Raw genomic sequence first — 144,179 nt, 5'->3', positions numbered from 1 at the left:
CTCTGAATACTTCTTCCACCACTGGTAATAATAAGGGTATCACAATAGTTTCCTATATATTTCTGTAAGCAATGTTATTTCTGTGATATGTGTGCTCTTTACCATTAAAATGCTTGCAGCAACAAGCAGGAGAATTATGACTTATGTACATAATAAAACTAGGCAAAACTGTCCCTCAGCAACCATCCATTAGCCTTATTTTTTCTCCACCCGTATTCCGTGAAGACCCGCCCTACTCTGCCTCTGATTGGCTAGTACTCGTTGCCTTCGTTGGTTGGATTGGTTAGATTTAGGTATGAGACGGGGTAAGGGTAAGAATATTATAATCAGAGCCAATCAGAGGCAGAGTAGGGGCGGGTCTTTGCAGAATGCGGGTGGAAAAAAATAACGCCTTCCGTTACAGGCGGCAGAAGCCACACCTCCTGTGCTACGTCAGAGGGGGAGTGAGTTACAATACATTTATATGACCGAGGAAACCTCTGCTTTCTGTCCGCGGGAGCACAGATCTGTACGGGAACGAAGACAGGAGTCGACCGGTGAACGAAGTGACTGGCTGTCGGAGTCCCTCCATAGACAGAGAGAGCTTTGTAAATGGGGAAAGAGAAGAATAATTTCTGAACATTTTTCGGGTTTTCACCGCACAGAAAAACCGGCTCGTGGAAAATATATCAACTGAAAAGTTTACGTCTCTTTTTGCAACATCTGGCGCTCTCCTGGGTTTCTTTAACTAGCTGAGGGCAAGAGAAGCAAAAATACTTGACAATCGTTCACTCCAACTTCACAACAGTAAGGTGAGTTTAATACATCACTACAGTTACCTTTAGTCAGGTGTGAATAAACCAACATGCTTCTTACTGCTAAGTTTTTCCTCACTTCGTATAATGTAGTAATAAAGCCTTTATCTTTAAAAAAGCACAAGTTTCCATAACGTTAGCTACACATAAATATGAATAAAGTTACATGTCACGATGAATTTGTACTTTCGGTTAACTAATTAGTTAGAAAAAAAATCTCAAGTTGTTTTTCCTTTTTTTTAAAAAGAACAGTTTTTGGTGATAACGATACGGTTTATGATATTTTGTCATGGTTTCGCATATCTTATATATATTTTAAGCTAGGCTACAGTAATAATACTACGTCGCTGATTGAGTCCACATGGTCATCCGCTCCTAAATGTACACGACATTTTCATGAGTAATAATAATATTGATAATAGTTTTGATTTATAGTGATAGCAGCAGCAGCAGGAGGAGAATGAGATTCAATTAAATTATAGTGAAATAAGTTATCTCTACGGTTGCTCTTCTCATCTTATCAAACATGTGACTGCAGATTTGCAAGCTTGTTGACAACCCCTGTTCATATCTGAGATTTGAATACATTTTGCTGTGTGTGCAGCCTGCTTTTCATGGGTCTACAGCACTGAAAGCACATCTTTCTAATTAGTGCAAATGTATTAGGCTTCTACTCGTGCCCTTGGTGTTAATTAAAAAGAGCCGTTTTAATGAAACAGCATGTCTCTCTCAAGAGAAGGAAACTGAATCTGCCTCAGTGACCGTTAGACTCTGTACTGCTGGACACAGTGGTGCCTCTACTTTCTAGCTTTCCTCTGACTTGTATGAGTTGATTCCTGTATAATACCTCATATCAGCAGTGTGTGTGTGTGTGTGTGTGTTGGGTTGGGTGGGGAATTCATGATTTAATTAGTGTATGGAAAGAAGGAAACGTGTAAATGCAATGGAGTCAGTCCACAGTCTTCCACAGCTCTACATATAATTGGCTGTAAATTAGCTCATAAATTGACACTAAATTATGCCTAAAATTCAAGCCCAAATGTTAGGGAAACAAAGTGGGCCAGTGTCTGGTGGGAAGATTTATCGGTCCAGCAAATTACTAAAAGAAAACAGTTCTAAGCATGCTTTTATTATACCTCTGCGTCCATCCAAAGACACCAACCAGTTGTAGTTAAAAAACAGTAAAAAATGAATGCCAATGTGTTGCAATTTCCCACAGCCCAAGAGGAAATCTTCATATTGCTTGTATTGTGCGACCAACAGTCCAAACCATGAGGATGTTTAATTTACAATGATACAAAACAGAGAAGAGCAACAAATCATCACATTTGAGAAGCTGGAACCACAGAATGTTTGCTTGATAAATAGCTTTAATCGCTTGTAAAAATGTTGCAGTTGCAGTTTCTGTCAACTTAATCAGCAAATCTTTTTCAGCCCTAATCCTTATATTTGTATAAAACTCTATTTTCTATTTCAAGTCACTGACCAATCATCATCCTGGAAAACATATAAACCCCTACATGCTCAAATGGTCAAAGATACTATCATTATTTAGTCTTATCATTATTTACTCAATTGCACAGCATCATTCATACTTGATACAACCTCTAATCCTACACAGCTGCCTTTGCCCAGATGCAACCTTCTTAATGGAAACAGATGACATCTTATGCTGTTAAACCCTTCCCTTTTATACTAATTAAGATACTCTTGTTGTCCAAGAATACAGAGTGTTTCCTGTATGAGAGCTTACAGTAAGAGAGACGTCAGTCAGTTCCATTCAGGGTGGGGAAAATGAGCCATTATTGGCCCTGTCAAGCTGAAATTGCATGCAGTTCATCAGTCTGTGGAGACTGCAGTGTAACTGTGTTTCTCTTCATTAGCTCGTGCTTTCATGGACGGCTTCATCAATCAGTTTATTACCAGGGCAGACCACAAGTAGTTGTTCATCACCAGCCTTTGTTTTGGACAGGGAGGATCATCTTATAAAGATAGAACAAACTTTGTTAGTTTCCCAAAATATGATGAAGTAGTAAATAAGAGAAGTGAGCGGTGCACAGACCACACTAACAGGTGAGCTATATATGGCATGATAACTTTTCAGTGTTTGTGAGAAACAGAGGGGGGGAAAAAAGTTTTTCATTATTGTTGTTTGTCATTATAGTCCACAGGAAGTCTTGCCTCTTTTAGTGTAAACATATACACACTGTGGAGTAGAGCAGGGCAGCGTGACAGTAAAGCAAACATTTGGGAGGATGGCGGATTCATGCGTGTGTGGAGAAAGAACATGAAACAAGTGGAAATTTACTGCGGCTAAAGATGACCTAATGGCGTAGACTGCATTGAGTTTGACAATATGACTGATGTGCCCACGAGTGACAGATTCATCCCTAAAGGTCTCAATGTGCTTCAAAACACACTCAGTGTTCCACACTCAAAGGCAGGACAACAAGCCTGCCATCATAGAGAGGAGAGAAACGTGATGAATCATACAAATGGTGGTAACAGTGTCACCAAAAGTGACTGAAGTGTAAGAAAGAAAACAGAGAGCTCGGGAGAAAAGTTCAAACCCCGCATACTTTCTGACATCCACACACTTGGCCAATAAGTGCACGAAGTGGGCGAGATTGTTAGATTGTCTGTTTGGAAAGTTGCAAAACTGTTGGACACAGTCGCCCCAATGTCTGCTGCTGTTAAACAATCCAACAAGAAGCTTTACGGTCCTCTCATGACAGAGGAGTAAATAATTAGTGTATGATTAAAGACAGCAGTCATCAAAAAGTATCAAAAGTACTCATTATACAGAATGACCCCCTTCATACTAGTATATTAGTTTGTATGTTGTATTATTACTGATGCAGTAATGTGTAAGCAGCATTTCAAAGATTGACAAAGTGGTTGATGCAGATTTAATTATAAACACTCCGTACAGTGTTGGGTAGTTTAATCTGGTACAGTGCATTCATAAAAAGAAAACTATTTGACTCTGAAATGTAGAGAAGTAAAGGTATAAAGTGATGAATGATTAATAGAACTTTTCATTCAAAAAGATGTGAGATGTGTAAAGAAAACAGCAATATTCCATAAGAGGGGCAGCTGATGTACTAACTACAAGGTTTTTATAAATATATTTTTTATGCTTTTATTTTAACAACAGTCGAGAGGTAACAGGAAATGAGGGGATGGGGAACAACATGCAATAAAGGTTCACTGCAGGTGTTGTGATTAAGTTTCATGTGTGTGAACCAGTAGGCTACCAGCGTGCGCTGCTTACAGAAGATGAATAAATGCAGGATTTGCATTTTGATCAGATCAGAAGTTCAAAACTGTATCAGAGAGCCGTTTGGCAGGTCTTGAAACTTCTTGAACTAACGCAGGTGTTGTCCAGGAATGTTCAACTTGGACGACGGGTTAGGAAATGTTTGAGATTTTACTGTTAGTGAAGTCGTGTTTACGTTTAAAAGATTGAAGATTCATTTACTTATCTTACTTATGTCTTATCCTCTTTGGCCGAACCTTATGCACTTTGTCATGATGTGTTTAGGCATGGGGCAGTCTGCCTGGTTCCACCAGCGATCAGCTGCAGAATATCCAGAGCAAGTGTTTGTATTCATGTAGACGCTGGTAATAAGTAAACCATATGACAAACTGCAAGGTAGAAGAGGTCGTCACTTTGGTGCCTGAGCTGTTTTATTTGCTCTCACTATTTCACAGGGTGGAAGCTTTTGTATTATGCAGACTCGGCCCGCTAATTGATTTCACGGCTGGTGATGTGCCGCCCAGAGGAATCTGGCACTGAAGACAGGAAATAGAAGGAGGAAAAAACAGCAAGTCCATTGAGACACAGGGTCACATAGACATCCTGTGTTCTCAGTCTGAATCTAGTAAAGTCTTACATTCATGCTACGTTATAAACACTTACATTAATTGCTTAAAATTTTGTTGGCAACGGCAGGTTGAGACTTTAGATCAATTCAGCAACTGGTGCAGTGTTTAACTCCCAATTGCAACAATTAAATGTAATGAATATGCTGGTACTGAGTGTGACTATCTGAGTCCAGCAATCCATCACTGATACATCAAGTCACATTCTCTTCCATTTCAATCCATCAGGGACGCACCGATCCAGCTGTTTATGTCCTAATTCCAATACCTTAACTCATGTGCTGCTGATGCCAAGTAGCTAATCTGTAAACCTCACTGCAGGGAACTTACTGGGATCATAAGCTAACATGACACTGAGTTTGTATTGTTGTGATGCATCAGCTTCAGTTAAATGTTTACCATATCCTCCTGACCTGGGTTAGACATCAACTTGACCAAAGAACTTTATAATGACACTGACACAAAACAAGCAAACTGTATTTAAAGTGGTTCAGTGACGTCTGGCTCGCACTTAATCCACTTAATAAACTCAGTATCAGTACAGATACTGATTCAGTAGATTGGATCAGTGTATGCCTAATCATTAGTTGTTGGAAGTAGTTATGTTACTTGTAATGTTCTTTCATATCTTCCTATAAAATGATCACATGTTGTTTTTTAATGGATACACAGATTTGACTAAGTGTCACTGAATCAACTGGTGGTTCCCAACTTGAAGCACATTGGGTTCACACTTCTACTCCCAACAGGGTGACAAGGTTGTCCCATTTTAAAAGGTCATTCAAATACAGTCAAAAAGTTCTGCTATTTTGCATGAATTTTGGGGGACATGATTATCCTTTGTGGCCCTCAATTTTCCAAAATGCTCTGGTCAGTAGTTTATGGTGTCTTCACATAGTTAGTGTCGACTCATGTAATTGGAAAATTCATGTCTGAAGTGGATTTCATAGGCGTTTGCATAGTGGACATGACCTGTGTGTACATGAAAACAGATTTTTCAGACTGATGCTGATAGATTTTTTTGGAGTTTTAAAAAATCTGATAATATATTGGCTGTCAGTAAAATGTAAATGATCAATTAAATTATTTTTTTAAAGAGTTTTACAGTTGAAATACTTGTCAGTTATCTCTCTGGACAAACTTAAAATACAGACAGTGTTTCTAAATAACCTTAAACTTAATTAGGTGTGTCTGTACTCCAGTTTCTTGTCACTGATTAGCCGACACATACACCAATATTGGCCTGGCTGATTTATCTGTCTGGCTCTAACATTAGTATCTTGTTATGATTGAGTTTTTGGGGTGTCCTGTTTTATGTTTTAAGGCTGGAGTGCTCTGATAAAAAAAACAACAAAAAAACAGCACACCATGATATATTTATAGTCAGGAAAACAAAAAATATGATGATAAATGGATCATCTATCAGGTGAAATAAAAGTGAAAGTCTGACTTCAGTATCGCAGCGGGTTAATTTTACTGTCGTTCCAATCTTCCATTACTGATGATCAGATGACAGAAGCAAATGGAGCATAGCAGTAAATGATCTAAACTGGGTTCACTTCTAACAGCTGAGGCAATTCAGTCGCTACAAAAAGGACACTGAGTTATTGGGATGTCAAAAAATTCAAAGGCACACATGGATCTTGACAATGTTCTGCAAAAGTTGGACACATTTCAACGATTAAAAGATTCATTCATTTATTAAAGACCCACTGAGGTCAGGAAAGACAAAAACAGTGGAGACATGTAGCACTACATCATACTAGGAATAATAATAAAGAAAAAGATTCACTCTCAGAAAGCTGGATACTATGTAAAGGAATAACTAGATCTCTGTGGTGTTGTATATAAGCACTGTAAAAGTTGGAAAGGGCACCATAAAGTTATTTGCAGCCTCTAAAAAGAGAATTGAAGGCTAATGAGGATTAAAGTGGTCAAATTTTAAAGTTTTACTTATGAATTAAATGAATGGGCTTTCAAAAGAGCGGCTCATTCATGAATAAGCCGTCACTAATAGGAAGGTTTGGTCCCAGTGCATGAGGCTGTTTTGTGGTTTTGAATGTAGCCTTGGGCTTCTTAACATGGTGTTCCTCTGGCTGATTAGAGCCAGGTGTCTACTCTAGAAAATGAGGGTATTGAGGGCAGCCTGCTCCACTGCAGAGGACCAGCTGCTGCAAACTCAAATAATCTTGTGGGAAGGGTAGTTGTAAAGCTAAACATGCCCTTGCTGAAATTAGACGCTCTAGAGGACAAACTGTGCTGCTGTTGCTCATTTGGAAAATGAAATCTAGCCCTGCAATTATTTTATGTTGTTGTTGGCGCTAATTATAAATCATGGAAGCGGCTGAAGAGGCAGTGTTGCTGACTCATTGCTGAGTAGCACACACTGCTATGGCTGTAGTGTGATTCAAAGCAATATTATTCCCAGCTGTGCATGAAATCAGTTCAGTTTTGTAATGGAAAAATGAGAACAGGAGAAATACAGTAGATGTTGTCTGATGGCACATGTGTAACATTTCCACCAATAGCTACAGCGGCTTTACTTCTACTATTTCACTTCCTCTCGGGACATGTTATCATGTTAAAAGATTGTGTGTGGTTTTGTTGGAGCCGGACACGTCTTTGAACTTATTCGGTGTAAAACAGCGACTCTGTTGTACCGCTTGGAACGGATTTACTGAGGATAAACTTTGATTAACTGTTGGATTAAATATAAAGTTCCCTTCTAAAGTGTTTCCTGAAAGAAATCTATTCACATTGAAGTGTTAGCAAAACACATCATATAGTGGAAAAGTAACACACACCGAGGGTTGTAGTGAGGTGCTGATCACTGGAAGTAGACCTGAGAGGAGGAAAAAAGTGTCAGTCTGGCTCCACATGCATTTCTCCTTTATTTAGATGACGTTTCGGCCCTCGGGCCTTCTTCAAGATCAACAATAATAGTAAGACACAGGAACTGGTATGTTATGAAGGCCACACCCTACTAACACATCTGATGGTGATTAGACAATCACATCCATCATTACGGTGAGAATAAATCTCTATATGTGGTATGAGACATAATGGTTCTTGTCATTTTGTTTTAAATGATTTGATTGGCTGTAGGTCCTGTCACTGTTTAAGAGTTTCGATTCGCTGAAGGCCTCTTGATTGTTTTTTCTCACCCTAATCTAAATCATCTAAATAAATAAATAACTTTTTCCCATTCTCAAGAAAAACATGTCAAACACTCTTTGGTTCCACTTTCTTCAAAGAGAAGATTTACTGCTTTTCTCTGCTTTACATTATCATAGGTCTGCAATAACAATAAGTAACAATAATTATCTGGATATAATTATCCTAAATAGAAATATAACAAATGTTTGATATAATTAAGCTGAGTTGGCGAGAGAGAAGCCATCGCTAACTGCTAAGCTAAGTAACTAGCAGATCTACACTGGGTCGGCTCGCTACAGCTACCGGGGGATAGCTAACTACAGCAGCTAACGACTGGGTTTCCATGCTACAGAGCTGCACTTTGCGTCCAACATGGCATATAAACTACATTTATTACATGTACCATTATCACTAAAGGAGGCAGAGGAACAGCTAAATATAAGACACACCGAGCAAGAGAGAGCAGGAGAGTGAGAGGAAGTGAAAAAAGCCATCGCTAACTGCTAAGCTAAACTGCTAAGGTAGAGTAACTAGCAGATCTGAAAAGCATGTAAACAACTGTGGGATTAGTGAGAAAGTCACTAAAAAAGGAGAGAGCTATGAGTGCTTGAGCAGAACTAGTGTAAGTTTAAATGTACAGCAGGTAATTAGCCTCTGATAGGATGCCACCTATTTAACCGTTTGCACTAAATATTTTCCTGAACATTTCCACTGTCCTGCCTCAATCATCGGCCATTCACCAGCGCTCTTATGTCTCCTCTACCTCTTGCTCTGTCCTCAGGTTGCTATGGTGAACAGCAGGGTGGAAGCGCCCACAGTGGCAGTGATGGGCAGTGGCGGGGGGACAGCGGGCAGGTCGTGTGCAGGATGTGGAGGTCGGATTGCAGACCGCTTCCTGCTCTTCTCTATGGAACAGTACTGGCACACGCGCTGCCTCAAATGCTCCTGCTGCCACGCTCAGCTGGGCGAGTACAGCAGCACCTGCTACAGCAAAGGAGGCATGATCCTCTGCAAGAACGATTACATCAGGTGAGCCCAGCTGATGGACTGATCAGATGGCACTGACGACTAGAGCACAATCTGCCTCAACATGAGACATATATAAGAGAATACGCTCTCTCATGATGGAGGCACATCAAACACATAGTGAAGTTGAGGAACTTTTTTTTTTCTTGTGAAATCATTTGTTTTAGTCGTCTGACAAGGACAAACAGAGCAGGGGAGGAGAGAATCAAAAATGAATGCATCATCGGGAGAGTAAAAGTATGAAGGTCGTGCTAAAAATGCTATAGAGAATACAAATATATTTGTGTGTGAGCTTGTGCCTGTGTTTCGCTCTTTGTAGACAGTGTTCCAGTGTGTTGGTGTCTGTGAGGCGGATTGGTTGTAACACAGATGGGGATTTTGTGGGTGCCCACGTCTCCGGGGCAAACACAGGGCTGGATGTGGAAAGCCACAGCTCAAGGCCTGCTGAGGAGGAAGTGAGACACAGCAGACTTTGTATATCAGGCCAGTAATAATACAGTGGCTTTCAAGACCTCTCTCATGAAATAAATAAAGCTCTTACTGTACACTCAAATTACACTGCGATCTGCAATAAGATACACAGCATAGTCATGCCATGTATTGAATAAATTCCACATTTAGTCCACCAGTAAAATGATGTTTATTCAGGTGCGTATCAAAATGCTTCTGATTAATAATCATGTGGTATTGCAGTGTTCTGTTGTACTTGTGATATACCCAGAAGTTTAGCTTCTCATCCAAACCGAAAATGACCAGGAACAATCAGACATGATAAAAATCTGGCTCTGAAAGGACCCTGAGGAAATTCTCAGGAAAGCCAAAAACGCTATAGTCCAGAAAAACTGGTTGGACCTCAGTGTGCACTGGATGTGGTTGCCATGTGTTCTGGCTCCGTCATGGCTGTTGAAGACCATCAGTTTCCAGTGTAGGCAGTGTGTTAATGTCCTACTGATACATAAGCGGAGCATCTCTCAAATGACCCTTTTCTCCTGTCTGCCATCTTTCCCCACTCATGTCCACCGGATATAACTCAGTTTGAGTGTCCTGGAATCATTTCTTAAGCACAGTGTTTTTAAGCAGTTTGTTCTTCCGCACACACATTTCCAATGTTCAGCCAGAAAGCCAAGCAAATTTTTTACTTCACGTCATTTGGCCCAAACAGTGTTAGCTATAAGCTAGCTAGCAACGGACGCACTGACCAGGTCTGTAGGAGTACCTGTGTCTTTGTGTTTGGCTCAGCCGCTGACTGAACTCACAACTCCCCAGAGACTCTTGTCTTTCTGTTATTTCCCTCCAGTCTCTCAAGTTTTTCCTTTCATCTCTGTATGTTTATGAAGCAGATTCATTAAGCTCCAGGATATGCGCAAATTTAGCTTAAGTTGACACATTTTCAACTCACGCGGATGCATCTTCATCTTCATGTCAATCCGATGTTTTTCCATTGATTTTGTATGCAATCGCGCTGCCACAGTCTGACCAGTTTTTTTCTTTGTTTTGTCTTACATGCATATGAAAAACACATTTGCAACTCATTTACGATTGAATAGACATGAAAATAATGTTTAATGATGCATTTCATCTCTTACTCACTTTGTCTCTTCATAGATATAGAAATATTTCTGATGTCTGAAGCAGGAGACGGGATGCTACAACAGTTTTACTTCTGCTAATACACATTTGGGGTATAAAGATACAAAATAAGAACTGCATGCAGCTGCAGAGTATCTGTTACCACAGTGATCATAAATGAGCTGCAAACAGGTTTTCAATATGCTGAAAAACACAAAAACTGTCAGCACAACTCTACACAATACTGGAACTGTGTATGCTGAAGAACGTACAGAGGCTTCACTTCTGATGATCAATGATTAAGGTCTTGTAATTATTACTTTATGCAGCCTCAAACCAGCAGAGGAAAACATCTCATTTAAATGAACTGAAGCTAAACGGATGCATGCAGAACTTCCAAAGGGCAGTTCACTTAAGCATTACAGCAGCCCAGGGTTTCTCACTTAGCATTGATTTATTCATTTATATGGCAGTATTGCAAATACAGAGCTCATAAATGTGTATAGAAAGGCCTATAGTGAGCTATGTAGTAGGCTTATAGTCGGTGTTACCCGCTGGTGAGCCTGACCAGCAGCAGCCTGAAGCCTGTCCTCAGTATGTAAGGTGAAGATCAAAAGATCTAACGTTAAAGATCAAAGTAAGCACTCTACAGATATTGAGTGTCATCAACGTATATCTTATCTTGTAAAATGTCTGGTGTAACCAATTTCAGCGGTGTTGTTAAGAGTTTATTAAGTGGTGGAAAAATTACCTCACCGTGGCATCCCTGCTTAGTAGCCAGCACGGCTGCCTCCTGGACAAAATCAAAGTTACAGGCACAGCCTCTGACATGCTGAAAACACAACACTCGTTTATTATCCGAGCGTTCTTTGGACCTGACAGACTGATAGAGACGATCAATCAAATTTTTGCACAGACACTCTCATAGGAAAATAGGTGGGAACACCATCCTGAACTGAGGTGAACTACGAAGTGCTGCCCTAAGGCCTGGTTCTTGTCAGGTCTTCAGGTTGTCACCCTTCATGCCAGTAAAGCAGGATGAGATGTAACTGAGCCCGGGGAGGTGTGTGTGCGTGTGTGTGTGTGTGGGTTAATTAAGGAGAACAGGGATCCTCTCAGGCGTACTCATTAAATGACTGTTTGGATTAAGATAAAAAATTCATTACTCAGTGCAGTCATTGAAAGAGAGAGAGAGAGAGAGAGAAAGAGTGAGAGAGTACCCAAACTGGTCAAGTAAGTGTCACAGTGCATCAGTTTCACAAGAGGTTGTAATGATGACTTCAACCTGCTGCAGGTCAGGTGCTGACATGTTTCCAGCCCTGATAGAGAAGGACTGACTGCTGCCATGTGCTGCTATATTCAAACAACGCATAGCAGACTGCTTGTGTTCTGACTTTTTTTTTTGTCAGCATTTGTTAAACTTCTCTTTGGTTCGGGGCTGTTGCTTGAAACTCCAGGAAATTTGATCAAGAAATGTGCTTTTTTTTTTTCTCCATACTGTATGATGCACCGCACAAAACATCAGGAAATAAGCAACAACATTAATGACTTAAAAATTAACAGAGTTTATTTTGACTTTCATCACCAAAATCCAGATGCCAGAACGGTCGGAGCGTTTTCTGATAGATGCAAATGAAATGAGGACCATGTAAATAATACACATGACTTCAAGGTGCCACACAACAACAAATCCTTTGTGGCTGAGGTTGCTATGGCAACACATGAACCATGGCTTACAGCGGTGAAATTAAAATCCCACAGAAATGATGAGCTTTTGGAACAACACATAATACAATAGAAAAGCTTTGCAACTTTCAACCCAACAAGAAACCAATGCCAAGTTAGTTTATGCTGAAGGCTCAATGCTGTTTACATTACAAACTCATCTACCAGGAACATGTGCTTGAGCGGTCAGTGTTGCAGGAAAACTGATCCAGGTTCAACTTTTTGCCAGACAACCCTGCATTTCTTTTTGTAGTGGGCCCATTGAAATGAATGTGGGAGCTGTGTTCTTTCATGCAATGATGATGTCTGCCCTAACCCTAACCCTAACCCTAACCATGGCCCTAACCCTAAACCTAACCCTAACCCTTACCCTTAACCCTGGCCCTAACCCTAACCCTAACCCATCACCACAAAGTGCACACCAAGCAAAGAGTGTTACAATGTTTGGTTTGGTTTGTTTTATTCAAAGCATGAAGTAGTGTTTAAAATAAAACCCCACTGTGGGTCAAACTTAAAAAAAACTTGACCTTGGTGTCCCTCATAGTAGTATGAAAAGACAGTGAACCCCTCCCCCAAACAGCAGTTTTCCAATCATAGCTTAGGAACTGTAACTAAACACAGCACTCCAATCAAGCTTTGGATTTCTCCACATGTTGAAGTGGTGTGCATGGGGCTGCAGTAACAGCAACACTTGTCATCTAAAGTTTGGGAGATGGTGCCTTTAGTCTTCTCTAGTCTAGTCCCTTAGTCTTTCTTTTGGTTAGGTTACCTGCAAGGGGACAGACACCAGAAGAACTCAGCATCTCCACCTGTACAGCTACTAAACACTCACTATCAGGAGACTGAGCTCTCTTTCATCAGCTGAGCACAAAATGACTTGATTCTGAAACCAGTCTGGCTTTGTGCCAAAGCAGATAATCAAATTTAGAGAACTGATCAGCCAGAGGCAGATTCCACCAATATATGTCTAGCTTAAATTAGAAGCTCCTCTTACAAAAACTGAGCATTTACAGAGTGAGACGTGTACTCAGTTATTGCAGCAAGAAATGCTGAAGGTATGGGCCGCTGGACTAAGAAGAAAACGTTGTAGATTTATATCTTTAATTGGATAACATTATACTGTATACATGAATTAACATAATGAATTAATGCCAGAGGAGCACGTTATGTCTACTCCACATAAAGCAAACACAGAAACACATCTGAGAAATTCTATCCAGAGATGTTAAAAAAATCTCCTCTGGCTTTTTATCATATGGCCTTCTTTTTTATGTTCTTTTAGCCAATTAGGGACAACACTGTAAAACTCACAACAGGGTACATGTTGGGAAGAGCCAGCTCCATTAATCTCATCTTTCAGAGGTCTGAAGAAAATGTTGTCATAAAGATTTGGATAAAAGAAACCTTTGAACTTTCTGAGGGGGCAGTTCAGCAGTTTTAAAGTTCATTGTTAAAGGGATACTCCACCGAAAAACTATTTTGCTTACTCCCTCTTTGCTTGAAAGGTGGCTGTAAAAAGTTTGCTTCTTTACAAAGAGCAACAAACGGCCAGTTTGAGTTACAAGTACACTGTTTCCTTAAGCATCTAAACACTAAATAAATCAGATAGTCATGAAATGATCAGTTCTTTGGCAAATGCTTATAAATGTACCACACTCTGTTCTGTTGTACGTTCAGAAACATCAGAGTTGTTAGTCTATGTTATGTTGATGTTGCTGTTGATGCAGTGGTTGTAAAAAAGCTCTTATCCATGCTTTTATCTGCAGGCTGTTTGGACACAGTGGAGCCTGCAGTGCTTGTGGACAGTCTATCCCTGCTAGTGAGATGGTGATGCGAGCACAAGGCAACGTTTACCACCTTAAGGTGAGTGTAATTCTGTAATTGTACCACTGCAACATTGATATTACTTCATCATCATGCTGCTGTGAGTTAGCTCGTCTTGACAATATCTTGATAATTACAGATGACACTATTCAATATCAAGTCTGTCTTTTTCCTAGTGTTTCACCTGTGCGACCTGTAGGAACCGCCTGGTCCCTGGCGATCGCTTTCACTACATCAATGGGACAATCTTCTGCGAACATGACCGGCCAGGAGGAGGCCTGCTCAGCGGACACCCAACACCACTGCAGACCAACAGCATGATGTCTGATCAGAAGGTGAGAAGCCATGTGATGTCAGTAGACATTTTTTTATCCACCTTGATCCAAAACCACTTAAGAATCATTTAAACAAGGCAACACTATGCCTTGTTGGATAGTGTGATAGCCTAGTAGCAAATTAGGCTGTTGTAGTTGTCTTCATTATCACAAACACCAAACGATGTAAGAAATAATGTGTGGAAGCATTTTGAATTTGACACCATTGATGGAAAAATCATGGGTAAGTGTAAGGCTGTTTGAATGAAACAACGTTAATTCCACACATCATGTTAGTTTAGGATTAGGCTACATGGGCTGCGTTTGAGTTCATTTAAAGGTGCAGTATGTAGAATTTAGTGGCATCTAGCGGAACGGACTTGGCAGAAATGCAATATAATATTCATAAGTATGTTTTAATAAGTGTATAATCACCTGAAAATAAGAATCATTGTGTTTTTGTTAGCTTATAATGAGCCCTTTATATCTTCATAGGGAGCAGGTCCTATTCCACAGAGCTGGCCATGTTGCACTGGCATGTTTCTACAGTAGCCCAGAACGGACAAAGCAAACATTGGCTCTAGAGCACCTTTCGTGTTTTTCGCAAGTTTTGTGGCCACTGTAGGTTCTCTACACTGTAGGTTCTTACACACTGTACCTTTAAACAAATTAAGTTCTCATGTGTTAAAACTAAATTAAATCTTTTGGTTAGCATTTTCTCTCTACTGTTCTGTTTACTCTCCCCAGGTGTTTTGTTCACCATTGCACACCCTTCGTTCAATAAAAAGTTTTTAAAAAGAGAATATAAAGCTCTCCAGGCTATCGAGCTAGCTCGTTAGCTTAGTTTGGTTGCTTACGAGACATTAAGTTAACACAGTTTATTGAAAAGACATATTTGGATATAGACTCCTGTCTTATTACTGTTTTCAAACCATTATTCTTTCGTGTTTACGTTTTTGACAGAGGAGGTTAAATAAAACTAAATGGTGCAGCACGGTTAATAAACTACAGTAGCTTTCTTCATTTTGGACTCAAAGGTCAGCACTGTCAATGCGGCTCGCTATTTGCGTGTCAGCAAAGTTGAACGTGACATGAAAAATGTGCACAGATTTACTTAGGGTGCTTGAGTGAATCAACTGATCACAGTGATTCTATTGGAATGTATTGGATTTTCTGCAAAATTTTGCCATTTTAAATGCTGGTGTGACAGTGAGGCAGCATATACAATACCAGGACTCTAAAACTGAAGCAGCTAAATGAAATTCAGCTGACATTTATTTTAGCATTTACACCTGTGTTCTTGCTAATGTTACATGTGAAAATGTTTTCTGATAGAAGGCCTTTTGATTAAAACTGAGATGGACCACTGAAAAAATATGGCTGAAATGCTCCTGGTTTTAACAGGGGGAGGAACACTGGACCAAGCACTGTTAGAGTTGTAAGGGCTCAGCAGTCATGGGACAAAACAGGTCGTCGCTCTTTGATAAAAACCCACAGTCATTTAATGCAGATATTTCATAATGACAAAGTGTCTTGTTTATTCCCTAGTTAATAACTTCTTTGCACTGTTTACAGGTCTGCTGAGGAAGAGGATGGAAAACCAAATGTGTGCCTTCTCCCCCACCTTCCTCCTCTGTCTCTTCTTTACGCTCCTCCTCAACCTGTAAATCTGCCATTGGTTGATCTCCCTCCATTCAGATGGACTGTCACTCCACAATCTGGATTCATTCACTCCTGCTACTGGTTTAGATTTCAACTTGCCACAACAAACTGGCTTTTCTGAGAAAACCGTGAGGAGTGACATGTGAACAAGTCCAATGCTTTGTCGGAGGCATGAGGACGCTGAGGATGGCTGGGATTTCTTTATACAGCAGACGGCTGTCCATTGTGAACTGTGGCAATATCACAGATTAGAGTTGGCATGGCTAATGGGGGGAAAATGGAAGACTGTCATGGAATTATCCCATTCCAGTGATTCCAGTGGAATCACCCATTAGCTTTATCCTGCCGTCCAGTTGCAGTGGGCGCTGAGTAAGGAGGGAACACTAACAGCAATGTGACTCCTTCAGGAGGTGAAAAAATATTTCCAAAATAAGAAACCACACATACAACAAGACAACACACACAATACTTTGACAAGTTTTTGGTTTGAGGAAAAAAACGTATGAATCTTCAGAGTTGTGATTTCAGCTGCTTCTTCCACACTCTGAGAGACAACTGAACAAGTAAAAAATCTATATTGATACTTAAAAATGTTTTCTCTGTGTAATTCTCTGTGAACATCTAAGTCTCCAGATTGTTTTGTACCACAGTGGTTTGGGGAAAGTGATAGTCGCCCTCAGTTGCTAACATTCCTACTAAAGACAGAAGCAATTCTGAGCACAGAATTTTTGAACAAAAATGTTATCTTAGGCTTCATTGCAGTAATGAAACCAGTGTACCAGTGTTTTTGCAATTAACTACAAACTGTGCAAATTATTATTATTAGATGTCTGTCAGACAGCCATTGTTAATTCAGTACATTTTAGACCAATATGATCAACTTGCAGAGAACTGGAACTTGCATACAGTATGTAATCCATTTTAATCAATAATTTGATATTATTTTTTGCATCATTACATTTTAAACCAACATTAACACTTTATGCTGGCACGAACAAGTTTGAAGGAAGACACAGTTGGTGTCTAAAAACGGAATTTATGCTTTGGAAAATCATAATCAGTATGTGTATTTCAATGTAAAGTCCACCACTTTGGTCTAGAGTCAAACATGTCAACAACTATTGGCTGGATTGAATGAAATGAAATTTGATAGATACATTCATGGTTCACAGGATGAATTGTAATAACTTTGGTGGTCCTCTGACTTTTCCTCTAACACCATCGTCAGGCCACAATTTCAATGTGTCCATTACTTTGCAGTACAACCACATACCTGCACAATTAATGACATTCTCATTAGCATGCTAACAAGCTAAACTAAAATGTTAACATGCTAGACATTACCTGCTAAACATTAGCATTTTAAAGGAAAACTACTCACCAAATCATTGCAGAGAACATGGTCACATCACAAAAATAGGTCCAATTTGGGCAACAAACACAAGCAGTCAGACATTCAGACAAGTTGTAAACAAACCTCCAAGTTAGCCAAGGAGGAACTATTTGTGCACTAACATTCAGTTTTACCCCCAAATAAAGTGGTTTAGATAATCTGGAAAAAATGTTGGCTTGTTTACATCCTGTATGACTGCCATCTTTCTTGCCCAGTAGGAACTATTCTCAGCGTTGTCACTGTACTCGAGTTCTGAGTACAATCCTGTCATAACTGATATATGAGATGATGTCCAGAGCTATGAAAATAACATCCAAATTTTAAACAAACCCAGTAGTTATACCATAACTTTAAAATTTGGAGCATGTTAGCAAGACAAACACATTCATATTTACATTTACTTCACCATGACTGCTCGGTGTCAAAAACAAAAGCAACTGTATCAAAAGTTACATAACATACGACACATAACTTAACATAAACGTTTTATATAACATAACATAAAGTTTTCTTTATAACAAGCATTACAGCCTCACAGAGCTATTAGCATGGCTTTATGTTGATAGCTAATGTGCTATTACAGGCAAAGCCGCTAGAAGTGGCAGCCATGCCACTCAGAATTGATTAAGTCAGAATTTATTGATTCAAAATATCTGTATGACGAAATGGACAAACTTTTACAGCAATTTTTACAGTGAGGGTTCTACTTTGTATTTCATTCATTAGATTTTTATATTTCCTCAAAGGCCTGTGATCCCAATAACTAAGCTGCTCTGGATTTATAATCAGTGGAGATAGACTCCATGATTCTTGACTTTAGTAGGAACACAACTACAACAGGGCCAAGAAGATCAACGCTCTCCTCCATGTGTATGCCATTTCTTCACACTTAATCATGATATAACTTCTTTTCTTCAGGTGTTAATGCTAGTTCCAGAGATCATGAATACATTTAGGGTTCATACAGTGTTTGTAATTGTGTGTGGAAAGATTATTGAACAAGAGATTTAGCGGCAGTGATGTTTACTGTACACTCTAAATGTTTATTGCAGTAATGGTCAAGTTTTTGAGGTTTAAACTGATCTACTCTGTAGTTTATGAAAGAGTGAAGGATGGGATGACATGTTAAAAGTGCACTAATATCCTGTTGTGTTGTGTGCTACAGTGTATGAATCATCTTTTCTGTGTTGCCTTTTGTTTTTGTTTTTTTCAACCAAGTCAAGAGTTTTTATTGCTCTAAACTATGTATGGGAAGAGAATCAGTCCTCTCAGAAGAACTAATAATAATTTAGCCATTCAGCTGTGTGTCTTCTATGTGATGAGCGTGTGATAGTGTGGGGGGATGATTTGGTTAAAGCTACAGTGAGTGTGTAGCAAAGAGTTGCAGATATCCACCGCAGACTGAGGAGTAAGTAAGAAACGCTTGCAGTTCTCAGACAAACATGGCTGATTACCCACAGGAATGGGATTTCAAAGGCCTGAGCCGAGGCCATTACAGAAGCAATTAAAGTGGGATGCGCTGGAGGCCTGCATGGGCTTTAGCTCCACTCCAGTGTTGCAGCCTAATGAGGCCTAATCTGGTGAGCTGGTCTAATTAAAAGGGAGGGAGCGCTTTCCTGTGGGCACCAGGCAGGCAGCAGTTTGTGCTCTCCATAGCTGTGTGAGGGGGGGGAAAAAGGAAAGTACAAGACAGAATATGCATTGTTTTCAACCACAAAAACTTTCATATTCCTTCATCTTCTGTCTGTTCAAATTAAAAGATTTAAATTGACATTTTTAACATGTTTGCTGGTCTCTGATCTTTCCCAGGTCTCTACTCTGGTTTGTCATGATTGCTTTTTGGCATGAAGCGTGCCTTTAAATGAGCCTTTTTATAAGAACATTTGGCATGGAAACTATAAGATCATCTCTTCCACGCTAATTTAAGGATCACTCCTTCTACATATTGTTTGTGTGGGTTTCTACTGAGCAGAATTAAAGGCTGGAGTGAACCACGCAGGACGGGTAGAGGCACACATGAGTGGCCAGCTGTGACTTTTCAAATTAACGGGCCGGGAGAACTCAGCAGCTCCTCTCTCAGGGTTAGTCCAATTAGCTTCACATTCACAGTAACAATGAGGCTTTTAATGGTAGTGTTTCAAAGTGCTCTTTCATAATGACAGAGGGTGAACACATTCCTCTGGTTTTTCAGTCATGACTCCAAACCTGAGTCACACCAAGTTTCCACTGAATTGGCTTGAACGCTATTTATTTTGTCTCAGTTGTTTGTCGAGCTGTAGCTTCAGACCGCAATGAAGAGATTTGGGGAAACCAGAAAAAAAAAAAACATGATACAAAATTACATCAAATGAATTCCTTAATCTGTGAAGTGGCTGAAGTCTGAACCTCAAGAGTTCTGTGACTGGCCCCATGTATTCTAGCAATGAATATGAGTAGCAATGAATATCTGGAAACAGATTTATCTAGTGTGAGGGGATAGGAAGCTTGCCAGCGCATTAGCTGCAGTTTTTAAAGCAGCTATGATAGCCTGCAACACTCTTTTCTGCCTGACGCAGAGCTCTGACGAAGAGTCATCATTCAGAATTAACACACTAATTAATTTGGTGTTCCAATGTTAAGTAAATGATTCAAAACTGACAACACTAGTCTGTAAATGTATGCTATTATTCCCAATACATATGCATAAATGATACTATTTGTGCATGACGCCATGAGCTGCAATTCAAGGATCATACAAATTTGACTGCATGATGCCTTCAAGGGGTGAGATAAATAATATGAGCAAATTTATAATGTTTTCAATATTTATTGATGGACAGGGTTTAAGAAGTGATGACACTCCTACCTGTCTCATCTGTACAATGATAAAATTAGTTAATTTCTTATCAGATGTTAGCATGCTTACAGGATGAACTAAGATGGCGACCAAGAAGGTCCAACCTCAGACCTCACTGGGAGGAGATTATGGTCCCTGTACGTGAGGTGTATCACTTCCATTAGCGGCCATTTAAAAAAAAAAAAGTTTAATTTTACTAGATTTACAAATGGTCACATTGCTCAACAGTTATCATAATGTTTTTGTCACGTAAAAAAATAGATAAATATTCGTTCATGTTGTGTGTGAAAGAAATGCTGCGGTAAATTGCCGAAAAAATACAACATGGTTGACGTTACACAAAGTGCAGGTGATGTTAGCCTGCTGGAGAAGCCAACATTTATGTTAGCCCTATTAAACCATGTGAAACTGTTTCTTAATATCATATCTACAGGAATGGAACTGAAAACATAAAGCTGTTGTGTTATTAGTGACAGTGTTTGGTTTTAGTGTCTTATGCTGTCTTCAGAAACCATAGGTCCACACAATATAGAAACTAGACAACATTACTTTACAGTATTTTTCATTCCTCCTCGACAGCACTTGTTATACATGTTAGCATGTTAGCAAGGTAATGTTGAGCATTTAGCGCAATGTCCCACTGTGCCTAAGTAGTGAAGGGAAAGCATTGTTGGTTAGTTTGGTGTGTTGGTTGAGCCTTAGAGCATTACAGACTCTTGTTAACCAGTGTTTGGAGATGACTTCTTCATATAAATTATTATATAACTGATTACTTAAACATGCATTTTTGGCCATTTGGGGTAGCACGATACGCTGTAAACACAACATAACACACATCCAACAGACACAGAACAACACTAGCATTCATTTGGAGCAACCTGGAGAATTTAAGTCCAGTATCCACTCTCCTTTTGTCTCTGGTTTTGGTCTCTACCAGCTACTCCGGTAGCATCCAGATCTACTGTAGCCGTGGGTGAGAGCAGTGAAAGTGAATCAAAACAGCTATATTGGGGCCTATAAACTAAAACAATGAGCTGAAAGACACTAAAACACGGCATAGTGGTGGGATTATTCACTACAGGTTTATCAGTATGAACAGCACCTTTCACATTACTCAGAGTTGAGTCAGAGTTTTTTGACTTATTGTTAATAAAATGTATTGATTAGTGCAGCTTTAAACATGAAGGATTGTCAGCCTTAAAGAACAATCTTTCTGCATTTTAACTACACGGCAAAGCAGATCAAGATTTGATCATGAATACAAGCAGGATCTTACTGAGGTGTTGCCAGTAATGGGAAAGAAAGAAAGCTGTACAAACACAATACATTATTGTTAGTATACAATATACAATATATTATTCATCATTCAAAATGATAAAATTACGTTTCTTAAACTAGCGTGTTGGTGTTACTGTCCTGAAATTAAAGGATATTATAGCTGAAACTGACCTTGAATCCCAACATCCTTCATGCATTATGGTATATATGAACTGTACATGTCAACCAGTTGTAAGTCATACCCTCTGAAAACTTTCATTCTCTTCATCACGCAATCTCACTAATTGGTTCTTGAATTTGTCAGGCTAATTAGTGATATGCAGATGAGGCTTGATTGGTTTGAGTGTGGCATGGATCTTGCACCATGGAGGGAGATTGGGAGACCCCCTCTTTGCTTATCAAGATATGGAGATAATTGCAATTAAAGTCATTTGCATGTGTTAATGAATTTGTCTTATGCTTTTCAAGATCACAGACATGGAGTAAATAATTGATTTCCTATCAGTGCAGACAGGCTGAGCGTATCAAACAGCTTTTGTCACAAACTGTGTGAAGTCAACAAACTGAATGCTGCCAGTATTATTCCATTACCAGAGAAGGATTTTCTTCTGAAACTAATGAAATCAATAGCTAATAAGTGTATATGACTGTGATAAATATGTAAAGACTTTGTAACCTCTGTGACCTCTCTGGGTTACAGGCCTCTCCCACCATCAGTGCCGACAATCCTAACCCCCAACCCCCTTGATCCTCCCCCTAAAGTTACTATTTCTGTCTTTCATTACAGGTGGAGGTTTGGCTGTGCTCATAGCTTAGCTTTACATGATATTTATTCATGTATGTGAGGATTATTTTAAGTGTAAACACAGGAATAGGTCATGGTTGGCTTTTAACAATAGATGGAAACAACTGGATATTTAGTAGCAAAAATTCAGAAATGGGTGTCAAGACTAGAGGTGTAAACAAACAGTTAGACAGTCTGATCATTGAATGTAGAATACTGGGATAAGACCCTCTCACTGGCTTACTGTATGAGATATCTACATTTGTTTTTGAGTAAAAAGTCACAATGTTATGAGATGATGGGATAAAGTTGTAATTTTAACAAATACAAATCCCAATACTTCAACGCTAGAAACAACGCTAAAGTCAAAGTATTAAGAGAAAGAGGTTGCTATATTTGGAAAACAAATCCTGACTCGATTCTTTATGAAGTGAAGAACAGATTGCTCTCACCTGTTCACTAAAACGTGTATTAAAGTAAACATCTCTTAATATTCTAACCTTTTTCTAATACATTTGACTTTATTGTGATATGAGTTTTTCCTATTATCATTATTTTTCTCAAAATAAATACATATATACAGTACCAGTCAAAGGTGTGGAGACACCAAAGTGTGTGTAACACATTTAATCTACCTTCACACAGTATGAGACAATATCTTTCAACAGCACCACAAACTACAGGCTCCAAAATGACGGTAAAGTTGAATCAACACCTCTCTAAAATAGTTTCAACAAAAAACTCAACATCACAACCTTCACGATGGGATTTATTGCAAAAGGCTGTTGTACGGGCCTTTTTCACAGCAGATATTTAGACTCGTCACAGTATGAAAAGCACAGGTGTTTCTCATAACATTAACGATGGCTCTGTTCTATTCAAGTGTCCCAATAAGTCACGACAGTGTGTCAGTGAGGCAGCATTCACAATACCAGAACCCTGAAACTGAAGCAGCTAAATGGAATTCAGCCATCATTCATTTTATTATTTACACCTGTGCTTTTATACTGTCTCATGTCAGAATGTCTGCAGTGAAAAAGGCCTGTTAGACTGCATTCGTTTTAACCAGGTGTAGAGTACCTAATAAACTGGACACTGAGTGTATCTAGAATGTCTGTTTTAAATTTATAGCCTTTAAATTTCTAGTAACGTTATTTATAAGATCAGCTGATCTGTTGATTCACTGCCTGAATACACTGAATTAATTAGTCAGATTTGTATTTGATAGTCCACATTAATTATAAATGTTAAGCCTGTGGGGATAGGGTTAGTGTTGTTCATGGTGCATGTACAGTATGTGTCAGTATGTGTACTATTAATGAACCTGCGCACCTGTGGGGGAAAAGACTATAAAGCAGCTGTTACATGTTTTGATGCTGTAGATGTATTTTCCAGATGGCAGCAATGAGCTGGCTGCTGTCCTTGAAGATGTAAATATTGTAAAGTGATGGGACCTCTATTCTTCTCATTCCTGCCTTTATAATCCCCTGCAGCAGTGTGCAGTTGCTTGCAGTTGATATATTAATAAAGCAGGTGGCATTCATATGAGTCCGTTTGTGATGCAAACACCAACTGTCAAAAGCGTCAACAAATGATTCACAGGAGAAATACTTGGAAGATGGTTATGTATGATGGTTATGCATGAGGTTGTTAGAAGTGATCCTCCACATTGTTCCTGATCTAAAGCTATGTGATGGACAGCTCATAAAGTTCTTACTTTCCAAGTTTCCCCGCAGAGAAGTTGTCCTCAAATGTTCAGCAAAGTGTTAAATTCAGTTGAAGATTCTGACAATGACCTATTCACATGATGGACAGTGACTGCCTAGAGTTGTCACTGGTTGCCTGGCAACCTCACAGTGACAACAAGACTCTATGAAGTCACTGCTCCATGTAACCCCCTGTAAACAACACCAAACAAACCACTACACCACTAGCTTTAGAGGTGCTAGACACATTTTTTTTAAGCTTTGGACAGAGCCAGGCTAGCTGTTCCCAGTTCTTATGCGAAACTATACTAACCAGCTGCGGGCTATAGCTTCATATGTAGTGAACAGCATGTTATCAATGTCTAACTATTGTTTTAATGTCCAGCAGACTAATAACATCACATACACTGCATCTAAATTCACCAGTTTAACCTTTTTTTGTTACGGTAAGTAATTTCGTCACAACAGACAATGTTTTGCTATTTTTTGGAACTGACCCATGGCCATTACCTGACAAATGTATGTGAGGAAAAACTTTGTTGAATCTTCCTTAATATAGTTCCTAAAGGGACACCCTAAGGACATGAGGAAGTGACATACCTCTCTTCTGGGGACCATATCCCCTTCTCAGTGGATCTCAGGCCCCTAAGTGTGGGGTCTGGGGTGTGAGGTCTGCAGTGGGACCCTCTTGCTGAAATGGGAAACATCTTGTAACTATTAGTGTTTCCCTCTTGCCCACCCCTCCTCAAGGTCAAAGGATAATGGTAAGACCTGGATTTAATGGACTTTAAAGTAGGCTCTTCCCTTTATTGTTGATGGACGGTAATGTTTGAGGAACACAGGTATTGCTGGTGGTTTGATAAGAGTTGACCTTTCACATACACACCTAGGGGATAATTAAATGAATCCACATACACTATATATATCTACAGCAATAAGCTACCACCCATCAGTTACTCTATGAAATGGATATGCTCTGAATTTGAGAGGGTAAGATGGGAATTGGAAGCATCAGTTTTTTTGGTGGGTGAGAAGGGGGGATGGGGTAGTAATTTCATCCAATCAGAGTACTTTGAATAATTAAACTGATCAACTTAATTAGCTCAATTAAGTTGATTTGACCACAGAACACTGCCATATGGCGCAAGGAAACAAAAGAGGGGGGAACTAATTAAAAGTAAAATAATGAGGATTTTAATTAACTGGTTCCCCAGACGTCAGCAAGCGGGGATGTGGAGTTGTAATTAAAAAGTCCTGTAGTGCTGGCAACATTCTCTCCCTCCCTGTTTTAATAACGGCAAGGGCTCCATCCATCTAATTAAATCTGTAAATGAATTAGCAATATTGAGGGTCCCTGCTTGAGTTTTACACCCCACCTCCCACAGCAAACCTTCTAGATAGTTCTCTCAATTCTGTAATAATGGGAAGGAAAAGAGAAAGAGGGAAAAGATGAATGGAGGAGCATTCCTCTTAACAAAGCAGGAACTACTGCACAAGAAGAAGAAGAATAGAACACATGTCACTTAAACACATGTGCACCCTTCTGCATGACTTCTGGCTTATAGCAAACACATAAAGCTTAACATTCCAGTACATTCAGAAGGATAATTGATGGCTTCAGCAGTTACTATTGTTACATCCTACAAATTAGGAATGAGGAAGTGCTTACTGGGCGATCAATGTGGAGATATTTATCAACTTTGATTTTCAGTTGGCAAAACCTTCTGTCTATGTGGAAATTAGAAAACGGTGTGGCTGTATACCAGTTGTGCCATATTATTTCCTGTACAGAGAGGTGAGGATAGTGACTGTTAGGCAGCAAATACTGCTAATGAGCTCTGAATCTGTAATGTTGCAAGAGTCCTCAAATGATAGGTAGACACAAAAAAGAATTCGAAAGAAAGAACTTTTTGTGAGAGTTTTTATCAAAACTTAGTCCTTAGAACAGATAAAGTAATTATAGCAGCTGACTTCAAAAATCATGTGGATGTTGATAATGATAGCCTTAGCACTGCATTTATCTCATTATTAGACTCAATTGGCTTCTCTCAGAGTGTAAGTAAACCCACTCACTGCCTTAACTACACCCTTGATCTTGTTCTGACTTACGGCATTGAAAGTGAACATTTAATAGTTTTTCCACAAAATCCTATTTTATCAGACCATTACTTAATAACTTTTGAATTCCTATCACTGGATTACATGCCATTAGACAAAACTGTCTTGACTAGATGTCTATCTGATAGTGCTGTAGCTAATTTAATTCCATCAGCATTGAATTCAATGCCATGTCTCAATACTACAGAGGACTCTTATGCTAATTTTAGTCCCTCCCAAATTGATCATCTTGTTGATAGTGCCACAAGGTCACTGCAAATGACACTCGACCCCATTGTCAAAATATCACGAAAATTTGAAAGGATTTGGCGTTCCACCAAACTAGAAGAATCTCGCTTAGTCTGGCAAGACAGTCTTAAACATATAGAAGGCCCTCTGTAATGCCAGAGCTGTGTATTACTCATCATTAATAGAGGAGAATAAAAACAGCCCTAGGTTCCTTTTCAGCACTTTGGCCAGGCTGACAAAGAGTCATAACTCTATTGATCCATGTATTCCTGTAGCTCTCAGTAGCAACGACTTTATGAGCTTCTTTAATAATAAAATTCTAAATATTAGAGACAAAATTCATCACTTCCTGCCCTTAACAGGCACCGATTTATTCCCAAACACAGGAACCTTAGAAACAGCTGTAAAACCTCAGTGTTTCCTCTATAATTGTACAGGCCTGGTGGGCTGCCAGGCCAATGACAACCCATGCCAGGCCAAAAAAAGTTTTTTTTAATGCCAAAAATAACGCCAAATATCCATTCATTCGGAAATCAATAGCATTTGGGAGCCTCTGTGCAGCGCTGTTCCAAAACGTGAGTCAACCTCTGTGTTGTTGCTTGGGAAACTCTTGGTAGCTCCTTTAAGGAATAGGGCAGTGTGCATTATCTAATGATATAGCTACTCTAGATGGCATTGCCCTGGCCTCCAGCACCACCGTAAGGAATCTGGGAGTTATCTTTGATCAGGATATGTTCTTCAACTCCCACATAAAACAAATTTCAAGACTGCCTTTTTTCACCCACATAACATTGCAAAAATCATTACATCCTGTTTCAAAAAGATGAAGAAAAACTAGTCCATGCATTTATCACTTCTAGGATGGATTATTGCAATTTCTTATTATCATGCTGCCCTAACAAATCTCTTTCCTTTTCTCTAACAAAAGACTTTCCAGCTGGTCCAGAATGCAGCTGCAGGTATACTGACAAAAACTAGAAAAAGATATCATATGTCTCCCATATAGCTTCACTGCATTGGCTTCCTGTAAAATCCAGAATAGAATTTAAAATCCTTCCCCTCACCTACAAAGCCCTTAATGGTCAGGCACCATCATATATTAAAGAGCTCATAGTACTCTATTACCCCACTAGAACACTGCACTCCCAGAATGCAGGCTTACTTGTGGTTCCTACAGTCCCCAAAAGTGGAATGGGAGGCAGAGCCTTCAGCTATCAGGCTCTTGTAACCATCTTACAGTTTGGGTTCAGGAGACAGACACCCTCTCTACGTCTAAGAGTAGATGTAAAACTTTCCTTTTTGATAGAGCTTATAGTTAGGGCTGGTCCAAGTTTGCCTTGGACCAGCTCCTAGTTATGCTGCTATAGGCCTAGACTGCCAGGGGACTGACTGCTGTCCAGTGCGACACCTCATCCCTGCTGCTATTACTATTAGTCATTTTTGCCCACCGCCACCACTATAATTATTAGTCACATTTTTATTATTACTATTATTGTTATTGTTATTATTGTTGTTGTTGCTGTGGTTCTCTGTCTCTTTCTCCCCCTTTCCCCCTCCCTTTTTCTCTCTCAGTCCAACCAATCATGGCAGATGGCCGCCCACCTAGAGTTTCTGGTTCTGCTTGAGGTTTCTTCCCGTTAAAGGGAAATTTTTCCTTGCCACTGTCACCATGTGCTTGCTCATGGGGGAATGTTGGGTCTCTGTAAATTAAAGAGTACAGTCTAGACCTGCTACTGAAGTTTGCAGATGACACCACCCTCATCGGACAGGTGGAAGACTGATCATCTGGTGTCCTGGTGTGGCCAAAACAAGAGCTCAATGCTCTAAAGACAGTGGAGATGGCTGCGGACTTAAGAGAGAACCCAGCCCCACCCGCCCCATCACCCTGTATGACTCCACAGTCAACACTGTGGAGTCCTTCCACCCATCATCAGCCAGGACCACAAGTGGGAGCCAAACATCAGCAGCCTCACCAAGAAGCCTCAGCAGAGGATGTACTTCTGCGGCAGCTGAAGAAATTAAACCTGCAAAAGCCAATGATGGTAAACTTCTACACCACCATCACTGAGTCCATCCTCACCTCCTCCATCACCATCTGGTATGCTGCTGCCACTGCCAAGGACAAGGGCAGACTGCAGTGTATCATCCGCTGTGCTGAAAAGGTGATTGGCTGCAACCTGTCATCCCTCCAGGACCTGCACACCTCTAGGACACTGAGGCAAACAGGAAAGTTCAAGGCCGACCCCTCCCACCCCGGACATAAACTTTTTTGAACACTCCCCTCCAGCAAAAGGCTGCAGTCTATCTTGACCAAAAGCTCACACCACAAGAACAGTTTCTTCCCCACAGCAGTTGGCCTCATTGTCAAGGCCCAGGACCCCCATTGATATGGACTCTATTCCTCCCATGTACATTACATATTAACGTAAAATCTATAATTTATATTGCACATATGTGAACTCATCACATCTAACATGGTGTGTTACATTAACACAACTATTTGTATTCTTTGCATTATTACACTTGCACATTACATATACTGTTTATACTGTGAACATTTGCACATTCCCAGTCAATATGCTGTACATTATTTTTTAAACTCAACAGCTCTCTTCACATAGAATATATTTCTACTTGTTCTTTATTGTAAAATTTTATTTATATACTTATACCACCTGTTTTTTGTGGTAGTTGTATTTTTCTCACTTTGTATAGATACTTGTTTTTTTCCTCTTACCTTCTGTTTTTGGATTGTTATGCACCACAACACTAAGTCAAATTCCTTGTATGTTCAAACTTACTTGGCAATAAATGTGATTTTGATTCTGAGCCCTTTACCCTCCTATTTCAAACTCTTTAAATCCCTTTTATACCTCTATCTTGCATTTCTGAATCAATGATGTGCTACAAATGTTTACACCATAAATATGTCATACTTCATCTGTGGGAAAAGTTTGAGTGGTTATATACTTCCATTTAGCAACAAGTTTACTTAGACAAGTGGCTGCAATGCAAACGGTATTCTTCACATACTTACTTGTGTGCGTTGTATGCACCTGGAGGGTTGAAAACACAGGAATGGGGAGAAAAAAATCGATTCACATAAGAGTTGGTAATTTACTATGATTTTGAATCAATTTACAGAATCTAAAAATCCATTTTTGCACATTGGCAATAACATTATGGCTTCTCTCTCAGATGTTCACAGAAAAAAAGCATAATTGTGTGCAATGCAAGAAGTCCTACAAATTAAATAAAAAAATACAATGTTGGTTCTTGTACTCCAAATGACACATTGAAGTCTTTTCTGATCTGATGCCCCACCATTAGCAGAACATCATTTGTCTGAGCCTTCCAAAACCATTTAAAATCATGTTTTAGATGTGACAACGCTATGGTTAAGGTTTGGTTTGGTTTAGGCTCCAAAAACAAATGCTTAGGTTGAGGAAAACATTGTGATTTGGGTAAAAATAAGTAGAGATTGGGGGGTGACCATGGTCATGTTTGAAAAAAAAAACAATGTTGACTATGCATGTATTAGTCAGAGCACGAGCTGAAACGTCATGGAGCTCACCAAAGTGTGCACTGCTACGTTCTGCAAAACGACGCCTGTTTGGGTGAAATAACACGTTTTTAGGGAGTCCCGTTTTGGGGCACTTGCTGAAATGATGATACTGGCATCTTTCTTGGGAGGACTGTCTCACTTTGAAGTATTTAATGCACTTGATGGTTAATATCAGCTGGAGCAGACATATCAGATCCTTACCTCTTGCATCTCAGCCCATTTACTCCCTCCTTTACACATATTTAATCTAACACTCATTACTGGTATGATCCCAACTATTGGACACCAACTTCAGACGGTACACTAAAGTTTGTGATTTCAAGTAGTTGAATTATATATCTATCCAGCACTTTGGAGAATATAATGAAGAATGAGTACATATGTGCAAGATCACATGACGATTGTGAGTTTGCCACAGTTGTCAGCAACGTCAGGGTACATCTGTGCCAGTCTACCTTTGCTTAAGTGTTCGGTGAAGCATGTTATATTGAAAGCCTTGCACAAGAAGATGAAAAGTTTACTGCTTCCAAGGCAACATCTTGGCAGGAGTCTGAAAAGGTCTTCAACAATTCTTGTTCAATGTAATCTGATCTTCTGATCTTCTGCTTACTTTATCTGTTGTAGTCATGTCGCACAGAAAAGAAATGTGACTTTTGGACAGATCTAAAACATGAAAAACATTTTCAATACCAGAGGGAGATGTGCTTAATGGAAAACTGGTGGTATATGTTTTGACAAAATTTCTAACTTTGAAAATAGAGAATATAATTACACTAAAGCTTTTGAATGAGATGAAAAACAAAAGACATCTGAAAGAGAAAGAAACCTTAGTGAGACATGCACCTCTAACACAGGACCTCGAACCTAAAAATAAAAATGCCCTTGAAGTTTTGATAAGTGTACAGGTCATCCTTAATGTTGCAACTGAACATAAAAGCAGGTTATTTTAAGCTTTTGACCATGACAAGTGCAAGCTGGAAGGACACGTCTTAATCAGCTGTGGAGGTCTGAGTTCCCCTGATCACTTGCAGCTCTGGGCACTGGGCACTAAAAGATGTCAATTGGTCTTAAAGGACGAGATCACAATTTTCCAAGTCTGTCTTACAACAACAGTCAGGTGCCCATATGAACATTCAAACAGGTTTTGCTTGCTGTAATCATTCCTCCAGTTCATACTGACCATTAGAAGATCCCATCATAATGTGTTTTTATCTCCCTCTTTTATAACATTCCTTCCACTGTATCTCAACAGGGAAACACAAAGAGGCAATATTATACTAAAATGACTAACTTTGGAAGATAAACACTTGACTAACTCAGACCACTGGAGCCTCATATTTGAGCTCAATGCTTCAGATACATTTTTCAAATACACACACACACACACACACACACACATATATATACAAATACATTTTTGCACAGAGCAAGGACTGTGGATTTTGGCCCCCATCATATATTGACAGCATCTTACATTACAAAGTGCATTATAAAATGATCTTTTAATGGTCAATATGAACAAGAGGGATGATTACAGTGAGGAAAACCTGTTTTAATGTTCATATGGACACCTGGCTATTGTTTTGAGGCAGACTTGAATAATTGTGATCCTACTCTATAAACTTTAAACTCCACATTCCTCCTCTAACTGCTTCACAATAAAACCCTTCCAGTGGTTCCCTGTTGGAAAGCTTTTAACATGAAGAGATTTTATTAAAGTATTGACAGCTAGAAATACATACAGTATGGCTGTTGTCAACTGCACTCTTAAGTCTCATCTATTTTAGGGTTATAATGGAGATCTGCCAGCAGCCTGCTGGGATGATGAAGACAAACTGTTCAATGACAACCAGAGGACTGAAGAGTACAGCAGCTGTTATTCCATGATCCCATGATCAGCTGCTGCCCATCACCTCTCTGTCTTCATCAGTCTTCGGGAAGCACTGCATGTATTTCATTTTGTTTATGACTATGTGTGTGTCGTCACTCTCGTCTCTCCTGTGAGTGGCAGAGCCAAGGTGCCAAGCCGGTCCTCAGTGGGCTCACCAGGAATACAGGCTTTCATTAGCACTCTGTAATTAGGAACAGATGCAATTTGCAGCACGACACTCAGCTCACACAGTGGCTCACACACAAGAACCTGCACACATGGAGGCCCATGTGTGCAGGTTCTTGCACACATGTACTTCAGTCACTGACACAGACCTGTGGCCTGTTTCACCTCACAGCAAACTCACATTCATATGACTGTCAAAATTTATAGTCATCAGTGCTTTTAACGCATTTGCTTACCTTTGTAACGTGACTTTCTTTGGAGCAAATATTCATGTGTCTCTTTGCATTAATCAGTATTTTTTTTGTATCACATATCACATCTTCCCTTCTTCCCACCCGCCCCACTGTACATACATTACGTACATACATATACATATATACCCACATACCCACATGCATGCCTCATTTGGTAAATGTCAAATTTAAGAAGTTTAGTTATCAGGTCTTGATTGCAAAAATGTAAGAAATTAATCCAATATTTTATGAAAGATATTTTTGTTTGATGTAAGCCTTTCAGTTGCTATGCAAGAAGAAAGCTCATTAATCCAAAACTTCAAAGATCAATAACAAACACTTTTCCAATGTCTAGCAATGAGGAGCTTCACTTGTATTTGGCAAAGGTTAACCAAGTTACTTTCATGAGTTCTCAGGGCCAATGTTTCTGGAATAAGACAAAGAATACAAATCTCTAGGCATACAGGGCTGTCAATTATTCCTTTCCAAAAGTCTTGTATGTGTTTACACTTCCAAATGCAATGAAATAGGGTTCCTTTCTCTGCTCTACATTTCATACAACTGTCTGAGATATTAGGATGGAATTTATTGAGACTTTCAGGAGTTACATACGTTCTCATAAGACAATTATACTGGATCAATTTAAATCTACTATTAATAAATAATGTTTAGGCTTGATAACAAGCCTTTTCTCATTCCTGCTCTGTAATATCTATCTGAAGATCCTCTATCCACACCATTTTTTTATATTTCTGTAGACAGCCATACCAATTTCTTGTGTATTATTGAAATCTCCCCTTCAGCATAGGGGTCTGATGTTGCCAGTTCTTCAATGATACTTAAAGGACGGCATTGGTATGACTGAATCCTAGAGCAAATTAAACTCTGTATTTGAAAATATCTGAACAAATGAGGATATTTAAAGGGGACCTATTATGCTCATTTACAGCTCTGTATTTTTATTTTTGGACCCCAATAGAGTAGCTTTGCATGAGTCACAGTTGTTGTTTTTTTAAAAACTCCTTATTAACTTATACTTGCCCTTTATGCAGCCCCTCAGATCAGCCTCTGTCTCTAAGAGGTAGTCTTAGGTCCTGTCTCTTTAAGGCCCCACTCCTGATGAGCCCACTCTGTTCTGATTGGCCAACTTTCCAGAAGCTGCCAAAGGGCAGCACGTATTACAATCTTGTTAAATTGCTGCTGATGCAAACCCAACATTTCCTGCTTTACGGCTTCAAATTAAAAGCTTTTAAATTACCAAATAACAGATGTTATATAATGTTAGTGGAGTGGAGCAGTGAACTCATGCATGGAGCAGATGACCATATACAGAAATCCATCACAAGCGACATCAGCATAGGCTGAAAGTAGAAAAAAACTGTTGCAAACTGAGCATTCAGAGCAGTCTGAAGCTAGTGCTTTTTGCTCACAGGGATTACTTCTACATACGTTTACCTCATTATTTAACACATTGGCCACTTTTAACATGAACATCCAACATTGTAACATTATATATATGACTGAAAATAAGGAAATGCATAATAGGTCCCCTTTGATCATTACTTTTGATTACACTGAGGTAAATCACATGTGAAAGGGATTACTTGTTTATCACCCAACTCTGCAGCTCTGTGGAGCTTTTAGCCTCTTTAGCTCATTGTTTTGGTTTTATGGCATATTTACTGTATGATGCAGTTTCATCACTCTCATCAACCCCCACAGGCAGCTGTTTCCAGTATAAAAATTTGCTCTGTGTCTGCGTAAATAGGTAAACATCAGTCATAACAACTTTATATGTTGATGATATGGTGGTGTATCTGTCTTGATTGTTCTGAATATTTTTCTTGGCCAAAAAGTGTTTAACAGACAAGAAACAAGGGGAGAGAGAGGGGTATGACATGCAGTGAGGGACCCTGGTTGGAATTGAACCATGGACAAAATGTTGGTCTCTACTGTGTCCGCGCTGATGATGAAAAAATGGAAATTTACCTGGCTTAGAGAGTCTAACAAAAACATACTATTGATTGCATTCTGGGAAGTTTAGGAATCAGTGTTTTGGGAATCTGACCCATACTAGAGACTAAAAGTCAGTCAGTATTTCAGCCTCTGTCTCTTTGATTTTGGTTCTTTTTTAAAAATGTGTCCCCTGCATGTCCTCAAACTCCATGGAAATGCAGTAGGGGACATTAGAAAAGTTCATGAACTTTTCTTGGCCAGCTAGACTGTTTGTCAGGTTAGCTGGCTCGATAGAGATGAAATAGGCTTTCAGTGTGTTGATGGTGGAGTTGATGAAGGTACAGGATTTTTCCCACTAGTTCAGTACATACTGTTATGAAACGCATAAACATAATAAGTACCTGACAACCATTCTAATCTTTAAAGCTGCAAATTTGGAGCACTTCTCGTAATTATCCTCAGGTCCTAGATGGACTGGTGTTTACCTCTTAAAGCTGGAGTGTGGGACTTTTGCATATAAATGAACGTCCATTACATTCAAGCCCTTGCCAAATGAGTTCACACAATGCTGATTAAGCCTGTCACTGCCAGATTAATCTCTCTGTATTTCACAGTATACAGACTTTTGAAATCTGGTGTCTAGTATGATATTCCTGCACTCGCGTCAATCAGCCTTTATGTATTTTACATCAACCAGCAATGATTGGTTTCCCCTCAGATTTGGGGATGTTTGGCCCTCAGGTGTCTGCGACTGCAAGGCATACTGGATATGCAAGCTGTTGTAGTTTTAGCTATAGGACTAACACCTATTTAGAAATTTGCTCTGATGTTTTCAGAGTTGTGAGAAGCCACTGGCTGTGTGAAACCAGCCAGTCGGCATACGTCATAACGCACTTGTCGACAGTGTTTTTGTAATTACTCTCACTGCCAGAAGGGGGAGACAAAAGTTCTGCACTGCAGGTTCAAACTTTTTTAATTAACATTTTGTATTTTCTTTACTTTTTTTTTTTATTTTTTTTTTTACAGCAGGTCATTCCTGGAGCCTGCAGCAACATGTCTGCAACCCTACACCCCTGTCCTCTCTCTGCCCCCATGGCCTGCACTACACTTCCCAGTTCCCCTCAAATCTCCTGATAGTCCTGATAGTCCAGATACAATATCACTAATATCCCTAATTGCCTCATTAAATTGACACACAAGCCAGGACCAAAGCTGAGGCGAGGACCCTAATTAGACACCTAAACATGAAGCCAAGGGCATTTTATGGAGGGGCACTTTGGGGAATGTTTTAATGAGGACATGGTGCTGAGAATAGCTTTAGAGTCATTTGTTGACGCAGGAGCTGCACCCGATGGCCAGCACTCCCTAACCTTATTCAGACACACACACTGACACACACACAGTAAAATAAGGACAAAACCTTAAGTTGAAAGCCCTGTTAGTGTCCCCTAGAGGCTGTCATGTTTCTTACACATCAAAATATCAAAGTGCTGGATGGAGTAAACTACATCCTGAAAAGTTTTTGTTTTTTGTACTCATTTAGTGGGGCTAAAATTGTAAAGTTTGTCTTGAGGGTGTCATAAGAAGTAAAGCCACGGGGTCATTAAAATCAAAAAGCTTCAATCTCTGAGGAGCATGAATGTTTTAAAGGGGTACTCCAGCGTTTTAGTGTTGCACTTCCATAAAGATGGAAGACTGGCTTTCTGTCAGAACATTGTAGTCTAGTCTTTTATGTTTAACTTTTAAACAAGGAAAGGCTTTAAGATGAGGACTTGGTGGTTATTTTTGCAGATGTACATCTAGTTAACTTCCCCAGCTCTGATAAAGAGCAACACACTGCTACATTTCTAAGCTATTCTATGGAGAGCATATTGACATTTAATGGGGGTGTATCATGCACATCACTAAGCCTATATTTATATTCTGGGGCTCTACTGGAATAGTTTTTGCATGATTTACAGTTTAAAAAACTCCTTGTTTATCTTATACTTTCATGATTCCTGCCTCAGTCCTGTGTCTCTCTATCTTATGCCACTTTCCCAGTGGCTCTCTCCCTCTCTCCCCTTGTGCGTGTGATTGTGTGAGTGCAGACAGGTGTGCTGGAGCCAGAGCAGAGCCCCCTTGCCGCAACTCACTCCATAATCAAGACCTTTACTTATACTCAGCCCTGCCAGATCGTAGCCTCTGCTCATCCCGTCTGCACTGGCTCCATTTCCTGTCTCCAGTACCCCGCAGTCCCGTCTGCTCTGTCTCCTGTCCCTCATCTTGACAGCCCTGTTTCCCTGCCCCGGACCTCCGCTCCTATCAGCTACTAGCCCAAGCCCCAGCCCCAGTTTTCCAGCTACCAGTCTAAGCTTCCCTAGGCCTGCATCCCATTTCCCCCCTCTATGCAGTATATACCTTGTCCAACCATGTGCCTGTCTCTTCGCCTCTGAGTGTCTGCACTTGGGTTCACCTGCTATACCCCCACTTAACAATACTGGCTCTTTATGCAGTCCCTCAGTTCAGCCTCTATCTGAAACAGGCTGTTTTAGCTCCTGTCACCCCTTGTGTTGAGCCCACTCTGTTCGGATTGGTTAGCTCCCAGAAGCTGCGTCTCAGCTAATTTCCCGGGACTGAGCAGGCTATGTCAACAAACAGAAGTAGTAGGATTTCACTTCTTTTTCTCCTTCTTTACTTGAAATGGAAACTTCTCAAATACATCTGTACATCAGATATAGAGATGTCTTCAAGGACTGTCAAAGGGGGGACCAAAAATATCTGTGCTTCATATTGTTTTCACACTAGCAGTAGAGAAAAGCAGACACTAAGATATCACTATATGCACTTGGTAAATGGACTGCATTTATATAGCGCTTTTCTAGTCTGACAACCACTCAAATCGCTCTACAGTAGATGCCAACATTCACCCGTTCACACACATTCATACACTGATGGCAGAGGTGCCAACCTGCTCATCAGGAGCAATATAGCACCTTTTTTTTTCAATCGAAAGCAATTTACAGTACAGTGTTTCTAATGCTCACTCATTCACACACACACACACACACACATACACACACACACACACACACACACACACATATACACACATACACACACACACAGCAATGGCACAGCCATCAGGAGCAATTTGGGGTTCAGTATCTGGCTCAATGACGTTTTGACATATGGACTGGAGGAGGTGAGGTGAACCACTGACCTGCTGATTAGTGGATGACCAGCTCTACCTCCTGAGCCACAGCTACAGCCACCCCTTCTATATTTGGAAGAAAACTAGTTTAACATTATGATATTGGAATCAGAGATGTGGCACTACTGTTACAAGGCCAAATATCGTGCTGTGGAATCAGACACAACAGCATATGGACAAGAAAGTGTCCACCGGAGCTACGTTACATCAGCCAGTGCCTGGTGAAGATCATCAGAGAGAACAATGAGAGACTGAAAACTCTGTGCTGCAACAAACTTTGCGGTGCTTTGGTAAACCTGACTTTATTTTCTGACAGAATACTATCTTGGACTTTGCCAACTCTGAATACAGAACAGCACAACAGTGACTATGTTACCCGTAACTTAATGCGGCTGCATTCAGCTTGAGCACAATTAGGTCTTGGTTCCTCATTGTCCATCATCCAAAAAAAGAAACAGCATTTGGTTGCAGTTTTATACCCCTTCATCCAATATTGTTTCCCAAACCAAGCTGAAATAAAGACTGCAGACTCATTTTTGAGGTTTTTTGACTGTTCAGCGGCACCAGTGTGCTCAGGCAGCATTCTGGCTTTTGTGCAGCTCTCAGTAAGTTTGCAGTGATCCGCATAACTAACTCCAGTGTGCCTTTTGTTTTTATGATCCTTGCACACCAGTATGATATATCCAAAATCGATGAGGGAAAACCTTCATTTTTAAATGAAAATAAGCCCCAGTAAGGGATATAATGCTGATCACTACTAACTTGCTTTTGCTAACCAGCTGCTCTCCTGGTTCACCTGTGTTCCATAAACACACCATCAGTAGCATTGGATGGGACTGCGTGCAATGTACTATGGTTGTTGTAGGATTTCCCCCTTTAGAGCGATCAGGGAATCTACAGCCTTTTTCTCAGTTTTCTCAGGTCATAAGAGCTATAGTTTTAAGAAATCATCATATTTACAGCAGTATAATTCCTCTTTAAAACCCACTGTACACTACCTGTTCGTCGTCAAACAGCAGACAGACAAAGTTAGTGACTAGCTGGTGAACGTAGCAGAGAATTTAGCTGCTGATACACTAGATATTTTCAGGTGTTAAAGGAGAGAAAACTTAAGCTTAAAGGAAAGTTGACCAGAAGCACGACTCAAAATGAATTTTCTGTATCTGCTGGATGTTTAAAGTCCAGATGAAACAGCATTTCGAGAATATCTAACCTCTGTATGGTGACGTATTTCTGAGTGAAACAGAACAGACAGATGGGACATAATGTTGGGAGGAATTTGTTTGAACGTTGAAAAGTGGAATCATAGCTCTGTGCTGCTTAAAGTTCAAGATTGATTGATGGGTGGATGTCATGATATTATTGGTTGAAATTGGTTGGTTGAAGCTTACTTAAGCACACGTCATATTTTGTTTTGCAGGAAAAGAACAAGATTGGATTTTGATATAAAAATACTAAGAAATGGATTTTTTTGTCATTTTTGGGGCATATATTTTTTAATAGGTGCACAATATAACCAGGGATGTAATCTAAAATGGTTTAAAAGGCAATTTTCATTTCATCTCGACTTTAAATAGGCAACTGTTTGCTAACAGGTTCACCATATCAGCTTTTTAAAAATGTGATAATATGTCAGTCTTGTGTTCGCTGCCCACAGGTGGACAAAAAAAAAATCAGTTATTGCAGTTCTAAAATAAGGTATGCAGAATATAGAAAGACAGTATATAAATTCCACTGTCAGCTAGTCATGATTAGTTTCAGCTGGTGCTGGCGACCAACTGAAAGACATTGACATGATTTCAGCATTCATGCAACTCTTGAAGGTGAGCTTAAGCTTTACAACAACATTGTCATGTGATGTCTGTGGCTTTTCCTGCCCGACACAACTGTTCCACACATCTCTGATGTGAATAACGATTGAGTGGCACAGCTAAAGAGCAAATGATAACGTAATATCTCTGACAAACAGAGGTCATTATTTCCATTTCCCTCTTAAACACTGACCACCTCTGTCTTTATCTGGTCCACTGTCAGCAGCCCCTCAGACAGAGTCCAGGTCTGAACTCAGGATACTTCAGAGACACGTTCAGTGCAACTGCAGTAGACTGAAAGGCACAAAGAGCCCATTCACAGAAGCACAACAGGAAACAGCCATACAGCATGCTTCCTCATGGAACATGTTTTGATCCCAGTTCTGCAACACATTCTGGACTCTAGCCTGGTGATGAATTACTGAATCTTGTTTTCTCACACAACAGATAACACTTAAGCAGCCCCTATTAGGTTAATTCTATACAGATTATTATTCAGTGATGATGTGTTAGCTGGAGTTAAGGGCTTTTCCAGCCAAAAACATTTTATTCATACTGATACAGCCCAGACGGGAAATGACTTTATATCACAGCTATTTTCTTCTCAATACATCCTCTGAAATGCTCTACATTTCCAACCACAACATTTAATTGCTGTTGCTTAACCTTCAAAGTCTGTATGTGGATCTAAAGCCATATGACCTGACCTGACTCTTAATTCATAAATAAAGCCATTAAAAATGAGCAAACCTGCATGATCCAAAGAGGCACGTTTCATATTTCCCCAGGATAAGGCGGCCATCTGTTGAGTAAATAAACCTCTTCATTGGGTGTGAGGTAATGCACTTTAATTTGATGTAATGTGATAGTCATCTGTAGGAAATTGCATGTGAGCATCAAAAGCCATTGAAGCATTATGAGAGAAAACAGCTGGGTGACCAGATGAGTCTGCAGCTCAGGAAGAGTGATCAATTTCGATCACGGTGCCTGTCGTTGGTCTTTACTGATCAGCAGGGTGTGAAACATTCAAGGCTGTAAAATGCTCAGATAGAACTTTACTAACACATAATGTAGGTCAGGCTAACTTCAAGTAGACATTTGAGGTGAGTAACTAACTCATTCTAACCTGCCACAAGAACATGTTTGAATGGCAGAATGATCATTTTTGTGGAAGAATTCAATAGATTTCTGTGGTAGTTGAGGGTTATTTGTGATTAGTGATGTGTTGAAGACTTCCCACTTAATCTGACATTGGTTTACCAAATTGGTATACTGATCCGATTGGTTTAAAATTACGATTTTGAGTGTCCCACCTGCAATATGACATGAATGTGGCCAAGCTCTCCAAATCTTGCGACAAAATGTATCTTTGAGAAAACAATCTTAACACAAGGTCTATTAAGTAGCTCTACTGGAGCTTTCGATCATATCACACAATCATCTTGGCAGATGGACTTGTCCTGCTGTCTCAGAATTGTAGCTGTTCAAATTTGGCACCCCTATTGGCAGAATGACATTGTAAGATTCTTACAACACCATAACTATTCACCATTACTATTATCTGATCTCCCACAGCTATGGTTAAGGTTTGGTTAGTTTAGGCACAAAAACAACATAGTTAAGAGTTAGGGAGAGATCATGGTTTGGATTAAAAAATAACTGGTTAGTGAACCAAGGTTAAAAGAAGAACCATTTAGAAAGATCAGGGTCATGGTTAAAACTCAGACAACTTAAAACAGGAAACATACTGTAGTCTTCCATATCAAAGTCACATTTCCTACCAGATTCTAGGCTCCAGGCAACAATACACTACTTCCTTCTTTGCTCCTGGCAGACAGCGGTCATAATTTACTCATCCACTTGAGGTTACTTGTAGTCAACAATATTTGGACAAATGACTGATGTTGCTGATTTTCTTATAAAACATAAAAATATTCTGGAAGAAATTACCTCAGTTTATTATGATTCTTTAAAGCCACAGTCCAGAATGATCTTTTGGTCCTTGTACTAATATTCATGGTGCCCAATGAATGAATCCTAATAATTTTTGTGATCAACTAACCTTTCATCTAGCACCATCATCATGTCAGAGATCCAAATTGTCCAATTCTTTATCACCCAATACCTGCAGAATTAATGACATTTCCATCAGCTTTAGCTGTGCTTTGTGTTTAGTGCTAGACAAATGTTAGCATGCTAACGTGTTAAACTAAGATTGTGAACATGATAAACATTATACCTGCTAAACATGCTAGAACTGTCATTATTAGCGGGCTGACGATAGCACTTAGCTCAAAACACTGCTGTCCCTGAGTATAGCCTCATTGCTGCTAGCATGTCTGGAGCCAGTATACTCCGTCAGATGTGCACTTTCGCACTCACTTCACGCAGTGATTGACCAGCTGTGTGAAGGTGAGAAAACTGTCAGGGTTTTAACTTGTCTCTTTAGCTCTCTTTTACATTTACATATAATTATATGTCATTGTTCACAAGGCCACCACTGACTCAATTACACATACACAGTCAGAAATACACACTAGAGCGCTAAATGCATATTATAGTAACTTGCCGCTGAAAGTAGTCCCCAACATATGCAGTATTTCGTCCTGTTTGAGATATGTTTTCTAAAAACTACAATGCCCAGCTGTTTTAGGCACAGGGTAGACAGGTTAAAGAAGTCAGAAAGTATTTCAAGAAAGGCTAACTCATGTTGGTTTCTTCTTCTGAATGTGGTTGTGAGATTTAGGGTAAAGAATAAATATTGTTCAGAAAGGTGAAATAAATATTCACAATCAGGTCAACCGTGTTTGAGAAATGCAGACATCTGAATAACTCAAAGGTGCAATCAGTGCTTCACCGGCTGTTTTTAATTTTTTTTTAAATGTTACTCTTAACCTGAATTTCAAAGGGATCCAATAAAGTTTATTCTTCTGGTTTATTCTCTCACTGGTTATTCACTAAAACACCATAAAGCCTGAACCCCAGTTTTTAAATGTAGCAGGTGGAACAAGTCAAGTGTGTCCACATTGTTCACAATTTTACGAAAAAAGTCTCCACATATTTTTTTTAGGTTTAATTGGCTCTGGAAACCAAGACTTCCCAAATCCCCTTTCACCACTGACTTTAACTTTAAAGTGTTTATTATTAGGCTGAAATGAGCCTTGTGTTGGCTCTGTTTGTGTGTTTGTGCAGCTTTCATCCTTGAGGTCAATGCCTCAAGGATGTGAGTTTGGTTTGGACCAATTCTAAATCTGGCAGTGTTTGTCAGCCTTGTACTAGCAATACTAGCAGTATTTACTCTGGTGGCTACAGGAGCAGTAGTAGACATACCAGTAGCTTTAGCTGTAGAACTAGCAGTCATACTGAAAGTGGGGTAAAACTTGTGAGTAGTTACTAAGGAATGAATGAGGAATGAATCAGTAATGACCTGATAATTGATGAATCATTAATAAAAGATTCCTCAGTAACTCAGAATCGAGGACTATACAGTAGATAATGGTGAATTACCAGCAGTGGAAAGTAATTAAGTACATTTATTTAATTACTGTACTTAAGTACAATTTTGAGGTACTTGTACTTTACTTGAGTATAAATTTCCTGCAACTTTTTAGTTCTACTCCACTACAATTCAGAGGGAAATATTGTACTTTCTACTCCGCTACATTTATCTTACAGCTTTAGTTACTTTTCAGATAGAAATTTTACAGCGGTCCCCAAACTTCACATGAAATCAGTTTGTAGTTGTGTCTTCTTGTCATGTTTCAGGTGTCTAGCCCCTTTTAAATTTTTCAAATAAATAAAACCCAAAACGGTAAAACTCTGATATTTCACAAAAGCACAGACGAGAGAAAAGGTCTGGAAAGTGAGTCCAAATGTATCAGAACTTTCTTCTTCTTTCCTACACAAACTATCACCTAACAGTCCCTCAGATTTATCTGGTGACTCTTATAAAGTCCTGAAGATCCAATAATGACAACAAAATGCTGCTTATGCACTGATTCATCAGCATTATTAATGTACTTCATTAAATATATTTGTAGTCACAGCTCAGTTTTCTGCAAAACAAGTACTTTTACTTTTAATACTTTAAGTAAATTTACCGGGTAATACTACTTCTATTTTTACTTAAACAGGACTTTTACTTGTAGGTCTTGCTTACAGTATGGAGTATTTTTACATTGTGGTATTTCTACTTTCACTTAAGTAAAGGATCTGAGTACTTCTCATCACTGTGAGTTACTAGAGAACAAACTGGGAGATACTATGTTAATGAATCATTAGGTGGTGATTAGTTCATAAAGTTTCTGTGAGTTGACAAACTGACCACATCCTTCATGAGTTGTTTCTGGTTTATTCTGTCTTTCTCCTATAAAAGTTGGACGGACACTAATTAGTAAGCTGTAAGTGGCTGCACCTGTGTCTGATGAGAACTCTGGGACTGACTGGCAAGTGTTGAAAGGTGGAGAGTTTATGCCACATTCAAGACATATCGGAGTTATCATAATGACAAGATCCCAACTTGTAAATAGCATACTCATCAACTTCCAAGTTGGAATTATGACTGCAACAATTTCAGCATCAAAGATTACAGAACAGACAGCCATTGATGGACATGCACATTGAGCCAATGTCATCTTGTTAGGAAAGTAAAAAACACTGCAAGTGAAGTGTGCAGTGCAGGCTGAAGCCCTGACTTTTGACTTTCAGCATTTTTACATATGTTCACCTTGAGTTTTGGAAATTTGACCATGTTTAACATAGATATTCAACATCATAACGGTATATACGTGACAGAAAATAACAAAAAGCGTAATGTCCCCTTTAAGAGGTTTAATTTTATTTTCCACTACAGTCAATAATGTGCAGACAACGGGGTGAGTCTTATGTCACAATAAATACTGTCACAATGTCCAAATGCTCAAAATAGCCCTCCCCAAACTGTGTAGTTGCACTCTGCTGAGCAGGACACAGGCATGTTGTTTTTCATCAGAGACAAGTGGACCATCACAGAGAAGTGACTGAGAAAAGACAAAGGTGAAATGTGGTAGACCATTCACTCAGCCTCCCCACACCACAGGTCATATGGCTGTGGTTGTGGCCTTTTTTATGCAAAACATACAACTGCATTAACCATCAGTAAGGATTTGACAGTATTATTGTTAGAACTACAGTATAAGCATGAAAATATTGAGTGTTATCACTGATGATCTGGTGTGACCTTTTACAAGATATTAGGGCAGATCCTGGATGAAACACAGCACCCTGAGAAAACAAGATATTAATTTGTGAACATGAGGTTTTTAGTTACAGAAAATAAACTAGTATAATCCACATTAAAACACACACACACGTAGTCCAGACAGGGCTGTGTAATTACAGACCTGTGATAGCACTCTGTTTCAAAAGCTGGCCTCTTGCCATACGGCTAACTGACTCCTCCTAACAGGCCACACACACACACACACACACACACACACACACACATTCAAAGAAATTTTCAGTTTCTCAGGAAGTCCACCTCATAAACTCACATTTCCATAATTTTTCAATTGAATTTGATTTTTTTTTTTTTTTTTTTTTGATCCACAAACGTATTTGGAAATGTTGGTGAACTGATAAAAACAACAAAGTGCAATGGAGACAGATTTGGTGAATAAAGCATGAAGCGCATGTCACCCAATCTTCCACTGAAGAGATAAAAACATCAGATCTGTGTGGAGCGATGAGGAGACTGTAACATTCCTCAAATTAATACATGAAACAAACAGAAATGTCATATTTTCATCATGTATTCCACGTGGTTTTCCATCTTTTGAGCTTTGACTACCGCTCTTTTAACAACATCATCTCGTTGTATCCTATTCTTCTGCAACGGTTTAATGGTACCGACTGGAGAATCAGTGCCACCAACAGTTAATCTTGATGAACCAACTGCTAACGGGATAGTTTGCATTTTCTGAAGTGGGGTTGTATGGGGCACTTATCCATAGTCAGTGTATTACCTGCAGTAGATGGCGTCCACACCTCCCCAGTTTGGAGAAGCAGACAGGAGCAAAGACACAGAAGTTAAGCACTGTACTGCAAAATGTATTTTAGCCACCCAAAGTTATTAGTTTAAATGTATTCTATATTTAAAATATTTTCAACACTTTACTTTGCTGTCAGACAGCCCTTTCCTTTGGCACTACATTTTCTCAACCGTAGAACTTCCATATTCTTACGCATGCTGCACATTGTATTTCCCAGCAGATCAGCTGTTTAGGTCAGAAAATGCTGTTGCAGCGTTACACTCTAACTACGGCGTAACTACACTGTCCGTTGTGGGCTGTAATCTAAAGCGTCACCTATTCTTGATTATCCCGTTATCAAACCAGTTGAACACAGCTTTGGACAGATGGTACATGGAACCCCAGTCCTCCCACCAGTTAAAAACAACATTGAATTTTGGTCTTTTTTTCACTCAAGACGCATGTGGAGACACATTCTAATGCCAGGTGTGAACAGGGCCTAAGTAGCAGTGAGTATGTAATTGAATCCCTGTTTATACTGCATGATTACACCATAATTTGTGGGCCGTAATCTAAAGCAGTGGTTCCCAGACTTTTCTAGACCATGGCACCCCTTCAAAGGAAATTCTTGGAAACCACTGACCTAAAGTGTTACCTGTGTTTTTATTATTTGGGTGAACAGAACCTTCAATGATAAAATGGCTGCCAAATTAGATTTACATTAAAACTAATAAATAAATAGAAACTCTATACAATAGCATTCATTATTGTTATCATGTAGTAAAATGAAAGATGCAGGTTCAATGTATTGGTTCACCAAATCCTGCAGAGATGGAAACATGTAATGTGACAGTTAAATATTCATCATAATCATATCTGTCCTCACCCGGCAATAATGGACATAACCCTAAAATAAGAAGTTTACCTTTCCAACAAGTGAATGTTGTTACAGAAAGAATTTTTGTTTTGCTGGCCTCCGGTCTTTTCCCTGAGGGGAAAACGTGTGCAAGTTGAATGTTAAAATGCATCTCCAAATCCTGGCTAAAAGCTCTAAAAACACGGGCAATAAAAGGGCAGTTGTCCTGTTGGCAGGCCCAGCTGGCCACCAAGAGGGCACTCTTTACTGACTTGGCTGATAGAAATCTGCAGTGACATTTCCCTCTCCTTTCTATCTGAAAGAGCCCAGGACTGACATTACAACTAAGCATTTCAAAGGCTCAGTCAAATTGCTCTTTTTGATATTCAGTCAGGCCAGCTCTCTGGGGACTCGTGCTTTGGGGAATCATATAATAGAAGAGATGACAAGGAGTATCTAAGACCTAGACACTTTTCAACAGAGCAGGGAAGAAGCTGCAATATAGACGGGCTGTGACCGAAATACAAGACCTCTGTGAACTTTCTGAACTCAATAATCGTGTGTGTCCAATTGGAAAAAGTCAGAAATATCTACCTGTGATGGCTTTGAAAGATTTCACTTAGAGGCATGAACTTTACAGAAAACATGGTTTTGTTGGATGTGGGAGTTCATGCTGAGGATGGAAAGAAAATGTCTGAATTCAGAATGAGTGATCACCAAATTAAGACACTCGTGACATTTTGTGTCCACAGAGTGTTTCAAATGGACGGATTATGAGACAATGGGTCCCTGGACCTCTATGCTGTGACCGTTTTTCATCCTTTTCAGCACCATTTCTCAGTTCAACCATAACTCTGTAGTGCTGTTGTTGGTTGAAAACTGCTGTCCAAATCATCTCCAAAGCTTCCTGCAACAGCAGATTCACACTGACACAAATACTATAGAAACCCAATAGAAAATATTATAGGAAACCATCAAAGGAAACTAGGGATCCAGTGGGAGTCATGGAGAAACAAAAAACAAATTCATGCACATAATTTAATGATTCATGCTCTCAAATTAATAATTTGTGTGCACAAATAATTGATTTATATTATGTATTTTGCCTCCTCCCCTCTCGCAGAGGACGGTGAATGCCTTTGGCACGGCGAAGTTTAAAGAAGACAATATTTATCAGGATTGACCACTCACGTTTCCTGCACTGTCTCACGTTCTCATGCGGCCCAAACAAATCCCACACATAGCAATAACTGCTTAATGAAAAATATACAGTAGCTGTATAGTTTAATTAGGCGGATTCCACACACAGGACAACGTCCTAGCATCATGTTTTATTTCCACATTTCCACACAGACCTTTAGTTTAGCTTCTTTCGCTTTATGTAATGTTACTTTTTGTAATGCATTAGATCAATAAATCTTAGCAATTATGTTCACATGTCACTGAATAATGTGGAGTTTTGGAGAAATGTCACCACTGTTGTTCTGTGTGTATGTAGGATTCTGTCCTCTCAGATTATTTATTACTTGTAGCCATCACACAGCAGCAGGAATTATACAAGCTCACATTAAATCTCAGTTTAACTCATGTACGTGCGAGCATGATTTGTGACATCACGAGTTTGGAGCCAAACATGGTCCAATATGCAATTTACACAAGTGTGATGTAGAAACTTGAAGCCTCTAGTGCACATACACTGAGAATGGACTAGAGAGTGAAGTAGTAAACATTTGCATCCAGCAGTTAAATTTTAAAATAAAACAAATTTGCATATTCATAGATTCAGTATTTTTCAATGAGGGAGAAGGAGTAGGTGTCATTTTAAGAATTTTTAATGAGGCGATTGAACTCAGACACAAATTATTATTCAAAGCAGAGTATTTTATATGTTTTAAAACTGTCTGGAGGGGTCTTTAATTATTCTATCATTGCATTCTGGACTTTACTACATATTAGACAGATGTCAGAAGTCAGTCAACCACTGCTAGATTTGAAGCTTAGATGCTGTTTCTAAAATACTAAAATACTGTATAATATAGTATAGTAATTGTCATATTCTGTGCAGCTGTATTATGTTGTCTCAGTATCAGTAGATTAAAAACTTTGACTGAGACTCTCTGACTCTGGGCCCCTTGACCCTGTCTCCACACGTGTGATTGATGATATTTAATGTGAGGTAGAGGCTCTAGTCATGGTTTAATTGGTCATTTCAGCCTTGAAAAACACAGTAACCTTCCCCATTACATTCACACTGACATACTGTCTCTGCTCAGGTTTACTCCATGCTGCTCTCTGCTGGTAGAACACAAAGGAGGGCCGATCGATTCCCTTAAACTCATCACATTTTGGCTTCGGCTTTATAAAATATTACTGACACATACTAGACATTTTCAGAAGCTGTTGAATCTCAGCATTTCATTTTCAGCACAGAGAATATGAAACAATCTGGCCATGGTACAGTTTGTAAATATGCATTTGACTGATTCTTGACAAGTGGGACAAAACAGGATTGAAATAATAATTTTAAAAAACTGAATATATGTTTGTGAAAAGCTATGATTTGGCTATCAACCATGTTTTAGAACAACCTCCCAGTTTTAACTCAGCACTCAGCACTCAGCAGAATCATACTATTTTTAAATTACCCACATTGGTCTTACAGTTAATCAATTGAGATTTATTTTAATATTTTTATGACACTTTGAATTACTTCCTTTTAGGTGTTTTATACATCGTCCCCTTTGCATTTAATATCCAAGAGATAAGATCATCCAAGTTTAAATAAAAGCAAACTTTGCATTTAGACTAGATAAGTACTGATTCTATTAAACAAACTCTGTTGAAGAACCAACCATCAACCACTTTTATTTTCTTAACCAAACACTTCATTACGTATAGGAAAATGGAAAAAATTAAGTTTAGAAATTCTCAAAGTATTGAAAAAGTTTTCTGCACAGCTGAATATGTGACAGGTGTGTCAGAGGAAAACACCTCTTGAATAACAATGAGAAAGTGAGTTGTGCTGCCTTGTATTACAAACACCAACAGCCATAGTTTCTGGTGCATATGTCATCATAGAATACATTAAATATGAACATTTGCAACTTTGCAGATGTGTCCGTTAAAAATATTTCCACTTTATGTTGATAACAAATGTAATATAGAGGGCAATACATTTCTTTCTGTTGCAGATTATTAGTATATAAACATAACTTTTACAAGTACAGGGTTGCATATGTCTTTTTCATCATGGTCATTAGAATATTCACAGACTTTATGTTTTATTGCCCAGTTCATTTATAAGAAACATGTGTTTCAAAAACTTCTCACTCTGCAGCACCCCTACTGCTTTTGTAAGCATATCCTAATTTTAAAAATAATTACATCATAACTTGTTTTTCCTACACTTCCTATTGGTTCCCATTCTGTGCCATGTAATAATTTGAAGCTGCACTAATCAATATGTTTTTTTATATAAAACTCACTCACTCAGCAGTTCTACACACGAGTATTTGTAGAGTTGGAATCAGTACTCTGCAGATATTTTTCTTAAGATATGTTTTTGGGCGTTTTTGCCTTTAATGGACAGCTGATAGTGGAGAAGCAGACAGGAAACAAGGGGAGAGACAGTAGCATAACATGCAACAAATTTCCCCAAACAGAGTTGAAGCAGGGATGTTGTAGTTATGTGGAATGCGCTGTAACCATTCAGCTACCAGAACACTCCAGTACTCTGCAGATATGATGATAGATCTGCTCAGAAATGTCAAAACTCACAACAGAACTAAATCATCAGTCTAATACTTCTGACTCCCACCAAGCCCCTCTGAGGTTCACAGCTTCAAAGTGATGGTGACAGTTGGCAGCAGTCTCACATTTGCTCTTTAAACTGTGAATTCTGAGTGCTAAAGTCTGGCAAATTTCCCAACCAGATTCAAAATCTGGTTTAATTCAGGTTTAGTTCCGGACTCATTTTTACACAGTTACGTTGGACATGAATCTCACTCTACATTCAGAAAGTCCCAACTGTAAAAATTAACATTTTACAAATCATGACCCAATGAAAACATAATTGTTGATTTAAAAATTACTCAATTGTCACATTCTGTAAAACACTGGACTCCACAGATTTGACAGATAAATGTCAGTTTAATGGGATGGATATATAGCTGTTTACACTAATGTCTTCTGCGGCTGTGGAGGAACGTTGTCAAGTCTGAGAAAATGAATGTTTGGGCTTGGAGACTTAAAGTGGCTACGGTGGCCCTGAGGTGCAAAACATAACATTGGGCAAAACATGTTAGAACATATGGTTCAATCAAAAATGAGTTTAGTACTGAAAATTATGTGAAATTGAATGTGTATCTCTCTTTGGCCAGCTGAGATGTGGTATCTTACCATTACATTTGGAAATTAGACATGTTGGTACTGAAAAACAGGATCAGCTTTGTCAGTTATGTGAGCTAAATGAAGTAGAAAATGCTTTCAGTTTTGTTTTGTCTTTTGTATTATAATTACAGAAATTTTCATTCATTCATATTAACAGATTAGAAAGCACAAAAACAAGTCAGAAAACCACCTACATCTCACAGAACAGAAAAGGTAGAGACAATAATTGTTGTTTGTGATTGGACTGAACCCTAGTCAGTTCAGAGTTTACGTGATCAAGATTTGGTCAGTGAAGTAAACTCTCACGAATGCACTGACTGGTCATGAATGTATAGTGGGATGCTACTGGGCCAATTGTTTACACCAATTTGTCTGCAGCCAAGTTGTCTTGTTAGCTTTTTCAGATAAGACAAAGGCAACCTTTTTCTGATTGAGGGGCGTCACTCTGCAATGTTTAAAGGACAGGCTCACAATTTTTTTAGACTGTCTTAAAACAGCAGTCAGGTGAACACTGAAAATAGGTTTTCAGTGTTTTTAGCATCAAATTCTCTCTTTGTGTTTCCTCAGACAGTGTTTCCCTGTTGAGCTGCGGTGGAAGTATAGTAACAAAAAGAGGGACTTTGGCACTAAAAAGACTGTAACATTGAAAGATATCTACTTGATTTGACTCATTTGGACGCTGAAGCTTCATATTAGCTTCAGGTAATCTTTTAAATACATTTTTGCACAGAAGGAAGACTGTGGATTTTGTTCCCCATCACTTCCATTGTAAGTGCATTATGAAGGGATCTTCTAATGGTCAGTATGAACAGGAGGAATTATTACAGCAAGAAAAACATGTTTCAATATTATTTGGGCTCCTAACTGTTGATTAAGACAGACTCAAAAATTGTGAACTTATCCTTTAACTAAAAAGTAGGTCTACCCATTCCACCCTCATCCTGCACATCTACTGTAAAATGCAAACTTCTACCTGGCTGACACTGTGCATATAATTAAAGGACACTAAAAAGAGAAACAAATCTCTTCTTCCTCATAACTTATTTTATCATCTTCCCCTCTTTATACTATTATACTACTATTATACAGTCTATATTCTAACTTACATCTCTTTTCAGGATGTAGGAATGGAAATTTGTGCAAGTGTGGACATCTTTTCCTCTTTTCACTCATTCACTTAACAATCAAATATTTTCTCAAATGTAATTTGTATTGTATCTGTATGAAAAGAAACTGCCACAATATGTACTCCATTACAACGACATCATGAAGTGTGTTTCTTAAATCTTTATGATGGGGTGAATATGTGAGGAGAGCAAAGGAGAAAATGAAGTGTTGGTGTGGTTATGGAATATGTAATGTAGAAACCCAGGGGATGTCCAGGTGCACCACACGTGTCGATGACCCTCCTCTAGCCACTGGTCTCAAACACGAAAGAGCAGATTAAAATGGATCATTAAAGCTGCAGTGGAGAAAGACAGTTTCTCCTTTATGATGGCAATTCCTTTGAGCAATGTAACACACAGAGCACCCCAGGATTTTGACAGCTCCTGTGTGTGTGCCCTTTGATTGATGAGCCCTATTCCAAATGTTTTTTCATCCAAGTCAGTGGGAGTTTAAGTGCCTTGTGCATGTTAATACCAAACAAAACATTAGCCAGAGCGGTCCCATTGCTAACTCCCTCTGCTGATTTCATCACTCATCTCTCTCTCTGTGGCTCCACATGACTCCAGGACACAGAGAGGTAGAGATGGAGGGAAAACTAGGGTCGACTCCATTAGAGGTTAGTAATTTTACACACATGCTGCTATGAGATTTCCACAAGTTTTATGGAATCTGTCATTTTATCTGTTTTGAGTCAGCGATTCTGGATTTGTTTAGAATGAATACATGAAAGCCTGCTCATTTATTGACAAGATCAAGCCTAACAGGAGATGATGGATGACTGAGCTTTGTAATGCTTAACATGTTCTCTGTGTGGTTAACAGGATGTAAACCAACACATAAAACACACAACAGAAGCTTGTATGACCCTGGCCTATGTTGGACTTATTCATATGAGACAGCTGTCACTCTGTCACTGTTTGCAGAGACACCAGTCTGCAGCTCAGTCCCATACACTGATTTACATCAAATTCATTCAAACATTATACGCGTTCTCTCTCCTTTTATCTCTCATTCTTTTTCTCTTTTTGGAGAGTTGGTTAAATGACATTTAAACTTTGGTATAACTAATTCAATATCCATCTCTGATAGAAACACCAGCTCACCAAAGTTGGCCAGTGTCCAACCCATGACCAACAGTGGTGGAAGAAGTATTAGGATCCTTTACTTAAGTAAAAGTACCAATACAGCAATGTAAAAATACTCCATTACAAGTAAAAGTCCTGCATGAAAAATCCTACTTAAGTAAAAGTACATAAGTATTATGAGCTTGATGTAGTTAAAGTATTGCAGTAAAAGTAGTGGTTTGGTCCCTCTGACTGATATATTATTATATATGACATCATTAGATTATTAATAGTGAAGCATCAGTGTTAGAGCAGCATGTTACTGTTGTAGCTGCTGGAGGTGAAGCTAGTTTACACTACTTTATATACAGTTAGCTAGTTTAGTCCAGTGGTTCCCCCTCCAAAGGGTCAGCAGATAAATCTGAGGGGTCGTGAAATTATTAATTAATTAATTAATTAAATCTTTGATTTTTGCTGAAATATTGGATCATTTGAACATTTATTGAAATGAAAGCATGTGAGAAGTTTAGAGGGAAAAATCACTATTTGTTGGAGCTGTTAACAACTCATAGACATGTGAAATGTGACCCCGACTACACACTGCTTTTTGTAACCACTGGTTTCATCTTTAACAATGTGTTGTAGTTTAAAAGCTTGTTATATTATCCATTGTGACAAATCTTCATCTGAAAAGTAACTAAAGCTGTCAAATAAATGTAGTGGAGTAGAAGTATAAAGTAGACAAGCTTATCAGCACAGCTGTGCTTTTAGCTCAATGCTAACATCAGCAGACTAACATGCTCAGTATGACAATGTTCAACATGTTCACCATCTTAGTTTTGCATGTTAGCATGCAACATTTGCTAATTAGCATTAAACACAAAGTACAGGTGAGGCTGATGGGAATGCCTTTCGTTTTGCAGTTGTGAAACTATAGCTTATTATAAAAGTCAGTAGGATTCATCAACTGGAAACCATGAAGGTACCAAGTTTTGTGCCAATCCATCCAGTAGATGTCAAGGTATTTTACTAAATTAAAAATTAAAGCTTTGACCTGCTGTCAGCACTAACAGAAAATCAAGTCATTAAATTTTATCTTCCGGGCACCTTAAATATCTGTTCCAAATTTCAGCCACACAGACTAGTACTGACAGACAGGACATTGGATTTTTATTTGACTTTATATCTTGTGTAATTTATTGTCATATTACAAACCTGATAATATAAAGTTTAATTATTTATCAATTTTCTATGACTACCCCAAATAAAATGTTTATTGCTTCAAGGTGTCACTTTTATGGGTGCCAAGACTCCCTGTCTCATCCATAATTTGAACTCTAGTTTTCAGCTAGCTTTCAGAACTTCATTTCCCCCAAACCTGTGAATTATGACACTATTTTTCTTCCGTACAACTTAGTTACCTACTAAAAGGTGTGGTAGCATCTACACTAAAAAATCAGTGATAGTAGTCTTGAATTTCATGATTTCAGATTATTAAAACTCTTCACAGCTCAACTCTCAAGTCAGACTCTCATCCTCCGCAGAAAGACATTTAGCAACACAGGATGAGCAACTGGGAGCTGCCATTTACTCCCCACAGCTCTGTGAGCCGCTGCAGAAAAGCTGTATATGAAATCCGCCTCAGGACTGAAGCAGAGGGTTTGAGTGCCACTAATGGCTTGATGTGGCCCCCTGACTGTGTTCATTTCAGAGCAACCCAAGCTCATCCTCTCCCTACTGGGCAGCTAATGCAATTACACCCTTGCATATGCAGGGGGCTCCCTCTGTCTCCATCTCCACCTCAGCCCACTGCACTCTTAGTGACTTTGTGTGTGTAGGTGGGAAGGTGTGTGTATGGGTGTATGTGTGTGTGTTGTGAAGGGAGAGGTAGAAGCTGGGACTGGTAGATCTCATGCTCACGATTTACGGTTAATCAATCATCGTGCCGCCTTAATGACACCCTGCTGCTTCCCTAATGTCTTCTGGCAGAGGCAGCCTGCCGCTGGCACAGAGCTCATGCAGGCACACATATGGTCGCCTCAAGTGAGTGACAGGACCCCTTTCATGTGCGCTGCCCTGCACACTGGATGCCATCAGCCACATACAGCCACTGCTGGCTAGGACTGAAATGGTGGTGATGGAGAAAATAAGAAAAGAAAGAGAAGGAAGAAAGTGATGGAGAGAGTAGAGGAGAATTCCTGCACCACACTTGATTGGCATCCCTGCCTCCCAAAAGTAAATTACCAAGAACAATGTAGCATGTAGTGAAGAGAGTTTTACTCTCAGCTTCTCTGCTGACAACGTCTGCAGTAATAGGATAAATCTTAAGATGTTTGGGAAGAAATGTACACTGAAGTACATCTGGTAACTTATTTGAGAGTCCAAATGGAAAGTAATTACAAGATACTCACAGATACCACAGATAACGGCAAAGTGAAGGCCCAAATAACACAGACAAATGCAGTTAGAATTTACAAAAATATTCACATATTTTGAGGAAGTTAAGTACATTTTTGAAGGACTTGACACACTTAAGCAAGAGTTTCCTTATGATATTCCACAACATCCAAGGATGGTCCTTTAAAGAGGCTTTGAGGGAAGAGCTCAAATCTACTTTTATATTGTTATATATGTTAGAGAGTTGTGTCATTTATGTCACCACCTGCAATGCAATAATAATATTCAATCCATGTACTGCAGCAAAATGAATGGAAGCTAGTTGCTGCCAGGAAAAAGCAGGAAAAAAGCATTCAAAAACCTAAACCTGTGGTGGATGATGTGATTTATACTGTGTAATGAATGGGATAAAACATGCAAAAAGTGTTGCGTTTGAGGATTTGCTCTTAACCTGGGACACAATAATTTGACAAAAAAAAAACACACATACCCCAGTGCCCACTTACTAACTTTTTTTCCTGTGCTTTCAACTGCATCTCACAGGCTTCATCAGAGGGTGGAGTCTACTCATTTGTCATGTAGTTTTCTCTGTTGTAACGGGGAGACTCTTTGAAGGATCACTATGACATTGTGATGGCCACATGACTGACGGATACAGCCGAAGGTGTCAGTAGGCTAGCTTTCAGTAGCCTTGCTAGCTTGTCTAGTTGTGCAGTGGTAGAAGGTGAACAGGAAGTACATAACACAACTGCCCTTGAATAACTGGTAAAACTTTCTACAGCAAAGAGAATAATGTAGTAAAGTTGCCATTTCTTTATTCTTCAACCTTTAAGTTTTGATTAGTTGTGATTTGAACAATGCAAAAGTATTACAACATAAACACTATGATGATGAGAGAAACAAGCAAGCTAGCCTCCCTCTCGAATATGACATATCCGTTATGAATGACCATGCAAAAATAACTTGCAGTTAATCAGATTTTGAAAACTACATTGAAGGATCCCTTGTCTGACAGTTATATTATCACAAATTGTTCTCAAATTCTTGGGTTTGAGTCATTGTGAGCATGCTAACATGCTGACGTTTAGCAGCTATTATACTGTCCCCGCAATGTGTGGTCCTTATTCGAAGCTACACAGCTAACATTGTGAAGTCCTCCAATAATCATAAGGCGAACAGTAACTTTTCCTGGATATTTAATTTTATATATATATATTTTTTTTTTTTTGTAAAACTGCAAAATGCAAACAGAAATCAGAATCTAAACAATGCTCATACTGACATGTATGTAAGAAATACAAAATGGCGAGGACCACCGAAATGGGATTCATCCTCTGGGGATCATGAATGTCTGTACAAAATTTCATGGCAATCCATCAGATAGTTGTAATATTTCAGTCTGAACCAAAGTGTTGGGTTGACTGACTGACCGACATCACCATCCCTAGTGCCAGATCAAACTCAAAAAATGTCTCCTGAATCAGCATTACAACCAAAGAAGAAGGACAAAAACAGCAAATGGCCATCAAGTGTAAAGCAGAAATTTACTGGATGCAGCCTGTAGTCTCTTGCTGCCATTGGGATGGTTTAGGGAAAGTGGGAATGTATGACAGGTACTTTTCTTGAGATGGGGTTTTTCTTCTGATTCCACTGAAGATATGTGACATGTGGACTGTAGGAATGCAGAGTATGTATCAGGCTGTTCAGATTAAATGACCTCCACAGAGCAGAACCTCACCAAATATAGCAGTGATGTTTTTGGAGCAGTCAGGAGGAAGGCCCCTGTGAGTCCAAAATGACATTTATCCCAATCTGACATGGCATTTGCCCCGGACAAACCCTGTAGCCGAGTGTCATCACATCAGTCAGAAAAAAGACTACATGAGCCCTTTGGAGCCATTTCACAGGGTACCATACTGTGGTCCAAACCTGGCACAGGTTAGAGCGCCATTTTGCATCCCGGCCTCTCATCTATGCAGATAATCAACGGTGCTGTTTCTATGGCAAAGAGTTGGGAATCCATTTGCATGCAGGCCGCTGCAGTTAGAGGCCCATCTGTCCATTGGAGCGCTTTCTAATTTATGTTAGTTGTTGTTGTCACCGTTGTCAACACACAGCACACCGTCCCCCTCAATAGAAGTGACAGCAGAGGAGCTGTGGAACTAAAAGAGCAATCCATCATCTGAGTAAAGCTCCAGTTTGACAGCTCACGTAGACTGAGGCATGTGAAACTATGAGCCTGAGGTGATTTGTGACAATAAATGCACATGGGAAATATATACATATTAATAAATTCCTTTTCAAAACTGTTTTTCTCACCATTTATATATTTTCACTACAGTATATATGATACACAGAAAAAAGGGTTAACAGTTCTACATAGAACACTAAAAAAGCGTTTTTTCCACCAACATTTTATGCAAAGGTACTTCAAACCAGTAAGAACCATTCCACTTTAAAGAACCCAGTTCAGAAGAAGTATTTTATGAATCTTAGAAAGTTGAAAGAAATTGTAAGATTAATCATCATACAGCCAACCCATATTCATATACAAGGATATGACATAAAATATGTCTGTCCTTTTTTTCAGATGAGCTACAGCATAACATCTGAATTCATCTTTTTAAAACATCAACATCATGTAAAATATATCCTTAACATAATTACGCACCAAAACTTGGCTCTGGACCAACTTAAAACTGTTATGTGAGGTCAGTAATTCTTCTTGCTGTATATTACCAGCCAGATGAAGCATACATACATACTCCTGCTTTTATTGCAAAAAAATTAATATCAAAGCACATATAATCAATATTTTTATAATAAACGAGAATTATCACTGACTACAGTTCCCCTCAGCTTAGCGAAGTTTAGCTTCTTTTAGCATTGTTTTGGTTGACTCTCACCGCTCTCATCAGCATTGTTTTCAGCAGAAAAGCTCAAAATACAACAGTACCCTCCCTGCTCAGTACCAAACAGCAGACAGACAATGTTAGCAACCAGCATGTGAAAAATAGTAAAGCATTCAGCAGTTAAAATATTACAATTTGGAGTTGGTGGAGACCAAAACAATGCTAAAAGGAGTGAATATTGGACTTGACTGATTCATCAGTTGACCAGAAACACTCCAAATGTCTGCTGGATGTGTAAATAGTCAACTGTTCCACTGTTTGCCAACAACAATAAGGCGATAATATTTCAGTGTTGTCAGTTGAGTTTCTTTGTGATCTGTTGGCCATAAATTAATTTCTGTATCTTTAAAGCTGCATTCATCTTTTTTTTGGCCACTCTGGCCCAGAGCAACAAGCTGTGAACACAACACTAACATATTATCACCTACGATGATGGACTTGTTAGCAAACCGTTGCTTATTTACACATCCAGCAGACACAGTGCAACATTAGCATTCATCTGGAGTCATGTTTGTGTCCACTACTTCATCAAAGTCCAACATTCACTCTGTCATTGGTTCGGTTTGGGTCTCTACCAACTGCTGAGGGAAATATTTGGCTATTTAGCTTCTACATGCTCCACTGTGTTCACCAGCTGTTTAGTGCTGGGCAGGTAGTGTACAGGGGGTTTATCAGAGCTTTTTCACTGAAAATTCCCATTGATGAGAGTGGTGAGGACGACCAAGCAGTAAAGTTGTAGGTTGTAAAACCAAAACACATTGTCATTTGATCCATTGTAAATGTAAAAAATAAATAAATAAAGGTTTATGGTAGAACCCTAAAATAGGGCACCTATTTGTGCAAGCAAAATAACTTAAAAGGGTTCTCCATTGTAATTTTTTCTTAGTGTATTCTTTGTGAGTTGCTATCAATACTTGTTTTTCATACTTCTGTTTAACATTTGCTATGCCAGCAACAGGGACAAGACTGTTATTTTGGGCTGATTTTCATAGAGCCCATGCATGTATTGTGCTATGAAGTTTGTTAAGGATGTAGTGGTAAGCATGCAAAATGTTTAGCTGATACAATAGTATGATGCTGCCACCTACTGGATACTTTTCATCACTGTCTCTTACACTTGTTTATGTCTATTATGTGTTATCCTCATGGCTGAATTACTGAGTGCTGAAAAGTCTGGAAATGACTGTATTTGCATTTTAACATGAGGTTTTAGCATGTAAAATTTTCTTAACATGTAATAGCCAGCATCCCTATTTCTGTGTTGTGTTATTGTTGGGTGCTGTGGCTCAGGAGGGTCATACATTATGGCAGGATCATCTGCTCTTCCTATCCACATGTCAAAGTGTCCTTAAGCAAGACATTGAATCCCAAACTGTTCCTGTAGCACCTCGTTCAGAACTGAGCCATATCACAACATGTCTCCTATGTGGTTGCTGCTTCATTCTCACTCAACCTACTAACAACCACCTCCTTTTAAGTGTGACCAAGACAAAGGAGATGGTTGTGGATTTTAGGAGAACCAGGACTACACTGAATACTATTTCCATCCTGTGGGAGAAGAGGTAGAGGTGGTGGAGGGCTACAGATACCTGGGCGTTCACCTTGACAAGCGACTGAACTGGAAAGGTAACACTGAGGCTGTCTACAGGAAGGGAAAAAGCAGACTCTACTTCTCGAAGAAACTCAGGTCCTTCAATGTGTGCAGCAAGATGTTGCATATCTTCCAGTATGTTGTGGCAAGTGCAATTTTCTTTGCAGCCATCTGTTGGGGCAGCAGCATCAGAGCCGGTGACTCTAAGAAACTGAACAAATTGATAAAGAAGGATGCTGGGGATTGCTATGGAGCCCCTAGAGTTGGTTGTGGAGAGAGAAACGTTGCATAAGTTGCTCAACATAATGAACAACACCATTCACTCCCTACATAACCTTCTGGTCAGACAACATCAATGCAAATTAATAGCAATATCTTGACTTAAAGTTTAAAAATCTATTTTTATTCTACTTATTTTTTATTTAGTATAGTACTTTTTGTATATATTTTTGGTATTTCTCACACACACCTCATTGTGTGTATTTTTGTAAGATACGTGTGTTGTTTTTTGTGTTGTGTTGTTCTTTTTGTCATTTATGTGATAGCTGCTATAACACTGATATTTTCCTTTGGGGATAAATAAACCACTCTGTTTATCTGATGATGTTGGAGACTGCATCACAGTAATACTCCTAACTTCCAAATGGTTTTCTTTATAGAACATTTTATAGGACATTTTACATGCTGTGGTCATGGTCCAGCATTCTAACACAAAGTCTGTGAAGTTAAAACATGGCATTTGTCTACACCCTGCTTAGTGTTTCTTTTTTGCAATATATCTGTAAAGCATCTTGTAATATTTTTCCTCTTAGTATCATTTAATTCAGTTGTTTTTTGTGTGTCCAACTGGCCAATGAAATCTACCTAGATGTAGACTTTCTCCCTCTAAACTTTTCCCAACACCACTTGTTTTCTGTGTTGAGTGTAATAACTGTGAAATACTTTGCTCACATGTAGTTAAATAAGCTCAGGAACATTATTTATTTTGGGCCATGTGATCATTAATGTCGGTTGTGTGCTTGTAAAAGGGGTTTAAATAAAAGTTTTACATTCCCTTACTTTAAACAAAGAACTTGAACACTGAGCAGCCGATGAATAGAACAGGCTATATTTTATACAAAAACAATGATAAAAACAACTGAAAAAACAAAAATTAAAATGTCAAACTCACTTAAATACAGCAAAATTAAAACTATGACATCAGCCATGTTTAGACACCCAAACCATGACTAGAGAGTTGAACAGCTGTCTCTTCATTATCACCTGGGGGGGAGAAAAAAGCACAAAGTTGGAACATAATAACTTGGCTTGCAGAGGGGTGCCACATGACTCTGAACATCACAGTCCTGTCCATGGTCAACACAAACCAGCCGCGTTCTCCACCGTAAACTCACATGGAACAGTGATCGTACGGTAGAGATCTACAGCTAACGTCCACCAAGTCTCAACCAAAAAAGGAATGTGTAGCTTTCCTCAGTATTAAGCCGGCTGGGAAATAAAGTTGTCATTTGTTACCGAACGAAAAGTCCAACCAGCCAAACATCACCGTCTTTCCTGCTCCACTAAAACACTCTATCGAACTCGGTCTGACTGGTGGTGGCAGGGTTCCTGTTCTGGTTGGGCTGCTGCTGGGGCATGTGGCCTCTCCGTCTGGGAGGCGCCAGGTATTCAAACATTGAGGTGTTGTGGGTGGAGAGCATGTTCTTCAGGTCTGACGGCATGGGGTCGGACCAGAAGAAGTCGTGGTTGAGCGCGTCGTCGCTGTCTGTGCGCTGGGCCGGGTCCAGGACCAGCAGCTTGTCGATCAGGTCCAGAGCGTACGGGTCTTTGACGTAAGCTTTGAGACGATCCTTCACTTTCCTCTTTTGGCCTTTAGGCAGCTCCATCTTCTGGTACAGCTCGTATTTCTTATCCACACCAGGCCACACCTAAAAAGATTCATTCAAACTCATTTTAAAAAGGATGTACTGGATTCTAAATGTGAAGTGATGGCAACTTAAATCCAAACTTCTTACCTCAGCAGTGATGGAGCCACAGAGCTGGCTGATAAGTGTGAGCTGGTGCTGCTCTGTGTTCCCCTGCATGATGGGACTTCTGGTCCACATCTCTGCCATGATGCAGCCTCCTCCCCACAGGTCGATAGGGGGGCCGTAGTCTCGCTCACCTACCGGTAAAATAAACAGATTAATGTTCCAGACTCTCACCATGTAAAAGGAGGAACCCTGTGGAGATTTTTTTGACCAATAGTAGAGCAAAGTTTTGATGTTTTGTTTGTCATTGTGACACGATACACATTCAGAGTTTCACCCTATTCCACTGATCTACAGGTGGCAGCATCGCACCAACAAACACAGCAATGTGCCAGTTAAGGCGAATGTTAGCAGAAACTTTATTTACCTTTAAACTAAGCCGCAGCAGAGTTTATTCACATGACAATGACCTTTAATGACCTCCCTAAAGTGGTGAGGTGGAAAAGGTAAAGTGAGGTGAGAAGCAGGAATCTAACAAGCAACATTATTCTTTCAGGCTACTGGTCAGTTTCACAGTGTGGGAATATTTTTTTGCAGCAAGCAATTTGAATTATACTCACTGATTTTGTCATTTGTAAATCACTTTGTAATGTGTAATAATTGTTAAGGTTGGCTGCTCTGGTGTTGTTGCAGGACCTGGCCGATGCAGTTGAGTGAAATGCAAGCATTGTGCCTATACAGAGGTTTAGTCTTACCCAGCAGCAGCTCTGGAGGTCTGTACCACAGTGTGACCACGCGGTTAGTGTAGCGGTTCCCCTGGCTGTTTTTGGCCAGGCTGAAGGCTCGAGCCAAACCGAAGTCAGCCAGCTTCAGGACCCCGTCTCTGGTGATGAGCACGTTAGCTGCCTTCATGTCTCTGTGAAGAATCTGATTCAACACAAGGGAAATGTCACGTTTACAACCATCAGACATGTATAGAATAAACAAGGTGGTAGGATTTCTTGGGTTTAAGCAACGATAAGATACATTTTCCTCATTCTTATCAATTTTTCTATTTTGACAAAACAAACATGACCTCACATAACATACACTCCTCTATGGTGCATCAGTGCTCACATGTAGCATCCTGATGGACTGCAGATGTATAATAATCAATATTGTTTTTAATTTCCTAAGTATGAGTGGAGGCATTCTGCACTTTGCGGTCTTTGCACAGCACAAATATTGCATCAATTCCTGCTATAATGATTTAATATGTTGACTTCTTGTATACTTCATGCTAAAAACAGTATACAGTAAAGATTAGTACACAGTATATACACTTCATATGTAGAATGGATTTGAACACAGCAGCCACGCTAGCTGCTCTGTGAAACAAAGTTTGGGTACAAACTGTTGTTGAGACATTCACTCTGGACAAAACATACAGACAGACCCTCACCACCATCCCCAGACCCACTCAGCTAGCATGGCTAAAAGCTTTTTGAAAGCACCTGTTCAGGTACCTGCCTCTCCTGGTCTCCATCATTTGGAAACAATGCTACTCTGCAGGAGACTTTCAAGCAAAGCCAAACAAAAAGACACAAACTTCAGTTTAAAGAATCAAGTGTGTCGGACGCTGACAAGAACCCACCTTGTTTCTGTGGATGTAGTACAATCCGTTGAGCAGCATCTGCATGACCTTCTTGATCTCTGCCAGAGTGAACTTTACATTGGCGTTACTCAGCAGCCCGGCCAGATCGTGCTCACAGAAGTCAAACACCAGGTATATGCTGCCTTTGTATCTATTGAACTGAGTAGCTGGAAGAATGATGAGGGAGAAACAAAAGAACGCAACCAAGTTAACACAACATGTTCCAATCAATGAGGAAAGACTTATGTTCATGACATTTATACATGGTAAGCAGACTGCATGCAGGTTGTGGGTTGTAAGGACACACATGCATGTGAAACTTTATTAAAAATAACCCACAAGTAGGGCAGATAAGTGAGCTAAAAATAAAACCACGTAGACCCAGATGAAGACAGAAATGGATTGTTGTTGCAAAGTCACAAACTGGAGACTTGTGACACCAACCTTTTGTTCTGCAGATCTCTATCAGATTCACCACATTCTCATGTTTGAGCAGCTGCAGGATCTTGATCTCTCTCAGAGCTGTGATTGGGAACTGAAACACAGCAGCCAGAGAGAAACGTCAATAAGTGACGCACTAACATGAGTTCAGCATTTTGTCAAAACCTCTGATTTATACAGTCAGAGCACAAACAGCAGCACTACGAGCACAAGATCTACGCTGCAGCTTTTTTCCCAGTCAGTGTGTTTATATGCACTTAAATGCATTTGTGAGTATTTAAAAGTGAGTTTGACCATTTGTTAAAGCCCATGACAGCAATAGCAATAAAACCTAAAACCTCTTAGTAAGCGTTACACTGTCCTCTCTTACCCCTTCTTTCTCATTTTCCATCAGAACCTTCTTCAGTGCAACCTTCTTGCCGGTCTGTCTGTGCTTCGCTTTGAACACCTCCCTGTGAAAGACAGAAGAGAACATTACAACACAAGCTTCAAATAAAGCACACTTCCACTTACAGGTGTCAATGTATATTAATTGCACACTAGTTCGTTCTTCTGTTAACTAATAAATATGTTATGCAGCACCTATTTAAAGTGGTTTAAAGTTGGTTGCGTGAATAGATGGACAGATGTGGAGCTGGTAGTCAGAGCTAACCAGCCATGAGCAGCTGCAGTCAGACTCTCTGTGTGGTACCTGTGTTGTAGCTGAGCTAGAGACTCAGCACTGAGAGGCTCTACAGTGTGTGTCAGTACATAGCCATAGCCCTGTTGTTTATCATGGCTGACATTACCATCATCAGTCCAGAATCTCGTTAACCTCTGAATATAACACAGTTAGTTATCAGTGGGCCCATGTGTCGTGTTTACTGCCACACAAAAGGAATAAACCTTTGGGTCATTTGCATTATCACGGCTCTCAGAGTATCAGCGCTACCAGCAGCTCTGTGTGAGAGGCACAAACCGAGGCTACAGTTCGTCAGTGTTGTGATTTTATACTATTATACCGATATTAATAATTGGCGACGGCTGAAATGAAATATTCCTCGGAGTCTTAGCTATTATGTCATGATTAGAGAATTGGACTGAACTGAATTTCTAAATCCAAGCAGACAGAATTAAATAAGCCAATTTTGAACGGAAAAGGTGGTTTTTACACACAATATACGTATTGCTGGAAAATTCACCTGTATTAACATCACATGCAAACATAGACCTGTGTGTGATTATGTGTACAGTGCAAAAAAACGCCTTTAACGCCACCTGTTCTCTTAGATCTTCTTTATGACTAACTTTAGCTATTAGCACAGCTAGCCACACAGACACACACCCACACATACATACATATTCAACTTAACTATACGGTACAATATTTGAGTACTACTCACCCAAAGGTCCCCTGTCCTATTTTGGCCATTTTTTCATATTTGGAGAACTCATCACAGAAAGGAAATTCAACTCCATCGTAGTATTTCGACATGATGGCGGCCTCCCGGTCGGGCCTGGAGAAGGGACATTTCATTCGACATTAGGCAAATTATGTACAAAAAATGCTATTTATAACCTGTCCCAGGTAGTTAAAGTGATTATTATATACGTGGTTTACAAGTCAGATTGTAAATGTATGTAATTAATGATGTAAATCCTTACTTTTCAGCCCCACCGGCGTTGCTTGTTTTGTCTCGCTGCATCTCTGTATGTGACGCTCCTACGTACGCTGCATTCAAGTACAACTCGGGCGTCTACAACTGCTGTGCAAAGAACTGTTTCAATAGCTTATTAAAATTATTAAAACATTTAATGAAAATAATACAAGGCCATATTTAATTTTTACTAACAACACAATGCGACAATATATAATAGAATACATTTTATTTATAAACCTGTCATTCGTTTTGACAGTTTCAGTGTTGTCCAAGCTCAACTGTCACTGAAAGTTCTGTCTCTCCCATAATTATATCCTGTGACTGTGATGTGTCTGCATGCTGTATTTACTATGTTCTTGGGTCGCACACATAGGCCTGATACAAGACAGATACTATGGAGGTATTACCGATTACAAACAGAAATTTTTGTAAAGCTGATTTTTAGGGCAGTACCTGAAGGCAGCAAATTGGGACTTTTACTGGTATGAACAGAAGGCGACACCTGGCGACCTGGAGGAGTAATAAAACCTTTACTCAAGTAAAAGATCTCAAGATTTGTTCCACCACTGCTTATTTTCATGCCTATAAATGTGTCATAACACACTGTAAATGTAGGCAAACGTCTGTTGCAAACATCAAAAGCTGAGTAAATCATGTTTTTGGTTCCTCTATGACAGAGTGAGTATATAGTTTATTTATTGAGGACATTGGTGTAGATATGGCAAATATGTAATGCAAACATTGCATTCATAACTATTCAAAGAAGTAAGAAGTAGATAGATAGATAGATAGATAGATAGATAGATAGATAGATAGATAGATAGATAGATAGATAGATAGATATAGATATTTTGTGTGTATGTGTGTGTGTGTGTGTGTGTGTGTGTGTGTGCGTGTGTGCGTGTGCGTGTGTGTGTAATGTTAATTTGTCCTATCCATAAAAACAGAAAAAAGTGGTTTGTTGTAAAGGCAGTAATGCTTAACTAAAGCATGAGTCATGGTGATTTAATGCATGGATTATTGCAGGACGTATCATGAATTATTGTTGCTCACCATTGACAAATTATCAACACGTAATAACACTTAATAAATGAATGTTAATTCATAGTTACTTCATACATTGATTGACAGTTTTTATACCCACAGTTATTGTGTGTATAAGACTGAAGCTGATCATGTACAATACATCCATCTAGTGTTGCTAGTTTGTAAACATAACATAAAGACCACTGAGTCATGCAGCAACATGTAGATCTGAGAACCAGTTTGATAAAAGAAAAAAGCAGCTTCATAGATGCTGATCAAATGCATGGCTTTAAAATGCCCTTCACTATATCTGGAATTCAGCTAATTTGGTGGCATATCAGTTCACTTATTGGTCCATTTAAAACTCAGAAAGTCGTAGTGACTTGATTGTTTGTTAATAGTGAGCAACAGAAATTCATATATTAATGCATTAAATCATCATGAGTCATGTATTAGTTCGGCATTTCTTAAAGTCCCCTTCCACTCAAAAATGTTTTTTGCTTATTGTTCCTTCAGTTGGATGTTTGAGCTTCACTGTGCAGAATGATTTATGTGCAGAGTTTGTTTTCACATTAATCTGCTGAAGAAGGAAAGTTTCTCTGAGCTCACTTTAGTGCTCAGTTTAAGGGGCGGGCCTACAAGTATGATTTATGACATCACAGCCAATCCTGGTCCAATATTCAACTTACACAAGTGTGATGTGGAAACTTGAAGCCTGCAGTGCACAAACACTGAGAATAAACTTTACAGTGGAGGAGGAGGCATCTTGTATCCATTAGTGTAAATTTTGAAATTCACAACACTTGCATATTTATAGATTCTGGATTTTTCAATGAGGGACAAGAAGGAGGTGATACTTTAAGGATTTTAATGAGGTAATTGGACTTTTTCGAGGAGGAAACATATTAGACACATATTATTATAACAAGCAGAGTTTCTGGTTTTAATGTATCTTACAACATGTCTTTAAGTAGCCTACACACAATAGAACTTTTATTGTCAGTTTACACTGAAATTCATTTTGCGTCATTAAATTTACACACAGATTAAACACACAGTGACACATGTGACACTTTTCGTAGACGTACAAAACACATTAAACAGTCATGATTATTATATATATCACATTATATCCTCTGGATTCAGATCTCAGGTACCAGCACACTGATTTTGGTTTAGCAACAGGATAGACAGATGTATAAAAGAAGTCTTCAGCATGTTGCGTTTAAACTGAGACTCTTAATCGCCTGTTAGGGGGCAGAAGTTGGGACCCTTATAATAAAGTGTTACCATCTATTCTCATAAGAAATTAAACAAAGAAAGTGTCGGATTTACGTGCAAAAATAATCAAAACATTTGAAAACAATTTGTAGATAGAGAAGGAGGCGTGTCGTTACGTCATTACGCCTGTCAAAGGAGTCGCCCGTATTTGGTTGCAGCTTCCGCATCATGGCGTGCATGTCGCGCGTGTGGCAGCGGGGCTCCGGGCTTGCCGCGCGGCTCCGACAGCAGCACTGTGCGTGCAGTTTGGCGGGTTTTTCAGTAAGACACTACAGCACCAAGACGGCTCCTCACATACCCGGCATGGAGTACCAGGTGAGCTGCGTTACAGTCAGTCCCACCTGTCTTTACACCGGCCGCTAGCGAGCTAGTTAGCCAACAGCGCTAGTTTGACAAGTTTATCACAAAACTCTGGAGTTATTGCACAAAAACATGGCTGACAGCACCACAGGAGACTACAGCAACTTTATCTGGCGTTGTTAGTGGAGGAGTATAATTATAAACTGGTAAATTAGCTGTTTGTCGCTGAGGCTATAAAAGTTAGTGCGGACAGAGCGGCACACTGGCAGCTGTACAGTACCGACTGTTATACTGCCACACTGACGGGCTCAACGCCAGAGTACAGCCAGGTTGCTTAACAACACGTGGTCTAATCATCTTCTTTGATGCCATATTTGAGAGTTTGACCTTTGCTAGTTTCACTTCGTGTTGCTTTTTGTCTCATACGGCTTGTGTGTTATCTTTTAACTAACAGAAGTGAAGCTGATATTATCTTGAGAGCCACACTAACAAACATAAAGCTGTCAGGACAGTCACAGGAGACCGATTTATCTTCCCTTGTAACAGTTAATACAAGTGATCAAGTCCATATAAGTGCATCACAATTGCATCAGTCAGTTCGACTCAGCCTATACTCAGTAAAATATGTTATGCAAACCACATTAAAGGGAAAATCCACTGTAAAGCAAACAGTACATTGGGTTATTCTAAGAATTTTGAAGAGAAAGGTCAATTGGCTTTATATGCTTTATTCTGTTGCATACTTCTGTCAAAGTTCAGTATGTCCCAATTTGGTCAAAGTTCAGAACAGAAATGATTCCTGCTGTGTTGCCAGAGCCCTAAAATTGAAGAAGAAATGGTATTATAAGAAAGTTTTCCAGAAACATCACCAGTGGGATGTCCTTGCTGCAGCAGGGTGGGGTCAGAGGGGTGTGTCTGTGATGAAGGTGGATGAGAGCATACCTGCTATAAAACGTGATGCAGCAGCACTGTCAGGCAGGAATAGTGACTTGGAGGCCTGACAGAAATGGTAAGCTGAAAGACCTTTTATTTAATGCGGGAGGCTGATGGAGATACTTTATCTAATGGGTTTTATTGAAATGAAAATGTGTTGGGTAAAGTCATCATCATAGCTTCTGTCATAGTGTCTCAGTGCAGCTGTTCTATTAATCACTGTCTATGGAGCAGCTCCAATATTTGTTTGGGTGACTCTAAAGTTTGTCTAATTGCTTAAATGACAGGGCTGGTGATATTCTGTGGTTTCTTATTTTTCTCAAATATCACAAAAAGACCAAAACCAACAATGTGTTAGTCTCTCTCAGGCCCTGTTTACACTTGGCATTAACATGCATCTTGAGTAGCCACTTGTGATCGGATCTCACTTCCCCGCTCTATATGCAAATAAACACGAACATCATTTCCGTCCGCAAAGACCATATAGAAAATAGAGGACGTCAGTTGAGTAGGCGCTCCTTCAATGTGGTCCAGGACGCATTGTGTTTACACTGCTAAACGAATGTGGCCACATGCGGCCCAGACCACCCACGAATGTGGTCTGAGTGATCGAATCTCAGTCTGTCTTCAATGCGTCTTGGGTGCGTTCACACCTGTATTTAGAGCTGTCCACTTGTGATGGGATTACCTGAGACGGATGTTAATACCATGTGTAAACAGGGTCTCAGTACTACCTAGCCTCCTGTCTGTGGCTCCCAGCCCCAGCTGCATCAGTTCCTACCGAAGACATGAATCTTTGAAAAGTTTCATTACAAAAAAGGCTCAGTAATTCCCAGAAAACAGCTGGTCATTGTAGTTTAAGCAAACATTACTCAAACAGGAGGTAATGGTGCATTTGTTGGGGACTATTTTCAACTGCAGATTAATCCACATTTGGTGCTTGATTGCAGGAGTTCCCAAACTATGTCTTTGCAGGAGTGTAAAGAAGAATGCAGCACAGACTGCTTCATGTTCAATGTCATTACTGGAAAAATAACCTATAATAGCCCATCAAGTTAAACGATCATAATTCAGCTGTTTTTGCCAAATCACATTGTCTCCTCTCGGTCTAGTAGCAAATGTTCCGGGGCCTGAGACTGGTCCACGGCTTGCAGGTTGGGAACCTCTGCTAATAGAAAAAATCTAGAATATCACCAACTTATCCTTTAGTGACATACTTGAAACTGAGTGTGAAAAGATGAACAAGTTGAAACGTGCTAAATAAAACTGAGCTTGCTGTTATTATAGAAATAACATGACACTGACATAACCTGTCTGAAAATTAAAGTGAAAACTGCTCATCCTGAATTCCCCGAACACAAGTCCAAAACCCAACAATGTTCAGTTTAGTGATAGAAAGCAGCAAATCCTATTAAAGATAAATTATCGATTAATCAACTGATTGTTTTATCACAGTGGATTTTCTCTTTATTTTCCCTTTTCTCTCTATCTTTTGACATTAGCTGACTAAGTCATTCATCTCATCAAGTGATGTATAAGAGCTGGACTTCAATCTGTGAATCAATACAAGTGGCTGTCAGTGATGAGACCCTGACTCTTCTTCTTCATCTGTTGCTCTGCTGACTGAAGAAGTTACCTGCATAGTTCATTCCATGGTTGACTTGTTTGTTACTCTTTGCTTTTTTTGCTGCAGGATGCCATTTGCACTCTGAACACACTACAGACTAATGCCAGCGCTCTGGATCAGGTACGCCAAGAGCGGAGCCACCCTCAGCTGCAGCTCCAGGCCATGAGAGGCTTCCTGGAACGAGCCGGACTCACAGTGAGTCAGTTACAGCAGCTCACGCAGAGCACGTTTGACACACACAGTGATGACATTACAGTGTTTTTGTTGTCTCTTGTGATACTTTGAGTACTCATTACCTTTAGTCTTATCTGACGTGTGTGTGTGTGTGTGTGTGTGTGTGTGTGTGTGTGTGTCAAAGGTGGAAGAACTAGATCATCTCAATATCATTCATGTGACCGGGACAAAGGGCAAGGTGAGCTGACTGCTGTGTTGTATGTAACATTTTAAAGGCTCAGTTAGTAGTTTTTTGAGCATAAGTCACACACAGATGCATTCACATATAGAACTGAAGATGGATATAAGTGGGGATAAAACAGCTTTTTGTGTTTGTTGACATTCAGATTCAGACAGCCTGTTCTTTTTTTTAATATCGAGCTCCAAGCTAACATTATGCAAGCCCTGACAGAAGGTCATGCAAACATGTTTTCAAACGCGCGTCCGTTCATTGAAGGAAGCAGTGAAACTATTGTGACAGCGGTATCAAGGTGTCCTCTTCAAGTGCTTGTGTTCATTTTTCAGGGGTCAACATGTGCGTTCACAGAGCAGATTCTGAGAAGTTATGGCTTCCGCACAGGATTTTACAGGTAAAATAGCAGCATATTAATAATATTTCCACTGTTTGATACAGAGGCATGACATTGCCAGTACACGGGCTTTATGCTTTTTGTTTTGTAGAAACCAGAGACAGCGTTTCCCAATCCTAATGTAAAAAATGTAGGTTAACTACCATTGGCTGAGTTCCAGTTAGCTGTGCTGCTTCTTATATAGCAATAAGAGTGGGGAAACTCGCTTCAATGAATCTGTATCAGCTAATAATCAAACTAAACTTCATATTTCCACACTCTTCCACTTTAAGTGTTGCTTAGTAGGTGATTCTAAAACAGAGTCCCTGGTACTCTGCTTAATTATGCTTAATTATAAGCCAGTACAGTATGTGCTGTTCAGAACAGAGGTGCGAGAGAGAAAGTTGTCTGACAACATTTTTTTTCATGGAACTTTAGCCTTTATGTAATGGTGTGATAATATTGAGGGAGATGAGGAAACAGTGAAAGAGAGAGAGAGGGGGGGGGGGGGGGGGGTTGATGACATGCAACCACTTCAACTCTCTAGTATTGGTCCATTGAACACATAGGCCCTGTTTACACCTGGTATTAACATCCGTCTCAGGTGATCCCATCACAAGTGGACAGCTCTAAATACAGGTGTAAATGCAACCAAGACGCATTGAGGACAGATTGAGATCCAATCACTCAGACCACATTCAGAGTAGGTCTGGGCCGCATGTGGCCACGTTCATTTAACAATGCTCATAGTTAGGGCTGAGCAGCATATTCATATTTTGTCATTAATCATCTCATTGTAATAACACAGTGATTTTGTCAACTTTAAAATAAAGATAATCCTTAGACATAAATCTCCTTCAATGAATTTTTAAATACTCAACAATATCAGCTGAAATTGACAGTTACAGTTCATTCTAATGTCTAACAGATTCTGGAAGGGTCTTCTTGTTTTTATGCTTTAATTTTCCACATCACCCAGCTGTACCCTGCACATCCAGCACAACATATTAACATATTACCATGTTTTCTAGGTATGTTAGTATATTTTTGTACTACTATATGTGTATTTCTATATGGATATGGCTGGAATGACAAATACATTTGAAACTTGAACTTGAACCTGAAACTGTCCTGGAGGCACAGTCACACAGTGAAGTCTAGTGTATGAGTGTATGCCCTCAACAGCACTTCTAATAATTCATTTTGATCAGCTTGATTAGTTTGATCATCCAATAAAGATTACAGAGAGTAACTGCAGGTAAAAACAGAAGTATTTGGAGTAGCCTGAACACAACAAGCAGCTGCAGGAGGAAAGATTATTGAAGCATATTTTCTAGGAAATGATTGTGTTTGTGTGTGTGTGTTTTAAATGTCATGTATTATTACATATTCATACAAAAATGATCAAATTTGCCACATCAGATTGAAGATATGACATTTATTACATGGACCTGCAAGTGTAATAACATAAATATATAGGTATAAGTAACAAAGTTAACATGTGCAGTATGTTTTTGACCTCAGCAGACTCGTTGTGATGTTTCTGTCTTGGTTGCAGTTCCCCACATTTGGTACAAGTCAGGGAGAGGATTCGAATCAACGGACAACCAATTGGGAAAGAGCTCTTCACTAAATACTTCTGGCAGGTTTATGGACGGCTGGATGAAACTAAGGTGGGTCCATGTAGCAAAGCAGAGATGTATATGTTTAAAACACAGCCAGTTCTCCGTGTTAACTGTACCTGTTGTTGCTAACCATGGCTATTCATTTACTTCACTCGGGGGAGACGGTTCAGTGGATTAACCTTTGTCTAACAGTAATGGCAGGCATACCGAGCTTGATTTCTGTGGCATTTTAGTCACTCGTGCATCCTGAGAACTCCCCTCAGCTGTGTATTATCAGTGTCACAGGTTGTAATTGAGTCGAGTACAAAATGAGACCCCTCATGTCAGGATGAGCGTGACCCTCATGTGACAGCATGCTTGGGTCACATTACTAGCATTCAGCTGTTAGACTTCTTAAATATTTCAGACACTTTGATGGACACTCTTTAAAAACACACTTACAAAGTGTAGCGTAGAGAAGTGATGTCACAGAGACAATCAGAGAATCTTGCTCAATCACTGTATTTATTTTAACTGTAACTCAAGACAGTACATTTGAGCAGATAAAATGTAGTTCACTCTGAAGTCATTGGAAGTGTGTGATGAGTAAAGTTTTAGCTCAGTAATCGGCGCAGTCGTCTTCAAGACCTCCTTCGTACAGTAGTTTATTCATGAACACTTATTGTAACATTTTAATTTTCTAAAATTAAAAGTGTAATAAAAACAAAAACAGGATTTTTAAGCCTCTTTCCACTTTCATTCGAATACAAATAATTTTGCTGCCTCAACAAATACAGATACAAATACAAATACTGGGATCTCTGCACATCCCTAGTTTATACCAAATAGAAATAAGAAAAAAGGAAAAACAATAGTGCCAAATTTCATGAAAACTATCTGTTTCTGTTTGGCACTGCAAGTACATTTTCTGACATACGTTAAGTTCAAAATGTCCCGTTAACTTGGTTGTCAGATATCTGGAACACTTCAACTCTCAATGTCCATTCACATGTAGATATTTTCTGTATTGAAAAGCTTTGGACATACAGACCAAAAATCTAAATAATTTCAAATCCAGCACACTAGATGAAAGTTCTGAGATCATGATTTTTGAAAACACAGGAAAAACATAATTGAAGCTTTTGTATTTACTGGTGTGTGTTATTTGATAGAAATTTTGATGCAGAGTGATGCAGTCATTTTCTTCCTTCTCTTTGACCTCTACAGGAAGCCCATGGAGGGACAATGCCAGCTTACTTCCGTTTCCTCACCATCTTGGCCTTCCATGTCTTTCTTCAGGAGAAGGTTCGCTATGGACATCATACATGACAGCTGCTAGATAGGTGGCATAAGCTCTAGATTCACTATTAGGCAATAAAACAGTCATACAGCTCAACATACACTGCAAAGTTCCAGTCTGGCCTGTAGTTGTTGAGATGTCTTGCTCTGGATCAGCATGTAGGATCGATCGACCAACGAGGCTCACTACATTTTAACATTTTATTTCTTTACTTACTTTCTTGCCTTCAATCTAAACAACTTCTTTTTTCCAGGTGGATTTAGCTGTGATTGAAGTTGGAATTGGTGGAGCATACGACTGTACTAACATTATACGGTAAGATTCTCCTTTTAAAGGTCGACTCTAATGCAAAGCTGCTGTCAGTTGTAATTGACTCACTCAGTCTGGAAATAATCAACTAGAATTTGATGTTCTGTACACTCTTGATCACAAATTTTGTTCATTTATTTTCCCTTAAATGGCCTAAGTTTCAGAACTGACTTCTGTCTGTAAACGAGGAGCATTAATATGTTGCAAAGTAGAGAATGAAGACTAGTTTAGTTCTGATGTCTGAAGACCATTACCCACTTTTAGGACAGAATGATTTATGTTTTCCTAAGTGGATATCGAGTGTTGATGATTAAATGTGAGGCCGTCTACAATTGTTCATAAGTATCTACAGAAACAGCATGATGATCCTGGGTCAGTTTTCTCATTCTGCTGCACAAACTGTCAGATCAGATCATCCAGTGAACACTCTGCTCTCCAACATACCGTTTCCTTGTTGAACTCTGGCCACAGTCCAAAGCTCCTCTGACCACTGGACTGGGTGCAGTGATGCGTATCAAATGTTCTTGTCTTTTGGCAAGCACCGCTTTGCATTCAGTAACTGCACTTTATTGTTTTATCTGTGAATGTCAGTAGATCTTCACAACAGAAACTAGTGTGAACTCAGGAGGGAAATTATCTTCTTACCCTAAAGTGACTGATGTACTGTCATCATAATGTTTCTAATACATAATGTTATTACAGCTTTATCCATGTTGTAATATAACTTTATCGATGTTCTTGTGTCAACAGGAGGCCATGGGTGTGTGGCATCTCCTCTCTTGGTATAGACCACACTCAGATTCTTGGAGACACCATTGAAAAGATCGCCTGGCAAAAAGGAGGCATCTTTAAGGTGTGTTACTATAGAGAAATATGTCGAGTCATTGTGATCTAAACTGAACTACATGTCCACTTACTATCTTTCTGTAGAGCTTTCGGTTTGTCAATGGATGGCGTGTGTTTGGTTGTCATGGAGATGGAGATTAGGGGGTTTTTGAGTTAATTTTGATGTAGCCAGGATTTTGAGTAAAGCCGAACCGCATCTCCATGACAACTGAGCAAACTCCATCTGCTGATAAAAGCCATTAGATGTGGTTGAAAGCTCCAGGAAAAACAAGTAAGTGGACCTTGAGTTAAGTTTGTTTTTTTTGTTTAGTCAAACCATTTCCAAAGTCAAGACTGACCTTTGACTGTCAGTTGCAAGTGATGCTGTATACCTGAATTCAGACTTGGTGGACATTGATGTTCTTTTAAGTTAAAACCGCTTGTTGTTACATTGTTGGTACATTTCTACTTCTAAACTGTTCTGTCATCTCATTGGCTGTTTATGGTGTGCGTATGATTTCAGACAGGGGTTCCTGCCTTCACAGTCAAACAGCCAGAAGATGCAATGGCTGTGCTGAAGGACCGGGCCAAAGAGAGGAGAGTAAGTTTAGTAACCATTCAGACTAACTGATGTAATCTTCTCAGACAGGGATTGCTCAGTGAAATGTACCTGTGTCAATACTTGTCTCTTCAAATGTCTCCTTCAGCTGCTCACTTTTCTTCATTACAATCTAACTTGTTGTTGTAGTGTCCTCTGTGGGTGTGTCCAGAGCTGGAGAGCTACCAGGCAGACTGTGGACCTTTACATCTGGGCCTGGCAGGGCAGCACCAGCGCTCCAATGCCTCCCTGGCCCTCCAGCTGAGTCACAGTTGGCTGCAGAGAAGATGTTTACCAGGTGGGACAGGGGTGGTTAACTAACATTTGGACTGAATGTCAGTGACAAGAAGAATATAATAAATGTATTTAAGACATTTTGGACATAAATTTTGTATGCAATGCTGTGCTAATTTTGGGCAAAACACAGCCTGAAAGCTTTTCTCAACATGCACCTTGTGCAAATTTGACTGCAATTTAAAGGTAGTAGTAGAGACAGTGCTAAATGCTAAAATTCACCATCTAGTCACTAGTAACTGTGTCTGTTTGCTGTTCGGTGCTGAGCAGGTAGTGTACAGTGGCTTTTTAGAGCTTTTTCTCTGAGAACAGCTGCCTGCTGTGGCTGAAAAAGACGCTATGAAAGCACTGAGAGTGAACCACAAGAATAAAGTTGCAGCCAGACAGCTAAATAATTAACTGAAACTCCCTCTAAAGCTCTGTAAAACTGAGGGGAGCTGCAGAGTCAGGTGATAAGTCACACACATTTGATACAATATTGTTATAAAAATATTGATTATAGCCACTTTAAGAGCATAAATGTATCCCATATCATCTCTAATGCTCAGAGAAAATAAATACAGTTTAATTAACCACAAAACACTGTGAGTGTGCACATTTCTAAGTTGTTGATTAGATTCTTCTCATGCCAGATCAGTGCAGGACAATAAGGGAAAAACACCACCTTATACAAACACAGTTATACCAGGTGCAAAATATCACACGTGCACACACTCTCTATTCTTTCTGTAAATGTCGTCATATCTGAAAAAAGCCACAGTGTACACCTACCTGTATGTCTGAATGAGAAAAAGCCTTCATTTTACCAGATACAGTAATGTAATTTATTCCATGAAAAGGCCTGAAAGCTGTCGCTGTTCTCACCACAGCCTGTCCTCTCTCAACAGATGAAAGCTTTCCTTCCACCAGTGTTAAGAGCACAGGTGTACTTCCAGCAACATCCTTCAAGCCCAGCCCCATCATGGTGAAAGGTCAGTCCTGAAGACGAAACACAGTAAAGTGCTTCAAATGTTAGAGAACCATGATACTGCTGGTAGTTGTGATACTTATGAAGTAGATTTTGTGAAGTTATCAGGCTTAATGTGACATCACAGAGTGTGGTTTTCTGTTTTTCTGCTGTGGTGTCAGGGCTGGCAGACACAGAGTGGCCTGGTAGGAATCAGACTCTGAAACACGGACCTGTCACCTACTTCCTGGATGGAGCTCATACCATGCGCAGTATGCAGGCCTGTGTACACTGGTTCAAAGAGACTGCTGCCCAGCATGAAAGGAAAGCAAGGTGAACATCACTCGCTAATGACATGACACTCAACCATCAAGCAACTTAATGTGACATTGTATATACGTTGAGTAGTTTTACCATGTCTGTGTCATATCTATTTACTCTGCAATTTTAATAATGAGTTTTTTATATACTGTAAGTAGCCTAGTAGTTCAACAGATGTATATTAACACATTTCTCGAGAACCGCTCATCCAAACAACTTCACACTCATCACTGCACTTCCCTGAGTCTTCAGCAATACACCTACCATGTGTACCAAGTCGATTGGATGAACAATTGTCGAGATACACAACACACATACATACAGAGATTCCTTTCTTTATAGTTAGATGGCACCTCTCGCCCAACAAGACCACATGTTTTAAATGTTAGCTCAGCACAACATGTAACATGTTTTTTACGTGAGGCTGTACCCCTGCTGCCCCATCATCCACATTGGTTGTAGGCTGATGTGAGCCTGGCTAAATGGAAATCAGGCCATTTGGTTGTTTGTGATAAAGCACCTCCATGAGGCTTGATAACTGCTGCTCTGTGCTTTCTCCAACATTTCAGACGTCTGCTCACAGAATGATAATAGTATAAAACCTTGTTTTTGTTGCAGTGGACCTGTGGCCAGAGTCTTGCTGTTCAATGCCACTGGAGAGAGAGACTCAGCAGCCATGCTTAAACTACTGGTGGTGAGTATAATGTAACTACCTTCTGCCAGTGGCTTCACAGCTATTAAGCAGGATACTTACATTTGTTGCTGAAAGGACCAGTGTGTAGGATTTAGTGGCATCTAGTGGTGAGGTTGCAGATTGCAACCAAATGAATACACCCCCCTCACCCTCCCCTTTCAAGCATGTAGGAGAACCTATGGTGGCTGTGAAACTCCCGAAAAACGCAAAAGGCCTTCTCTAGAGCCAGTGTTTGGTTTGTCCGTTCTGGGCTACTGTAGAAACATGGCCGTGCAACATGGTGGGCTCCGTGGAAGAGGAACTGCTACCTATGTAGATGTGAAAGGCTCATTCTAAGGTAACAAAATGCAATGATTCTTACTGTCAGGTGATTATACACTAATGAAAACATACTTATGAATATCATATTCCCTTTCTGCTAGATGCCACTAAATTCTACATACTGGACCTTTACAACAAGTGACCAGTATGTAAAACTTTGCAGATTCAGCACTAAAAATGAATGAATAAGCAAAAATATGGTGGGCTGTTTTCAAGCATAGATGAGCTGGGCAGTTGCCTGGGGTGCCAAAGATGTATATCCCAAGATTAGACTCAAGTTAAGATCACAACAAGGACACAAGTGTGCATATTAAGGCACTCAATGACAGACTAGGCTACAGTATGCGTTGAATGATAACATGACACAGACCTGCAGTGGAGTTAAGTTGAAATAAACTAAAATATCATTGATACTTGACCATGAAAAGATCAGTGGCGCAGGTGCAGAAGCATGTGATCTGATGGCCACTCCTACAGTTAGCCCTAAATGGATGAAGACAAGTCTGTTTTACCTAGTTTGGGCATTAATGCTGGACTGACTCTTGTGTTGCTTGTTAAGTAATATGGTGCTTTTCTACTTTGTGTTGTGTTCCTTTTCAGCCGTGTCATTTTGACTTTGCTGTGTTCTGCCCAAACATCACTGAAGCCATCGCTTCTTGTAATGCAGGTGAGATCATCGGGCCTGTTGCCTACTGAAAATGATAATGGACCATGCCAGTTGTTTTGCACATTTTCTCCTATGAACTACAAATCAAATGCTTTTTCCATGACTGTTAATTTTCCGAGGCATACTATAGTATTTATTTATTTCCTACCTCTAGACAGACAGTGGTTCAAGTTTATTTAAAGGAATTTTGAGAAATGTGTGCATTTGCATTCCTTTCAAGAGGATGGATGTCACCCTCATGTCTGTGGGTCAAGTACTGGAGTCAGGGCATGGTTAGCTTAGCATAACGACTGGAAACAGGAGGAACAGCTAGCTAGCCTGGCTCTATCTAAAGATCCAAACACTTTGTATCTTGGTTGTTGGATGCAAACATAAGTATAAAGTGCTGTTGATGTCGATCTTGATACTGTATCTTGCTTTTGTTTTACAAAAAAAAATTAATCAGTGAACTTTGTTACCTCTCAGACCAGCAGAACTTCAACGTCTCAGTTGAGAACATGTTGACTCGCTGCTTGGACAACGAGAGGAGCTGGCGTCTCCACAACAGCACGGGGGACAACGAAGGCACACAGCTGCTGATCGAGGACAGTCTACCTCTGGTCCCTGAAAAGAAAGCAGACACCTTGGTCTTCCCCTGCATCCTTAGCGCCCTCCAGTGGATCACCCAGGGCAGGGATTCAGTGCTGGCAGACCCAGCCGAGAGAGTCCTAGCAGTGAAACCCAGCATCATGGCCAAAGCTGCTCCCCTCTGCGATGTAGCCGAGATCCACGTCCTCATCACCGGAAGCCTGCACCTGGTGGGAGGAGTACTCAAACACCTCGACCCAGCTTCCTCCAAGTAAATGGAGTGTGAATTTGTGAATTCAAAATGTTTCTAGGCAGGTGTTCTGCTTACAAACACGTTTTCCTTTGTGGGAGAATTCTAATTTCTGCCAGTATAGATGAGGTTTTTGTGCTACTAGCTTTTCAGGCAGTGGTAGTAGTTGTTTACCAGAGAGGGATTAGCTGCACCCAGTACTGTCAGCTTCTCTACTGTGGCTGATGCTAGGAGCCAGCTAGTTTGGACCAAGGCAGCGGCAGGCCTCACATCGGCCCCAGCATCACCCAGAGCCTTATGGACGACCGCACAAATGTGCCGAGCTCATGCCTTTAGTCTTACTTGAAGCCAAATGTGTTTACATGAACTGCAGTGGTGTACATTCATGTACCATAATGTGAGCTGAACTAGCTAAACTGATATTATGTGCGCTTCAGTAATCACTGATGCCGCCTGACAGTTATTATATACTTTCTTATTTCTACAAAAAGCTGTTGGCAACAAAAGTGCTACATGGACTACATGGACTTCTGTGTTTATTTTGGTTTTTACTTGTGCATTTGGAACACTTGAATATTACCTTTCACAGTCTTTTTTAAAATGAAAGCCTCTTTCTATGCTTTCTTCTTTTATTTCGTCCATATTCAACAATGTGCTTCACACACATGGCCCACTCATCTCTTTGTGTAAATATTCTAACACTAGTGTTAGCAACAGATAAATTCATGGAACTGTTTGAACTGTCTGTGTAATTTGAATTGTAATTATAGTAATATTTAAATGGTCCTTAATTTAAACTGGCACTATCTGGCTGTAAATCATACAGTTTGTATTTATGTCTGTATATTGGTGAAAGAAAAGGTATAAAATATACTGCTGGGTCTTATCTGTTTGGAGAGACATCATGGAAACAGGTCATCAGCTCCACAGGTGGCTCAGACTCACCCTGTAGCCTCAAATGACTTTTAGATTTAATATCACTATAAAAAAGTACGCTCTTTTTTTCAATGTTCATGTGGACCCATAATGACACAAAATGCACCTAATTTGTACCTGTCACTTGTAAGTAGCAAAGATGAAATCTGCTCACATCTTAAATATGAGTCAATTAAAAATATGATATGGAAAGATATGGGAATTGTGTCGAGCATTTGTAATATTTCTTTGTCTCTTTTGTAAAACTAAAATGTAAATGGATGTGTTTTATGAATATAGACAATCCTTGTCTATTAATTGTGATCAACCTATCAATTTTTGGAGAATATGTCCCCAGTAGGGCATCATCATCCTCATCAGTGGTGGAGGGAGTCAAATAGGCAGCACAAGCATGCACTAACACAGATCCTCATGAGTGGACACTGAAGATCACAATACTTGCTTCTGTATGGGAATTTCTAGTAATGTGTGAGTTACTAAACAGCACAGAGACACTGTTATGTTTGTTGACCTGAACTTGGGCAGGATTTGGAATAAAAATCCACCCAGGACTGACTCAGACCAGCCCACTGAAACCCACTTGAAGATCAGACCACCCATACAGCCTGTGTCACTTTGTTAGAATTATGTAGTTAAAAAGATATTTGATTTCTTAGATTAACTCATTATTTGTGGATTAATTCATGAATTAGAACGCCTGTATAGTGTTATACAATGATGAATATATTGATATAAAGTATAATGTTATAATTGATATGTACAGTGTCAGATCAGATTCTATGGTGGATTAATAACACCTTTTCATACAAAACAGACCGCTACAGCTTAACTACACAAATCACATTCTCATAAATGACCATATAACTGAGTCAAGACAAACAAATAATATTACATCGATAACATGAACATTAATAGGAAAGGTAGCTGGTATTTATCACAGGTGTACTTGCATTGTAACCGGTATTTCAATTTTTCACATTCTAACTATTAAACATCATGGATATATAACGAGGGAAGAAAATACTTTATGAAAACACATGCCCCTGCCACTCAGTCAGACGTATGACGTAGGACGTACGGCGTGCAGACGCGTCAGTGACGTGGTAAATCCAGGGCGCCCTGCTGCTGGCGGTGAGTTTAAAGAGTCTCGGTTGGAGGGCTGCAGTGAAAACAGTCACGTACTCAATGTGTGCTTCTCTCCACACATTACACATTAAGGTTTGAACAGAAGGAGATGCCAGAAGACAGGTATGGTTGAGAATGTTTTTATACTTTGTAAATGTAAAACAGTAATCCGAGCGCCTAAAGTTAACTTTAACAAGTCATCCATGTGAAACTGAGCCAACACTATCGAGTTAGCTGGCTCGGTTGTGTCCCAGTTGAAGAACTACCATTTATCTCTCAAGCTAGTTTTAGGTGAAGTGCAAGTTTGTAACGTTAGTCGTGTAATAAGCAATAACTGCGTGTGTAGTCGCTGTCTAGACCTGCTATAGTGTGAAACTCAGCTAATAATAATCGATACCGCGCTTTCTCGTCAGTCAGGCCTTCGTTCGTTCTACCTATGCTTCCTTCCTGCTTCAATAAACAATAAAGTAACTATGGAAAATGTGCATAAACAGTCGCTGTTACTCTGCACTCATGTATGGCTGGAAACAGAAGTGACAGAGTAGTTATATTTTCTTTAGCAGTTAGAATTGGCGCGGTCACCCCGCTGCTGGCTGCAGCAATATGGCGGGCAGAGAGGTTCTTTTCTCAAAGCGTCGCAAACCAATCTTATTCTGAGCTGCTGTTACATAACGACAGGAACAAGTGTTGTGTGTCGCCTTGTCAACATTTTTATATTTGAGAGGGTTTGATTAGTTCGTCCTTCCATCCAGCATGCCACTGCAGGACCTGCCCTGCCTGAGTCTCCAGGGCTCCATGTTGTCCCAGTCCAAGAGGGTCAACAAACGCAAGACCCGAGGCTGTCTGGGTGAGGGTCTGGACACTGAGTGCACCCCAACAGAGCTCATCCAGCAGTGGTCACCTCCACACAAGCACCAACGCATCATCACAAAGGGGAAAGAGAACGACAGCAACCAGTTTGTTCTGGCCAGGCGGTCGAGGAGGAAGAAAGAATCCACTTCAGGTAGGAAACATCTGTCTGACCTCCTGTACAGGTGTGGTGTTGTTTGTAGCTGTGATAAACCGTCATTCTTTGCTCTTTTTTTTTTTTTTCATTCATTACAGGCATTTCATGGGACCACCTTCCAGATGAGCTGCTTCTCAGGATCCTCTTCTACCTCCCTCTGCATGACCTCCTCAGGATGTCTGTAGTTTGCAAGCGCTGGCACCGCTTAGTGTGAGTGTCCAATCACCAGCATGCATTTTCAGAGAGTGACACAGGGGTGAAACGTTCATCCTTAACTCACTTTATCCTGATTTACTGCTGTTCCACAGTTTCTATTACATTTGCACCCAATTTCACCCAGTTACATAATTATTTTTTATGCTGTCACAGGCCCCAAAATGATCGACTTGCACATGGTGTTGTTGTGTTTTTTGTTTTCTCTCTCTTCCTCAATGACACCAACCCGCATGTGTTTCTGTCCCAGGTTTGATGAGACTCTGTGGCACAGCGTGGATCTGGAGGGGTTGACCCACATGGGTCCAGCTCTGCAGCAGGTGCTGAAGACCGGAGTCCGCAGGCTGCGCTGCCCTCGCTCATTCGTGGAAGATCTGCACTTCACAGGCACAGGGTGAGTCCAGCAGTTAGTGGTGCTTCATCTGGGCAAGTAACAGGTTAATTTTCTTGTCAACAAATCCCATGAAAAGACGATACATCTTCTTCCTCTGTGCCATAGAGTTCCATTGTTGTTAAAACATCATTAAGCTGCACTGGATGACATGTTCCTTCATCACCATGAACACACACAATAGTTTATTTCAACTCAATCCCACACACACACACACACCATCCTGCTGCCAGAAATCCTCACTATAACACCAAATATAGATGAATCCACTGCTGAAAATAGTCCCCAACAAATGCACTATTTACTCCTATTTCAGTAACATTTCTTAAAATCTACAGTGAGCAGCTGTTTTTTAGGAGTGCAGTGATGTAAAATTGTATTACTCATGTAGTGTTTTTCCTTTTGTTCAGCACACTGCAGATAACTGAACTGGACCTGTCCAGCTCCATCATCCCCACCTCAGCTCTGGAGAGCATCATCTGTCGCTGCAGGCTGCTGGAGTGTCTGAGCCTGGAGGGCCTGCAGCTCTCAGACACCATCATCAGGTCAGTTCTCAGCTCTCCTCATCCACTGCCAGAGAACAAGCATCTATTCCCTGACAATCCTCACTGTTGTCTATCATACACCACACTCCTCAATGCATCTGTAAAATATTATATTGAAGCATGATTAAAATCTTTATATCTCTCCTGTTAAATATTTGGAGAAGTTATGTAAAAGCTGTAGTGAGTGAAGGTTTCAGCTGCCAGCAAACTGACTCAGCTGTAGTTAATTATTGATTCTGTGAGTGAGAGAAAAGACAAATCTTTGCTTCCTGGTTGATATGTTCTCTACATACTATGATGTAGAGTACAAATACAGGCCTTACAGTTAATTTATACAAAATAATTACAATTAAAATCACAACATTGGTCAGAAAATCTCTAGAGATGTTCCTGAAATGGTTCAGCCCCATGACCAACTGTCAAACACATACAGTGATTTAACAAGGGATGGACCCAAACCAATATTAAACTAAATTATTAAAGACCACAGTATTGATGAGCTCTGACGTTACCGGTTCTGCTCTCAGTATTGGAGACATCAAGAAAATAGATTTGCTATTTATTTAGGCTACATAAACATTATCTTGCACCGTTTATATCTCACCAACTGCGTTTCCAATTTACAATAAGATTAAGACATTCGTCTGTCATGTTTTTTCCCAATCCAGAAGAGAGATGGCTTTCTCTGGGTTTTGGCATCATTTCTGGCCGTGCCTCTCCTCTGTTCTGTGTCAATGTTTGAGAGCTGGGCTCAACTCCTACACACCCAAAAAAAAAGATAACGTTAAAAGATAACATTTACTTGAGTTGACAACAGCTACACATGTTACTGTAAGTGCAATAAAAACCTTTGAGTAAAAAGCCTGTAAGAGTACTTTATCAAAACAGAATAAGTGCAGAACAAAAAGATATTTTCATCTACTCTGTCCAGTCTCCCATCACCACCACCGGCATGTTTGACACAACCACAGCACACTAGTTAGGCTAACAGCTAATTGTCTGTATGTAGCCAACCTGTAACTTGTATAACTGGTCGTGTAAATGATTGAATCTCATCATTGTGGGTTACTGTGTTTGCTACTTCAGGTGTGTGCATGCTAGTGATCTGTTTTTATATGCTCCTCTTTTCTTATTTGATTTCTTTTGTCCTCTGTCTCTCTCAGCTCTCTGGCTAAGAATCCACAGCTGCTGCAGCTCAACCTGAGCGGCTGCTCCGGCTTCTCTGCTCCCGCTCTGAGTGAGCTGCTCAAATCCTGCTCCAGGTCTGCTGCTCACTTCTCTTCATGTCAAAACAAACAGTCGCTGGTGTTCTACATCCTCCATCTCTGCACATTTTACTAATGCTCTGCGTGTGTGTTTTCCCGTGCAGAATAGAGCAGCTGAACATATCATGGTGCGACTTCAACAATAATCATGTGAAGAGCGTTGTCAGTAACGTGAGCTCCAGCGTTACTCACCTCAACCTCAGCGGCTACAGAGAGAGCCTCACACTGGACGGTGAGTGAGAGGTGTCGGAGGCTGAGGGTTTACAGTCGCTGTCTGTTGTGAACAGAGCTACTCTACATTCATCTTGTCCTCATAAGTGTTGTTTCTCTCTACAGATGTGAAGGTGCTGGTGGCGAGATGCCCCCATATTCAGACTCTAGATTTAAGGTAAGATTGTGTTACACTTCACTCTGTTTCACAGAGAGTATCTGAGATGCTTTAGAAATCAACAACATTACACTTTATAAATTTAGATTTCATAGAAGCTAAAAATTAGCACCATGATGTCTATATGTCTAATATTTGTCACCATGGCAACCAAAAGTATTTGTTTTGGTGCTTGCGGTGCGGTGGGAGAGAGGCCACTCTGCATCATGAGGGAAGGCTGGCACACACCGGCCGGCCTTCTTGCATTTTGTTCGCTCTGAGTTGGAATTGGTTCTATAGAACCGGTGGATTAACTAAAGTACTGCACTGTCTATCTTCTCTACTGGGATTTGTGTATTTTTGTCTCATGATCTATACTGCAGCCAGCCACCGGGAGAGATGGAGATGTCTCGCCTTCACTTCTTGACAAGAGAGAGAATATAGACGGAGAGAGGAGATGCTCTCCGTAGCTGTATATCTCTCATTTTTAGTTATGCTAGCAGCAAAGCGCTGGGGATAACAATGTCAGTCCACCATTGTGATCCAGACAGAAATATCTTAACAACTATTGGATGGATCGCCATCAAAATGTAAACACACATTCATGGTGCCCAGAGGATGAATCCCACTGACTCTAATCCTGACTGTTTCTCTAGCGCCACCAGCAGGTCAAAGTTTTCACTCATGTTGTGAAATATCATTGATGGATTGACAAACAGAGGATGTATACAAATGACGCTACATCTAGCACCACCATGAGGTTGACATTTTAGTTCTTAGTCAAATCTCTCAACAGCTGTTGCTGTTTATTTTGTAGAGACGAGGCCTTTTTAGTTCATTGATTTGATTTTCCTGCCCTCTATCAACCTGATATCCAGCAGCAGCAGGCAGCTGATTTCAGTGCTCTGATAGAAACACACTGTACACTACCTGCAAACACAGTTAGCTACTAGCTGATGAACATAGTGGAGCATTTAGAAGCTCTAGAGGGGAATATTTCTCAGGTGTTTGAGACAAAACGGCACTAAAAGAAGAGTGAATATTGGACATATTTAAGTGGACACAAATACAACTCTAACTGAACACTAATGTTGCTCTGTGACTACTATATGTGTGTGAATAAGCAGCTGTTTTTAACAACTTGATAAGGAAATCAGTGTTTTTGTTTTCTGATTGTTTTGCTGCCCCCAAAGTGGCCAAAACCAACCAATCAATGAATGCATGTTGAAGCTCTCAGTATTGACCCTGGTTCCTCTGTGTTACAGTGACAGCACTCTGCTGATGGCTGACTGCTTCCCTGTCCTCGCACAACTGAAATATCTGCTGCATCTGTCCTTGAGTCGCTGCTATCACATTCATCTCGCTGCCCTCACGTAAGTCCCCACCCCCTCGTCGCCGCTGCTGTCCCTGCTGCTGCTGTTACCTTGAGTGGCGAAAACCTAACCGCAGTTATGTTGCAGTGACCTCGGGAAGACGTTCCCCATGCTGTGCCTGCTGGACGTGTACGGCCTCGTACAGGACAGCCACCTGCCCGCTCTGAAGAAGGAAACTCCTCGCATCAGCATCAACTCCAGGCCTTTCTCCAGCATCGCCCGGCCCACGCCCGCCAGCGTGCTCGTCGGCTGCTTCAGTGACCGCGTCATGTGGAACAGACCGTGTCGACTGAGAATCAAGTTGTAAGCGTGTTTTTTTTTTTTTTTTTTTTTTTTTTTTTTAAAGATGGAGCTAGTTTAATCCTGCAGTATTTTGACACACAGGGAGTCTGGCCTGGTGTGCAGGGATGGAGCCTTGTTTCAGTGTTTCTTGCTGCTACAGAAGATGCTTTTAGTGTTAGCTAGCATGACGGCTGTGCGATATGACCAAAATCTCATATCTCAATATAGGTAATATCATATCCAGATAACAATACCTATCACACTATAGCACATTTCTGTAAATCCAATGAATAGTTTATATCAAATGACCAAATGGAAAGGCCTCTTATTACATTTGGAATTATACACTCAACAAATAAAAGGTACCTACTCATATTTGATGATTTTTCTCCTTTTATTTAGAAGCTTGGAGCATGATTCTAGATGTAAAACAGGTTAGGAGACCGATCTGCAGCATCATTTGTAAAGTACGTTGCAGTTGTTTGGTCCGTGTCAGACTTTTCATACCCAAACTACATCCATATGACAGAAGTAGCCCCGCATTTATGTACAAGCTCCTGGTTTTGTCTTGGCTGGCCAGAGGCCTTCTCCTGTTCTGTGTTACGTTTACTCTCCTCCATGTTTGTTCGTGTCGCCTTCATGCAAATTTCCCGCCTGCACCCCGTGCCCTGCGGAAGATGTTTTTCTGCCATACATAATATATATGGTCATATCGCACAGCCCTGGCTGGCATTAATGGTACCAAAGGTCATAGTGGACCTTAAGTACTGAACATGCAAGCTTGTAGAGAATTGTAATACTTTTTTTAAAAAAATAGGAAACTTGAATGTTGAATCCAGTTCTCGTTGGAATGTGTTAACAGAAACTTTTTTTAATGGGTTATTGAATCTGTTTTAGGTTCAAATAATGTGTTAATTTAAAATATTTTGTAAGGGAAAGATGGTTGAAAAGCTCAATGGATGTTTTAGGATGTCTAAAAAATGTTTAGGACAGTTCATTCTTTATAAAATGTAATCAGATGGTAATGTGTCCTGTTGACAGCTGTAATAATGCCCTCGTGTAAAGTTTGAATCAGTGCAGAGGTTTTAATGTGAAATGATGGATCTGGATCAGGTGTGGATGTTTCTGTTGAGCCACACTGTTGCTAAAGAGACACTACTTCACTACTGTAATAACTGGACCAGGTTGACATCAGTGTGCATTTGACTTCTCTCCAACTGGACACCAGTTGCTTTTTACAAGCTCATTATCACAGTTTGCATGTCTGTGTGCAGATGTGCTCTATATTACCATTTCATTCAGATGTCAGAGACTGAACTTTTATGGAACATGAATTTTGTACTTTTTTGTATTTTTCCCTTCTGAGTCTTTAAAGTAAACCACTGAATACACAAACAGTTCTTTGTGTCTGAGCTTTGTTTGTCTGTAACACTTTAGTTATTTATCAAAATGAGATAGAATATGAAAGTTAGTGTCAGCTAGCAGGTATGTTTACCATGTTCATTAGCAATGATAGTTTGACAGAAAAAAATCTTAATAGCTTTCAGCCACATCTGTGTCTCGTGTGTGTACAGTAGGTATTATGATGGATTGCGTTGAAGGGTCGTCAGTTTTTGTTGTAGCAATGATTGTGGCTGTGCATAGTATGTATGTACATGTAAATAGATATGTATACTTTACAGCAATTTGCATTTAAAATGAATTACACATGACATGATGTTTAACTACTTTGGCACAGTGGTTGAGCTAAGTGTGAATATCAGCATGCTAACAAGCTCACAAACAAAGACAGTTATGATATACTGATGTTCAGCAGGTATGTTTACCATGTTCATTTGAGTTTAGCATGTTAGCATACTAACATTTGCTACTTAGCACTAACCACAAACTACAGCTGAGGCTGATGGGAACATCGTTGGTTTTGCAGGTATTTGGTCATAAACCACAGTCCTGGTAAACTGACATTTTGACTTGATGATGGAGCTAGATGAAACATCAGTAGGATTCATCCTTTGTGGAAACATGAATGTACACAAAATTTCATGGCAAATAATCCAGTCCTAGAGCCACATCACTGGCATGGCTAAAAACTAAAAGACTAACAAGCCAAAAGCAACAATTAAAGCTATTAGAACATTTAACTGCTCATAAACTGACTTCCACTGATCTATATGAAACTTCCTACCTAGCATGATGGCTAACTGAATCCTAGCATGATGGCTAACTGAATCCACTCATAAAGCATCATTGTGATGATTTAATGTTTTAGAGTGAAGGAAAAGTTCAGGTGTAATAACATTAACAATGGCTCCATCCAAGTGTCCCAGTACCAGGGTCCTGAAACTGGAGCAGCTAAATGGAATTCAGCCATCATTCATTTTATTAGTTACACCTGTGATTTTTCTGCTGTCATACGTCAACATGTTGGCTTCATTCAGTTAATTCACTTCAGTATAATATACAGGTGATTGGTGCACATGACCGGCAACCTTTATAAAGATATTTCACATATATATATTATATATACAGTATATAACAAAACTGAGTATCTATAAACTATAGATGACACTTTGAATTTAGTAGAATTTAGCAAAGTTGTGTAAAAGCGAATTCTGCGTGTCGTGTTAAAATATAGATATCAAAGTTGTTAAGATCTTCTCATGTGACTTGAAGAGAAAGTGAATAAGCGCATTTCCCAAAATCTCACACTATTCATTATGTCTATCCACTGTACTGTAGATAACAAAGAACCAGTAATGAGTTAAAATAACCACACACACACACACACTTCTTTTCCACAGCCCTTTATCTGATTCAAAAACAAAACATCCTAACATAGTGACACAGTATTTTCCACCTTTGGCACACTGCATATTACAATTTCCTGATCATTATGTAAACTCGTCTTCAAAAAGAACAAACACCTCCTGGTTCAGAGTCCATGGCGGTGAGGTGTTACAAGGTGCACCAACAATATTCTACGGTGTTATACAAGAGACCACCTTGATTTTTTATTAAATACATAAAATCATTACGACTACTTCACTGTGTCCTCTTCATCATTTCATCATCACCAACCCGCATTGTTTGTTGTTGTCGTAGTGTCAAGTGGCTTTACTGGTGAAAAATCATTTGTATCAGTTTATATTCAAGAGGTAATGCATGCTGAAATGTGTTTTTTAAGCTGCAAACTAAATTATATGATTGTACTGTGATGAAACACATCAACACTGGTGTTAATATTGACATTGACACCAATAAAAAAAAAATCAGTATTTGATGGGCTGAAAATGGCTCAACACACCATCTACTGTTTTAAGTCAGCCCTGAACCTTGCAAGGCCAATGCTGACATAGAGTTGACCATTCGGGACGTCATGAAATTAATATTAAAAAAAAAAAACCAACGTTAACACGCTAACAGCTATGTATTGACACCAGGGTTCCAGGTCCATGGTTGTCCCGTAGAATTGGGCTACTTTTGATGTGTTGCTGCAGGTTGAATGCAAATTACATAACTATCTATAAATAAAAATCTGCATTTGAAATGAAATTATTCATTTATACCCAAATCCTACCAAACTGACTCCAGATCAGCATGTACACACACACACGCGCACACACACACACACACACAACGTGCTATACACTAAACACACACACACACACTGGCACATTAAACATTCATGGTGTTACTTTATGGATATTAGAATACATTTGGCAATGATAGCAATGCTGCTAGACTTTAAAAGCAGTGTATATGGTTTGGCAGAGGCATATTTTGAGTTCTGGCATTAGGCTGGTTTTGATTGGCCATTGTGCTGCTTTTGTCACACAGACCTGGCAACCCTGACTGACACTCCCCCACAGACACAGACCGACGCACACCGGAGAGCCTCTCATAGAGCCGCTAGCTCAGCTACAACACAGACGCCACACAGAAACTTTTACAAAAGGGCCATGAATGTGCTTCTAGTGACTGTCAAAGCTCCAGCGGACTCTCTGTGTTTCCAGCATGGACACAGAGAGTCTGACAGCAGCTGCTCATAGCTGGTTAGCTCTGACTACCAGCTCTATATCTATTCATGCTACACTGAGAGCTGCGGTCATTCAGTGTTCCCCCTTACCTCCCATGTCACACACACTGCGTAGCCATGAGGCCACGACCCCTGCAGTGGTTGTCCTGTGCAGTCCTCTGCTGCATCTTTTAAATATGCTGGGACGGAGGGAGCTAGCAGAATTTGGGTGTGTAGTTACTCTTTAAACTATTTTGTCTTGTTAGTCTTCTCCAGGCACATGCTGTTTCAGTAGCACTTCTCGAGCTAATTGTTCTGTCTCGTGAGGGTTTCGAGACAGACTTTTGACCTAAAAAATGGAGTAAAAAGCCCCTTTAAGCATGGAGTTGTGTGTTTAATGCACTTGATAATTTCCCCTCCAACTTCTCACCTGAATGGCCCAAAAAGCTAGAAAAAATATAAGCTATGTTCCAAAAATATCTTTAGTCAACAAACAAGCTGTAACAAACTGCTGCTGTGCTTTCAGTTCACCATATAAATGTATACTTTTATATACTTTCAGCAAACATAAGACTGACTTTATCAGATAAGACTGGTCACATTCTATTTTTCTTATTGTCAATGAACTGATCTACTAACAAGTACTGTGTGTGTGTGTATCTTCTTCTTCTGTGCCATAGAGCTGCATTATTGTCCACAAACTATTAAAAACACATCAATGAGTCACACTGTTGCACTGGGTGACATGTTCCTTCATTTACCATGAACACACACTGTAGTTTATTTTCACTCAATCCCACACACACCGTCCTGCTGCCAGAAATACTCACTAGAGCACCAAATATGCATTAATCCACCGCTGAACACAGTCCTCATTAAATGTAGTATTTTCTACCATTTGACTAACATTTTTTATAACTACAGTTAGCAGCTGTTTTAGGAAATTACCAAGCCTTTTTCAAAAATGTTTGTGAGCTGTTTTTTTTTTTTTTTTTTTTTTTTTTTTTTTAAATTGATGCCATCAGTAGAAACCAATGTGCCTGGAACTGCCACAGACAGTATTGAGAGATGGACTGAGACACTGGAATTTACACAATGACAATAAGAAAATATAGCATAACCTCAGCCTTATTCTTTAAAAGTCATGAACTGATAGCCAGACAGGTGTGAAAGCACATCAAAATCTTCTGTCCGTTTTCAATCTGACCCCATAAGAGACATGCATCATCATCATCATCATCATCAAGGCTATTTTATTGACACAATGACGGAAGTCACTGCTGCGACCAAAACTGGACCAAAATCTAATCTGAAAAGGAAACATATTTACAACAATGAATGTGCTTTCTATTAACAGAAGCCATCCTTATACCTGATATTTCATTTCTGCCTCTGCTGACAGATTCACTGTTGATTTGATGCAGTGAAAGACACTTAATAGCATCTGCAGAGCTGATTATAACCTGTTGTATCCTGGGGATAGTGGGATGGAGATTAATAAGAAAGAAAAATAATTGATTTGGAAAAATGCACAATCCACAATTAAAAAAAAAAAAGTAACATTGATACCTTTTTGTCAGGTATAAAAATCTTCAACACCTGTGGAGGCTAAAAGCTGGTACTTCCCTTTAACCACATCCCTTTGAACACTGTTGGCTTGAGAGAAACCAGTCGAGTCTTGAGCGCTCCGCACTCATGTCAGTTTTCCAGAACCACAGTGCGGAGCTGATCCTCGTCACTCATGCTGATTGTTGCGATGGCGCCGTCGTTGAACTCGAATGAGGTCCCGCCGTCGACCACCATGCAGGCATCCCAGCACCGCGAGCGAACGCAAACCCTTGAAGGAGCAGAGGCAACACACAACTCAGAAAGGTACGTCTTTACAGCTTGTATTTAGCTTACGTCCTGAGCAGGAGGAGCAGTCACTGACTTGCTGGCGAAGCCTCTCTGCCGGCCGCTGGAGAACACTCTGTTGACAATGGGCTCCCTGACACTGAAGAACAAGCGTCTGTCCTCAGGACTGAACACCAGGGACTCGTTGTATTCATCAGTAACTGAGGACACACACATACACACCGATAAAACACCATCCTCGCATAAAATGAAGCGCCCAATAATGTACAAGTCAACAGTAATTAGTATAATCAACTCACCTTTTTCAATAAATTCACGATTAAGTGGGATATCAAGGCCTGTTTGAGACTTTCCTGAAATAAAAAGACGTGTTTTGTTGTTGTGAGACAAATCAGGGGGCATTTCTGGAGATAAACATGCTTTACTTTATGCTTCATTTCTGGTTTCACAGAGATTTTAGCATCAAAACCTGCGTACATACGTACCAATTTTTAGAACCTCCTCCACAGCTTGTTCAGTGAGTTTGTTGATATTATATGACCTGTGGACACAGAGAGAGAACATCAGTGAGCTCATCAATACAGGCTTTAACACATGGGATGTCATGTTAGAAAATATGGCTGCAGAGTCAGCGCTTCATTCCAATTAGGATGTCGAGGCTCAGTTTAAAGGACAGGTTCACAATTTTTCACATCTGTCTGAAAACAACAGTCAGGTGCCCATATTTACACTGAAAAAGGTTTTACTTGCTGTAATCATTCCTCCTTTTTAAACTGGCTATTAAAAGTGTGTTTTCAGTTTAAGTGATGGCGGCCAAAATCCACAGTGTGTCCACACATTTTGTGCAAAAATGCATTTAAAAGTTTATCTGAAGCTTATATGAGGCATCAGCAGTCTGAGTTAGTCATATCAAGTGGATATCTGTCACATTTACAGTCTTTTTAGCATCAAATTCCCTTTTTGTGTTGGAATCACTGTTTGTCTGTCTGTCTGTATGTGTGTCCTTCGCATATCTCAAAAACCATTCATCCAGTCTACTTCATACCTGGCAGATGTATTGCTGGGGACTCAAGGAAGTGCAGTATCGAGTGTGAAGTTGTTTGGATGAGCGGTTCTCAAGAAATATATAAAAATGCCTTATAAACAACATTGTTTCTGCTTCTTATTCTGCCCATGGAGTCAACAAGTGGAAATACGGACAGCGCCACTCTGCCATTGCAACCCACATTGTGGTCAGAGGTGGGATTACATCTGTAGTATTAATAACTTGAAGAAACTTAACCATAACATTGAAAGATATCTACTTGATTTTACTCATTTTGACGGCTGAAGCTTCATATTAACTTCAGATAAAGACCATGGTCTTGTGGCAATCTCTTTGATAGATCTCTGGTGTGCAAAGCTGAAATCTAGGCTACATATGGGCTAGAGGAAAGCTCAGGGAGTGTCTATGAAACAGAAAATATTTAAATGTAATGAGAAAACTGCCATGACATTTACTGAGAATATTCATGCTCCTGTGGTAAACCCTTTTTATGACCCTAAAGAATTTCCTCTACCACCACTCTCAGGACAAACTTTACATGTTCAGCTCCACTACTAAGGCTGAGAATAATAAACTGGTATGTTGCTCAGGTGTGTGCAGCAGGTGCAGTGTCAGCCTATACAGCCTGTTGGCATGATCTACAGAGTCACAATGGCCACATTTACAAGAAATACACCAGGTTGAAATAAACCAGAATTATCCTTTAAGTCCTTTTTTTTAGTCTTCTGTACCAACTTAAACCTTAAGTTTCTTGAATATGCAGTAGCTGAGGAATGGATGAGGCACTAGTTAAACATTTGATGTGAAGCTGAAACTTGAGTATACTCATCTGTACCAGGCTTTGGATCCTGTTCCTGTGCAAATGCTGAGTCCGGAACTCTTCTGCTTTTCCCAAGGGCCGTCATCCACTGAGATCTCATAGTAGGAAGCCCTATGGAGCAAGAGTTTAACATGGGGTTTGAAGGATTTTAACTTCACCCTGTGGTGGACAGAGATTCCCCTGATGAGTGCTGGAAACACGAGCAGGGTGGTGGTGAAGGGTGCTTGGGATTAATGGGGGGTTACAGCATGCACACAGACACAAGTGCACCATGATTCCATGGAGTTACGAACGTCAGTTTGGATGACAGAGGTACCTGGAGGACAGAGATTCTCCGATGAAAATTTCATTCAGGCTTCTGATGGGGAGGAGACTAGGCTTGGAGAAGCTCTCGTGTAGTGTTCCTGTCCCTGAGAAATGTCACTGAATTAGTACAAGAACTGCTAGAGAACAAAAACAGCAAAAAAAGCAGATACAGATACATAAAAAAAACAAACTCCTGATTAGATCCCAATCTCAGCCCGATATAATCAATCTAATCCTAATCCACAAATGTAAATTGTGTTAAAGCAACAGTCAGCGGCACAGGAGAGCAGACAGGAGGACACAGACAGACAGACAGAAGGACTGGGACAGGTACACATCACAGGTGGTGGAGTCGTACTCCGGTGGCTGTCCATGGTGGTGATGCGGTGGGCTTGGTTGTGCTGCTCCAGGCTCAGCTGTTGTTCGTGTAGGTCCACTGGGGTGGGATTGATTCCGGTGCCCTCTAGATGCAGTCGGATCCTCTGACGCCATAGCCACCTGAACACAGCAGAGAGGTGACGTCTCAAAGCAACACGAGGCTTCAACTCAGCCACTGCTCATCTGTTAAATAGTTTACAGTTCAGTTCTGAAGCCTGTAGTGAATACAGTGAGACCAGCATGACAAGTTAATTGTTAATTTAATCTTATAGGTCCAGTATAAGATAAATAAGGAGGTGTTTGAACTGTAAATCATGCAAAGATATTCCAGTAGAGCCCCAGGTTTAAAATATAGAGCTGGAAACGTGCAGAATAAGTCCCCTTTTAGTAGTTTGTCATCATGTGATGTACCTGTTTAATGAGAGGTCTTTTACATGTTATGATTTTTATTGTGATATTTCAGTACAGCAGCTTTCAGTAGTAGTTAAACAGCTGCATCGGGGTCTTTCTGCAGCTCTCTGTCCAGTATCATCATCTGTTGCAGCTGACAGTGCACCTAAGGGAATGAATGGAAGTCCAATATTGACTCTCTATTAGCTCATTTTTTTTGTTATCCACCAACTCCTGATGGGAATATCTGGCTCTTTAGCTGAAGACAAAATGACTCAAAAATGTATCTGGGGGCGGGTGCAGATGAGAACAAGCTAGTACACAAAAAAGATGTTTTGTCGATCATGTGGGTGCTCTTTTGTTCTATTCAATATGATACAGGACAAAACTAAGCTAAATGGAGATAAAGTGGGAAAATCACGGAGCGTCCAGTGTGGAGTATGTGCAGGAGAAACAGAGCAACTGTTCGATGTGGTAAATAAATATTATTCAATCATAATCCATAGTTTTCTGTACAAGTAATGATTGTGACAATTATCTGTGATTTTGATTTTAGGTGATATGGCAGCCAGTGAAGGTGCAGCTGGACAGCTAAACAATGTGCTGAAACACTTAATAGACCCAATAAGCATCAATTTTTGATTTAGTGATTCAAAGCTTAAATGACATTAAGATATCTAGGTTAAAACTGGGTTCGATTTGCTTGAAAATTAAGCTAGGTTGCATAGAGCGTTTCAAGTCCTAGGACCTGCTTGTTGATTGAATTTATCCAGGTTTTACCCTGAACATCTAGGCATCTTTTGACCTGAAATCACCACATAAATTCTTACTGGGCACTAAAATCTGTGAGTTACACTTAGATTACATCACCCTGTGCAGCAGGTTTAGTATAAACCGCTGATGCAATGACCTCTTGTAGCAGTTAGGTGATTTCTACAGGACAGTAAATGAATTTAGGCAATCACACAGAGTCTGAGGACACAGCAGTGTGATTTTAGAGACCATGTGACTTGTTCCAAAACAGGTTTAAAATTGTATTGAATTCTAAACTAGTAGCTAATAGATCTGCAGCCTTAAGATGTTTACCAAATTACAGTTGGCAGTGATAAATTTTGGGTGATTTTTTTTGTTTGATTCTTGACATTAATAGTTTTTTTCTTTTTTGTGGTAGCAGCTTGTAGGGTGTAACTAATCAGCTGGAAACAGATGATGAAAGTGGACAGAGCAACACAGGAAGACAGGGCAGAGAGCTCACCGGGAGGAAGTCAACACCCAGATTATTCACGGGTAAATACGCACCTGAACTCACCACGACAGAGTTTCTCCAGGGCCTCTGGGAAGGCACGAGTGTACCGCACAGGCAGACACAGATGACCTTCTGACCTTTAGAGATGAAAGAGGGAAATGCAATGAACTCAGCATGAATATAAGATGACTGTTAAATAATAACAATGTGGTTTGATGACATGACAACAGAAACACCATTCAAAATGACTCTGGCCAAAATCCTAAGAAGCTTTCCCCAAAAAAAGCTATAGTATATCACGTGATCCATTTGTTCTTTATCCATTTAACAGTCCAAGCCCTTCCCGAACAGTGTTGCCCAGTGTTTTACCTCTCAGGGTCTGTGTTTACTCCAACAACTGGTTTGTCCTTGCTTAAAACCTTACTGGCAACAAGTAGCATTGTCCCGTCACCTAACAAAACAAACTGCAGTTAGAGAACTTGTATTGTGTAGTTGCATCCGTTGTCTGAAGCCTTTGTTCATGTGACTTTTTGCCCCCCCTGGGCTGAATAAGTTAAAGTCCTGCTCATTCTGTACGTCATGCCTGGACACAAAAAGTTGATGTCCAAGGAAGATTCTATTATTCAGTGTGCATTGACTCAAACAAATGGCAGAGATAATAACATAAAAGACTATATTTTCAGTTTGGAACAGACGAATAGCATGATAATTCAATGTTACAGGCAGAGATGGTTAAAGTACAAAAAACTACAAAACCCAAACAACCAAATAATCTGAAATTCCTACCTCCAGCAGAGATAATGGCATCTGCCCATCGCACCACTTCTTTATCATATTCTCCTCTCTTCACCACTCGCACCTCAATGCCTTCTTTCCTGCAAGCACATAATTACACAAGTCTGTTTGAACAAATAGTGTCCCAGCTGCAAGAAAAGAAAACCTCCCCTATCTGCCTCTTAAGAATGTGGCTGTGATAATCTCCCTGTGACAGGCCACATCTTACCGCAGACTCTTCACAATATGTTCCACATTGCTGGTGTGGATGTTGTGTCTTTCCAGCAGGCCGCTGTAACTGGAGCCCTTCATACGAAGCTGCAAAACACAGAAACAGCAAATAAATAAATAGATAATAAAAATCAGGTGACAGGTCAAATGTAACCTGTCTCGCCTGGGGGTTGTTGGTAAGCATGCCTGAAAGTGAAATGCAGTCTTACCAGCTGTTTCAAGTCCTCCTCAGACAGCCCTGCGTAGCGATACCGCTGCTGTTCAAACTCATATCTTGTAGTCTTTGTGACCACTGCCACTTTCTCAGGTTTGAATCCAGATTTGGGCTGTGATGAAGTGTTACATATCGAAGTGTGGAGGGGGCGAAGCGAGGTTCCGTACATCAGGGTGACAGCTCGATTCCCGAGGCACACCAGGTTCACCACAGCGCGGCGAGTCATTCTTCTAACTGAACACACAACCATAAACTCAACTAACAGTCCAGCTGGAAACGTTGAATGAGGGTCCTGTTCGGTGCTGCTGTTAGGCAGCAGACATTCCGGATCCTGTCAGTCTTCTGGTCGGGTGTAGATACCGTCCATTCATGGAGACACACACCCAGCTGTCACGGAAGGTCAGCAGGTCCGCCGACCTCTTCCTATAACTTCTGTGACCTGATTACAACTTAGTATTATAAGTTTCCAAGTCGAATGTTTCCGTTGGCAAATAACAAAACAGCAAGAGCTATTTAAACTTATCCTACTAACTAACAAGTATTTAGTGAGGTTAATAGCTAGCGTTACAAAGCTAAAAGTAGCTAGCAGCTTGCTCAAAAGTCGTAAGCGAGCGGTCCTACATGTGACACATCCTCCTGGGTTTGTTGTTTCCGCAAACCGCACTGAACCTGTGTCCGACTCCTCACGTCAAAGGGCTTTAAAACACAGAGTAACACACATGGGCAGGTGAAGAATAAACGACAACACAAGTGAAGACTGGCTGCACTGCACGTATCGTCCATGCAACGCAGCCTTGTTGTACGTACGCTACGTAAACTGTGATTGGCTACGTCAAACGCGGCTGTAGGACGGAGCGGTGACGTTTTGTTTTGGCTGATCTGCTCCGCAGCGCATGGTGCGTTCAGAGCATCGGTGTATTATAAGATCATCTATTATAAGGTATTAATATACATGGTTCAGAGTCACGCGAAAGACTGGAGAGATCTTGTTTTTTTTATTCCATCAAAAAAAATCTGTTCATCTCAGATATGGGTGGTAAATAAGACCCAAACACGACTGTTAGGATTACTGTGATCACCAATAATAAAGTCTTTAAATTGTTATTTTCATTTTTAAACAATATTTTCTGGAAACAGTTAACTGTTCGGTTTTATTTTCTGTAAGTTTAATTTACCAAAATGAATGTCCAAATAACCCCTAGTTGCAAAATGCAGAGGCCATGACCTCATTGTCCTCAATGTAAGCTATGGCCATGAGCCCAAACACAGTATCACTGTTCAAATGTCTTTCAGGTAGATCAGCACTTACCAATCATTTTGTTATTACATTTAAAGAGATGTGTTTAATTTGCAATACTGTACAGGACGTGTTTTTGTCACACACTACATGTATTTGCAAGTGCAGATGAAAACCTGAAAGAACAAGTCCCACCTGTTCTATACAGCGGACATACTGTAGATGTTACAAGAAATATTGGACCATGACCTTCCACTAAAGCAGTGGTTAGAGGGGACACAACCACTTTTGTTAAATTATAGGCCTGGTAAAACTAACCTATGTCATGTACTGAGTATCACATGTACATGGGATAAATTGTTTTAATACTATTATTTAATCAGAACATTAATAAATCAGGATACAGCAGATGTCAAAAGATCTACACAAGATAGGTTGTGTGGGTCCTATGAAGAGTATCAAATCTATTTGTCCTTGGCCGTTGAACAGAGAGGAAACTGCATTTATGTCAGCTGATTTCTCTTGGGTGTAAGATTTTGCCTATAGCATTTAAGTGTGATAAAATTAAATCAGGCCATGAGCCCATCTGAATCTGTTTTGGATCATTGTTATGAAAGTGGTTGGCAATGAGTTCAAACACTGTGGTTTCATAGTTTTTTTCAATAAAGTAATGTTTTATGAGTAAGACCTGACAGCAACAGCTCACGTCACAGTATGAAGATCTGAATCTGAATAACCTCAGAAAATGTTGCGAGGTAATCTTTGTACACAGTTGCCTGGACTCAGGCTGGGTTAACTGTGTACACAGTCACTAACTGGTGCAATGACAGCACATAGTCCCACATGTAGTGTGAGTCATTGGTCCAGGAGCAGATGTTTTCATAGTGAAACACAGAGAAACTGCCCTGGGGCCCCAGACCCCTAGCAACCCCAAAAGCCAGAGGTTCACTGCTTGTCATTTGTTTTTTTAGATATTTGATTAATTACAAATTTATTAGGGGTTTGCACCACTAAAACGCAGTATCAGCTAAGAGAGGTCCTGCATTGTAACCCTGTATTTAGAAGGGCTCCATTTCAAAATCACATTTTTGTCCCCAAGGCCCCCTAACTGGATATTTCAGCAATGCTATTGGTTTTTGCAAAGGATAAAGATGCATTAAAAATAATGAACGAAAACTATTAAAAATCAATTTGAATAGAAAAATGAAATGTTATTAAATAAAATAGTGAACCTCAAAAGCCCGGGTTTACCACCTGTCAATTAGTTGTGGTAATTTGAATTTTTGTACATTGGATACAATATTTTGCACCACTAAAATAACTGGTTAATCTGGCTTTAAGACTATCACATGAATTGGGTCACTGTCTGTATCCTGGAAGGTCATGTAAGTAATACTAGGTTGTGGTCTTTTAAAATCAATGATCATGTCTTTAATCTCTTGATTTTTTCAGAGATAAAACTCATTAACAGTTACACCAAGACACAAAATCATCGCAGACTGGTCCATGTTTAGACCAATCATTATCATTTAAAGGAATAGTTTGACATTTAGAGAAATATGCTTATTCACTGTCTTGCCGAGAGTTAGAGGAGAAGATTGATACCAGTCTCATGTACACTAAAATGAAGCTATCTCCAGCATTCAGTTAGCTTAGCGTAGCTTAGCTTAGCTTAGCTTAGCATAAAGTCTGAAAGCAGGAGGAAACAGCTAGCCTGGCTCTGTCCAAAGGTAACAAAGTTTGTCTATCAGGACCTCTGAAGCTCACCAGTCAACATGTTATATCTCATTTGTTTAACCCCCAGTGGCTTCATGTTCATTAAATGCTACAATAAAACCTAAACAGTAGTAGAGCTAAAATGTGTAGTTTGCCCTGAAGGTAGCACTTGAGGAAACATCATTAAATAGAAAAGGGTCCTTGCCTCTTCCTTGATAATGTAGCACAGAGAAAGGTCAGAGGGTCAGAAAAACACAAATCAACATTAAGATTCACCCAAATCCATGGATATCCACAGCAAATGTCAGGGAAATTCACGGACATTTCTTTTCATACCTTGTCATGGAGTGGAGAATTCATCAAGGGTATAATTTTTAGGAAAATTGAGGAAATTGTCCTCTAGTCACACAAATCCAACCAGCTGTTTTTGGCAATCTTACCATATGTCATGCTGTCATACTCTGGATTAAAGAGCTGAACCAATCCATAAGACCCAGTGCTGGGGGTCAGACCTATAAAACAAATTATGTATCTAAAAGCAACATTGATGGTCAGCAACATAAAGCAGAGCTACATTTCAGGCACCAGCTGGATCAGGAAAACTGAGAAAACTGCCAGAGTTTATAGTTTTGGTAATGGCTGACAAAACTTGACTGTAGCTGTATAATTCACTATTTGCAGATGTGACCACATGTTCTAAATCTGTAAACCTGAAACACAGCTAGTGTGACAGGAATGTCTGCATGTATGTGGATGTAAACCACAAAAATCTGCCACAAGCTGAGATACAGACACAACTCACATTTTCAGGAATGTGTTAAAATGCTGGATTTTTTTCTCTCTCATCTTTTTATTGATGTTCTGATCTTTAACAATCATAATGTGCTGTCCAAACTAAAGTACAAACAGAAACATGATTTCCACCTCTACAACTTTTACAAAACTCACATTTGTATTTTTAATTTTGTTTGATTTGTTTTTAATCTTAATCTATTAATCTTTTTGTAGCCTTTTTTCACAGCAAATATTTAGTTTACTTGTTATAGGAAATAGGAAAAGCAAAAGCACAGGTGTTACTAATAACGTTAACAATTGCTCTGTTCTTTTCAAGAGTGACAGTGAACCAACGTTTACAACACCAGGACCCTGAAAGTGAAGCAGCTAAATGGAATTCAGCCATCATTCATTTTATTATTTACACCTGTGATTTTCCTGCTGCCACATGTCAAAATGCCCTCTGTTAAAAAAAGCCTGTCATTGAACAGTCAGCACCTAGACTTTGAGGCGTGGAGTTTGAAACACCGCCATGCTACTGATTGCTACAAGATATGGACACTGACTTACAGTGTCTACAGATCAAACTGTTAACTATTTGTACAGGGTTTCAAACAGCGTAGACTGTCTGGAAGAATCAACCTTTGAAACACCACTGACATGTTATCCCCTTATAAAGTTGTTATGGAGAACTTGTTAGCAAACTGTGGTATATTTGCACATCTGGCAGACACGGAACAATATTAGCATTGATTTGTTGTTGTGTTTCTGGTGGGTGATTGAATGTAAGATCAATATCCACTCCATCTGGCTCTTTGGCTGCCAAATGTTGCTAAATGATTTAGCTAAAGCTTTACGTTCACCAGCTAGACACCAACTTGGTCTGTCTGTGGGTAAGTGCTCAGCAGTAGGTGTACAGTGGGTATTTCAGATCTTTTTCACTGAAAACAGGAATGTTGTTGATGAGAGCCTTGAGACTGAACCAAAACATTAACATTGTGGGCTGTAAAATCCAAAACAATGAGCTAAAAGAGGCTAACAAGCTAAGGGGTAAGACGTGGCTGTGTGTTTGTCACTATGAGCAACACTCTTCATAGCCATTTGATTAGTGCAGCATTAAGTACAATTTTGAATGCAGGATGTGCACCTCTAAAGTTGTATTTTTACATGTTATTTCTACTTTTATTGAAGAGATTATTAACATTCAATCTCAATGAAACATATTTCTGCCTTGGGTCAGTGGACGCAAAGTATATTTGGGGTTTAGATCATAAATTCTTCAGATTTATGATGGCTCACAGACAGCTCACTTCAATAGGAGTCAATTGGAGTCCTGAGGAGTCCAAAACATCAATAAGCGATACTCAAACCCACTGGATTTACTGACACAAGAACACATTTCTAGTGTTACATCATCTGATTTGGATCACTAACAAACATCTACAGAAATATTTCATTCATTAGTATGACCGTGACCGTGACCGGGGAATAGTGTTTGTAAAAGGCTACGTGACCTGATTTAAGGGGTAATTATATTCAACTTCACCAGGGAATATTTTTCCATACAGTGAGGTCACTTATTACAGTACAAGCTCTACTTTTTTCTGCTAATTGTGGTGTGACATTTACTCTGCGGAATTACCTCGAATTATAACACATCCCGAGTGAGATGATGTGTATCATTTAACCCTGCTTTTTGTTTCCTATGCCAGAAACAATTCTATGTGTCTACAACTTTACCCTAACTTCATCAAAGCAAGCAAATAGTGTTTAAAAACACAAAGGAAAGGGAGAGAAAATGACAAGAAAGGAGGATGAGATGAGAGGAGAGGAAGATATCTAACTTTAGATAATGGATCATTCCTCAACTGTATAATTCTGTCATGATTTTGATAACAACTCTCAACAAAGTTTTTCATACATCTGGGCTTTACCTGAAACTGTGTCACAGGGCTAACAGTGTTATTATGGGAGGACCATTTTCTAATTTGTCCTCCTAGTCTCCCTCCCTTCCTTGTTCTGTCTCTCCTTTGATGTCTCCCCTCCCTCCTTTACCAATTACAGCAGGTGTAGGAGAGTACTGTCTCCCTACATACTCCCAGTGCTTCACTTCAGAGCTCTTCCAGTCTCTCCGGCAAAACTCCTGCACTTCTTACCCTGCTGCACACCCTGCTGCCTCACACGCCTGCCAGGTCGACCCTCAACACTGAAGAGCAAACACCGGTCCAAAGAGGTATGTGACAAAGAACCTCTCTTTTTGCTTTGTACTATGATATATGGGACTACTTGTTGACTGAACTGGGTGTACACATTTTTCTGTAGCAAAGAACTTGAATAATCTAATTTGGATTAGTTCACCCAAATTAAAAAGCCAGCAAACAAACAAAAAAACCAACAACATACAGATAGTTTGGTTTCATTTATTCATGTTTCAGATATCTGCCTCTGAAACATCTGCCTTTATGATACACAATGGAGTTGAATGTTTGTTGTACTTGAAAAGTGGAACAATGGTGAGCTCGAAGGCAAATATCTCAAAACCTGGACAATAACAGCAACATTATTATCATAGAAATAAGTCAGAAAATATGTGTGTGTCATTTGAGTGAATGCCAATGAAAATAGGAATTTTGCAATATAGAGCTGCAATTAATTTATAACGTCATCTTCATAATGTCCATTTAATGCCACCCATAATGTCCTTGAGATTAAATCTTTATTTTTATAATTTATGGCATCATATATGATTCAGATTTATTGAAAAAGGCTGTTGCACATGAATGTGAAATGTGCATATTAAAGGCTGGGTTATGATTTTTTCAAGTTATCTTTATACAATAATCACATGTCCATAAGTATGTTGAGAGAATTATTGAGTGCTGTGATCATTCCTCTTGTCCATACTGGCTGTCAAGAGCTTCCTCCCTACTGGATTCTGATGAAATAGATGGGGGACAAAGTCTGAGACAGACAAATTAAGTGGGTATCTTCAAAAGTTCCAGTTTATTTACTACGAAATTCACTTTTCAGGGTTGTAAACAGGACTGCGTGTACATGTAAGTGTGAGCTGCTCTATCAGTGTATTTATGTATTTATATTTCTTCAATAGCATCCCAGAAGAGCCAGGTGCAGACCATTTTCTACTTCTGTTCTTATTACGCACAGTGTCAAATATGAGAGGTCTGGATGATGATAAAAGCAACATCCTGAGTATATGGGGTTTGAACTTAGTCTGAGGCTGAAGAATCACACACTCATACATAGATAGAATGACAGACAGTTCCGGACTAGTGCCCCCTTTCTGCTGTCAGATCTGCTGGCCATCAGATTATTTCATTCCCTCCAAAATGTGTCATTTCAGGAGGTTTTGCAGCTCATAAAAACATGAATACCAAACTACGAAAACCCAGCTTTGCATTTTGGTCACAATGACTCTTCTAGGCTTTTCTCCATGTTGTTTTGGTGGTTCTGTCCAGTTCTTTTGCTTCAACAAAAACCATCCGTCAAAATAGTTGAGCAACAGAACGCAGCCCATTCATTCATGAATGACGCCACTTTGTCGACACTGTGGTTGTGCCAAGGCAGAAGGCTAAGACAAAAAACATAGACTCATCCAACAAAAAAGTTGAACCTGGCTCAACTTGTTGTACTACTGCCTAGTCACATCATCTGGGAAGGCTCTGTTTTGGCTCAAATACATAGGTGAATCAAATACATGCATGCATAAATTCCTTTTTAACGTGAGCACTGTATTTCTACTGTTTACCAACTGATCATTGTGATGAAAGCTAAAATGACTGATGCCATGATAACTTTCCATGACAGTGATATAATTCCACATATTATAAACCGCTGTGCGATCATGGCATCTGATAACTCATGCGTCTGTTACTGTACTGAACTTCCTGTATAGTGTCAACAGTACCTGAAACAGCACAACCCCATCAACACAGCCCCTTGATTTTTTTTACACAGGGCTTTTTTTGGTCTGAACACTGCCTAAAGTCAGGCCATTTAGTCTCAACACACCTTGGGTAGTAAAGTAGTTCCAGCAACAAACCATGACTACCATGAAGTATCTCTACACCGGCTCAGCAAAGAAACATTGTCTGAGGAAACACACAAAGAGGGAAGACAAAGTAATACTGGGAAGGAATCACTTCACTGCCAGTATGGACAGGGAGAATTATTAGAGCAACCAATAACTCCGGTAGGCAGATTTATAAAAGCTCTAAACCTATTCTTGAAAAAACAAACACCCTGGTTAAGTACTACAGCCACCTGAGCTGGACCTGAGCCTGCTGGTAAGTATTCACACCTTCCATTTACAGTAATGGAAATATTTTGGTTTACTACAGCAGGATGCAGCGTTTCAGGGAAGGCATTCACATACGCACCATGAAGGCGAAGAGGAAAGTGGAGGAGATCTCAAAAGAGGACATCCAGGCTTTCCTCAAGAAGAATGCCTTTGTGCTCTTCACGGTTGGGGCAGTTGTTGTAGGTGTGTATGTATGCCTCTACGAGCTAAATGGAAATGTCTTAAACTCCATTCAGTCAGAGTCATGTCAATGCAACAGATATACATACATATAATGCACAGTCCCATGCTGTCCTTCTCTTTGCAGGTATTGTTCTGGGATTTGCGTTGCGTCCCTATAAGATGACCTATCGAGAAGTGAAGTATTTCTCTTTCCCTGGAGAGCTGTTGATGAGAATGCTTCAGATGCTTGTTCTGCCCTTACTGATCTCCAGTCTAATAACAGGTACAAAATATTACACATCATGTCAGAAATATAATTAGGCGGTTAGTGGATGCCAGATTTGATAACGTTCATTTTGTTCCATATTTGTTTTGATCAATCTGAACATGTCACACTCTAAAATGCACAATGTGAAAGTAATCAAATGACATGGAGGCTACTGGCCATTACAGTTTTTACAGTACAAAACCATCACTGTAAAATAATCATGCAAGTTCATTCTTGACGCTGGAAATAGTAGTTTGACAGAACAATCATCAAATGACTATTTCCAAGGTAAAGAATGAACTTTCAACTTTTCAGCCAACACATCTTAAATCACAACAGCTACTAAGCTAGCAAGGCAACAGACTCCATCCACTGATGAAGACAGCATACTACAGTTCAAAAACTCAGTCAAAGGCTAGCAAATGGACTTGGGGATTGTTCTGTTAAATCAATGTTGTAAGCAAGTCAACTAAAGATTGTTTCATAGATTGTTGGATAGTTTTTAGAAGACTGAAGAGGTAAAAAACTACCCAGTATTTCACCATTTAAAAAAACAAGATTAGAGAAAAGACAGAAAACAAGACGGGTTTACAGCAAATTAATTTTTGCCTCAGTGACTGAGTGCTTCAACCAAAATGCACCTTGGGACGTTTTTATGTCTTATTCATTTATTGAGACCATGTACAGTATTAAACATAAATGTTACCATTTGATGTACTGTACTAGAGTTAGCTTATAGCTAATTTTCATCTGTAGTCCCTTCAGCAGGTTAAATTAATAAATATACAAAAATATAATAAAAATACAAAAAAATAAATAACAATTAAAATATGTAACAGCACAATAACAAACAATACAAAGTAAAAAACACACAGGACACATAATACAAAATAGCACATCACATACACCCACAATGTCAACTAGAAATGACTAATGTATGCTTGTCAAATTAAAAGCAAGATTATTTGCCTTCATCAGAAGATCATGAGATGAAATGCAGAGTCAGTGATTACAAAGCTGAGTAGCTTTTAGCAGACTTTTTAATTTGGTTTTAAACGTACTGATGGAACTGATGGAACTCAGGAGGTCTTATGGCTGTTTTTCCAGCCTGCCCCCAACATGTAATGCAGCAAAACATATGGGAAAGAATCATAGCATGCGTAAATATCTTGGCTGCCTCCAAAAAGAGACAGTTTCTAATATGTCTAAAATTTGCTAAGTTGTACTTTATGGTATTAACCATTTTTTAAAAATGTTTCTAAAAGTTCAAATTTGGATCCAATGTCACACCAAGATATTTAAAATCAGTGACTATGTCAATCCTTTCACCTTTGATGAGAATATCAGTGTTAGGAGGTTGTACCATGGTTTTAGAGAAAAACTTTTGACTTGTTTACATTTAGACTCAGTCATGATTGATCTAGTCAATGTGTCATCCTTTCCCATGCAATTGTTAGCTTAGCAGCTGTTAACTCAGCTGTTTTTGCATGTGTGTACACAACAGTGTCATCTGCATGCATTTGCAGTTCTGCATCATGACACTGTTGAGGGAGATCATTGATATATAGGCTAAATAATAGGGGACCTAACACTGACCCTTGTGGAACACCCATTGTGCACTTCATGTTACTAGACAGTGTGTCACAAATTTTAACACACTGTATCCTATTAGATGAATATAAGGACATCCATGCCAGTGATCCAGATGAGAAGTTTAAATTTAGAGAGTTTCAATATTAAAACATCATGATTGACTGTGTCGAATGTTTTACATAGTTCTAAAAATACAGCACCAACTACTCCTCCTTTATCAGGTCTTTATTTAATTTGCTCTATGAGTGCAAGGTAGCAGTTTCAGTGGAATGATTTGCTCTGAAGCTCTAAAGTTGCATACAATGAAGACCAAAATGGCTTGTATTAAGAAATGCTGTCAGTTGTTCACTGACAACTTTCTCAGCAACCTTTGAGAGTACTGGCAGTATACTTATTGGTCTGTAGTTACTGGCTTCAGGGTGGTCTCCAGATTTCAAAATAGGCGTGACAATGGCACATTTCCAGTCATTAGGAAACGAGCTGTGTTTAAAAGACAAGTAAACGTAGTAAACTTATCTCTTTATGTGGTTTTTTTGTTTGTTTGTCTGTGTTTTGACTATGACTCAAATAACCAGATATTTTCAGTCATCAGTACTGATGATTCAACTAGAAGGGTTTTATGGCCAACCAAGCCTCAGAGATACTGCAGCTGCCAGTCACCCCTCATGGTCTATACAGAAAATAAGCGTGCCTTTTACTTTTGCTTTTGAAGTCATGTACACAAAAAAATGTGTCTTTCAGACTTTCTATACCTCTATGCAAGAGTTTTGATTGGTTCACATTTATCCCTCGTCTGACAATCAGTTAGAGCCATAAACAGGAACAGATGATCAAATGAGGAGACACTTAAGTAGCATTTGTAACTCACAGATTCACGATGGGAATCCAACCAGCAAGGGCACTGCCTCTATAATATCTGTGTCATATGCCAGAGAGGATCTGATGTGTGTTACCCAGACCAACCTCAAGAGACCTTCTACGAGGTCAAAAAGGAACTTGGTCATTTTTTAACACAGTCTCTGCAATCAGGTGGAAAATTCTGCTTGTGCAGCATCTAGCGCTTCCTGCATGCTCTTTCCTCTCCCTTCACAATGCAATATTGTGCAGTGCTACAATAGAGGTCAATGCAACAATGCTTTTCCTCTGTTGATTTAGCATGGAGTTGCTCTTTCAAACATTTTCTTGTTATTTGGTTTAAAGATGTTATAAACCTATTAACTGTAAAATATGTTTTTGCTTCAACCAAAATGTTAAATGTAAATACTTGTGTTGTTTAAAAGAGAATTATTGGCTCTTGGGGGTGGCTGTTAGAAAGTAAAGACAATGAACTCAGTCGGATAATGTAAGACGATTAACTTAACTTGTATAACTCTGGTGTATATGCATCACCATGGGTCTGCAGGTAAAGCAGATATTAGATGACTATGACCTTACCACTGACTCACACAAAAATATAACATCATCAGCTGGTTGAAAACTAACTTGAGCAGAGTTTGAAAGATCAGTTTATATGGAAGTGGCATTGCCAGCTCCAAAGGATGTCATTGTGTGATAGTTGCACTGGGTTCAAACAGGAATTTAAATCGGAAAAGTCCCAACTGTGTGAAAACCAAAATTACAGACAGACTATTTGTAACCTTTGAGTTAGTCACACCAGAATCCCAAAGGTCACTGCGCCTGGATAGAAATCAGAGAGTCTGCAACCTTTGTAATGACAACTGTCTAGGAGACAAGTATCACATGTAAACATTATGAGTAATAGGGACAAGTACCTATTACTACTACCTACTGATCAATAGATAAAATTGACATACTGGTCAGGGAAAACTTCACCATATGTCTTGTCCATGTCTTGATACTCAAATACATCTATGCAAAGTGTATTTCCTCCCTTTCTGTCCATTAGGAATGGCAGCTTTGGACAGCAAAGCCTCAGGAAAGATGGGCATGAGAGCTGTGATTTACTACATGACCACAACCTTTATCGCAGTCTTCATCGGTATCATAATCGTCCTCATCATTCACCCGGGAAAAGGATCTAAAGATGAGTTTGGAAAGCAGCAGACGATAGAGCAAGTCAGTCCTGCCGATGCCTTCTTAGATCTGATCAGGTAGCCTGCATATAAGTCAGAGAGCAAGATATTAGTGGGACTGTGGAACAATGATATTCACAAAGTTTAACATTTACTACCTAACATCACTAACAGCACTGTGTGATTTCTCATTTCAGAAATATGTTTCCACCAAATTTGGTCCAAGCCTGCACACAGCAGGTGAGTTTTTAAATTAATATTTACTACATTTGCAGTACTTTGTGTCCATTATTTCTTAAAACAGGGAATCTTTTAGCTAGCAGCATACTGACAATTTTGCTATTCTTTAGTGTTACGAAAATGACTGGCATTTTGGCTCCTGGGATGTCTATGTTAAGTTCATCATAAGTTCATAAAGTGTGCATTTCCTTTCAGCCTTCCTTTCAGCCTGAACCCAACTTGAACCCAAAGCCAAAATATTAGTTCCAAAACTCTCTGTCTGCCTCCCCCTGACTGTCTTTCTCTCCTCCTTTCTCAGACACAAATGTAGAGCCTTGACCAGTCTACCCCTCTACAGTTTGTATGACACAGATTTCCTGACAAACTGGAGACTGTAAAAATCTCCGTTACCCATTCAGGTCTATATAATTTCAATAACGACACACAACCAAAACAGTTAGCCATAGTCACAACCTGCTGGCTTGACTTCACTCCTTGTGCACATTTGTGTATGTGTGTAGAACAGGGGTGGGCAAGGGACAAAAAGATTCAGGTGGTCAAGATAAAGTGTGGCACAGCAGGGAAAACTAAACTTAAAGCTTCACTAATTGATTTTTTGCCACTGTTGGGCAGTGGAACAAGCTAAAAACAGAAATGTTTAAAATAAACAAAAACATTTACATTTTAGCTCATTTTCCAATACCTCTAATGGATAGCCAAATTCAATAACGTCATGGGTCACAAACCCTGGCAACAACAAGCATGTCCAGATGTGTTCATCACTTTGTAAGTGTCCTTTGGAAACACCTCTGTTGTGTTGTCTGTAATGTGTTGTCTGTATATGCAGTGTGTTTCTGTAATGTTTTGGATTGTCTGAATTTTGCAGTGCATTTTCTAAATGCTGTACATGTGTATTGTCAAATTGATGAAGAAGTTTTGTTCTGAAGATGTTCTAACATCTCTGGTGTCTCATTTTCACCATAACAATGGTTCTAGCTTGATGAGCTAGCCTATATTGACTAGCACAGTTTAGCTATTAGTTCAAATCAAATCAAATCAAATCAACATACTACCACAGTTTTCCACATTCAACTTGGACTTCTGAATTTATTTTCCATAATTGACAAGGTGTAGACTCTATTACACAAATAAGATTGTAGTAATTGGTTCATAATGTGTTGTGAATCGAAATAAGTTTCATAATAAACAATAAATACATGGACCAAATTAGTATGCGATGTAATCATTAATGCCTATTTTCAGCATGAGCCCAACCTCAGTAAAAATTAGCACATGAATATCCACAGCAAGTTTCAACTTATTCCAACCATACATTTTCAATCTCTAATGAACACGGAGGAAGTTAACATGAGAGTGGTGCTAGAGGAAATTGTGCCTTCAGAAACATCAGGAGTCATCCTCTGAGGACCATGAATAACTGAAGCAAACTTTATGAAAATCCAGTGATTCCTTTTCATTGACCAAAGTGTAGGTCAACAGGCAATTTGACCTGATGGAGCCACAAGACAAAAGGTCAGGGGGCCAATGAAACTATCAGGAAACTTTTGCCCCAGTCCCCATTTGTAAGGTTGAGCAAGGAGGATATTTATGAAACACTAATGTAACACAAAGTATTCTATTCTGTTAATGAAGGTTGAGATAAGTATTCTGTTTCAGCTCTATCAAACTCCACTGGTGTAACCCTGATCCTCAAATTCCTTCATTCTTCAGTTCAAAACCAAATATGGAAAGCGAGCAGTCCATGTGACCGTGACAGTGAATGACACCCTCTTCAACTCGACCAATGGCACCCAGGAATTCATGGAGATCACCCGGGAGGAGGTGATACCAGTGCCAGGTCAGGTGAATGGGGTCAACGCCCTCGGGCTGGTGGTCTTCTCTATGTTCTTCGGTCTAATTATTGGCAACATGAAGGAGCAGGGCCAGCTCCTGAGGGATTTCTTCGACAGCCTCAATGAAGCAATCATGCGCCTGGTTGCCATCATCATGTGGTAAAACTTTATTTTTCAGTGGGAGGCGTTTCCTGTTGAACATGTTACCATCACACTTATGTTAACTTGTTCCTGTCCTCCTCCCAGGTATGCTCCCATTGGTATCCTGTTCCTAATTGCGGGAAAGATTGTGGAGATGGATGATCTGACACAGATGGGTGGCCAGCTGGGCATGTATACCATCACAGTTATCGTTGGCTTGTTGATCCATGGCGTTGTTATTCTCCCCACCCTGTATTTTGTTATCACTCGGCAGAACCCCTTTATCTTCATTGGTGGGCTTCTGCAAGCCCTGGTAACAGCCCTGGGGACCTCCTCCAGGTGAGCCCTGTGTGCTACTATCAAAGATTCACAAATGAATTGCAGATACTCCCTGAAACAAACAGTCAAGCTAGCATTTTAGGAACTACTCTTGTTTGTTCGGAATGGCTAAACTGTAAACACTTTTGTCTTTAGATGTGGTCAGACTGAAATTTGTACAAACTAGTTTGTTTCAAGCATACCCTGTCCTTATAGGTACCCTGTGAAGTTTTGGACCACTAGTAACTTTGTGAAGCAATGTTTTAAGAAGGGTTTTTGTTTGTAGGAAGCATACACATGCAAGTGAGCACACGCAATTCACATCATGCTGTCAGTTCGATGCTGTTTTGCTGATCAACAGTTAGTGGTGGTAATGTACCAAGAAATGCAGCACTAATAAAAGCCATGAAGAAAAAGACTGCTAGCAAGTAAATATGGATGTGCACAACGCACAATTTAAAATATTCAAAAAAATTGATTTTATAAGGAGGGAAATACATTTAACACAAAAGACCTCAAGGACAAAATCTTACCCTTAACCCTAACCCTTTCTTCTCAAAATGTAGGACTGTTTCTTCAGATTTTTTTTTTACTTGCTTCCGTTCATCTCCCAGCTCAGCCACCCTACCTGTCACTTTTAAATGTCTGGAGGAGAACAACAGAATTGATAAGCGAGTCACTCGTTTTGTGCTGCCTGTGGGTGCCACCATCAACATGGACGGAACAGCTCTGTATGAAGCGCTGGCAGCCATCTTCATTGCCCAGGTCAATAACATGGAGATGAACTTTGGTCAGATTATCACCATCAGGTAGGACTCAACAAACGAGGAGGATAACAGTCAAGGCTTATGCTGTTATCAATGAGAAGCCATTGTTTCATTTGTCTCCATGTTTCCTCTCAATCAAGTATTACAGCAACTGCAGCTAGTATTGGAGCTGCTGGCATCCCTCAGGCAGGCCTGGTTACCATGGTGATTGTACTGACCTCTGTTGGACTTCCTACTGATGACATCACTCTCATCATTGCAGTTGATTGGTTCCTGTGAGTAGCTTCTTGTATCATGAACCATTGAAGAATATTCCAGTATAACATCCATTCAAACACAAGTGCGTGACATGTTCTGTAAAGTGCTCTGACTGTACCTCACATCCCTACATCAATCATCTCTGTCGTTTTAAAGGTCAAAAGCAGCTCTGTATCTACTACCACCTAGTGACATACTTCTCTCTCCCTGGGGTCTTGTTCTACATCTTCCCTTTTGTATTGAATATTTTCTGCAATGAGTTTTAACATAGAAACATAATTAGGTTTCCCAAATTAATCATTTCAATTAGAATACCCTTCCCAGAAATTACTCAGCTAACTGGGGTAATAAGAAAAAAACCCTTCTCTCCTTTAACTAGGATGGACCAAATATGAATGTCTGTCAAAGCCTCCCTTTGTGAAGACAGGCGCTTCTTATACTGAATAGAATAAAGTATAGCATCTAATGAATAGAAGCTATATGGTCTATAGCTGAGGTATGTTTCAGAAAGCAACATTACCAGTTAAACCAAGTTTACAACAGGAAATCAGGCTTATTTTTAGGATATTCGGCTTTATAAAGTCTGGACACAGCCCTCATTGCAAAAAGTCATGCCTTAACACAATTAACTATTAAAGGTCTATTTCTTGGCCAGGAGCAGTGACTGGAGTCCTGGAGGTCACTTGTTGTTTTTACATTTTGGTTTTTGTTAAGATTAAATAACTATATATACATATATAAAACAAGTTGATTAGCAAGCTTTAGAGGTGCTGGCAGGTGTTCTTTTTTTACCTTTTAACAGAATCTGGCTATCTGTTTCCTCTTGCCTCCAATCTTTATGCTAAGCCAAGCTAATTGGCTGCTTGTGGTAGCATCATATTTAGTGCATAGGCATGAGAGTGGTGTTGATCTTTTAATCTAACTCTCTGCAAGAAAGCAAATATGAATATATCCCAAAATGTTGAACTATTGCCAGATATTTCCCTCAGGAGTTGGTGGAGAACAACACAGAGCTAAAAGAGAGTGAACATTGAACTTACATTCACCAGGTGGACAGAAACACAACTCCAAATGAATGATAATGTTGTTCCATAACTGCTGGATGTGGAAATAAGCAATGTTTGCTAACAAGTTCGACATATTAACTTAAAATGTGATGATATGTTGATGTTGTGTTCACAGTTCGTTTCTGCTGTCCCCAAGTTTACTAAAAAACTGGTTGCAGTTATTATAGTTGTGTAAATCATAGTTTCACACTTTCTAATCCTAATTTTAACTTTGTAATGCTGTCCATAAATATAGATGGAGTTACAGTACTTGTGTGTTTTGCCTTCTTAAATTGTAATCTCTGTCTTTCGGTACAGGGACCGTCTGCGCACCACGACCAACGTTTTGGGGGATTCGATCGGAGCAGGCATCGTGGACTTCCTGTCTCGACACGAGCTCCGCAGCAAAGACGTGGAGATGGGAAACTCTGTGCTGGAGGAGAAGGAGAGGAAGAAACCTTATAAGCTCATCTCACAGGATAGTGATTTTGAAAATGACAAACGTGCTCACAGTGAATCTAACATGTAGTTTCATCTTCAGCACCAGCTACATCTGCTAACACACACAAACACTCACAGCTGGCACTGTTCTGGGGAATTCTTTATGTGAGATGTTGTTGTCAATTATCATTGTCAGTATTTCATACACGTGGAATTTGTTGATATTCTTTATCGTCATGTCCCAGAAGTGATGAGTTTCTTACATTCCTCTTCCATACAAAATGACAAAGATCACATGCTTTTAATATACGCATCTGTCACTTGTTTCAAATAGGACTGGTAGTTTTTGTTTTGTATTTTTACTACTTTAATGAATATTCTGACATGTAACTTCATATTACCCTCATGTAAGAATGAGGTAGTTTTCGATGCGTGCTGACTGGAGGATTTAAAAACTGAAGTGAGTGATTTGAGCAGTCATGTAGGCGTGATGAGGAAACTGACTGCTGTTGAAGATATCAACAGGACATGATTAACTCTACTTAAATTGAAATTTTAATTGCAGAGTTATATTTCTATATAATCCCCAACAATAGTTGGTTAATATTATGTGTTGGTATTACAGGCATATTAGACATTTTAGGATTTTTATGTTTCAGTTGAACAGACGTCACATCTCACACATCTAGCACTGCAAATGCATGTGTGCACAACCACATTTTAACTGTGTGTGACTGCTGAATTTTTTACCAATATTGCTCATTTAGATATGAGACACGTGAATATTGTATGATGAATACACATTAAAGTCTCCGATTTCATTATGACGATGTGAAACAGATATTCAAGCCTGGACTGAAATTCAATCACTTTTTGTGAAAACGGTTATATTAGTTTTTGTTTATTATAACTTCAGTGAAATAAACAGAAAAAAGCCTCTCCTGCCTGTCTCCTTGTTTTAGATGTCAGGGGTCATTACAGTGGGTTAAATACATCCACTGTATTTCCTCAATTTTGCTCATACAGCTTTTGTCTTTGGCTTTCTGTGTCTTTATATACAGTATGAGAGTGAAATGGTTGAGTGTGGCTTGGTGTATCAGATTAAATGCCCCTAGAGAAAGGTGTTCATAGTACACACACTGAGACAGCTTCTGTTCTCTCAGCAGATCATCACTCTGTGTGGTTAGCGTAAAGCATAAAGACACAGCCTGCAGCCCAGACTGTGAAACATTTGCAGAGAAAAGTGAATGAATGAACTCTGTCCTCCCTTCCTTCAACAGCTACTGTCAGTTCACCTTTAAGCAAGGCTGAACCATGAGGCTGCATATATTCATCTATTATCTTGTACAAATGGAGATATTCAAGGGCAGCAGCACTTTGGGCTATACCTAGCTGTGGGATGTGCATGAATTTATCCATGAATGGCACCATTTTGTATTTGTGCCATGTCCTCCTTACCAGCAAAGCCCTCAAGTGCTGAGAGAGACCGACAGAGACCCACCAAACTGCCAACCAGGACAGCTCGTCCTGAAGCTGTAAGCTGCTTCAAAGGATAAGTCTGGCAATATTTTTCATATTTTTCTTATTTTAAACAAAAACCAAAACCGACAAAGTATTGATCTTACTAACCAGGAATAGGTACAAATAATAAATAAATAAATTACTAATCAGACATGTACCTGATCAACCATTTTTTCCCCTGTTTGATCTTTTTCCCCTCAGTATCTATAGACTGTGACGACCGAGATGACATTCTAAAAATACCTTATTGGCCCGAATATAACCCTTTTTCTCGGGGTTGTATTATATTCAAGGGCTAGACAATTACATATTTTTCACAATGTCAGATATTCTTTCATTTTAACTGGACAGAGTGTCTCTTATAGAAAGTGTTGCATTATGGGTTGTTTGTAGCCTTATTGTTTCTAGGCTAGCAAGTTTCTTCAAGTCAGTTCATAATATGTCTTTTAGAGTTAATCAGTTTTAAAAGTGTTCAGGAAGTCCAGTTCAACTTATAGGAGTTTCTGATGCTCCTGCTGTTAATACTCACTAGAACAACAAATGTGCATTAATCGGTTACTGGAAACTGTCCCCAACAAATTCACCATTTCCTCCTGTTTGAGTCGCATTTGCTAAAAACTACAGTGACCAGCTGTTTTAGAAAATTACTGAATCTTTTCTAAAAAAAAAGAAACTATATACTGAACTGCTTCTAAAGATTTATGTCTTCAGCAGGAACAAATGGATTATGGGCCTGAGTGCCACAGACAGAGTGGAAAAGACAGTATTAGTTTTGGTCTTTTTATATCATATGTGGACGGTAATAGAAAAATAGAATATCACCAGTCTTAACTTTTAAACACTGTTCAGATCCATCATACACAGTACACAGAGAAGCTGAACTCATGTGTGATCTATAAAGGCTGTATTCTTTTCAGTGTCCCTCCATCAACTGTTTCTCATCTGTGGCTGTGCATTCATATTTACATTTTTCAGTAACTGCAGTAAACATGTACATAGACCTCACCAAGACTGTGGGTGATACTGTAAGTCCTTGGAGGAAATGTACATTTTAAAGTTACATAAATAACCTTTTGTCAGGATCTAAATCAACATTTAACGAATATCTTTATATTAACATCGACTCAAACAACTACATGTGAAATGTGAAACAGATGAAATGTGTCGCTCGCAGCGATAAACCTACTGAATCAACTGCTCTGATGGCATGTTTGCTGTATGGTTCGGTCTCACTAAGGCTATTCTCATCAGCAGGCAGCTATTTTCAACAGATATATCACACACATACATGCCACACTAAATAGCAGTCAGACAAAGTTAGAAACAAGCTGGTGAACAAAGTCGAATAGATGGCAGCTAAAGAGCCTGAATACTTAAGGAGAGTACTAAATGTGACTGAGCTTAAGGTGAGGTAATATTGACTTTACAGATGTCAGGCAGCCAGAAACATGACTGTTTAAATCAAAGTCACTAATAAACGACTACACAGTTTTTACCCAATTCTGTTTTAAAGGGTAATTCAGGGTATTTTCAGCTGTATTTTCATTTTGATGATAATTTAAAATGTCATTGTTACTTCACTGTATAATGTTATGCAACTTGGGAACAATGCATACCCATGTATTCACACAGGATCAACAACAAAAAGTTTAATGTCACCTGGGAAACATTTCAATGTTGATTAAAATGTCTGGCCCTGAATCTCACAGGTCATTGTCAGATCTGCATGAAATACATAAAACTGGCTTTTTTAAGGAAAGTGGGAAACAACACCATCTGGACTGAGCACAAACATTAGCTTGTAGCTATGATTATCTTTAACTGAAGCACTGTGACTCTGTGGAAACAAGTTTCTAATATTAGATTTACTAAATGCTAAATGTACTAGTTAATTTTGGACTCAAGAGTAGCCACAATGTAGTCGTCACTGATCACAGCAGACACAGGGTCAGCTGCTGATGAGGTAGATTTAGTTTTTACAGCTACACACCCTCATTCACATAACTAATGACTGTTATTCAACTGAAAGTTTGATCTTAATCTGTTTAGTAGGCCTGCAGCCATTGATACAGTCGACCACTTCTGAGTGAGCCAGCTGGTTGTGTGTGTTTGCTTATATAAGTGTTAAGAGGCAGTTTCATTACATGTGCTGTAGAAAGGAACAGATCAACCACACAACTCACACAACAAAGATTCTCACTAATTCTAGTGGAAATAGAGTAGTTTCATTTAGCTGACAGTGAAGTCTGTGGATTATTCTGAATAACAGGGAGATATTTCTGGTAAGTACATGCTGATAAAAATGTCAAATGTATTTTTTAAGTCTTTAAGTTGGTTTCGGAGGAAATCTCATTGTACTGGGATGTAGGTTGATATGTTTTTTGAGTTTCAACACGGTGAAGTTGTTCAACCAAATCAAAGAATTGTGACTTGTTATCTATCAAAGAGTAATACATCTGTTATTTATACTGGATCTATGTGTAATACACGGGAAGCATAGTGAGCTGGACTCGGGCAGAAGACTATGAAGTGAATATTATTAGTATAAATTGTATGTGTGTAAAGTTATTATGCTCTCCCATATAGCATGCACTGGCAGTTCCACATTTCTTTTAAAGAGATTGTCACATAGTCTGTAGATTATAAAGATGAAGTCATCTGTACATCAAATGTACATGTGTATGAATTGAAATCACTTGCTGTAGTAAAGACAAAAAAAAAGTCTCTTTTCTGCTGTTGTTTCTTGAATAAGGCTACTTTAAAGGGTTAAGATTTATGGGAAACATGATTATGGGAAAATACTCCCATAATCCCAAACTCCCTTTTATTCTTTACACTCCCTTTCCAGTCTGACACTATGTTTCAGTTCCATGAAACATAATTAAGATATCATCATGCATGCTAAATCCACTTGTCTTTTGAGAATGCTATCGATGATAAACAATTGTCCCTGCACAAATAAAATGGAGGAACTGTTCACAGCTGTAATCTTTTTAAATTAATTACAGTTTGCAGTAATTGCAGTCCATTGCTGATAACATAGTCTCTGACTTTTGAGATGGGTTCAGAAATTGTGCTGTTTGGCTTCAACTATTATGATAATAATGATATTATTTCATAAATTAATAATGGAAAAATACTATGTTCACAAGTCTGAACATACCAGATCAAAACCATAGTTCTTGCTACTCATAGCTGAAATCAAACTGTACATTGACACAGTTTCCTCTTGAAATAATTGTTATTGATTTTTTTTTTTTTAATTTCTAGATCATAGAATGACAGCAAAAGATCTTGGAAAACTAACCAAAAAAATATACATTACTGAAAAATCATTTGGCTTTTTATGCATGTATATTTGGAAATCTGACTTTCTAAGGTTGCACTTTGATTGAGGTGTGTTGATAAATGTCTTGCATTTCATAATGTCCTGTCAGTACTAAAGAAGTACATTTATTCCTTGTATATGGACCTTGTATATATACAGTAGGCTACCTACTGTATATTACTAGTAGATAGTATGATGTTGAGACACAGCTCTGTTGTTTGTGAGCTGGCCCTGTCATACCCTCAGAGTTTTGGTGCTTCTGTGGATCAGGACCTGCCTGCCCAGCTACTCTGCATGAACTCCAACGGTTTACAGCTCTGCAGATGCTCAGAGAGAGAAGACTTAGATGTAATTTTTTAAAAATTGTCATTGTATGTAATTAAAAATAATGATGTAACTGAACTTTTTATGGAAAAACCCTATCAGACACACAATGCTATTCAAAGCAGAGTATTCTTTTAAATGTATTAAAATGTATCTGGAGGGGGTCTTTACTGAAGGTAACAAACTTTTTAGCTTGTGAGAACATGTGACCTCCCAGATAGCATACGGAAGTGGGCCACTTCAGGCAATGATGTGGCACTGCTGGCCTTCTTCTGGCTTGGACAAAATGGATGTGAGCCTGAAGTGGCCTACATATAAAATAACAAATATGGCCCAAATATCCCAAAACAAACATGGGCCATTTTGGGCAAAGATGTGGTGCTCTTGGCAATGTGTAAACTGGATGTGACCCTAAAGTCGCCCATGTGATACATAGTGAATATGGCCCAAATATCACAAAACAAATGTGGGCCACCTTTGGCAACAATCTGGCACAGTTGACAATAGTTAATGTGGGTGTAAACCAAAAGTGACTCACATATGGTGCAGCAAATGTGGCCCGGTTATCTTAAACATACCTTGGCCAGTTCTGACAAAGATATGGCACAGTAAGCACTGGCTTGACTTGATGTGAGCCTAATGTGGCCCACATGTGAAATAGTAAATATGGCCCATATATTGCTGAACATTATCGGGCCACTTTAGGTAAAGATGTGGCACAATTGATACTGGCTTATCTGAATGTGAGCCTGAAGTGGCCCACATATGATGCAGCAAATGTGGTCCGTTTATCTTAAACATATCTGGGCCAGTTCTGGCAAATATACGACACAGTAAGCACTGGCTAATCAGGGTGTGAGCCCAGAATGGCCCATATTTGAAATGGTGAATATGGCCCAAATATGGTTGAACAGTATTGGACCACTATAGGTAAAGATGCGGCACGATTAGTACTGGCTAATCTGGAAGTGAGCCTGAGGTGGCCAACATATGATGCAGCCAATGTGGCCCAGTCGTCTTAAAACATATCTGGGCCAGTTTTGGCCAAGATATGGCACACTCAGAACTGGCTAATCTGGATGTGATACGATATGATATGAGATATGGTTTACTGTGGTTCTAAATGAATCATAAAATTTTAGAGGTGAAGCTCAGTGTAGGTGCATACACACCAATAATGTTTACAACTAGGAAGGTAAGATTCTCTGGAAATGCTCCCACAAGATTATTTTTCTACAGCAAAGTGTGCCCTGGCCTCTTCCTCTTATAAACATGGAATTGACTGTTCTATGTTAGTCCAGGGATCATTGTCCTAACAGTCCAGCCACAGTCCCCACCTCTAGTCTAACAACTGGTTTCCACTACCTTGTTTGGTGCAATCAGGGTTGAACCTCACATATACCCAATTGAACTGATAAAAATGAACTGTGGTCCAGATTCAGGCCAGATCTGGTTTATTTGTTTAGTTTTTGGTTTACATGTGGCATTGCTATGGTTTGCTTGTGACCCGGATCTGGCAAACAGGAGCGGACTGCCCAAATGCCATCATTCTATGCGGTATGTGGGCCACAATTTTGCTATCTGGGCTCCAGCATCAGTTTATGCTTAATCTATCTGATGTATCTCTATCTTCCATACGATGTATGGAAAAAATGAAAATCTTAGTAAGTGTTTATGAACTTGATGATGTATAATGCAAGAATCGAAATATAAGGGGTTTTTGTTTTTTTGATGCCAGATGTTTTGCGTGATTGTGACTTTACGTCTCATGATTATGAGATATGACTATGAGATTATGAGATATTCTAAGGCTGATATGCTAAATCATGATTATGAGACTGTCTCCTTTTTCTTCCATTAATTCATTGTCCCTTTGGTGAACGCTGTGCGCTTCCCACAGTACAATATTTCATGAGATGTTTGTTGTAGTGGTGTGGGTGTGAGTTAGTGTGAAACCGAGAGATGGCGATAAGGCAACAAGTGGCAAGCAGCGCCAGTCGGCTGCCAGAAGAAGAATGGTCTGCAGCCGCTGAGGAGAAACTACTTCGCTCCGGACCTTTCGCCACATTACTCTCTCCTCCACCACCATGCAGTCCGCAGAATGTGGAGACCTGGGCCGAGCGCTGTGCATCATCACCGGGGCCTCCAGAGGCTTTGGCCGGACGACAGCGAGGGAGATGTCCCGGCTGGTGAAGCCGGGCTCCGCGTTCGTCCTGGTGGCCCGCTCCGGTGACGACCTGCGGGCTCTGCAGGCGGAGCTGGCCGAGTCGGAGGCTGGCAGAGCGGGCGTGGTGGTTCAGTGTGTGGTGGCGGATCTAGGGCTGATGGAAGGAGTGGAAAGCGTCGTCAAAGCAGCTAAAGAGGCTTTTTCTGAGGATATAGATCACATTATACTGGTCAACAACGCCGGTAAGAAGAAACCTGTTGAGCTTATGTACTCGGTCAGTGAACAACGAAGAAGAAAGACTTGTCTTTGTGCAACAGTACCGCAGCTGAATTCATCGATTCAGTCTGTTTTATTTGGCTGGAATTAAAATCACCTGGTGGAATGTAGTTAAGTGTATCCAGTAGTAGTCTACAGTAAGAACACATTTAAAGGTACTTGAACTTCAATAATTCCATTTTATGCTATTTAATACATAAACTCCACTAAGTTACAGTTCAGAGGGAAATATTGTACTTCTGACTCCACTATTTGACACCTATAGTTATTTATTATTTTACACGTTAAGACTTTACATAATAATCATAATAATATCTTTATTTATATACAACTTTTTAAAAACATTTTTTACAACGTGCTTAATTAACATTCATAAACACAAAACACACAGCAAAAGAACATATGAAAAATCAATGCATTTTAAATTACACTTATTTTAAAAAATATGAATTATTATCATGAAATTATATTAAACAATGCTGTCCACAGAATAAGGTAAAGGAAGGAGATCAATGAGGACAATTAAACCATGAGTACTAAACAATAAAAGACAGTGAAAAACGGAATCACATAAAAGCTGATCTATAAAAGACCGTTTACAAGGGGATTTAAAAGTGTGTACTGAGTCTGCCAGCCTCAGATCCTCTGGCAGGCTGCTCCATAATTCTGGGGCCCTGACTTAGGAGGCCCGGTCCCTCATTAAGTAAAGACCTGCCAGGGGATCTGAGGCTGCACACTGGCTCATGAGGAGTCAGCAGGTCTGCAGTGTATGAAGGGGTCAGCACATGAATAGCTTTAAAGGTGATACGTAACATTTTAAAATCAATTCTAAAATGTGAATCTGAGTCAGAAATTACATGTAGATTTCTTGCTACTGGTTTAACATTTACCAACAATGGTCCAAAATCATTCATAAAAACATGTGATGTGTCAGCCAAATATTAAAATGTCAGATTTAGATTGATTTCATTGTAAAAAAAAAAAAAAAATGTTGGCCATCCAAAAATTGATATCATTAAGACAGTTTAAAAGAGCAGCGGGGCTGTTAGAATCACCAGGTCTTAAGGGCAGGTATATCTGTGTGTCATCTGCATAAAATGATAAGAAACATTATGATTCTGTAACCCAACAGTATATTGAAAAGATAAAATTAGTTCCACCTCACCTAGACAAACAATTAAAGTATGCTACATTTATGTTATTTATCAGTAATAATCTAGTGATATAACTCTCACAGGGACCAGTTTTATTCTAACAGTACTTAAATAATTTTACTTACAATGGTAATGGATGTAATGGAGTATAATTTGGTATTACATCTGAATGCTTCCTCCACCTTTGTCAAGGACAACTAATAAAAGTCATTATTGTAAAGATGTTTTTTAAAGGGTCAGTTCACCCAAATTACAGATACACTTTCCTTCTTAACTATGGCAATATCCAGATTTGGCCTGGTTATTTGCACAGGCTCCTGTCTTATCATTTCATGATGGTCTAACTCTTGAGCAGGGCCAGCCCCAGCTATTTGGGGGACCCAAGCAGGATTTTATTACAGCTTTTTAAGTTATGTCATTTGTTGCCTGCTCTTAAGGACATTAGTTGATGGAAATACTCGCTATGTATGTATGAGGATGGAAACACACAAGTAACACCTCCTTCCCTCTCCTCCCAGCCTCTTTGGGTGATGTGTCGCGCTATGCCAGGAGCTTCACCAACATGGCCGAGGTGGACTCCTACCTGTCTCTTAATGTCAGCTCCTCGCTGTGCCTCACCGCCAACACGCTGCAGGCTTTTCCACAGCGTCCAGGTCTGCGGCGCAGTGTGGTGAACATCAGCTCGCTGTGTGCCCTGCAACCTTTTAGCTCTTGGGTGCTGTACTGCACTGGCAAGGCTGCCCGAGATATGATGTTCAAGGTGCTGGCAGAAGAGGAGCCGGACCTCCGGGTGCTCAACTACGCTCCAGGTGAGGAACTGCCCATCAAGTCCAACCAGTTAGGCAGAAACAGAAACTGGATTGGGGAAACTGAATGAATTATTGTAGCAATACTGGATCAGACCAGACCAGACCAGTAAAGTCAGTTTTCAAATGCAGCATTATTTTTTTTTTCTACATTGTAAAGTAACCTCTATTTGAAATTAAAACATCCTGGAAAATACCTTGAAAAACTCAAACTTTCAAATTCTTACAAAGTTTGAGAAAGTATGGAGAACCTAAAGAGCCATGCAAGAGGTTACAAATCTATTTATTAATTGACTTATAATTAGTTAAACAATAATAAGGGGTCAATAAAGAAAAACCTTACAGATCAGTAAATTAGTTAAGTAGTTCAAATTATGGAGCAGTTCAGTAATTGATATTTAATTGAACAGTCAAGAGTTATTTGTGAAACACTTTGCAAGTATAAATCAAATCAATAAAATGAAATAAGCCATCAAATAAAAAGCAATTAAATAATTGACACTTTATTGGAAAATAGAAATACTAATATGATATTTTACAAATGAAATCAATGAAAAAAATAGATCAAATTAAAACTCTACTTTTCAATTCATATTTGTTTTTGCAACAAAAGAGAACTAGTAAAATACAAATTTGCTGTTTGAGCTTTCATACCGAAACAACAGTCATGAAAGACATAGAGTTTGTGATAAAATATGAAATTATTTATTATGATTATAATTATTAAATAAAATGATTATTGGTTAAAATGGCATTGTTTAATACAAACAGACTTTGGGCAAAGACATTTTGAAATTAAAAACTAAAAATACCCCAAATATACTCTGTTATTGTTAAAAAAAAAAAAAAAGAAGAAGAAGCAGGATGAAATTAGTGAATAATTAGTGAAGTTCACAATTATATATATTATTTATTTCACAATGTCTTATTTATTTATTTATTTTATTTATTTTAATTTTAACTTCTTTGGGTCTCCATATATAGGAATTTGTTATGGGCATTTTTCAATATTTCCATCACAAAATTCAAAATATAATGTTGAATTTTTATAATTCAGTATAGCTATTTACTAAAGCAGAATAACCAGTAATCAACACTCAACAGGTTGTCGCTACTTTGCACACAAATGTTTTCTGTTAAATGTAGATATAAATGCTTGACTTCTACAACACTGGGGACTTTTGAAGACTCTGCAGACTTTGCAGTTTGTCTTTTGTTCTTTCCACTCCAACTATTATTTTCCTCTCTCTCACTTATTTCCTGTCCTCTGTATTTAATTAGGACCTCTGGACACAGACATGCATATGGTGGCCAGATCCAGAACAGCCGATCCCAGCATCAAGAAGTCCCTCTCAGACATGTTCTCTCAAGGCCAAGTGCTAACCTGTGAGGCGTCCTGTGCCAAGCTGATGAAGCTGCTGCTGGAAGACAACTACACATCAGGAGCTCACATCGACGTCTATGACGTGTAGACACAGCATGAGTACCTCTAACCGTTTATCTTAGGGCCAGATGATTTATATGTGTGCCTTGATTTTAATTGATAATCTATTCAATTATACTTAACACAAGAGTTAATAGCTGACTCAAAATGCACTGTCACAAGTGGTGGCCTTGTTGAACTGACCGATATGACAGCGTGAAGTATTGAACCCATGTTCATCAAATTAACATTCAAAACATTCCATCATCCATCACATCTAATGACAACACATAACCAACAAAAGTCCCACTGACCAGGAACTACAGACAGACGTTCACAGACAGTCAGTAGCAGGGGTGTGCCACATCATATCGTTAATGAATAATACCAGTATAAATCTTAATGTGATAAAGATTGGTCATATCACGATACTTGCAGTATTGTGATGTATTTAAATATTTATGTCATGTCTGTCAATTTCAGTTGTGTGGAGTTAGTTTTCTTACATTTATTAACCTTCAGAGAAAAAGAGCAGAGGCACCACATGACACAACATACTCCATCATATAATGATAACCACATAGATGCGTCAGGATCTGATTTGGCTCAGGTGACAATGATTGATCAATCATAACATTGTATGATCAATCACAGTGTGGTAATCAACCAGAGCAGCATGTCGTAAGAAAATAAAACAGACTTTTTGTCAGACTTTGGATAGAATGCATCACTTGGTGTGATGATGTCTTCTTTCATCCCATCACCCTGCAATCACAAGACACTTTGGTTGAAGCATTGTCAAGCACCTGCGTAAATGTAAAAAGCCAATTAGAAACCTGATTATGAGTATATATGGCCAAGAAATCAGTGTTCTCCAGAAGAAATCTAACTGGGGAAATCAGGATTCTCCTGTCCCTCACCCCAATTACAGAAACCAGGTTTACTGTAAACATGACAAGAAATAGGCTTACTTGAGAAAGCTGACTGTAACCTCGTTACTTGGTCTAGAGTGTAGATTTTGATACAACCATTTAGTTGTTAAAGGGGGGTTTTGACAAGAAACTTTGAAAAAGACTGTGGGTAAGATGAGGGCTGGTCTGAGCATTGCCAAGACCACAGAGTTGCTGGGTTTTCTGAAGATATCAATCTTCAAAAGTGAAAAAGGAATGGAACAATTTTGAAAATATTTACTGTGTAGGAGGAAGTCATTTGTAGAATTGGTGGTGTACTTCAGGGTGTAACAAGTAATCACCAGCTCACAGTCACAAGGCAGTTGTGGGATACAAACACCAGTTTTAGAACATATGACATTGTCTCATTCACAAATGTTTTCTTATTGTTTCACTTACATTTGTTCATAAAAATTGAAAAACAGAAAACCTCTCCAACTTCATGAAACATGCACATACCACTGATTGGTTCTTCACCATCTTTGTAAGTCAGGAGTATGACATGATGCAACAAAGGTCCTTGGCAAGAATTGAACCGGGGATGTTACGGTTGTATGGTATGTATTGGTCACCATGATGCTCAAGTAAAGGCTTTTACAAGATACCAAAACTGTAAACAAGGAATTATAGCTTGAGTTAAAAAATCTAAATGAAAAACCAAAATTGTAAGAAACCACTATCACAAGCACAAAACCAAAATAAAAGATCAGAAATGAAAACTGTAAGCATTAAGCCAAAACCACTTACAAAAAAACAAAATAAACCCAAAAAAAAAAAAAACTTAAGTGAGACCAAAATAGAGAACATGTATAGTTTTAGTTTCTCCACCACCTCCACCTTTCCATTCACATTTATAAGAACCAGATGAGTTGGTTGGGTGGGTTTAAGGTGACACTGTGTGTGTCATTCTTTTGATGAGGCCTATATGGTTCACATTTCTAAACAGGACCAAAATCCAAAATTATGGAACACCTATATTGCTCAGTCTATCATCATTCATGGTAGATCTCAGGTAAGTCTTAACCAGCTTCAGTCTGGAAAAGCTGTGTTCACAAGCAGCAGTACTCACAGGTACGGCAAGGGCAATTTTGCATAATCAAGGATAGAGCAGAGCCACTTTGTTTTCTCCATGAGGTTATCCCATCTTTCAAAGTATTACCATGAAGGGTTCTCGACCACACCTGCAATGGTCCGTCATATACAAACGTTTGGGAACTGCTTGTTTAAATATTCTGGCCAAACTGTTGGTTTATTTACAACCTGTTTGATCGTCTGTCTGCTCATGTTTCTTGCTCCATCAGACTTCTTTTTATCGATGTTCCTGTGTTCTCAGACGTTAACCTGACGAGTACAATGTTGTGATAACCAACAGAAATTATAGGCAAAACTATGAGAGCAAGAATCACATCAGCATTTAAAATGGTAATCAATTGATTTTCTCATGAGGTGAGATGAATCTGTGTGAATCTTTCACATCGACTCAAGTCAAGTCAACTTTGAGCAAAATGTCTTGACTGCTGAGAAAACAGATTGCCGGAGAATGGAGGAAACTATTGTAGCTTATTAGCTGTGTTGCACCATCCACTTATATCTGCCGGAGTATAAACTGCTCCACAAAAGAGGAATGCTTTGCAGACAGTTTTGAGACAGGAGTTGATGATACAAGTTTTTTGAGTAAACTGTATGAACTTGTACTGTTAGCAACTGAGCTAAGACGTTTGGTAACTGACAGTTTTTAAGCTAGCTAGCTCACAGAGCTCTTCCACCTCTTTAATAACTCTTAATTGAATGAAATGATGTACAACCCTAAAAAGAAAATAATATTTTTAGCATGTTCCCAGCTCGCTTGCACGTTAGCCTTGAACTATCCTGCTACAGTAATTCACCAAGTAGTTACTATGAGAAGTCACTCTGCCACCAAGCCTCTAGCAACACCCATTTCACAAAGACCTGAGGATAAATTTTGCTGTGCCACTGTGACCAGGCCTTATAAGCCTGACCTGTGAAACTGGATCTATGTTATCAATGTTTGGGTGATTTCATGTAAAATCTACCCTTTATTTAATGAAGTATTTGTATTGTCAGGATGACTGTATCCCTTAAAATGTTTACCATATGTGTCATCAGTTGATGTTATTGTAATATTAATGTTCTTGTTCTGCTCCGACTGCAATCTGTATCCTACTCTATAATTTCTAAATCTTGAGGTTGTACTTTTAAGGTGCCTTAATGTGATATCTGTTAAAGTGTGTGAAATGAGATACTGTCTTTTCTGAATAGTTAACTAGTAAACAGTAAATGATGTTGCTGTAATGCTGAACATTATTTTAATATGCATGAGAGAAATGTGGACATGTTCCACTTTTTGTTTTTCTATACAAAATATTTTTCACATTCCTCAATGTATGTGATTTGTATGTAATTGTTAATGAGAAGTTCTTAGATTGTAACTGCTTACCTCAGCCTGTTATCCCAATCAGTTTAGTAAACTTGATGCTGTAAATTAGAGAAATAAATCAGTGAAAGCAATACTGGGGTTATTTTTTGTTCCTTTCGTACATGCCATCTACACCCATGATGCAAAAATATCACAGTGCAAAAAATGATATTATACAAGTACCACTTCATAGCAATTCACAATCATGAATGGTTTCTAAAATTTGTATATTTATTTGCTTAAACCTGCAGGGCAGAACTTTTGTCTCCCCCTTCTGGCAGTGAGAGTAATTACAAAAACACTGTCAGCACATGCTTTGAGATATGCGACCAGTTGGTCGCACACAGCCAGCGTCTCTCTACAGCTCCAAAAACGTGAGAGCAAATTTCCAAACAAGTTTTATTTAGATAAACTGACCACATATTGGGAATCTAAATTGTTACTTTCTCAACTGAAAAAATATTAAAACTTAATAAAGTGACACATTAACAGTCCTGCAGTAAAAAATTACAACAGCTTGATCTTAAACTGCCGGTTGGTGTGCAGTGCATTCTGGGATACTTAGCTTCGGTTGACTTCAGCCACCCTTAGCACTACTGGTGTGCCAGCGCAGGAATGTCATACCAGACACCAGATTTAAAAACTGTGTATACTGTGAAATACATAAAGATTTATCTGGTGGTGACAGGCTTAATCAGAATTGTGTGAACTTGTTTGGCAAGGGCTTGAATGTAACGGACGTTCATTTATATGTAAAGTCCCACACTCCAGCTTTAATGTTAATAAATCTTTTAATACTTACAAATCAATAATAATAATCCATAGTAAAGCATAAATAAAAAAAGTGATCTTGTGTGCATAACCAAAATTATAAATACTTCTTAGCGCCTTGCCAGTGAGAAAATGTAATGTTGAGGGTGCTCATAGAGGAAAGGCCAAATTAAAAAAGTCCATCCTACAGGGACAATTGACTGTTCAGCAAAATTCATGACTATCTGCACATTAAATTATGATGTTTCCTCTATCTGACTGGCAGTTTTGACACGTGTTGATCTGGACCTAAGAATTACAGAAAACGACTTATCATAAACATGTCTGAACACAAAAACAGGTTTCATTAAAGCTGCACTAATCAATGTTTTTGCATTAACAACAGTTCTAGCCTAGTGTAAAAGGGGATATGTGATAAAACAGTATTATTACCTGACTGCAGTCACCTTCTGCTCCATAGAGCATTTTGGTGTCTTTCAACTCATTGTTTTGGTTTTATGGCCCACAACTTTACTGTTTTCATTCAGTGTTAGTGCTTTCATCAACCCTGATTCCAGTGAAAAAGTGGAGTGGAGCATTTTGCAGCTAAAGCGACAGATATGTTTCTCAGGAGTTGGTGGGGAGAAAACCAGAGCTAAAAGGGAGAGTAAATATTGGACTTAAATCCATCAGCTGGTCACAAATATGATGTCAAATTATAGCTAATGTTACTCTGTGTCTACTGAATATGTAAATAAGTGCCAGCAAGCAGCTAACAAGTTCACCATATTAACTTAAACAGTGATAATGCGTCAGTGTTGTGTTTACAGCTTGTACCACATCCCCCAAGTGGCCAAAAAATCACTTAATGCTGCTTTAAAGGCTTACTGGCTGCGTTAAAGTAACAGGATGTGACCACCTCCACTGTACAGTGTAAACCCAGAAATACAGCAGAGCGACTGCCACTGAATCTGTTCTGAGTGGCTCTGTTTCCTCTCATGTGCCTCTGACAGACAGCCACAGCTGCCCCAGACCAAAATACCACAGGAGGAACCAACCCAAACAAGGGGACGACACCCATAGACCACCTCCACCTCTACTACCTCCCTCCCCCTGCTCTCCCCCAGCCCCTCTCATCTCCCACTGCTCATCCCCCTTCCCACTCTGGGGAGGTGGTACAACCCCTAGAGGGGGCGAATTTATTTTTGGCAATAGCAGGGGTCGGGCTAAGGAGAGAGGGGGGGGGGGGGGTAAATGCTGCTGAATGTTTGCGAGAATTTGATGAGAACTCTCTACTCCCTGCAGTTTGTTTAGCCAACGGCCTGTCCCACCCTCAGGCACTTTCTCCTTCCTCTCTCTGTCCTCTGTGTTTTGTTTGGCCAGTACAATGACTGTGGGGAACATGGAGAGTGCCCAGCTGTTTGATACCGGGAATAAAGGTCGAGGCCTGAGGGCCACTAAAGAGATTAGCACTGGGGAAGTGGTCTTCGCCGAGCCCAGTTTCTCCGCTGTGGTCTTCGACAGGTACGTGTCTCCTGGTGGTCAAGTTTTTAGGCAGGATGGACATGTAGGAGCACTGGTCCTTTCTCACAGAGCATGTCATTGTAGGTCTGGCTGACACTCTGTAGGTGTGTTGTGGACTGTTGGACAGGGTTCATCAACCTTCTCTGGGCTGTGACTTCATTTCTAGAGCCCCAAGTTCTCATGACACCAGCAATGAGAAAGCTGTCAAGGTGTCATGTGAACATGACATACTTTTGTATTCAGTTTTCAATAGCAAGGACACTCTACCAAAAGGATTCAAACGTTCAAGTTAATTTGTCAAATGAAAGAATAAACCATCAGTCGATCTCACATGGGGTCCCAACCTGAATGTTGAAAACTCAGCAGTAAATTAATGTCTATTGAATGTATATGTTCTTTGATACTTGGCTCATATATCTGATTATTGGATACCATTTCTGTATTACATACTACACTTGAAATGCTGATGTTACAGCTGCTAAAATTAAAAGGCAAAGCTAGTTTAAGAGTAACACTTTTCAACAACAAGGCATAAAACCTCATCAAGACAAGATATAAAAGACACAAGTCAGTATACTACACAGGATTTAAAATAAAATAAAACATTTAGAGTGAGTTAAAATGGAATAAAAAGCAGAAATTTTAAGTGCAGTGAGAGATATGAATATATACTATAGCACCAAATGTAATTTAATAAATGAAATGTTTTATGCCTTGATTTAAAAGAACTGAGACCTTAAGTTTCCTGTAATTGTGCACTAAAAAGCACTGCTTCTCCATAGTAAGCAACATGATTTTAGATTCTTTAGATGGTTTATAATGCCACAGCCAATCAGAGATTTAATTTGGCCCTAAACCAGTCAGTGTTTTATAAATCAATAGTAGTATTTTTTGAAAGACAGGAAGCCAGTGCAAACACCTGAGAACTGGACTGATGTGGTCTTTTGCTTGGTCTGGGTGAAGACTGAGCAGCAGTGTTCTGAATCAGCTGCAGCTGCTGTCTGATTGAGTTTTTAAAGAGTCCACTTTAAAGTCTTAGATGGAGTTGTGGATGTTAAAATGTAGGCCTGAGTCCATAACTACACCAAGATTTATTGCTTGGTTTATAGTCAAACCATACATTCACATATATACAGTAGCAGAATGAAAAGACGTTTCTCTGAGGCTAAGGTGCTAGATAATAAGTAATAGTGCAAGATAAATAAATAATAATGAATAACAAGACAGAAATCATGAGAACAGTATTTCTCTATGAAACAAGAAAAATATGTATATACAGTATTTTTCAGTGTTTCAGTGTTTTATCATTGATTAAAGGAATAGTTTGACCTTTTGGAAAATACACTTATTCACTTTCTTGCCAAGAGTTAAATGAAAAGATTGACAATACAACTCCCATATCTTTGCATTAACTATGAAGCTAAAAGCAGATTAGCTTACCTTAGCATAAACAGCTAGCCTACCTCTGTTCAAAGCTAAAAAAAAAAAAAAAAAAACAGCTACTAACACCTGTAAAGCTCAGTGATTAACACATTGTATCTAGTTTGTTTAATAAATGCACAAGCAGAAGTGTAAAAATGATCTGTTGGGTTTACAGGCAGCAGTTTCCCTCTGCTTTCAGTCTTTATGCTCAGTCAATCAATTCCTGACTCTAGTTCCATATTTACTGTACAGACATGAGTGTAGCATTGACCTTAACTAACTCTCTGCAAAAAAGGTAATTACCATATTTCCCTAACTATTTGAACAATTCTTTTAATTGAACTATTCCTTTAACTGAGGGACATATTGGCAGTGGCACATTCTATGATTTGTTCAATGCACTTACTCAGCTATGCAAATCTGTGTGTTGTCTGCATACTTATGGTAAGATAATTTGTTGTTAGCATGTAGATGTTGAACAGAAAAGACCCAAGAATGGAGCCTTGGGGAACTCCATGTCATTTTTGTTTGCCCAAATGTGTAATTACCAATCGGGAAAAAGAAATAGTAGTGTCATGGTAGTTAAACATTTTTTCATGAATGAGACTAGAATGTCTAATACGTTTATTAATCATTTATTTTAACTAACATGTCCCTTATCCTAATTGTGTTTATGTAAGGTGTACCTACATTTGTTTGACTTTGATGCAATTTTTTTTTAGATTTCTTGTTCTAGTCGGTTTTCATGTCCTCAACAGGCTTACATTTCTCCTTCAAAGCTGGAACAAGTAATCAAGTACAGTTTTTGCATTCTGCAACACATGCAGTGCACATAATATTCTGGCCTTTTCTGTAAATAGTTGTGTGGGTAAAGCCGAGTGCAGCCTGGTTTGTTTACAGGGTGGAATGTCAGACACAGATCTGGTAGCATAGTGTCAGAGCCATATAAGAGCTAGTAGCTGCAGGATGTTGGCTCAGCGAGAGTGTCCAACACAGCAGACATACACTGAGAGGATCTGCCGAATTAAAGACCAGAGTGATCCAAAACTACTCAGAGAAAAGATCTGCAGTGTTTGTGTGTGTGTGTGTGTTTGAGTGAAGCTGCACAGGGCTTTTCTGTGTTCCAACTATCATCAGAGGCATTAACACGTCTGTTCACTGTCCCTTTGGCAGAACACTCTGCTGAATAAACTGTTTACACTCATGCTGCTGTCTGCTAAGACCTCTGTATTAACACAGGGTTGCTGTCTGCAAGCTTATTACCTGTATACAAACAATTGTTCTAGTTATGATGACGCAGTCATGCAGTTTGAATTTGATGACAATGTTTAACAGTTGTCACGTGTTGACGGTTAGTGGCAGGAGGCTTAAATTTGTTTAATCAGTTGAGGAACATGTGCCAACTTTTCCCGCTCATAATGCTGCTCAAGTTATACTATGACAGTTGTGATAATACATGTAGCACTGGCAACCAAAATATTCTTTCTTTCTTATGGACAGAAATACAGTAAATTTGCGCAGTATATGCACAGATTGCAAAAACTTATATAAATGGATTGAGTAATTTGCATACACGTACAAATACATACGTGTACATACATAGTTTTATGCCTAGTTGCATAGTTGTTTTATGCATAGTTTACATAGTAACGGTATACAGAAAAATATACATGTTTATGAACATTGTACAGTATATGTGATACATATAGTATACTGTATGTAGTAGTAATATATAGCATACAGAGCAGTATACAGTAAATAATAATGACATCATCACAAAATGTGCAAAAAAACAATTGTCAGGCCTTCACACATATAGGAACAGGAGTAATGTGGAATGAATGTCATATTCATTACACATTCATATTTAATTTTTGTCTTCTGTATGTGTATCTTCCTGTTCTTTTGTATTTAAGTACATTGAGAGCCACTGAAAACCGGAGTCAGATTCCTTGTGTGTCCAAACATATTTCAAATCATGATTCTAAATCTAAAAAGGCCTTCATTGGTTACATGGTTACATCAAAAGTTTCTTCTTGTGACTTCACAAAGATAAGGACTGATAGGAAGAGCAAGAGAAAACAATAGATGAAGAAAAAACTGAACAAAAAGTAACCAGAGAGTCAAAAGTCATTCATCCTGTATATTATGCAAGAAATGGGCATAAATTGTTCTTTGTTCAATAAATATTTCACAATAACAGGCCTGGATATATTGTTGCATCAAGTTTAAAAATCCAAAAGGTTTGGCATTAGAGGAATGTGCATTAAACAGCTGCTGCCCTCAATGAATGGTTTCACCCTCTCCAAAGGAAAAGAAGGTGGTTTTATCCTGTAAGAGTGAAATCCTAAAGGTCTTCTAAACAGCAGAGAGTGTCTTCGACCATTTTACTTTTCTTTGGTATAAAGGCACCACAGATCAGCTGAGACATCTCACTGACATCACCTCACATGATTTAGACATCCTCAGTATTCAAACACCCCTCACTGAGATGGCAGTGGGTGATATTTTTAGTTCAGCTGTAATGTTTCCCTGTTTTGTCTGTTTCCCTTTCAGCCTGGCCAGTAAGGTGTGTCACAGCTGTTTCCGGCATCAGGCCAACCTGCACCGCTGCGTTCAGTGTAAGTTTGCCCACTACTGTGACCGCACCTGCCAGACTGCATGCTGGGATGAACATAAGCAGGAGTGTGGAGCCATCAGGAAGATGGGCAAGGCACCCAGCGAGAATGTTCGGTAAGATAAACTGAGTCCACCCTGCCTGGACCTGAGAGGTGCATAAGATGAATGAATCTATTGATACACAGTTGATACAATGATATTACTGTTTTGCTGAACAAGATGTTCTTCAAGTGTGTTGATACAGTGTCACTTTAAGTCTTCTCTGCTCAGTACTTTGACATTTAACAGAACAAATTGCTGGTTAGCCTCTGCAAAATAACATCATCCAAACTATTACATATATATTCAGGAGGATGGAAAAATTACCACTCCAGTTCAGAACAGAAGTCAGACAACATGTACAGTGTAACAACAAGTGCTTATAAGCACTTGATGTTACAATGTGTATGAGTGCACACTGGCCAGTTATAGTCAGTCAGATGGTCAGTTAGTGTGTTTGTCCACCACTTGATCCACATCTCAACTACTGGTCATATTACAGTAGTCAAATTTGGTATGATGTTCATGTTCCCAAGAGAATGAACGATCCTGATGATCATCAGGGCAGGGCCAAAATGTCAACTTCACCACACATCTCCTAACCTAATTACCAGACTGTTATGAAATTTGCTGAGCATATTCATACCACCCAAAGGATGAGCGCCTTTGATATTAATAACCCTATGACTTTTCTTCTAGTGCCATTCTCAGGATAAACATTACATTTTAGCCCCATTGGTGTGACAGTATCTGGACATCAAGCTACCACCAGTGTGTGTTGCCCTTAAAAGAATACTCCGTCGATTAGCATTGCACTCCTTGCACATTATCAGACTCACAATGGACAGTTTAAAAAAAGATATGGATGCAGCACAACCAAAGACACTGTCTTTTTTATCCCACACATCTTCTTTCCTAACCTGCCGTCTACATTACCCACAATGCAACTTGAGTGATTCACTCCTGTACAGATTCTTATGTGCTATGCTAGTAACAGCTAATGTAGCCTGGAGCTGCTAGCCTCCAGCAGAGATGAGGAGCGGCTACAGAGGTCTGCTAACCTCACTTCTTTCTAACTCCACACCCCCAGATTAGTCTTCAGCCAAAACCAACACTGACTGACTGTTATAGGTGACTCAAGTGACATCACTTGAGTCACCTATTTCATATATACAGTAGTACTCCCAAACAAACAGGCCTCGATGTGTAAAATCGGTGAAGTAGACAATTTGCCAATATGTTTTTTCGTCCATTGTAACACTTTATAGTATTGTGTGTAATGAACAGTGCAGCCTTTAGGGACAACTTGTGGAGCCTCTGTATATCAGGTTGTCTCTGCTAACTGACTCATATCTGATTTTGAAATCCCTCCAACCTCTACCCATATTACCTCTGCCCAGTCTGGCTGCTCGTCTGTTGTGGCGTATACACAAGGACACAAGCATCGTGTCAGACAGTCAGCTGATTGCAGTGGACAAGCTGGAGGACCACGTGGCCGACATGTCTGAAGACGACCTCAAGAAGCTTAAGACTGATGTGCACACTTTTCAGCAATTCTGGTCATATGGAAGCAAACATCACTCTGATGACTACATCTCACACATCTTTGGCATTGTGAGCATGAATGTTTCATTATGCAATATTACTCACCAGTGCTTCAAGAGTTATATCACCAAGTTGTAAGTTGAGTCTTTAAACACCCACTCCTTCAACCACTACATACCTCCTCCTCCTCTCTCTGTCTGTCTCTGTAGATCAAGTGTAATGGATTCACACTGAGTGATCAGAGAGGCCTGCAGGCTGTTGGTGTGGGTCTTTTCCCCAACCTGTGTCTGGTCAACCATGACTGCTGGCCCAACTGCACCATCATCCTCAACCATGGAGAGTATGTATCCAAACTACTGCTCCCTTAAAATCACAAGGAAAAAACTGAGAGTATTTTCTAATTATTTTATGTATTTTTTAAGGTTTTAGGGTTGATGTATTATTATGTCAATTTCAATTGAAGTTTAAATAGCTGATTTTTTTGTGGGTGTTCTCTCTCTGTCAAGGTCTCTTGTTACAACATCACTTGTAGTCATTGTTTCTCCTCAGTATTTTAATTCTTGTCTTGGAAGAAAAGCCTCTGAAACAACAGAAAGACCATCACGGGATGCTGAATCTGTCCTCTGACAACCAGGATAATGAAATCCTTTCACATGTCACTTTATTATACACCCAGAGACCCACAAACCAACAGTGCTTCTGTGCTACCTGACTTGGATTTTCTGTGTGTCAGTTAGTCTGCAAACATTTAATTAACAGACTTTTATTTAGGAACATATATTTTCTGAGTACAACATAAACTACCTAATAAAATTAGACAATAACACGGGCGTCCTCTACAAGACAGGGCCACAATAATAAACAAACAAACCAAAAAAAGTCATTTGAGGGACCTGCCTCAGTTGGTGCAAATTCAGAATTTGCTAATTAAAAAAAACAAGAAGTAGCAGGTTTTTAGGGGCCATTTTGGCTCTGTGGCCCCAAGGACAGTCTTGCTGTACCTTTTGGGAAGCAAGGTGGGACACTCTGGAATATATGGAGCCTTTAAGTGAAAAGTAGTCATTAGCAGTTGTGGTTAGTGAGATAGCTTCATCATATCAGCAGGTGGAGCATACTGACTGCTTGATGCTTCATTTTGACAAATCAGCCTAATGTAACATAAATTGTATAAATATATAAATTCATGAATTGTCTCTTTCTTTTGCAGCCAGTCAGCTTTGAGTTCTGCTCTCCACTCTCAGAGGAGGTACGTATTACAACCTTTCACCTCTCAACCAATGGCCAGATTAACCTGCCAGGGGTCCCAGGGGAAAAATGATCTGTGGTATTCTTATTATAAAAATCATCCATTTGATCATTAAGGTGTTCAATGCAAAATGTCAGAATAAGCAGAATTGCAACCCACAGTAGGAATTGTTTAATGACCACTGAAACAGAGATGCTGTCCACTAATGCAAGTGCTGGTGTGACATCACATGAAACTATATGAAAAAACATTGTGGTGAGAAATTGATAATTGTGAATTTTACCACAGGTAAGAATTGTGGTAAGAATTGATGATTTTTTTTATAATACATGATCAGAAATGAATTACATGAAATATATTAAAACTGAAAAATGTATTTACTTAACTTTTAAAATCAATTTTCCCAGAGACTTTAGATGAAAAGTGGTACATTTTCACATAATGTTGTCAATTCATGTTAATTGTCCCTGAGTAAAGTAAAGTAAGAGTTTAATTAAAAGTAAAGTAAAAGTTAAAGTTAAGTGAAAGTAAAATGAAATTGAAATAAAGTGAAAGTTAAAGGACCAGTGTGTAGAATTTAGAATTTAGGGGCATCAAGCAGAGCAGACTTGGCAGACATGTAATATAATATTCATTATATGTTTTAATTGTTTTAAGTATGTTCTAATTAGTGTGTATTCACATGAAAATAAGAACTGTTGTGTTTTCGTTACCTTGGAATGAGCCCTTTATATCTACATAGGGAGCAGGTCCTCTTCCATGGAGGCCGCCATGTTGCGCCGCCATGTTTTTTTTACGGTAGCCGGGATTGGAGAAACCAAATACTGGCTGAAGAGAGGGCTTTTTTTTGTAAGTCTTGCGGCCATCGTGGACACAGTTGGTTACAATCTGCAACCTCACAACTAGATGCCACTAAATCCTACACACTGGTCCTTTAAAGAAAAGTGAAAGTAAAATGAAGTAATTGAACTAAAGTGAAGCGAACGTAAAGTGAAGTAAAGTGAAACTGACATGAAGTAAAAGTAAAGTGAAGTGAAACTGGAATAAAGTGAACGTAAAGTGAAACTGACAAAGTAAAGTGAAGCGAAAGTAAAGTGAAGTGAAAGTGACAGTAAATTAAAATGAAAGGAAAGGAAAAGAACTATGTGGCCTTAATTTATTTTTCTAACATATGTAGTCAATGTGTAATCAACATTACATTAATTAACCTGTGGGGCAACATAAGCTCTATAAGACAAAACTATTTTTAGATAACCAAATGGATTCTGACAAGCTTTTATGTGAAAGGATAATGCCTTTTCAATTCATAATACATTATCTGAAAATGCACTGACGCAGTATCATGATTCACTGCATCCAGACACATAGACATAAAACATGTATTGTCAGAACCTGAAAACCAGACCCTGTCCTGTCCTCTTGTCCATCAGGATCGAGCTGCGAGCTCTGGAGAAAATCCCAGACGGTGAGGAGCTGACGGTCAGCTATGTGGACTTCCTCAACCTGTCTACTGATCGCCAGAAGAAGCTGAAGGAGCGTTTCTACTTCGACTGCACCTGCGAGCACTGCAGCCAGCACATCAAGGACGACCTGATGATGGCCCCTGATGAGGGGAGCAAAGTGAGAGGGGGGACGCATGGAAGACACACATACAAAAACAATCACTGAAAATACAGGATCTTTTTCATTTCTTAGTTTCTTTCTTTTCCTTGTCTTTACGTGTCCCTCTCAGCCCTCTGCTGATAAAGTGAACGAAATTACTGCCTTCAGTAAAGAGTGTCTGGAAAAGATTGAGAGGTCTCGCATTGAGGGGGATTATAACGAGGTACACCTGTCCAAATCTCTTATTGTCATTCACTGTATGAGTTTTTCTTATTTCTGTCCAGCGAGTCTCTCCCCTGTCCTCCTCTCTCTCAGGTGGTGAAGTTGTGTCGGGAGTGTTTGGAGAAGCAGGAGCATGTTCTGGCTGACACTCACCTGTGTAAGCTGCGTGTGCTCAGCATTACCAGTGAGGTGCTTTCATTCATGCAGTCCTTCTCTGAGGCTGCAGTCCTTGTCCACAGGATGGTGGAGGGATACATGTGAGTGATGGCACGGCGCTTTGCCATGGTAGGATACAGTAACTCACCATAACAATGTTTACGCTGAAAAGACTGGGGATTCTACCAAACTGTTGTTACATCATCACATGTAAGATGTCCATCTCCCTGACATGACCACCTGTAATCTGAGTCAATCTTTGCTTTAGTGAGACATTTTCAAGCATTTATGTCAAACCATTCCCCCTTTATTTCTGTCACAGTACAACACTGCTCTGATGGCACGTTGTTGGCAGCTGGATTCATATTTTCAAAGAGTTGTGGGTTTTTGCTAAATTTGTTATGGTTCGTCTGTTGGTTTCTGACAGCAGTATGCGAAGCTCTGCGGTGTGAAATTGTTCTTTTTACTCATTTTTATGTAAGTGAGTATTCAGATAATCAAATCTCACAAGTTTGTACAGTAAAAACAGTTAAATGAATCCGACTTGAAACACTCGTACTAGCAAACCTCACAGCAGACCAAACAGCTGACAGACAAAGTTAGAGACTAGCTGGTGAACATAGTGGAGCATTTAGCAGCTAAAGAGACATTGAGATATTTTTCTCAGAGTCAAAGGAGAACAATGAGTGAGTGAATATTGGACTTAAATTTGTCAGGTGGCCAGAAACACAACTCCAAATGAATGCTAATGTTGCTCTGTGTCTGCTGGATGTGCAAATAAGAAGCTGTGAACCTAACATGTTCACAATAACAACCTTTTTAAGGTGATAATGAGTTTTGTGACCAAAGGGCTGGGAAAAAAAAAAAATCAATAATGCAGCTTTAAGGCCAATTTGAATCATGCTGAAATCAAACATTATTAGGGTTGGGGTCATAATACACTGGGTAGAAGGTGGTCTCAACTTAACATGTACATATACATATACATTTGTACATATACAACTGATCCTCACTGGATCCTCTGCACTCAGTAACTCTTTCCCTTTTCTTCAACAGGAAGTTGTACCACCACAACAACGCCCACCTGGGCATGGCCATCATGCGTGCAGGCGTCACACACTGGCATGCAGGGCAGATTGAGATGGGCCACAGCATGATCTGCAAGGCCTACAGTATCCTCTTGGTCAGCCATGGACCCAGTCATGCCATCACCAGAGACCTGGAGGTATGCTGATACAGAACTTAACTTTTATGTATCAGGCTGTGGCTTCAGTATAAGTCCATACTGAAAATATAGCTGAGTGGTAAAAAAAAATTAAAATATTCAAGAAGAGAAACTCATGCTCGAGCCTGTACACAACTGTTCATTTTATTGTGTATTATTACATTTTGTAAGTACAACACTGCCACTAATCTTTTATGCTTGTAGACCATGCGCAGGCAGACTGAGATGGAGTTGAAGATTTTTAAGCAGAATAAGCATGCATACCACACCATGAGGGAAACGGCTCTGAAGAAGTAGACCATGACCAGCAGCACCTCCGCTGATGAAAACAAGCAACAATCACCTTCACCACTGCGGCTCCAATCAGAGCAGAGCCTGCTGATGTTCTGATGCATGCCTAACTGTGCATCGACATGTACATACTGAATACTGTATGTCTTCTAAAGAACTGCACCCAGTCCCTATGCTGAGATTGTGAAAGTCTAGTATGTCTGAAGATACAGACTGTTCTGTTAAAACCAATATCAAAACCAATGTGCTGATGTAACACATGTTGCATGTACAGAATCTGCAATAAAAGTAGAGATACACCATGTATTTTGATCACTTTCATCAATAAGAAATTCTGACAAGCAGCATTGTAGCCAGCATTTCAGAAATGCCGAGGCCATTAGGCTATTTACCTCAAGGGACAAAATTCTGAAGAGGAAACACTAAATCCATTATGAATTATATTATCGACTAAAAAGTAGTCCAATACGAACATATAGAGTCTAAAAAATAATCAAATCAGTCTATAAAATCACCCCAGTGTCCTCAATTGTAACTATTGCTCTGCTATCAACAGACCATATTTAAATTTTGTTTTTTAAAAAGCAGATACAAATCCCACCCGCTGCTGCAGAATCATCCTCAACATACCAGGAGATTCGGACATTTGCATCCACACATACAGCTCCTCTAGATAATGTCCATAAAATTTCAGGGTTGCAGTGCATGTGTGAAAGGGGCTAAAGAGAGTCATCACCTAGCTGTGCTTTTCCCCTCAGCTCTTCAGAGCCTTTTAGCATCTTTTTGGCTAGTTTCAAGCTGTTTTCAGTGAAAAAGCTCAGATAAACCTGCTCAGAACAAAACAGCAGACAACATAGTGGAGCATTCAGCAGCCAAGGAGCCAGACATTTCCCTCAGGAGCTGGTGGAGACCAAAACAGAGCTAAAAGGACAATGAATATTCGACTTACATTCACCCAGTGGACAAAAACACGACTCCAAATGAATGATAATGTTGCTCTGTAACTGCATGATGTGTAAATAGATAACTGAAGACCAGCTAAAACCAACAAAGACTGGACAAACAAGATCGTTACCACCAACTTGACAGAGTTTTTAGTCTTTGACAGTCAGGAAGCAACATAAACCTTATGACAGCTAGCATTCTCATCTGTTTTTGTACCAGAACAAACATGGACGGCAACCAGCTGCTTGCATTTTTTATATTCGGTGTAATTTATGTTGAAAAGGCAAAGAAAGAAAGAAAGAAAATCCAGGGTGAGATCCTGGAAGGAGAGGCGTGGGTAATGTGGACTGTAGCTCTTTGATTTGATGATTTCATTCTCAATCTACTCAATCAACTTTTCCTCCCTTCCAGTTGTCCAGTGTTGTTGGATATCTCAGCATCTGCTGCTTCAATTTTGATTTT

General features: G+C 39.4%; 8 protein-coding genes across 12 annotated transcripts; 6 read left to right on the top strand and 2 right to left on the bottom strand.

Moving 5' to 3' along the window:
- Positions 1-459: 459 nt before the first annotated feature.
- Positions 460-19,128, top strand: LOC121886002 (LIM domain transcription factor LMO4.1-like). The gene is made up of 5 exons (XM_042395873.1): positions 460-791; positions 8,617-8,864; positions 13,922-14,018; positions 14,156-14,314; positions 15,869-19,128. The coding sequence occupies exons 2-5, from the start codon at positions 8,623-8,625 to the stop codon at positions 15,875-15,877; spliced, it is 507 nt and encodes a 168-aa protein (XP_042251807.1). The 5' UTR covers positions 460-791; positions 8,617-8,622; the 3' UTR covers positions 15,878-19,128.
- Positions 19,129-60,588: 41,460 nt separating this feature from the next.
- On the bottom strand, positions 60,589-65,285 carry cdk9 (cyclin-dependent kinase 9 (CDC2-related kinase)). Its single transcript, XM_042394623.1, has 8 exons — positions 65,185-65,285; positions 64,923-65,036; positions 63,911-63,992; positions 63,544-63,634; positions 63,100-63,266; positions 62,222-62,393; positions 61,512-61,660; positions 60,589-61,424 (listed from the first exon to the last, which is right to left on the bottom strand). The coding sequence occupies exons 1-8, from the start codon at positions 65,223-65,225 to the stop codon at positions 61,059-61,061; spliced, it is 1,182 nt and encodes a 393-aa protein (XP_042250557.1). The 5' UTR covers positions 65,226-65,285; the 3' UTR covers positions 60,589-61,058.
- A 2,337-nt stretch (positions 65,286-67,622) lies between these two features.
- LOC121885298 (folylpolyglutamate synthase, mitochondrial-like) lies at positions 67,623-80,957 on the top strand. Its single transcript, XM_042394621.1, has 15 exons — positions 67,623-67,802; positions 70,414-70,542; positions 70,706-70,759; positions 71,086-71,150; positions 72,688-72,802; positions 73,961-74,038; positions 74,287-74,348; positions 75,093-75,195; positions 75,691-75,768; positions 75,916-76,063; positions 76,947-77,030; positions 77,188-77,338; positions 77,945-78,020; positions 78,942-79,008; positions 79,474-80,957. Exons 1-15 carry the CDS (start codon positions 67,656-67,658, stop codon positions 79,848-79,850), a joined length of 1,734 nt encoding a protein of 577 aa, XP_042250555.1. The 5' UTR covers positions 67,623-67,655; the 3' UTR covers positions 79,851-80,957.
- Positions 80,958-81,868: 911 nt separating this feature from the next.
- On the top strand, positions 81,869-88,725 carry skp2 (S-phase kinase-associated protein 2, E3 ubiquitin protein ligase). Its single transcript, XM_042394622.1, has 10 exons — positions 81,869-82,009; positions 82,639-82,889; positions 82,991-83,102; positions 83,356-83,499; positions 83,907-84,041; positions 85,205-85,303; positions 85,411-85,538; positions 85,643-85,694; positions 86,939-87,046; positions 87,134-88,725. The coding sequence occupies exons 1-10, from the start codon at positions 81,996-81,998 to the stop codon at positions 87,351-87,353; spliced, it is 1,263 nt and encodes a 420-aa protein (XP_042250556.1). The 5' UTR covers positions 81,869-81,995; the 3' UTR covers positions 87,354-88,725.
- Positions 88,726-92,353: 3,628 nt separating this feature from the next.
- On the bottom strand, positions 92,354-99,390 carry nadk2 (NAD kinase 2, mitochondrial). Of its 2 annotated transcripts, none has more exons than XM_042395112.1 (12): positions 98,597-99,390; positions 98,386-98,474; positions 98,169-98,257; positions 97,752-97,833; positions 97,436-97,519; positions 95,727-95,866; positions 95,379-95,472; positions 95,078-95,221; positions 93,683-93,738; positions 93,497-93,550; positions 93,274-93,397; positions 92,354-93,180 (listed from the first exon to the last, which is right to left on the bottom strand). In XM_042395112.1, the coding sequence occupies exons 1-12, from the start codon at positions 98,849-98,851 to the stop codon at positions 93,042-93,044; spliced, it is 1,350 nt and encodes a 449-aa protein (XP_042251046.1). In that variant the 5' UTR covers positions 98,852-99,390; the 3' UTR covers positions 92,354-93,041. The 2 variants fall into 2 exon arrangements, with proteins under 2 accessions (XP_042251046.1, XP_042251047.1); XM_042395113.1 differs by having other exon boundaries at positions 95,078-95,173; positions 98,597-99,388.
- LOC121885548 (excitatory amino acid transporter 1-like) lies at positions 93,149-116,674 on the top strand. Of its 4 annotated transcripts, XM_042395108.1 has the most exons (12): positions 93,149-93,215; positions 97,308-97,423; positions 104,393-104,561; positions 106,687-106,829; positions 106,954-107,091; positions 110,576-110,780; positions 110,900-110,942; positions 112,653-112,933; positions 113,021-113,254; positions 113,848-114,042; positions 114,141-114,275; positions 115,623-116,674. In XM_042395108.1, exons 4-12 carry the CDS (start codon positions 106,691-106,693, stop codon positions 115,831-115,833), a joined length of 1,581 nt encoding a protein of 526 aa, XP_042251042.1. In that variant the 5' UTR covers positions 93,149-93,215; positions 97,308-97,423; positions 104,393-104,561; positions 106,687-106,690; the 3' UTR covers positions 115,834-116,674. The 4 variants fall into 4 exon arrangements, with proteins under 4 accessions (XP_042251042.1, XP_042251043.1, XP_042251041.1 ...); XM_042395109.1 differs by lacking the exons at positions 93,149-93,215; positions 97,308-97,423 and adding an exon at positions 100,300-101,223; XM_042395107.1 differs by lacking the exons at positions 93,149-93,215; positions 97,308-97,423 and adding an exon at positions 100,300-103,221.
- Positions 116,675-122,874: 6,200 nt separating this feature from the next.
- spra (sepiapterin reductase a) lies at positions 122,875-130,225 on the top strand. The gene is made up of 3 exons (XM_042395998.1): positions 122,875-123,327; positions 125,034-125,324; positions 126,603-130,225. Exons 1-3 carry the CDS (start codon positions 123,006-123,008, stop codon positions 126,791-126,793), a joined length of 804 nt encoding a protein of 267 aa, XP_042251932.1. The 5' UTR covers positions 122,875-123,005; the 3' UTR covers positions 126,794-130,225.
- A 1,905-nt stretch (positions 130,226-132,130) lies between these two features.
- On the top strand, positions 132,131-143,076 carry smyd1a (SET and MYND domain containing 1a). Its single transcript, XM_042395520.1, has 10 exons — positions 132,131-132,405; positions 136,384-136,560; positions 137,886-138,099; positions 138,240-138,370; positions 139,238-139,276; positions 140,707-140,896; positions 141,009-141,101; positions 141,194-141,357; positions 142,313-142,481; positions 142,686-143,076. The coding sequence occupies exons 1-10, from the start codon at positions 132,269-132,271 to the stop codon at positions 142,776-142,778; spliced, it is 1,407 nt and encodes a 468-aa protein (XP_042251454.1). The 5' UTR covers positions 132,131-132,268; the 3' UTR covers positions 142,779-143,076.
- The last annotated feature ends 1,103 nt before the right edge of the window (positions 143,077-144,179 follow it).

Source organism: Thunnus maccoyii, chromosome 19 (genome assembly GCF_910596095.1).
Source record: "Thunnus maccoyii chromosome 19, fThuMac1.1, whole genome shotgun sequence".
NCBI classification, from domain to species: Eukaryota; Metazoa; Chordata; class Actinopteri; order Scombriformes; family Scombridae; genus Thunnus; species Thunnus maccoyii.
Note: the sequence above shows the minus strand (reverse complement) of the source record. Positions and strands in the feature narration are given on the sequence as shown.

Excerpts from the sequence above, each read along its gene's own strand:
- nadk2 (XM_042395112.1), bottom strand. The coding sequence starts at position 98,851 with ATGGTTGTGTGTTCAGTTAGAAGAATGACTCGCCGCGCTGTGGTGAAC. Across the intron at positions 98,258-98,385 it reads CATATTGTGAAGAGTCTGCG|GAAAGAAGGCATTGAGGTGC; the intron begins GTAAGATGTGGC and ends ATGTGCTTGCAG. Across the intron at positions 93,181-93,273 it reads CAGAGAGGCTTCGCCAGCAA|GGTTTGCGTTCGCTCGCGGT; the intron begins GTCAGTGACTGC and ends TGCTCCTTCAAG.
- smyd1a (XM_042395520.1), top strand. The coding sequence starts at position 132,269 with ATGACTGTGGGGAACATGGAGAGTGCCCAGCTGTTTGATACCGGGAAT. Across the intron at positions 136,561-137,885 it reads GCACCCAGCGAGAATGTTCG|TCTGGCTGCTCGTCTGTTGT; the intron begins GTAAGATAAACT and ends ACCTCTGCCCAG. Across the intron at positions 139,277-140,706 it reads GCTCTCCACTCTCAGAGGAG|GATCGAGCTGCGAGCTCTGG; the intron begins GTACGTATTACA and ends CTTGTCCATCAG.
- LOC121885548 (XM_042395108.1), top strand. The coding sequence starts at position 106,691 with ATGCAGCGTTTCAGGGAAGGCATTCACATACGCACCATGAAGGCGAAG. Across the intron at positions 106,830-106,953 it reads GGTTGGGGCAGTTGTTGTAG|GTATTGTTCTGGGATTTGCG; the intron begins GTGTGTATGTAT and ends TTCTCTTTGCAG. Across the intron at positions 113,255-113,847 it reads GCCCTGGGGACCTCCTCCAG|CTCAGCCACCCTACCTGTCA; the intron begins GTGAGCCCTGTG and ends TTCATCTCCCAG.
- skp2 (XM_042394622.1), top strand. Across the intron at positions 82,890-82,990 it reads GAAGAAAGAATCCACTTCAG|GCATTTCATGGGACCACCTT; the intron begins GTAGGAAACATC and ends CATTCATTACAG. Across the intron at positions 85,539-85,642 it reads AGAGAGCCTCACACTGGACG|ATGTGAAGGTGCTGGTGGCG; the intron begins GTGAGTGAGAGG and ends TTCTCTCTACAG.
- spra (XM_042395998.1), top strand. The coding sequence starts at position 123,006 with ATGCAGTCCGCAGAATGTGGAGACCTGGGCCGAGCGCTGTGCATCATC. Across the intron at positions 123,328-125,033 it reads TATACTGGTCAACAACGCCG|CCTCTTTGGGTGATGTGTCG; the intron begins GTAAGAAGAAAC and ends CTCTCCTCCCAG. Across the intron at positions 125,325-126,602 it reads GGTGCTCAACTACGCTCCAG|GACCTCTGGACACAGACATG; the intron begins GTGAGGAACTGC and ends GTATTTAATTAG.
- LOC121886002 (XM_042395873.1), top strand. The coding sequence starts at position 8,623 with ATGGTGAACAGCAGGGTGGAAGCGCCCACAGTGGCAGTGATGGGCAGT. Across the intron at positions 8,865-13,921 it reads TGCAAGAACGATTACATCAG|GCTGTTTGGACACAGTGGAG; the intron begins GTGAGCCCAGCT and ends TTTTATCTGCAG. Across the intron at positions 14,019-14,155 it reads GCAACGTTTACCACCTTAAG|TGTTTCACCTGTGCGACCTG; the intron begins GTGAGTGTAATT and ends TCTTTTTCCTAG.
- cdk9 (XM_042394623.1), bottom strand. The coding sequence starts at position 65,225 with ATGCAGCGAGACAAAACAAGCAACGCCGGTGGGGCTGAAAA. Across the intron at positions 62,394-63,099 it reads ACTACATCCACAGAAACAAG|ATTCTTCACAGAGACATGAA; the intron begins GTGGGTTCTTGT and ends GTGTTGAATCAG. Across the intron at positions 61,661-62,221 it reads ACCTCCAGAGCTGCTGCTGG|GTGAGCGAGACTACGGCCCC; the intron begins GTAAGACTAAAC and ends TTTTACCGGTAG.
- LOC121885298 (XM_042394621.1), top strand. The coding sequence starts at position 67,656 with ATGGCGTGCATGTCGCGCGTGTGGCAGCGGGGCTCCGGGCTTGCCGCG. Across the intron at positions 74,039-74,286 it reads ATGTCTTTCTTCAGGAGAAG|GTGGATTTAGCTGTGATTGA; the intron begins GTTCGCTATGGA and ends TCTTTTTTCCAG. Across the intron at positions 78,021-78,941 it reads CCATGCTTAAACTACTGGTG|CCGTGTCATTTTGACTTTGC; the intron begins GTGAGTATAATG and ends GTTCCTTTTCAG.